The sequence below is a fragment of the Mesoplodon mirus genome (genome assembly GCF_964341445.2).
Source record: "Mesoplodon mirus genome assembly, chromosome: 6".
In the NCBI taxonomy this organism is placed as follows: domain Eukaryota; kingdom Metazoa; phylum Chordata; class Mammalia; order Artiodactyla; family Ziphiidae; genus Mesoplodon; species Mesoplodon mirus.
In genome coordinates, this window is record NC_138982.1 from 40002775 (window position 1) to 40120620 (window position 117846).

The 117846-nt window shown below is 37.8% G+C and overlaps 1 protein-coding gene across 2 annotated transcripts; it reads right to left on the minus strand.

Moving 5' to 3' along the window:
- Window positions 1-18047: 18047 nt before the first annotated feature.
- CCDC50 (coiled-coil domain containing 50) lies at window positions 18048-84728 on the minus strand (the record flags this gene model as incomplete). 2 transcript variants are annotated; one of them, XM_082624416.1, is made up of 12 exons in its annotated part: window positions 18048-24379; window positions 26193-26299; window positions 30722-30801; window positions 33028-33132; window positions 33254-33298; window positions 33731-33846; window positions 40684-41211; window positions 45889-46006; window positions 54149-54239; window positions 56898-57024; window positions 57877-57939; window positions 84680-84728. In XM_082624416.1, the coding sequence occupies 12 exons, from the start codon at window positions 84726-84728 to the stop codon at window positions 24360-24362; spliced, it is 1449 nt and encodes a 482-aa protein (XP_082480542.1). In that variant the 3' UTR covers window positions 18048-24359. The 2 variants fall into 2 exon arrangements, with proteins under 2 accessions (XP_082480542.1, XP_082480543.1); XM_082624417.1 differs by lacking the exon at window positions 40684-41211.
- Between the last annotated feature and the right edge of the window lie 33118 nt (window positions 84729-117846).

Sequence of the window (117846 nt, forward strand, 5' to 3'; positions counted from 1 at the left end):
ATTGTTGCCCTGATTGTTCATTAACTAAAAATGTAACTAAACTTATCCCTTCAATAGAAACAGTATCTAGGGCCTTTGTTTCTTTAGATTTTCTCCTGTGCCTGCCTTGGCACTTTTTAATGCCTTTGACAAGTGGGTTTAAGACAAGTGTACATATACTTATCCAAATGACTCAGTTTTTTCTTGTTTGCAGGTTTGGTTAAAATTCAAGTGTTAAAATAGGTGAAAATTATTGCTTAAATTATGAGAAAGAACAAGAGACGTTTTCAATCTTTTTCCATGTCAACAAGTAAGAAAAACCAAATACAAGGGAAACCATTGTATTTCTGATTTCAGCAAGGTTAAAACAGGCACTAATGTTTTGCAAATTAAGATGCAAAATAAATTTGTTACTTGTAATCTTAATTTCTAAACAAGATGGAATAAAATCTAATGAAGAATTTGCAAGTATAATAATTCTATTGTTTTCTCATTTTAACAAATAAAACAGCCATTTGAATAAATTAAGAAAAAATAGACAAGCAAAGGAAAAATATATTAAAATTACCCATAAATCTCACTGCTAAGGAATGACTATCCTTCATATTTGTAAGCTTATTGTTTCAGTCTGTTTTCTATTCTAAAATATATGTGTACACATAGCTTATATAACTTGGATCATAGTATGCCTATTGTTTTATAAGCCTTCATTTCATTAAAAAATAAATCATGAAAATATTTTACAGATTAAGATTTTATACTGTAATTGTAATAGCAACAGGATGATCTACATGACCATCTGTCAAATTTTTTTCATTTTTTCATTTTGAAATTTTAGACTCGCAGAATAGTTGCAATAACAGTACTGTACAAAGAAATCCTAAAATCCTTTCACCTAATTTCCCTAAATATTATTTTACTGCACTTGTTTATCTGTGTGAATGTCTCTCTCACTCCTTCTCTGTGTGTGTATGTTTGTGAATTATACTTTTTTTCCTGAACCATTTAAGAGTAAGCTGCAGACAGGGTGATACCCCTTTACCTCTAAACACTAGTGTATAACTTTCTAAAATGAAGGACATTATCTTACATAAACCGAGTACCATCATTAAAAGCAGGAAATTAACACTGATATGATACTTTTGATATACAGACTTTATTCAAATTTCTCCAGTTGTCCCTTAAAATCTTTTATAGAATAGGAATTTTCTCTTTCTTATCTGGGACCAATCAAGGATCACATATTGTGTTAGTGAAATGGGTAAGAACCAGATCAGGGTGAACATTAAGATGTAGGCCTATTCAGAGAAAGACAAATATCCTATGATATCACTTATATGTGGAATCTTAAAAAATATGATACAAATGAACTTATTTACTAAATAGAAACAGACTTACAGACACAGAGAACAGACTTATGGTTACCAAGGAGGTAAGGGTTGGGGAGGGATAAACTGGGAATTTAGGATTAACAGATACACACTGCTGTATATAAAATAGATAAACAACAAGGACCTACTGTATAGCACAGGGAACTATACTCAATATCTTGTAATAACATGTAATGGAAAATAAACTGAAAAAGTCACATACATATATACACACATATATATACACATACATATGTGTGTGTGTATGACTGAATCACTTTTCTGTACACCTGAAACATTGTAAACCAACTATATTTCAATTAAAAAATAAATATTTTTCAAAAAGATGAAGATCTATTAAGAAGTTTTTACTTAATCTTATAAAAATTGGGAGTTTTAAGGAGGAGGGAAGATTCTGAGATTGTTTCGTTTTGTTTTTTAAAAGGCATTTCTGTTGGTGAAATATTACAGAAAATGGTTTTCCAGAAAATGGCACTTTAGTAAATTCCTGGAATCATGAGAGGAAAGAGGACAAGGTGGAGACTGTATGGATGAAGAGGAGGAAAAATAAGAGATGGACAAAAATCCAGTGTGCAAAGGTAAGTGCCACTCCTACATTCCACAACAGGAATAAAACAGTTTAAGTTTGTGTTGCCAGACCTTATCACTGGTATGAAAACTCACACATAAGAAAGAGGACAAGAAATGTTCCCTGTTTTTAACCTATGCTTGCAAAGGATGTTTTAAGATCGAGTCTGCAATGAACACTGTGGTACATGACTCTTTTTGAATTATGGTTTTCTCAGCTGCATTGCATGGGGAGATCAGCTCGGTTCTTTGTGACCACCTAGAGGGGTGGGATAGGGAGTGTGGGAGGGAGACACAAGAGGGAGGGGATATGGGGACATATATATACGTATAGGTGATTCACTTTGTTATACAGCAGAAATTAACACAACACTGTAAAGCAATTATACTCCAATAAAGATGTTAAAAAAATAAAAAAAGATTGAGTTTGTAATGGGTGGCTTACTTCTCAGTGGAAGGAGATAGCCCAGTTTCCCATTTTATTTCTAAAAATCTTTTTATACCATCACAGTCCCTATTATTATACACCAAATTAAGACAGGCCTTAAATGCTTTACGTTATCCCATAGTCAGAGTAATATTAGAGATCATCCTTAGATTTGTACTTGATTTTAAGTAATCATCTCTTTAGTTATCTCTAATGCTAAACTTTTTTTTATAATGCTAAACTTTTTTCATGTAACAAGCTAAATTAAAGAGTAAGCAACAGCTTTATTAGTTGAAATGAAAACGTATGCACATATATTGTTTTCCAATCCTATAAAGTCTGAGAGGCTACCCTAACCAAATAGATCTATCAATTAAATGTCAAAGTCCAACCTGAGAGCTTAGTGCATCACAGATTTCAGTGTGCACATGACTCTTCCAAGAACTGAGTTAAAATGCAGATTCTGATTCCATGGGTTTTGGCTGGATTTTGCATTTGAACATTCTGCCTGGGGTTGGGGGGGGGATCCATGGCACTGGTTCCCAGATAACATTTTGAATAAGAACATAGAAATCGATTGCTTACTGCTGGATAATAGATTTTTCTCCTTGAAAATGGAGGTGGAACAGCAGGTGGGAAAGGGCACAAGGGTGGGGTCAGGATAAGAAATCTAAGACTTGTCTGCCATCAACGAGCTAGGTAACATGGATAGATCCTTTAATCATTTGGGGCCTCAGTTTTCACAATGTAGAAATCCGCATTAGAAGAGCAAATTGTTTTCTAGGACATAAGGTATGTTTTCAATAAAAATTTAACAAACTTCAAGGCTTCAGGATGTACAAGCTAAAGTTGATTTAATTGCAGTAAACATATTTATTTAAAAATGGTAAATGTTTTCCTGCTGAGAGTGCAATCTCAAATAGTTACCGTGTGATTATAAAGAAATGAAAAACTAAATTACCTCCATGAGAAACTGACCCTTTCTTTTTACGAAGTCACAGACTGAATGAAACAGTAAGCAAAGAACATGGCCAAAAAAACCATGATCCAGGAGATTAAAATATAGAAATGGATACACTACTTTTCTGCCTCAGGCATGGCTTTCAGCAATATATACACTTTGAATTTGGAATGAAGCAGAGTTTCCTTTATTTCATTTTAACATCTGGCTTGGAACTGATGGGAGGTAAGGAAAAATCAAGTGTCGGGTCCCTTGCTTGAAGAAATATTCAGATGAGTATTGACAGAGCTCCCCAAGGAATAAAACTGGAACACTGAAAATCCAAAATTACAGACATTGTACAAAACATTATTTCCTAATAGTTTGCAAGTGGTCAAATAGCAAGGATGGAGTTTTTAAACTCTGAGACAGACAGAGAGATCGTTTAACTTGGTCGAGGCTTATCCTGGCACATTCATTCACTTTCTCACAATCTTCAGGATCATCTGCGCTCTTGAAGCAGACGAGTATCCAGGGTCACCTTTTGCCCGTTGCCTGAGTCCTGCTGCTTTTGATCACTTTCTCTGGCAGATGTGATGTGATTCTTTCTGCCAGCTCATTCCCCTGAGTCTGCAAACTTGGGGCACCCTGCTCTCATCTCACTAGCAGCGCTGCCTCTGGGTGAAAAGCACTTAGTCCTGCCACAGGCCGCTGTCATCTCCTGACAGCCCAGACTCCCACGGCACCCCTCCGTCTCGTTCGGTGTCAGATTCAAAGCCCTGACCAGCTTCCACCGGCAGAAGCTGCCTCTTAATTGCTATAGATCAAAAAGTACTGAACATGTCAATTAAAATAGAGTGGAAGAGGGCAGAAAAGATCTGGCATTTATGAAGACAACCCATTTCCTGCTGGGCTGATGGCTTTCCTTATGCCTCATGGCCCTGCTTGATTAATGGGCAGGTCATTTCCCACCAACACTACGAATACAGCAACTGATGGCAGCATCTGTCTCCTTTGCCCTGCTCTAGCAGACTTTTCTCTCTCCTATAATTTGTCCTGTTCTTTAGCAAAAGTGTTTGTCCCTGGAGCTACCTACATATTTCCAGGAGAGGAGAACTCCCCAAACTACACACACAGATATCACAAAAGAAGAAGCCCTATTTCTTTTCATTCACCTATTTGTCCTTGGTTTTTTCCTATTAACATTCTATTGTCATGGCTAAAACCTTGATTTTTAGAGCTGCAAGGGGGCTTTACTACATAGAGTCTAAAGGATGAGTGAACAGAGGCCCAGAGAGTTGAACTGACTTGCACAAGGCTACACAGACACTCTCCTTCCTACCTGGCTTTCTAGGTGATGCACACTTTCATTGCACAGCTACGTTCCCAGGCTCTCCTTGTCTCAAGAACCAGGTCTAAGACCTAGAGAGGCAATCACATGCGGGGCTGAAAGCCAAGCCTACTATGCCTCATTGGTCCTGCCACTTCCTCCTCTGTAAGGTGGGAAGTTACAGCAGTAAGACAGTCAGTGTTGACAAAGCTCTCTGGTCTGAACACACAGTGAGTTCTACTTACAAACTCTTTCTTATGTGGAAATTAGTTTTCAGAGTAGGTTGATGGGTTCAGGACAAACCCCGAAATATGGCACCTGGGCGTATTGAATATCTGAGGCTGAAGGAGTTCGAGAAAAGAGCAGAATTAGAAAATTCTCCCCACCTTCCCCCCTTGCCCTTCTTCCCTGAAACAGGTCATACAACTCTCATGTGAAGGTTCCCTCCCTGTATCAGGAGGAAGGGAGATATTCTTATCCCTAGAGATGGGGAGTTTGGAGCTGAGAAATCTGTATAAACAAACCTTGTTAAACTTGCCCTTATCTTCCCAGTTACTTCTTCACCATTTAGTACTTCAGGCCCAAACACCTTCTTGTCAATTTTTCACAGATTTATTGTTTCTTTGTCTAAAAGGCATAAAAGCTTTTGGCTCTGGTCATTTCTTCAGGTCTTCATTCTCTTGTGAACGCTCCCTTGGACATGTGAAAATTCAATAAAACGTGTATGCTTTTCTCCTGTTAAATCTATCTTTGTCAGATTAATTTTCAGACCCTGCCAGTGACCTTAAGAGGGTAGAGGAAAAGTTTTCCCTTCCTTACAAAGTAAATTTATTGTTCACTCAATGTATTTAATGTACCCAAATAAGTTAGAGACCAATGCTCTCGAATTTGGTAGATCAACAGATTGCCCAATTTTCTTCTCCCAAGTAAGCAGATTAAAAAAAAAAAAAATCCACTTACTAGCACATCTATCTTGCAAACTAAAGAATGCTTAAATTCAAAGTAGTAGAAAGGATACAATTTGAAAAGTAAAAACAATCCTTCTCAAAAAGGAACAATACTTTTGCTTCTGATGAGAAAAACGTTGTCAGGGTCACTGTTAGGACAAACCCTGGAGCTCGCATGCCCCTTTTCTCCAGCTCATCTTCTCTAAGGAGGAAGCTCGTTGCTGTCTATAGCTCCCTTCCCTCCCACTTTCCCACTGCAAGCCTCAGGGGCTCTGACTGTGAAGTCAATTTCCAGGCTTCTAAATGATGCAGCTGTCAGTCACCTGAGCCTTAGCCAGTGTTCTTCAAATCTGCACATACATTCAATTTGCCAGAATCAGGATCCCCCAAATCATCAAAGGTAAATAATAGGCAAATCTACGAAATGAAATATAACCTGGAAAAAGAGCAAACCCTTCCTTCTGTTGTAAAATCCATCTGCACTTCTGGGGAAGCCCATAAAAATGGTGCATGAGAAACAAACGGAAAGCTTAATAAAATATCAATGTGAGTTTTAACTGCGTGAACTACGCCCATACTTCAGATGATCCATACTACTCAGTTTTGTGGAACTCAGACTGTGCCTGGAGGTGAGGTGCCCATAGGAACAGAGACAGACTAACACCAGCAAAGAGGTGATTGGAAGTGCCAAGGCCCTGGGCTGTGTTGTAAAAGGACACTGAAGACCCAGGGACGACTATGTAGGAGGAGTGAACCATCAGGGAGATAGTCACTGTCTCCAAATGTCTGAAGAGCTGTCATGAGAAGAGAAAGTAAAACTGCTAGAGGGCATAAGAAGGTCAAATGATTGGAAATAAGGAAACCAGATTTATGCTGCATAAAGAGAAAACTGTTAATCTTTAAACCTGTCAAGAGAAAAGGAAAAGAGAAGAGAAGAGAAGAAAGTAGGGAAAGGGAGGAGGGGGGAGGGGAAGGGAAGGAAAGGGGAGGACGCTACAGGTTCTAGCAAGGAGTTAGAGATCCTGATAATCCTGCAGTTTGATCTGGAACCACTCCTGGCTTCTTTCTGTTTTTCTTTGCCCATAATTGAAGTTGTTATTGATGATGAACTCAGAACATCCTTCCAGTCTGAATATGTTCTGCCCTTTATCAATAAACATGTCTGAGTTTGGTTTTTTTTCCTCCCCTTAGTTTTGACTACGACAACTATCATTTATCGAATATTTTCTATGAAAATGGTACTGTACATTTTTGAAATAGATTATATTATTATCCCCATTTTACAGATAGGAAAACTAAGTTTCAGAGTTGATATGTAATTTGTTCAAGCCACACAGCTAGCAAGAGAATCAGAAACTTATTTCTAACCCAAATCTATCTGATGCACTTAAATCCCAGGGTGCGAGGCCTGAAAACACTTCAAATTTATTACCTTGAAAGAATACTTTTTCTCATTTTGCTCTAGGAGCCTTTGTTGCATTACCAAATTCTATGCCTAGAAATTGACACAAATTCCTGGTTACTCAAGGATTCCTTCGAGATTAGCATCATAAGATCTTTGCCCTTCCCAGATCTGTTTTCTTTGCTGTTAATGTAAACCTCCACAACAACGCCTTTCGGTCATGTTCTGGGACTCAAGGCCCACGTAAATGACACTTTAGACCACCAAGTGTTCAATGTCCTTGACCCTAAACTACAGTCATCTTTCCTTGCACTGCACTTCTCATCTACTCCTTGGGCTTAAGTCCTTTTCCAGATCTAAAATATCCTCCTTCTGACCAAAAGCTTTTATTCTTTACACTCACTCCCTCATTTCCTGATCCCTGCACCCTGATCACTATGATCTCTTGGAAAACTTTTCCCTCTTCTTCAAGAATGTTACTCTCTTACCCCTGGGCCTCATCCCAAGATGTCATGGTACCTCACTTACTCTCTTTCTTTCTTTCTGGCCCTTTGACTCTGCTACACATGCCCATCTAAACTCCAACAATGGATCACTTCCAACCATTCAGATCTTCTGCCTCTACACGTGGGTTGCTGATGCAGCTGCTGAAAAGCAAGCATTCGTGAAGATTGATGCCACCATAAATGTAGAGAATCCAATCCCAGCTGCTCTCTCGATCCACAGTACTCAGCAGTTCCTAGTCAGTCCCCTTCATCATTTCCCTTGGCCATTTTTCCAAACTGTCACCATTCTCCACTGGCTTCTAAATCCCACTTTTTTGTTGTAGAATAGAACTTTGCTTCTTATTTCACACTCTTCAGACTTCCAACCTTACCCCCTCATTCTCAGCACAGGAAATTCTCTCCTACTACATAGGAGGAAAAAAAAAAAAAAAAGAAAGGAAGGAAGGAAGAAATGAAAGATAGAAACTCCATCCACTTCCTACCACCAAATCTACGTCATCTACACTCCGTTTTCTCTGGCCTTCATGTTATATATAACCTATTATATAATGTGATCTCCAAGGCCAAGTACAAACATATATATGTATGTGCGTGTGTGTGTGTGTATGTTATACACATAGAATGCATATGACTATGTGTCTCTGGCTCTCCACTTTATCAGAAATTTAATTCTATCAGTAGTGGAATTTCTTTATTAATAGTGCAAGTTCTTCAAACTTTTTTTCACCCTGGTTGATCAATCTCACTAGCTTTGAAACATGCTCAAATCTCTCTGAACCCTACATTCTCCTTAATGTGACTACAATTACATGGAATTAAATCCTATGTACAGAAAAGGGCCTGGAACAGAATGTAGTAAAAAGTGTTTGTCATTGTGTTTCCGTAGGACTATGGATAATGCATTAATTGATTTAAATTCTACTTATCACAATTCTAAAAAATTCTATAATTAGCATTTAATACTTTCATAAGGTATTGTTTTTGTAAAGAGTATGACTTTTCCTAACTAAACCAGTGTATTGGTTTTTATATCCAGCCAATCCAGTTGATGAGTGCCAAGTCTCTACTACTTCAAGGTTTAAGCCGTCTTGCCGGCTCCGAGCGCCCTCTGCTGGTAAAATGTGGGTACAACAGACAAATAAGCGGAAATTACAGTTCGGTGAAGGTTAGAAAACCCCAATTCGTATTGATCAATCATTTTGTTTTCACTTGCATTATTGTATAAGAGCTAGTTAACATGTTAAAATGGGACTCTCCCCGTCTCCGTTTGAACTGAGGTACGTAATAGATCTGTGCTGTCTGTTAAGAGGAGCCACTAGCCACGTGTGACTCCTGAGCACTTGAAATATACCTAGTTTGAATTGACAGGTCTTGGGAGTGTAAAATACACACCTTCTTTCAGAAGTCATTGTGGGAAAAAATTAAGCTTAAAAAAATTGTCTGGGAGGTTCTCAGCTATTTTTTCGTGAAATAAACTCTCTGCTCTCTTCTCCTGCTGTGATACCCATTACCCTAATGTTGCCCTTTCTAAAAGAGTCAAGATTGTTTTAGAGAATTTCCTCATGTTTTTAGATCTTAATTATCTTTTCCCTTCTACCTGTCTCATTTCTACATTTCTATTTCAAGCTCACTATTTCTCACTTCCATATGCTCTGCTTTATTTCCAATGCTTTTTTTTTTTTTTTTTTTTTTTTTGCGGTACGTGGGCCTCTCACTGCTGTGGCCCCTCCCGTTGCGGAGCACAGGCTCCGGACGCGCAGGCTCAGCGGCCATGGCTCACGGGCCCAGCCGCTCTGCGGCATGTGGGATCTTCCCGGACTGGGGCACGAACCCACGTCCCCTGCATCGGCAGGCGGACTCTCAACCACTGCACCACCAGGGAAGCCCTCCAATGCTTTTTAATGCATTCTTTATCTCATTTATTGAATTCTTTATCTCCAGAATATCTGTTTGGTTCTTTTTTAAAATTTCAATTTCTTTGGTAAAGTATTACTTCTGTTCACTAATTTTATTCCTGAGCTCATGAAATTGCCTCTCTTAGTTTTCTTGTAGTTTGCCAAGTTTCTTCATGACAGCTATTTTGAATTCTCTAACAGATTCAAAAAGTCAGATATTCCAGGACTTTAAGTTTGCATTCTGAAGAATTGTCATTTTCTTTTAGTGATACAGTGTTATTGTGGTGCTTCATGGTGTTTGATGAGTTGTTCCTTTGCTGGTGCCTTTAAAGTAGTGAACATGTTTCTACTTTAGATAAAGCTTTTTTTCTAACTTGAATCTAAAGATTCAACAGATTAGAAATTAGAGGCCTTTCTTTTATTTCTCAGTAAGTGGCACTATAGCATAACATTTTGGTTTCCCTTATCTGAGCTGTCTCTGGTTGTATTTGAAAGCCCTCACTTTCCAACCCTCCACCACCTCTGTCAGAGGTTTCACCAAGTGCTCTTATTATCACTGCTTTTGTGCCCCTGGGGTTGTTGGTGCTTTGCTGCGGCTGGTGTTGCTGGTGGCATTGCTGCCTGGGGCACTATGATGGTGGGCACTTCTGCAGCATTCAAGATCTTCTGAGTTGCAGGCTCTGCTGCCACAGAGAGAGAGAAATGGGAAGAGGGGAAGTCAGGGTCATGGGTGTTTCTGCCTTGTCCGGTGTTATTGTGTTCCTGGATGCCATCACTGCAGGCAACCGTCAGGGGGCTGGAGTTGTGTGCACCACCTTTCCTGCTGATCCCGGGTTCTCTGAGGCTTCAAGCTCAGCTGCCATGGCCAGGGGACCAGGATTGCAGGCACAGCCTCCACTGTTCCCTTGGTTTTGTCTCCTCTATCTGTTCCACCCATCTTTTTTTTTTTTTTTTTTTTTTTTTTTTTTTTTTTCGGTACGCGGGCCTCTCACTGTTATGGCTTCTCCCGTTGCGGAGCACAGGCTCCAGACGCACAGGCTCAGCGGCCATGGCTCACAGGCCCAGCCGCTCCGTGGCATGTGGGATCCTCCCGGACCGGGGCACGAACCCATGTCCCCTGCATTGGCAGGAGGACTCTCAACCACTGTGCCACCAGGGAAGTCCTGTTCCACCCATCTTCAAATGTACAGATATGTGGAATTATCTGGCATCCTGGTGTGTTGGACAGAGGCACCTTTGTTGAGTTGTGGATGTTTTATTGGTTGTAGATTGAAACGGAGGGACAAAGGAAACATCTCACTCTACCATGATGCTGACATTGCTCTCCCTTGTTCTTTTATTCTTTATCCTATAAAAGCTTCCTGCCTTCCACCCCATTCTGCAGTTCTCTGAAGGAAGACTCCACTTCATAGTTTGCCCACTTAGTTTGTTAGTATCACCTAAATTGTCTTCTTTAATCATTTTTTAACACTCTGCATAGTAAATGGGGATCCCAAGAATGTCAAGGTTGGAGAGAGCTTTAGGAGCCCTCTTTCCTTTCCATCCATCAATTTATTCAACATAGAAACTTCTACGTTGAGCTCCTACTATGTGTCAGGCACTATGCTAAGCAAGAATAAGATGTAGTCCTAACCAGGGTTATATGTGGTTAGAAATCACTATTTCCCAGTGTAGCCCACTTCACCTTGAAAAATATTTCATATTAGAAATATTCTGTTTACATCGAAATAGAATTACAAAGGAGCCTGTATGTTTGGAGAAAGTGAGTTTATAGTGGTTGGAACATAGTTTAATGAATAACTTGCTACTTCCTGAGGCAGCCTAACAGCTTTTTTATTTTTTCTTTCTTTTTTTTTAAATTAATGAATTAATTTATTTATTTTTGGCTGCGTTGGGTCTTCGTTTCTGTGCGAGGGCTCTCTCCAGTTACGGCGAGCGGGGGCCACTCCTCATCGCGGTGCGCGGGCCTCTCACTATCGTGGCCTCTCTTGTTGAGGAGCACAGGCTCCAGACGCACAGGCTCAGCAGCCGCGGCGCACGGGCTCAGTTACTCCGCGGCATGTGGGATCCTCCCAGACCAGGGCCCGAACCCGTGTCTCCTGCACCGGCAGGCAGACTCTCAACCACCGCGCCACCAGGGAAGCCCCAGCCTAACAGCTTTAACTGTTAGAAAACTTCACTTGTCCACTTTGTCAAAATCATCCTGGTAAGATGAAGTCCGCAAGTTTATAAAATGTTCCTCTTTTTCGCCAGTAATATTTTTACTGAAGTTTGACTTTTCTGATATTTATCGCTTTATTTTGGTTAGTGTTTTCATGGAACATTTTTGTTTGCTTTTTGTGGGTTTATTTTTAATTTCAACATTTCTGTATCATGTATTTTAAATATTTCTTATAAGCATCATATAATTGGGTTTTCTCAGTCTGACAATCTATGTCTTTTAATTGGAACATTTAGTCCACAAACACTTAATATAACTACTGAAATGTTTAGATTTGAATTTACCATCTAACTACTGGCTTTCTACTTGTTTCACTTTTTCTATGTTCCTTTTAGATTGATTATATTTTATTATTCTATTTCTCTCACTATTATCTATCTTAGTAGTTTTACATTATTTTACCACTCTTTTTGTTGTTATAATAAAGATTACAGCAAGCATATCTGACATATCAAAGTCTAATAAAAGTTAGTATTTTTACCTCTTCCTTTACCTTGCTACTTAGTGTGTTGTTAGACCAGCAGCATAAAAATCACCTGGGAGCTTGTTAAAATTTAAAATCTCCAGCCCCACTCCAGACTTTTTGTTCAAAATCTACAATTTAACAAGATCCCTAGATTATTCATATATTAAAAATTTGAGAAATACTGCTTTATGGCACTTTAACTCCATTTACTGTATCATAATTCGTATACCATTTTGGTGTATTTTATTTGTTTTAAACCCACAAGATACCTAATCATTGTTTTAGACAGTCAATATTCATTTATATTTACCAACAAATATATACTTTTCATTTATGTTTATTCCTTTCTATATTTCTGACCTTTCATCCAAGATCTTTTCGCTTTTGCCTGAAGTACACATACATCTTTAGTGTGGCTTTTCATAGTTTTTGTTTGAAAATTTATTTCCCTGTCATTTTTAAAACTTCATTATGGATATTTTCAAACATATATAAAAGTAGAGAGAATAGGATAATAAATCTGATTTACCCATCCCCAGTTATTGATATATGGCCTATCTTTTCTTTTTTATACTCATTTATGTCCTACCCCCTGACACCGTATCATTTCATCTATAAATATTTCAGTGTGTATCTCTGATATATAAGAAATTTTTGTTTACAACACAACCCCAATTTCATTATCAGACCTAAGAAATTAACACTAAATTCTTAATATCAACAAATATCCAGTCAGTGTTCACATTTCCCTAATCACCTTATAGATTTCAGTCTGTTTTCAACTAGTTAAAAGTATTGCTTGTATCTTATACTATTCCCCTTCTCCATTTTCTTTACAAATGTATTTTATTTTGAAGAATTTTTGTTTTTTTTTGTTTTTTTTTTTTTCTTTTTGCTGTATGCGGGCCTCTCACTGTTGTGGCCTCTCCCGTTGCGGAGCACAGGCTCCGGATGCGCAGGCCCAGCGGCCATGGCTCACGGGCCCAGCCGCTCCGCGGCATATGGGATCCTCCCAGACCGGGGCACGAACCCGTATCCCCTGCATCGGCAGGCGGACTCTCAACCACTGCGCCACCAGGGAGGCCCTGTTGTTTGTTTTATAAAGTTTCTCATAGTCTGGATTTTGCAGATTGCAATCTTATGTTGTTATTTAAAATTGTCCTGAATGCCCTATACTTCCTATATATTAGTAGATAAATCTAGAAACTTGGTAATTTTGTTGATAATATTGTTACTTTCATTTGGAGGGACATAATATCTAATTCTCTCTCTTTTTATGATACCAACTGTTGGTGATCATTGTGTACATCTATTAATTCTTTGAGGGTTGCAAAATGATCCTACCATTCTATCATTTTTTTTTTAATTTGACTATTAGCTAAAATATTCTATAAAGGGAAATTTATCATAATCAACTCTTCATTTATTCATCAGTAAGATACAGATCTTATTTTAAAAAGAAAAAAACAACAAGCAGGATAAATGCTTGATTATTCCCCATATTCACCAGTTTTCAAAATAATGAGCTGGTCCATAGCATCTGCCACAGGTGATCAGTAAGGGTTATTTTAAGGGGATAAAGGTCATTTTAAATACATGGGTTTAAACATATTTTATGTCTTTCTATCCATTTCAGTTATTATCCCTATTGATGCACAAATTATCCTGTCTTTGGCTGATTGGGGATATTTTGACAAAACCTTTTTTTTCTTTGATAGCTTCTTTGCTATCTGGTAGTACAAGATATTGCAGTTTCATCTTGCAAATTTAAATATCTAAAATAAGCCATTTCTCTAAGAAAATCTGATTGGGTTTTTTTTTTTGGTAGAAAAAAAGACCACAATCTGTGCATGAAGGATGTTAATCGCTACCAGGGTACTCTTTGCTTCTAGGTTTATTTGCTTTATTTTTACTTTCATTTTTATAGTTTTCCTTTTACTTGTAAAATTTTGTTTCATAGTGATTTAAAATAAGTATCTGGTTATAACATCAAATCTACAAGATAAGGTATATACCATTATGTCTAGATTCTACATATCTCCTACGCATGTATTTCCTCCCTCCCTATAGCTAACTTTTAAAATTTTTATAAACATTCCATTTTTTTCTTATTATAAGGAAACATGCATACATAGTAGCATCAATTCCCCACTTACCCCCTTTTCCAGATACATGATGCAAAACCTTTATGCTTTTACCACCTTGCTTTTCTCATTTAAAAATATATCCTGGAAATGACTCCATGGCTGAGATTTCCCTCGTTCCTTTGGACAGCTAAATTGTACTCCATTGTTTATTACTCCTCTTGTTACTCATGAAAAGCATAGTAAATTTCCCAACATTAATCTATAAAATGACTCAAATTTGCTTTTTAAGAAACTGCCCAGAGTGATGGCAGCAAAGTGACTATGTAGGCACCTCCAAGCTCCGAATTCCACCACAGAAATATCAAGAAATAAGCAGAAACTTTGTCAGAACTCTGGAAAATAGTCATAGGTTTACATTAACCAAGTGAACACGGAATCTAGAAAAAGTTAACTTAAAAACAGTAGAAAAGCTTCTAGGCATTTTACTCGCCATTGCCCCGCCCCCTTCTCTGGCTCAGCCACAGTTGAAGACAGCAGCCTCCATTCCCAGTTGGGGCACCCTAGTCCCTGGTTCCAAAGGAAGCAGAGCAGAATTTATTTTCAAATTACTGTGTAAATCTTTATAACTTGACTGGGGGGCTACCTGAAGGAATGATGCAAAATGCTCATCTCTGTTTTGCCTAAGTTGGAATTCACTGAGGCTAGAAAAGCAGTGGGCATCATTTGAAAACATTGCAAAGTAGATAAACAATTCACAGGCAACTGAGGCAAGAGATTACAGTTGAGACAACAGATAGCCTGTCTTAGGAGAAAAACCCGGGGAGTTTCTTTGTGAAATTGGAGCAATCAAAAGCACTCATAGGGCTTCCCTGGTGGCGCAGTGGTTGAGAGTCCGCCTGTGGATGCAAGGGACACGGGTTCGTGCCCCGGTCCGGGAAGATCCCACATGCCGCGGAACAGCTGGGCCCGTGAGCCATGGCCGCTGAGCCTGCGCATCCGGAGCCTGTGCTCCGCAACGGGAGAGGCTGCGGCAGTGAGAGGCCCGCGTACCGAAAAAAAAAAAAAAAAAGAAAGAAAGAAAATCATCAGTATGTAAGACTAGGCAGAGTCCTTAAGACTTGACACCAAAAGCATGATCCATAAAAGGAATAATTGAGATATATCACTTGGTACCCACCTCTCCAGGCCAGAAAAGTGCACTGTCATTTACACACACATCTCCCAATGGCAGATATACCTGCAGACACACACACTCACACACACACCCCGCCCCCAGCTCTGTGTCTGAGAGCCCCCAAGGTCTGGTCAGGGATTTGAGGGCAGGTGCTTGGTGGGTCAGCTGGAAAATCTTCCTCAAAGTCAGGCAGACACTGAGAGCACTGCTCGTGAGGGCACAGATCAGGAAAGGAATGACACAAAATAATCAAGTGTGGCAGGTGCACATCACAATTCACATGACCAAAGGCTCAGGAATCAGTCAGAAATATATGTTTCGGGAGTATGAAAAGTAAGGTATACTAGCAGGAGCTTCAAGAGTTCACAAGAATATCTAAAGACCTTTCAGTGAAAGAGGCTCATATTTGAAGCTTGGGGATAGAAAGAGACAGATTTGGTTAGAGGAACACATGTTAAGTTGAGGGCAATGTGCTGGGTGCGGAGCTAGGAGCAGAACAACACAGTCAGGAACACAAGATAAGCAAAGGGAACAAATACTCAGCTGTAAGTTCCAGAGACTAACATACAACATGGTGACTACAGTTAATGGTAATGTGGTATATACTAGAGATTTACTAAGAGAGTAGGTCCCAAGCGTTCTCACCACACACACCTGCACACACAGGTAACTATGAGACGCGATGTGTATGCTGCTTTGATTGTGGTAATCATTTCAGTGTATACATACATCAAAACATCACATTGTACACCTGAAATATATACAATTTTTGTCAAAAATAAACAAAAAAAAATTTTTTAAAGGACACGAGGTCAGGAATGAGGCCTTTCAAACGAATGCCTAGGAAGAGTTCGTGATTTACCAGACTCCCAGTAGGGCATGAGGCTTTTCTCTTTTTGGGGCATCTTAAAGGAACCCAGCACATCTTGACAGCCAGGATCCTAGAATATTAGACCTGAAGGAGTACTTACAGGTTGCCAACTTTCACTGCAATGAGCTTATTAGTAGAAAGGATAAGTGGTGTCCCAATGTCCTGAACCAAGTTCACAGCAAAGCCAGGACTAGGACTCAGACCTCCTTATTCCTGTCGATTTCCTTAGTCATTGGCTCTACTGCAGTGTTTAGTTCATGTTTGTTTAAGCACGTAACTCAGATATAATGGGGAGGAAATACGTAATTTTTCTGTCCCTTGATATATGGGTGAAATTTCTTCAAATCCCTACCCTGTGACATGTAGTAGTCCAAAGCCCTCTGAGATTTCTCCAAATTTCCAAGGAGTAGAAGGCAGCTAAGGTTCTCCCGGCTGTCTCTGAGGAGCTTTCTAGTGCTCTACCTCTCCACACCATGTGGCCACAGCCTGATACTTGGACCCAGCCATACCCACAAAACCCACCCAGGCATATTGGGTACCTCCTGCCACAGATTAAGAGGAGCTGCCTTAATTACATATTTAATTCTTTAATTGACTTCTAGGTATGCAAACTTTTATCCCTGGCAACTTTCACCCATTCTTTAGAAACTGAAGGCTGAAATCAACACATCAAATTTCTTCAACTAAAAAATACTGTAATGTCTGCATATCACCAGTGCTCCTTAGGTGTCTGGTAGTGGTACACAGTGTAAACCTTAAACAGAGCAAAGAGCAATTTTCCTTAAGCAAAAATTAGTTTATATGGGAAAAGCAAAGGACTTGCAATTTGGGACAAGCAAACTATGTTGAACCATAAGCAAGTCTGGAGAACAAATGGGGAGGGGTTGTTTTGAACAAAAGTTCACTGGAGGAGAATGAGATTTTGAAGTGGTGGCTGCTTCTCATTGGCTGAAGACTAGGGCAGCTTACTGTTGCCAGGTGAGAGAGGAAATCTTCCTCCTTCCTGCTGAACTATACAAGCTGCAATGTGTGGCACGTGCGACAGCCCTCCCTTCGTTGCTTCCCAACTCCAATTTTGGATTAGGTTTCCTTAACACATTTTCACAACAGTATAGATATATAACAGAGATCACTTAGATTCCCTGTAATATTTGCCGAAGAAGGAAGTGAGGTCTTGAGTCTGGCCGAGGGAAACTAAATATTGGGTTGGCCAAAAAGTTCATTCAGCTTTTTCCGTAGAGTCATGAAAAACCTGAACGAACTTTCTGGCTAACCCACTAGTTACCTCTTTAAAAATCAGTTTAACAGTCATTGAAAATAGTATTTTAAGTAACCTGCCAAATTTCTGCAGAATCAGTTTCCACATCATGGCTAGTCTAGTAAAGAAAATTAGATAAACACCTCATAGAGATAAAATGTTAAATGGTAGTTATTATTAATGTCTCTTTTTAACATCCATGGAGCGCATGTGTGGTGCAGACTTGGTTTTTGGTCTCATGGAGCCTTTAATCATTCGAATTATTGTGTGAACATCCACTTACCTGTTTTTCTTTCAAATACATCAACCAAGCCACCAGTCACCATACACAAAACAAAGCCACTTCTTTAACGGATTTTTTTTCTTCCCCTAACGGATTTAGACTTGGGAGTACTTGTTGAGAATGTTAATGTACTAGGCAGTATAGTGTTATACATGGTTACAGTAACCAGAATAAGATAAAAAGCTACTGTTATTAAACAAAGATACATTAGGGTTAACTTTGTAAAGAAGAAAAAAACAAATGAATATTCCCAGATCTTCCCAAGTCCTTGAATGTGGTAAAGAAAACATGAGACAGAGACCATTAACGTAACAAATGGATGACTGTATTAAGAGGAAAGGACACGATTGGTGTTTGCCTCCGTCCATTCAGGAAAACAAGCACACAGGCTTATACAATACTTTGGTTTAAAAATGATTCATAATATCAATGTTAAACCTGATATTGAAAGAATCCAATGGGTCACAAGGTGTAAAAAACGAACCACTGAAACACAAGCTTGCATAGATGAATGAATGAAGCTGTATAACTGGCACTGAAGGGAGTCTTGAGCACTGGACTCTGAATGACGTTAGCACCTCAGCCGCCCAAGACATAAGAACGTCTCCAGCACCACATTTCTCACTTTCCCCAATTAGGTCATGAGCAGAAACCTGTGCTGTATGAAGGTGGTTTGAAACAGATTGTTTCCATCAACCTCTTCCAGAAGCGTGCACACATACCCACTGGTACCCAACATCAGTCACCTTAAGGCATCCAGTGTCCCTCACAGTTTCACTTAATCTCTAGATAGGCATGTGATTTGAGGTGGCCTCCTTGTTTCCTGTCCTCAGACTGGCAACTCTATTCCATTAAGGTTCTGTTCAGTTCCATGAAGTAACTATTTCAAAGCTGCCTTTCCCTCTGGGGCTTGGCTACAAACTGATGAGCACTTGAGATAATATCTCACTTGTTTTTTAAACATCTACTTTCCAAATGTCAAAGGGCTTCTTACCAAAGCATCCAAAACCTCTGGGCGCTGTGCAGTTACCTCTCTCAAGAGGATACTTTTCCAAATTTTGAGACAAATGACAGCACCACCTCAAATTTCCTGAGCAACTTGATTTATATGAACAAACTCCTATACTTTATACTTCGGCACCTTTCAAAATACAATAGTGTGTTGGGATGGATTCTTCTTAAGGAAAACTGTATTACAGAGAATTCTCATTTTGGAACATCATTTTTATATGCTATCATAATACTTCATGAACTAAATACTGGGTTGCCTTTAAGAGGCAGGTGAAAAATATAGTTATATCCGAGAAAGGGCATTTGGCTTTCAGTTTATGACAAAGCTGAAGGTATAGCCTACGGGGATTTCAGAGGCTAATTCAATAAGAAATTTTAGAAATTCTGATATCAAAAACCCTCTCACTAAATTTAACAGTTAGAAACTCTTTTAGCAATTATGGTCTGAAACTCAGTGCAACAAAAACTTATCCTAAGTACACGTATGATGTGTAATAGTATATTCTCTGAACTGTCTTCTCTTTGCTGTCCTTAATCCTTGCTCTTTTGTGAAGGAAATGTCACTTGACCCCTGTCTTTCAATTCTTCCATTCTTTCTATATGAAACTCAGCAATGAATCATGGGGCACTAAGTTACACAATTAATTCTGTTCTTATCTGAAATGCCTTATGCTATGAAAACGTTACTCAAGATGAGAGAAAAATTTTCTAGTTTTCTGAGAATACACAAAAACATTTAAGTCTATTAGGAACATATATCTAGGCAGTGTTCACACATATTTAAGGGCAAAGAGAATGATTTTTAGTACCAGACATTTCCACAAATCAACATGATTACTTAGATGATTGTGTTAGTCTGTAGCATCAAATACAACCCTAAAAAACACTCTGATGTCTCCCCTACCATAGCAAAAGTTTCTGATTGATTTTCTCTTAAAAGTAATAAAATAGAAACACTTCATATCAACAAATCTCCCATTTGAGTAAATGTCTCTGTTTTGTTTGGTTTTCTTTTTTTGTTAATGTATGCATTTTAATACGTAAGAGTGTTGGTGAAATTCTTACAAAACATAATGACTTCACACTGCATAAGAGAACCTTTGGAAATATCTTCTACACAGTAGCCACAGAAAAGGAGGACAGTCAACTCTCAATTATTCAGAAAGTGATCACCTGAAGAATCCGGTCAGGAAATTCTCTCTCGCCTACTACCAGCCTTCTTGGTCATGCCACTGCTCATTCATAGATTGAGAGGCGATTTGAAATGGAATGACATACCTATCAGTGTGGACGTCACTCACAGCTTGGTGTGAGGATGTTCAAAGCTTCTGATGATGACAATGTCTGGGGCTCACCTGTGAATTTTATATCTCAATGGAGAGTTGACAGTCATTCACATATAGGAAATATAGTACACTGACCTTGGTCAGAATCAAACTAATTTAAGGCAATACTGCTCCTCACAGACGTTGCTGGCATACAGTGCGGGTCTCCTAAGAAAAGTGACTCTGTAGAAGTGAGGATTTCCTACTTTACCCTTTCCTTCCTGATTTCTCTAGAAATAAATTCAGCATTTCTAATGAGAGTTAAATGGCAGGAGTAACAACAGCCTCAACTCTTCCCTTTAACAGTCTTATGTATCCTCAGGGATAAAAGAGAGTCTTCCCAGAGAACTCCGGGTGACACTGTGACCCGTGCAGCATTATCAGGCCAGTCTCCAGTTTGCTTCTCCCTGCCCAGATGACCTACTATGGACTAGGGAGAAAAAAAGGATCCTATCACCAGTAAGATAAGCAATTATGGCTTTAAAACTCACAGGCACCACCAGATAGGAGGAAAAATGGGATCATTTTATCTAACTTTTCTCTGACTCCAAGCAGTAAGCAATGGACAAAGTACTCTAAAAATCTGTTTTTTGTCTTCGTTTCTTTTCCTTTTCATTCAAAGAGCAGGTTTTGATTTCTGTATGCTTGTTTCTAAAAAGCCAGTATTATCAGAACATGTCACACTATGTAACAGTGAAATCTACCTGAAGGATTCCCTTTTCTGTATTAACGTCCCCAACACAAACAGTGCTTTCCAAAAAGGGGAAAAAGCCTTTGAGTGCAAGTTCTATTTTGTTCTCAGTCCTTCAGAAAGCTGCTTACACAGGGGTCTTACGCCTTTATTTGGCTGAGGATATTACAGCCAATCACCACAGTTATCTTTCAAGGAGATCATCACTGAATAAATGAATAACCTTGGTACTCCTCAATGTTGATTTTTATATAAAGACAACACTCATTAAAAACCAAGGCCCTAGAATGTTAACCACTTATGTGGTAAACTGAATGCACCATATTATACCAGGTGTTTCCAAAGAGCAATTTGGCACAAGACAAAATTCAGAGAACATTTGACAGTAGTAAAGAAAAATAATAATCAGTTGAAAGTTAATTAGTTTTATACTGAAAAGTCCCAAGATTGTGCGAAAGGTACGGACAATATCAGCAACGGATTTATTCATGGTCCAGTCCCACTGCGGGCTACAGTAGAGAAGAAAAGGGGAAAACAGGTCTGGTTCCTAATTTCCTCATGAGTCCAGTGGAACACAAGGCCCAATTTCACACATTATGGAATATGTTGATCTAGATCCAAGTGGTCACTGCCATTCTAAAAAAGGTTTTCCTCCTGGGAGCATCTATCCATATCTTTTCTAATTTAGATGTTTCTCTATGATCGAAAACCATATAGTCTTTTCTTCAGTTCATTAGTCTGTTGCTGGTTGTTGTAAAGTCACTTGGGAAATAGTAAGTCCAAGACTTTGTATGCAAAGTCACCTTCTAAAAATTGCAGTGTTATTTTAAAGCATGTGTAGCAACCGTCCAGTCTCCCAATAAAATTATGTCTAACAATGGTTAGACAGTAGAGTCACATTATTTTCAACTCAGAACATTTAATCTTATCCTTATCTAACCTTGCTTCCAGGCGATGACTTACAAAAAGTTAGGTTGGGGCAATGAGGTGTGCATGTCCAGTAGCCTTATGATAAGGCTCCACAACACACTGTGCTCATTCAGTGACACTGATGTTAATGAGACCTGGTCTCCACAGAACAGAGGTATGGAAACAGAAAGATTTTCCAAGGCCAGAAGTATTAGTTTACATCACAACATTAAAGCATAATACATTGTGGGCCTAAAAATTAAATTGCGTGTGTTCCAGCAGTAGGAACAGAAACAAAATAAATGCTTCCATATTTATATAAAAATGACTAAGTGAAAAGCAGAGAACACAGTGAAGAATGTCTGACAGTTTCTTAAAATACAATTGTTAGTTGCTTCTATAGTCTCAAAGATAACAATTACACTATTTGAATGAGAGTAAGAGGAATTCGACTGGTTGAATTTGATCTGTCTCCTTACTCACAGGGAAAGAATTATTCTGATACTCCTTAAAGTGTTTGCTTTACAAAAAAAAATTAAATTAAATTAAAATATTTTAAAATTCTAATCTTTTAAAAACCTTAAAAAAATAACAAATTTTCAATACAGATGCTGAATTTGTGTGTCATGAGGGAAATACCACCTTTGGCCACTCACTAAGACAGCTGAAACATTAACATCCTGGTCACGTGTTAACTGACCTGATATTTTTTTTTGAGTAAAATATATCCAGTTAGCATTTTATAATAATAAATATGACTGGATGAAGTAATACATGAGAGACAAGAGAAATGTAGAATTTGAAAAGAAGAACTGATCATTGTATGAGATAGAAAAATAAACATTTATAAAATAAAAATATGGCAAATGTTGCCCATTTGCCTGATTTTCAAGTAAAAATATACTGTTTTTTTTCTTTAAAGCTACCATAAAAAACTTTTTAAAACATGAAGCAAAATCACAGGGCAGACAAAGAAAAATATAGCAGTACTGTAAATCAACAATACCTAAACTTTGGATATTGAAATCACCCTCTGGAATTTGACTTAAGGCTAGGATCTCCATTTGATCTGCCCTTGCCTATTTAAATAAAGACTTTTTCTCATTCATTTCATCCTGAACATTCAAAGTCCTGTTATTCTTCCTTTCCCCAATTTTCCGAAATGACTACATCCTTAAGGGTTTTGTTTCTTTCTAGATTATCATTTTCCCAAAACTTAATTCTTAGATATCTTTTACTTAAGTTCATACAGTCCAAAAACTTTATGAAACTAAAGATCTTTCTCAAAATGAAAAACCCAAATCTGCTCTGAGAAACTAGTCTAAAAAGCTTCCTGAATATTGCCCAACTTTAAAGACTATCTCAAAAGATAAGGCAAACAGAAGCCAGAAAAGAATGGATTAACAATTTTTCTCAAGTCACCCACAGATTTCTTTCCTAAACAAACATCATACTAAAATGCCCAAAACGTCAGATTCATACAATGAAAAATAACAGGAAGTCAGGCTGAAAGGATATTATTTATATATATAGCATGACTGATATTTATGTTAACTAACTAGTATGGGAAAAGAGGCATTTCCATGAGGTTAGAAGATGGAAAAAAATTCCATATTTCTTGAAGAGGGCTTTAAAGGTCTGGCACAAAAGGAATCTAATGCCCATGTGTCATTAACAAATGTGTAGAACCAAATAGTTGGATGAAGAGCCCCTTTATCAACTTCATGCCCAATTAATCTATTTATTGACAAATACACAAAATATTTTTGAGAGGTTGCCAACATATGCTGCTATGATCAATCTTACAGCTAGAGAAAATGATGGCAGCATCATGTATATAAACATCTTTCCAATCCCATTCCCCTCGGCTTTATAAGTAAATGTAAAATAAGAGAAGGGATACACAATTTTTCATTTTCAGTTTTTCGATTTTCAGTTGATTTTGCACAGACTTTAGTTAAAACTTCACAGAATTAAATTTTTGCTAGTAAATACTAATAAATGGTCCAATGCCCAGAGGCTTCAGAAAGCCTTGCTATCGAGGAGGCAATGGCAGCGACAGTGTTAGTGAACGACATCTAGGCCAATCTTCCCAGGAGGGCGTGTAAGGATACGTAAAACCTCTACAGTCCTGGTAGTCTGTTACATATTTCAACTGTTCCAGGTTTTTTTTTTTTTAATATTTTATGGTTGTGCATTTTTTTTCTTTCCTTGAATAGTAAAAAGCAAACGTCTCTGTCTTTTAATATATCATACACTAATGAACCAAAAAAAGCTATTTCTTATATTCTTTTATTCTGCATTTCATCCAAATGTTGTGTTACTTTGATCATTATCTCCACAAAATTCTAATTGCTAACTAAGCCTATTCCCTAGATATCAATACTCCATACCTAACGAAAATGGCATTTTATAGAGCTCTTAGATACTATACCCCAGGAAGCATATGCAGCATAAAGGTGGCCAATATTCAGAAGCTAGATTTTCTTGTACTGCCCAAGTGATCAGGAATAACCAAAACATTTTAAATGAATGAAAATTATTTATGGTCTAATAAACACTTGAGGATAAATCTGAGGAATACAAAATATAGGAGAAAAAAATAAGCATGGAATGCATTCTGTATCATCCAGTAATTTTGCTACAGTGAGTCCGCTTTCAAGGCAGGTTCCTAGGTTTTTACGGCTTATAATGGAAACCTGGAGAGAGAAGGAAAAGAGAAGAACGATGAAGGAAAAATCTCTGAGACACTTTTTCTCCCTGCTCAGTTAAAATAATTTACCTATATTTATATGCATTTCAAGTGGTTCATATTTTGTTTGTTTTTGTTTGTAAGAATACAATTGGCTCTCCATATCTGCAGGTTTCCCATCCACCATGGACTGAAAATATTCAGAAAAAAAATTTCCAGAAAGTTCCAAAAAGCAAAACTTGAATTTGCCATATGTTTGCAAGTATTTACAGAGCATTTACACTGTATTGTGTATTGTAAGTAATCTAGAGATGATTTACAGTCTAGGGGAGGACGCATGGCAAATGCTATGCCATTTTATACAAGGGTCTTGAGTATCTGAGGATTCTGAGATCCTCGGGGGTCCTGGAGCCAATCTCCTGCAGATAACCAGGTTGTATTTACATTCAGAATCAATGTGTTTTTTTAATATTATGTATCAGATATATGTCAAGGACAGGAAGGCACCTCTTAAAAGTGATGCATGTATATAATTTGAGAAAGAAGATCATGAACTTCCTCCAGTTAAACAAGGGATGGTAAAAAGGCTACCAACTGATGAAAATTGTAGTGTATGGGTTATTTTGATAATATTCAACTAATCTCATCTTTTAAATAATGGTTTTTGTCAATGTCAACATTGGATGAGTGATAGAATGATAGGGAAGCAAGAGAAGGAGAGCTTTTAAAAAAATACAAATGCCTGGCAAAACCTGCCCCCAGAAATTCTAATTTAATTAGTCTAGAGTGGCACCTGTGCAATGGTATCTTGTCATCACCTCAGAAAAGAAAATTTAAGTAAGTTTGGGAAGGCAATCATTAGATTTGGGAAAGGATAATGAAAACATCACCTAATAAATCTTCAAAACCATAAAAAAACCCAAACATCAATTGATAAGACCTAATCTTTGTAAAGTCTGCTGCAATCTGCTTTCATATATTTTACTCATATAATCCTGACCATGCTGATACCATTAAAATCACCTCCATTTTTAGATGAGCAACTTAATATGAGAAACTACATTTTCATCATTCATTTTATGACTGTCATAAAAATACATATAAGGGAACGCATATGGTTAGCAGAGGAACTAGACCCAATTATTCCTTTCATTTTAAAGATCTGGTCCAACTTAGATCTCATATTTTTTTGTCATTTTCTTTGTCCCATTTTTCTTCCATGTGATGTGTTTTGTGTAATGTGTGTATGTATGTGCGTATTTTAATCTAATAAAGAGAATCATGGGCAGATGAGAAACAAGAGCCAAGACAGGAAAAGCCCAGTAGCTCTAAGTGGGGGACATAGTCACCCTTTAAGAATCTGATAAAAGCTATGAACGAACTCTCTCTGGACCCTTGAACAATGTGGGGTTTAGGGGTGCTGATTCTCTGCACAGTTGAAAATCCATGTATAATTTATAGATGGTCCTCTGTATATACATCTGAAGATTCAGCCAATATGGATGGTGTAGTACTGTAGTATTTATTATTGAAAAAAATCCATGTATAAATGAACCCCTGTGCAGTTCAAACCTGTGTTGTTCAAGGGTCAACTAACTGTACATAGAAAAGTCCTATATTCAGCTTAAGGTGTTTGCTTTCTGTTTTTTAATCATTTTTGTTTGTTTTCCAAAAAATGAAGAGTACTATAATGATCTTCCAAGAGGAAGAATAACTTATTTTTCCACTCTAGTGATCTATAAGAGAGCATCTGGCTTTTCCACCACAGCATGAGGATTATTAAAACGGATCTTAAACCTCACCATATATATTTTTATTACCTTTATGAGAAGACTCTGACTTTGAGAAATGACGTGTGGAATTATGCTGGTTTGTAAAATGAGTGTAATCCAAATCCTCAGCCTCTGTCATGGTAGGTGGTAGTGGCCTGAAAATAAGTTAGAATTTAAAGAGATACTCTAAGGAGTAATGACAACAATTCCACCTCTCACTGGATCACTTGGCAAAGACATTTTCAGTAGAAATACAAAGCCAGAATATTTTAGAATCCTCATGTTAGTTCCTGGCCAGTTACATGACTTTGGATAAATTATTTAATCTTACTGTTCCTTTGTTCTGATGCACATAATTCAATAAAAACAAATATTTTCTGAACACCTTATATGTGTGAGGCATTGTGCTAAGGGCTAGAGAAACAAAGATTAATGTTATCACTGCCATTAATGAGAAGTATACTTTGTTTTGGTAGGTATTACGAAGAAAAAGAGAAAGAAAGGAAAGGATAGAAGGGAAGAAAGTAATTAAGGGAGAGAGGGAGGCAGGTAAGAAAGGAGGACAGAGAGGGGACGCTGGTCAACACAGAAAATTTAGAGCAAAGTTCCTTAAACCACTAGGTGGCAGAGTAGAACTTAGAGAAGGAAAGGGCGGTAATATCCATACATGTGCAACTTTTCATGTCAAAACAAGACAAACTGTAAAAAAAAAATGGGAAATTTTTAATACTCCAAACTTTGTATTATTTTACTTATATAACAGATTTTTGCAGACATTTGGCACTGATAAAGATAGAACAAAATCTCTCCTCTTTTTTGGTTGTTGTTTCCTAAAGGTGTGCTCAACATTTGCATTAAAGCATGGAACCAGATGAGGTTAAGACCTGCCAAATATACAGCCATGTTGTAGGATGCTTCGTGTAATTATATATGCAATATGGAAAGCATAAATATTTTGAAGTTTGGAAAGTTATGGTCGGTTTGGGTATAATGGGTTCTGTCATATAACAATGAGGACAAGTGTTCAAATTTCTCACCCTGACCCAAGCAGTAGGTATCTCCATGGGTAGTCAGTGTCTGGAAGAGGTCAGCATCGGATGTAAATTTGTGTATATATTGAGGGCTATGCTATGGGCTCTACAGAGACAATCTCAGCTTTCAGGATGAGTTTGCATGGTAGCTATCATCTACATATTTTAGAGTTAGATTAGGTTAGAGCAGGTAAGTGATCTAAGTTCACACAGTTGGTTAGTGGTAGAGCCAGTGCTCAAACTCAACTGGACTTCAAAACCAGTGCTCTTAACTACTATACTATGCTCTGCTACATAGGTGTGTATTTTTATCATTAGCATTATCTGCATTCAAGATTATACAAACACACACACACATACACACAAGCACACATACTCCTTATACTTTCAAATGGTACATGGCATATATTTTTATACTTTCATACATTTTTATACGCATATGATAAATATGAGCATAACAAATAAAGTGGCATTTTTCTTGTTTTTCTTTTTGGACCATTTGTTTACAAATATTAGAAATCAAGTAAGTGTTTTCCTTTCATTATTCATGGATATTTATAACATTCACCTTTAAAAAGTAACATAAGACTTGGTAGGAACAGTTGAGACAAAGCAATCTGACTCCAGGATTAAGAAAGTTAACTAAAGAAGTAACAGGCTCAAGAAAACAGGATTGGTAATCAGGGTGGCAGGCTCTATTTTTTACTCTTTTTAATACCCTCATTAGGTGACTGGAAACTGGAGAAACACAAGCCAACTGGTACTGTCAAAAAAACTCTATGTTTATTGCCTTACCATCAACTCATCATCAAGGAAAGGGATGCTAAAGAGTGAAACAAAGTATAGGACACCAACGAATTCTCTAGGTTCCCCCTATAAGGATAAACAAATCAATCTAGAATGCCCTCAGTTCTCTTGATGTGCTGTTTTGTTCAATATTTGGTTACACGGAGAACAAATCTTGGCTTACTGCTTCCAGGGGTCCTACCAAATTATTTGTTGCACTAGAGACAGTTACTTCAGTTAAGGGTATTCATATCCAAAGTTGGAAAAATCCTGTTAACTAATAGTTTGTTTTACAGTTTTTGATGTATTAGGATTACTTGTTTCCAACTGCTCTTATGAAATGATTTGTATCTTTAAGCTAGTGATAAAGCCAAATATGCTTCAGAATCCACTCAAAATTCATTTCTTCAAGAAGCCCGCCTAGACACCTAGACTAGTTTACGTGTCTCCGTATGTTCTGCTAACAACCTGTATTTTTCATCCTTAGCATTTAACACAATCATAATAGTTATTTGTATAATTATCTGTTTAGATTATAAATTTCATAAGAGCAGGAAACAACTTTTTTTGACTGTTGCTTACTTTAGTTCTGGACAATTTACTAGGGTGCTCAATAAATACTTGATAAATGAGTAAAGGGAGACAAATATATTTCATATTCATAAGAATACTGTAGGAACTAAATGAGATTTATAAAATCCTTAAGTTTTTCTAAGGGAAAAATGCAAAACTAAATTACCAAGTAGTATTATTAATATACAATCCTATAGTTAAAACAATTTGGAACTTGGGTTGAAACATTTTCCAATTACAAAGAATTGGAATTAACTCAGATTGCCAACTGGTTCTCTATTTTTTTAGACTAGAAATCTTATAATAGACAATGAAAATGACTTTTAACCATGACTGTTACACTGAAGTAAACATCTTGAACTAGTAAGCTCCATGTTTCTCAATCCTTGAAACCATCTCTTTCTGTACAAATGGATAACTCAACTTCCACCATGATTAAATGTGAAAGAGGAAACCACAGACTCTAACCAGAAAGCATACATTCTGATATTAATTGTGTAAGATACCTATAATAATAATATAATATAATAATAATATAATAATAATAATAATTATATATAATTATATAATTATATAACTAATATAATAATAATAATATAATAATAATAGGCTTTAAGTTTTAACTATGAAAATATAGGTTTCATAAAATCCTTATTCATTTTTGTTTTGCCATATATATAGTCTTTCTGCAAAAGCTATTTAAAGACAAACATTCCTCTTAATTCAAAAAAGACTTCAGTTCTACTAGTCATAGGCCACTTCTCACTCATTTACAATAGCCATTTTTAGCACAGGATCATTTGATTATTCATAATCAAATACATCAAAAATTTTAAAGAGTACCTATTACAGTCCAGAAACTTGTTTTCAACTTTAATAAATCCTTTAAATAGACATTCCAGACTGTTCTATCATATGCTGTCAAAGTTATTGGTGTTCTAAAAAGCCCAAGGACTTCGAAGACTGCAAAATTACTAACTCTAAAGATGATTTTAATTCCCTTCATTAAAAAAAAGCATAATAGGCCACACCTATTTACCTACTGAGAACAGTTTAGTTACTTCTTATTTTACTTGGCTGTTGCAGGGATGTAAATAAAGCTGAAGTATGTAGTTCTAAAATTTGCTTTAAAAGGCATTTGGTATGTGCATAACTAAAAGCTGGAAGAGGAACTAATTTTATACAATTAGACAAACTACACTACTGTTGCCCTAAAAGCTTTACAACCTGATATAATTTTCTGAAATGTATTTATCTTCTGAAAGCCCATGGATTTAAAGGTAGAGTATGGCATTTTAAGGACACTATATTCTCTTTAAGGAAACAAGTCTAGTAGTTTAAGTGTGAGCAATGAGTGGCAACAACAGTGTATATTTTTCAGTGTGATAAAACTTTTGTTTTAATAATTAATGAATATATTATTAATAATCAGGACCAAAATACAAAGTTTCAATAATTTAGAGTTTTCAAAATATTAGATTTAGTGTTACTTTTGTCTTTTTCTATTTAATGTTCTCTTTTCCTCTTCCAATCAATTTCCCTTTGAAAAGCAACAGAAAGAAATAAAGAAAAAATAAAGGTTGCTTCCCCGGAGACTTAAATGTTGAGAATCTGCAGTGGAAAAACAGCAGACACTCCATAACCATGACCCAAGACTGCTTGAGAGAAGTCAGAAAGTATACATAGCATAGCAACAGCTATTTGATCTAGTGGGATTTAGAAAAATCTGCAATGACTCAATGAGTATTTGCCTAGGACGTTGAGACTCACACAGAAATGAATTAAGGTGTATGTAAATGTCACGCACACACTAATGTGACCATGAAACTCAGAAAAAATTTAAAACCTGAGATTTTACTTAGGAAAATGGTTAATCTCATCCCTTCCTAGCTGAGGGCAGTCAATTCAGGGACTCCAGAGACAAGAACTTGGTCCTAACCAAAAGTACATCTTTCCTTCTATACCCCAGCTTCTGTAAAATTCTCCGTCTTCCTGATTTGACTTGTTCAACCCAATTTAAAACTGAAAACAAAGCTTGAAAATAACTCTGCAAGACTTAATACCACCCTACAACAGCAGATTTCTGGATCTCCTTTCCAAGGAACAAACACTCTTTTCAGGCAGCCAACATCTCCTTACTCACCCCAAGATCAAGTTCCTCACTCCCCTTTTCAGGTGTCATCTTACCGTGCTGGCCTGTCATTCTTAGAATGGTGAGGTTCATCACTCTCTTTTGACTTTGAGTGTGCTGATTTAGCTGTCTTGGGCTATGGGGAAAAAAAAGAAAAGAAAAACACACACACATACAGAAAACAGCAAACAAACAGAGAAAGATTAGATTTATTAATTATATAAATGATGTGAAACTCTCCTTTAGTAATTTCAGGTGACTTACATCCAGTTGAGCAACTTAAAATATTTTTAAATACAGACACTCAGAGACAAAAAAAATATAATCATGAAAGTGTGTTGCAGGTTTTCAGTACAGCCAGATGAGTGGGCTAAACACACACAAACACGATCCCCCATAGAGATGCGCTTGGCCACCCATTCTTAACAAAACAGCTGCACAGCAGCTGATGAGAACTGTAACTGATCAGGACCCTATCACGCCTTCCAGGGACAGACCCCCTCCCCCATATTCTCTGCCTTAGCTCCTCTTTGAAGTACCTAGGTAATAGTATCTGTTGCACATTTCCTGAGTGGTTTTACAGATGTGAAAACCCCCTACAAATGGAAGATGTTAACTACTTGATGACCATGAGCACACAGCCCCCAAGCCTTCTAAAAATGCTTTCCTGAAACCCACTGGGGAGTTCGGGCTTCTTGAGTACTAGCAGTCCCAGACTACTAGTATGGAGCCTTACAGTAAACGCTGCACTTTCCTTCCCCACAACCCTATGTCAGTAGAGTGGCTTTACTGCACATGGGTGAGCGGACTCAAGTTTGGTTCAGTAGCAGAACCGGCGGACTTCCAGAGTCTGTGGAATCTAGTTTCATGCTCTTAAGCTTATTTCTGAACATCTGACTTAGGGATGCTAATTTTCAAGCTCAGAAACTAAGGCATATTCATGCCAACTTTTCCAGGAGAGAAACAATTCCAGCACCAGTTACAGAATCTAGAAATGACAGAAGTCCTGATATTGCTAGAAATGTGGTCTACCCCCTCTTCCTTTCCTGCTTTGCAATCTTTAAAAATACCTACTCGCTCACAGTTAACAAAGAACCTGAGTAACTCCTGGTCAACTACTTATGGTTTAATTTACATAACAGAAGCATTTGGGAACCCTTCTACCAAAATGAAGTATGTCTGTTAAGAAAAATCCTGAATTACTAAGAGAGTACAGGAGGGAGATAAATTAAATAATTAACATGCAAATAATATTTTCATCTGCTTTCAGACTCACAACTAGGTAACTGAGCAACAGGCAATAGTAGAGTGGTACTGTTATCATGCTTTCTCTGTCTTTGTTTTCCTCAAAACATGCTGAGACTGTGACAGGATCAGAGACACAAGGGAGAATTTTGTTTGAGACAGGGAGGGAAGGGGGGGAGGGGAAGAACAGCTCTAAACATCAACCATATCATGGACACACACCCTGGCTCCATTCTTTCAGCATAGTAGAAACTCCCTCCCTAAAAGCCTTTACTATATGAATTCTCACCCCTACTCCTTTGTTGCTTTTCCATTTTGCATTTTTCAGCCAGCTTGACCTTGTATTTGTTAGCTGTCTATAGTTTGTCTTCCTCTCTACATTACACATTATTCTGGGGAAAATCTGTCTTTGTCTTTTCCTGTAAGTCCAGAGTGGTCCTTTGCACACAGTAGCTAATGAGTAAGATCTGTTCAACTAAACTTGCAATCACCATATACAACAATTAGATTACAGGAGAATGAACAGCAGTTGCTGACTATTTTGTCTACTCTTTCTGATTAACGAGGGGATGCTTACAGTTAAAGCTCATGCTAGAGGGTTTCATATGCAATGATTGCTGGTGATAAGAATGGCCATGGGTCAAGTGGTGTCAGAGGAAACAGAGACACCTGTCTGCCATGGGTCAAGTGGTGTCAGAGGAAACAGAGACACCTGCACATGATCAAGGAGGAAGGGCAGTATGCGCAAACAGGGAAAGTTGAGAGAAGAAGAGAAGGGCACTGTGGAAATTTAAGAGCAAGTGAAAACACTACATTCTCCTGTAAGGCAAGCATAGGAAAACTAAGATTGCTCATGGCCAGAGGCACCTACCTGCATCTCAGTTGGTCTTAAAATGAAGGAAATGAATTTTCCAACCTTAGCAGTAACTTTTTACATAGTTACTTTGAAGAATTCAATATGATTTTTCATGGTGAATCAACTTTTACAAATCTGATTCACATATGCAATACAGATAATTTGTATACCCTAAATATATTTGTGAGCTTACCCTAAAAGAGGACTCCCCATTTCAGTTCTAATTGTATTTCTAATTAAAAACAAACAGACAGACCCTACCTTCCACTCGGGGTCATGCTTTCTTTTGTCCAAAGATGATTTCTCCCATTCCCTGGCTTTCTTGTAAGCTTTCTTTTCTTCAGCCATTAGAAGTCTAGCGATTTCCTAAACAAAATCCAGTCAATATCATTGACTGCAAAGTTGCAGGTAGAAAATTGGGATAAATTGGGATAAAAACTGGGATATTTCCAAAGAATATCAGCTAAACAAATTAACACGAACTCACCTCATCCTGAGCTACCTGAGCTGCTCTCATGTCCACCTGGGTAGCCTACGGTATAGAAAATACAAAAAAAAGTATAATTTAATGGGAATCTGTGTTGTCCATTAAAAAAAAATCTTACATAAAAATAAATTGGTATTTGAAACTAGTGGTGATTAACACTCCTGAAGATGATAATCAGTTGGTATACTTTTGTTAGCCAGAGCAGGGTCTATTTTTATCAAATTCTACAGCGGATTCTTAGAGAAATATCAGAACTCAATAAAGGAGAGACAGGGATATGGAATTCTGTTGCTAATGCTTACTCAGTGAGTACAACTGGACACATTATTCCTATTGTCTTGATTTTTCCACCCATAAAAAAGGTATCAGTTTCTTGACAGAGAGAGGACTATAATGCGTATTATATAATGTCAAGATTGATTCAATTCACAAAAAAAACACTGATTTACCTAAAATTCCGTATTAAAGTTTGCTCACCAAAATTTCTTCTTCTTGCAGTTTTCTGGCAATTTCAGCATCATACCATTCCTGATTCCTGTTGGTCACTCGTGATGGAGTAGAGACCGCTTCCTTCATCACTCTGGGCTTCATTCCTAGAAAAAACTCAGTGCAGTAAGGCTACTGAGTGTGTTTTCTGAAAAGTTGCAAAATTTATGATAAAGTAATTTTTCTTCAGTATCTAACAGTGACAGTACTGCCTCCACTCTAAAATTCAATGTAGGGTGTGCTGGAAATAATTGTTTCCCCTAGGCATGCAAGAGGTGATACAGGTAGTCCACATATGTAAAACAAAGTTACCCACCCAAACCTGCTTGGTAAAAACTGCCCTCTCACATAGTTTCTCCAGCAGAGAATCATACAAGGAACTATAAGTGAGGCTTTTGCAAAACAGGAAGTGAAAAAAGATTAAGTCCCTGAAATAAAAAGAATTTAGAGAAAAGCAAGCTATTTGGAGTTTTAAAGAGACTAAACTGTCAAGGCTGGAGGAGATGAGAGGCTTTCCATCTTTTTACCTTGGCCCTGCACACCTTACTTCAGAGGCAACAGAAACAGCGTCACCTGGGAGTTATGTGACAGTCCTTATTAACCAATCAGTGGCCCTGCCAAGTGGCTTCTGCTCTTATGGCCTCCAAACCCACTTGCTTTAGAGCTTTCCTATAGCTCTTATCAGCTTAATGTTGATAAATTATAGGGAAGATGTAACATAAGTGAAATGCCAGAGAGCACAGTGACCTTAGAGTTCTATTGTTCTGAGGAGAAAGGAACACAGGGACCGGTAGGTAGGGAATTTTGGCTTTTTACTTTGAAATTTTATAAGCAGCATATATTCCTTTTATAATTTTCAATTAAGTGGTAAATGCTAATGGTTATTCTAAAATTGTGGGTATTTCCTTCTTTGTATCCTTTATAAATTACAATTATTCAAAAATGTGACTGATTTACATTCAAAAATAATAAAAAAATTTAATGCAGTGAATAAAATTAACCATCTGGAATAGTGACTTTCAGTAAATGGATTACTAAAGGGAGAAAGAAAATTTACTCCTAGTTGCCTATTTCTTTACATTAGAGGTTCTCAATCATGTCTATATATTAGAATCACTTGGAGTACTTTATATACACATGAAAATTTTTGATCCAAACCCCTGAGATTCTAATATAAGTAGCCTGGGTGAGATCTGGCCTTTGTTAGTTTATTTTAAAACTTACCAGTTGATTCTTAATTGCAATTACCATTAGAACTACTAGTTTGGTGTATTATGTCCATCACATTAACTGTACATGAAAATAATTTTTATCAAAATGCCTCAGCACATGATTCACTTTAAACAAAAGAGGAAAAAGGAAAGAAAAAAATACAACTAAATTCTGAGCAAATGAAGAGTTTAAATTATCTGGTGAAGCCTCTTTTTGAATTTTAAACCTAGCTTTGTGGTAAATCCAAAAGCCACAGACTCATCTGCCTTTCCCCAAATAAAGACTATTAAACCTGGCTTTCTTACCTTCAGGTCTATTAGCACATGATTACCCAGAATACAGAATCTACTTCAACTTCACATTATCTCTAGAGCTACTGAATCTTATGTTAAGCTGGGCTGGTTTTAACACAGATTTCTGAGTGGTCTGGGACAGTCAGGAAACAGTGGTATACTCACTCCCAAGAGTAGATAAAACTCCTTGAGTTATGATTAGCTTAGTCATAACTAGAAGGGAAGATTTCAGGGAAAAATAAGTAAAATTAGATAGGGAAGTTGGCATTGGGAAAAGTCAGTGGACAAGACAGGCTGCTATACCATATGCCCTTCTACAGAAATGGCACTTCCATGAGCAACCCAAAGCCTAGCTGAGGACGACAGGGGAGATCACACATATGCCCTGCTCTTTCAATTTTGCCATCTGGGGAAAGAATTACAATGGAAATGTGCTCAGATTTCGAGAACTAAACTTTCTCCACTACTACGCCTCCTACTCTACACCACAAAATTAACTGAGAAAATATTTTGTTTTAATAACAATCAAAGATTCTTGGAAGGCATTCAAATGAAATAGTCAAACAAAGAGTCATATTTGGTTTGAAAGGCGTTAGTTAAGACTGTGACCCCTTGGCAGTTAAAAAGAGAATTATACATGAGAATTCCCTGGCGGTCCACTGGTTAGGACTCCGCACTTTCACTGCCAAGGGCTCGGGTTCAATCCCTGGTCAGGGAACTAAGATCCCTCAAGCCACGTGGCATGGCCAAGAAAAAAAAAAAAAGAGAGAGAGAGATAATGACATATAGATCAGTGGAACAAAACAGAGAGCCCAGAAATAAGCCCATGCATATATGTTCAATTAATTTATGGCAAAGAAGACAAGAATACACAATGGAGAAAGGACAGTCTCTTCAGTAAATAGTGCTGGGAAAACTGGACAGCTACATGCAAAAGAGTGAAATTTGACCACCAACCTATACCATACACAAAAATTAATTCAAAATGGTTTGAAGACTTGAATATAAGACCCAAAACAACAAAACTCCTGGAAGAAAATATAGGCAGTAAGCTTCTTGACACTGGTTTTGGAGATGATTTTTTGGATTTGACACCAAAAGCAAACTCAACAAAAACAAAAATAAGCAAGTGGGACTACAACAAACTAAAAAACTTCTTCACAGCAAAGAACCCATCAACAAAATAAAAAGGCAACCTACAGAATGGGAGAAAATATTCACTAATTATATATCTGATAAGGAGCTAACATCCAAAATATATAAAGAACTCATACAACTCAACAGCAAAAACACAATCTGATTAAAAAAATGTGCAGAGGATCTGAATAGACATTTTTCCAAAAAAGACATACAGATGGCCAACACATACAAAAAGGTGCTGAACATCACTAATCATCATGGAAATGCAAATCAAAACCACAGTGAGGTAACACACCTCACACCGGTTAGAATAACTATTATCAAAAAGACAAGAAATAAAAAGTGTTGGCAAGGATGTGAAGAAAAGGAAACCCCTGTGCACTGTTGGTGGGAATGTAAATTGGTACAGCCACTATGAAAAACAGTACAAAAGTCCCTCAAAAATTTTAAAAAAGTTAGAACTACCATACAATCCAGTAATTTCACTTCTGGGAATTTATCTGAAGGAAATGAAAACAAAAACTCAAAAAGATATATGCACCCTGTGCTTACTGCATTATTTTTATTTACAATAGCCAAGACATGGAAACAGCCTAAGTGTCCATTGATGGATTAATGGATAAAGAAAATGTTAGATACACACACACACACACACACACACACACACAGAGGAATATTATTCAGCCATAAAAAATAATTAAATCTTGCCATTTATGATAACAGGGATGGACCCTGAGGGCATCATGGTAGCTGAAATAAGTCAGAAAGAGAAAGGCAAATACTGTACGATTTCACTTACATGTGGAATCTAAAACAAAACAAAAATTCCTGAGCTCAGAGATACAAAGAATATATTTGTGGTTGCCAGAGTGGGGGTTGGTGGGGTGGGCAAAATGTGTGATGACAGTCATAAGATACAAACTTCCAGTTATAAAATAAATAAGTCATGGGGATGCAATCAATGTACAGCATGGAGACTATAAGTACTGCATTGCATATCTGAAAGTTGCTAAGAGAATAGATCCCCAAAGTTCTCATCACAAGAAAAAAAATGTGTAATTATGTATGGTGACGGATGTTAACTAGACTTATTGTGGTGATCATTTTGCAATATATACAAATATACACTTGGAAGTAATATATTATATGTCAACTATACCCCAATAAAAACAAACAGTTATATTTTGAGGTAATATCTCTCTAGGTCAAATATTTAGAGGGAAAAAGAAGAGTTTATTTGAACTCTTGATATATGTTTGGAACTTGCACGTCTCGTAAGTAGAAAATTTCTACCGCCTGGAATACTAGATTTCTGGACCAACAGGACTGCCCATTAAATGCAGTATACTCTGTACCAAATGTGAAAAGAGCTTTTGTAAGTATGTAATGAGGAACTTCAGATAGTAAACTGTAAGGCTGTCATTACAGAAAACAGAGATGTTCTAAAATGTTATTAAACATAGTTAATTCAAAGAAATTACCAAGATGGCTGCCTTCTTTTTGGAAACCCAAACATAATTTGAAAACTAGCTTTCAAAAAACCAGGTGAACCATACTTTCAAGAGTTACACGTTCACTTCTTAATCAAGTTCTTGCTCATCTTTTTCCATTCATCATTCTCCAGTCTGAGGACACAAGAACCTCCCTCAATAAACACAAACAAAGCTTACCTTTCGAAAAATTCTGATAAAATAAAACTGTTAAAAGTACTGGTACTCAAGATAAACTTATCCCAAACTATGGAATAAGGTAATCTGATGACACATGGATCCTGATATCATTCAAGAGTATTTTGTATTAAGCCATTCTGACACTTGGGGAATATCATAGTAGCATGGTGTTTAATGGCTCTGAGAGGTTGGAAGTTGACCAGCAGAAAATTAATAAGCTGTTGTAATTTGATAGCTCAATAGAGATGTTTATCCTCAAAGGTGGTATGGATTTACTGCCCTTTAGAAAATTAACCAATCTTATATTTAATTTAGCAATTTTATTCTGTGTTCCATTTTCAACTGATTATAAAACCATGTCCTGGGCTTCCCTGGCAGCACAGTGGTTGAGAGTCCGCCTGCCGATGCAGGGGACGCAGGTTCGTGCCCCGGTCCGGAAAGATCCCATGCGCCGTGGAGTGGCTGGGCCCGTGAGCCATGGCTGCTGACTGAGCATCCGGAGCCTGTGCTCCGCAATGGGAGAGGCCACAACAGTGAGAGGCCCGCATACCGCAAAAAACAAAACAAAACAAACAAACAAAAAACAACATGTCCTGCAGATCAATGCTCTTAGAACTAGCTCTTTGTTGTCCTGCTAGTTTCTTTATTATTAAGTTAAATAAAACTTTGGCCTATGCTAACAACTTTAAGAACTGTGCTTTCACAACAGCCACCAATAATAGACACCTGTATCTAATAATTATACTTTAATGTATCTTCTGACCTATTCTGGGTAGGTGGGGGGGAAGGGCATCGCAAATTCAGATGCCTACAGGGCCCACGTAGGTAAAGTTTGCAAAGTAAGTTGAATATAAAATGACAGACGCTAGCAGCTATGTTGTAGCCATTTTAGTAGCTGCCTAGTCACACTGTTTTTAAACACTTATGCTATTAAAATAAAAGAAACAAAACATTTGCCTATAACTCCAGTACTAGGGCCTGTGAGTCAGTGTTTGTTTCATATTAGTTCCACCCTTTCTAAGCTTATTTAAGATACCCTCAAGTATACTGAAAGCCATAAAGATTTAACCAGCCCTCAGAGCACACTTAGAATGTTGGAGTCACAGAATCAGAAATGTAGAGGTCGATGTAATCACCATTCCTCCCCAGTATCTTTTGGACTCCAACATGTCTTTCTAAAACTGGATCCAGTGTAACTTATTCATAAAGCCTACTCCAGGTAGATTTTATCACTTCCTCCTCTACTGCCCCACAGCTCTTTGTTAAAAGTATATCAAATTTACAATTGTTTGTCTACATATCCATCTTTTTGGCTTGACTCATGAAACTTCTGAGGCTCAGATCCAAGCATCTATCCCCAAACATAAAGCCTGAGGCAAGAATATTTGTGGCAGACACTCATTTGGCTTGCTGAACTGAATTTTCCTTTTTTTTTTTATCACCAAGTCCTTTAAAAACTTAAAGGACTAACATGATAGGAAGAGATAACATGAAAGGAGGAACCAAAAGGATCAACCTGAACCTGCAATCTAGAAACCACTTTCCAGACCAGAAGTAGAGGTTGGCTAGGCAACAGTAATGGAAGTAAGTAAGAACAGTCATCTCCTTGGTACTTTTTTCCTGATAATCCTCTCATCTCTGTAAAACTTCCATAAGAGCAAAACAGAACTAGGGAGATGAGTATGGTCTAATTAAAACACCAGACAGTGCAGTACTATGACTTGCAGTGGTACAGCCACACAGAAAACATCACAGTGGCAGTTTCCAGACAAGAATAGAGAGAACCATTACTATGTCAGTGACGGACTTCAGAGTTAGGCATCATGGATGCCAGAAATTTGAAGCTTAAGACTAATGTTCACCTCGTTCTTATATAAGTACCAAGAACTTACCTCATATTGGCACTTCAGAACACCAACTGTAGAGTGAGAGTTGAAGATGGTTAAAGCACAGGAAGGAACTCAAGGCAATAGTTTTCAAACTTTAAGTACATAAGAATCACCTCCTGGTCTAAAACAAACCCGAATTGCCATGTTGCACTCCAGAGATGATAACATATGTAAGACCCAGAAATCTGAACTTTTAGGAAATAGCCGAGCTGATTCTGATGAAAACAAACTTGGGGCTCACTATTTGAAAAACGCTATCTTAAGAGGTTGCCTATCCCATCTCTCACTTTACAGCTGGGAAAGATGAGGTCAAGAAAATCCAGTACTTCCCGCCCCGCAGGTCTTCTATTTAGGTGGTGTTACTAAACCTTCTGGGTTCACTGAATCAAAACCAGAAACTCAAGAGCATTGTGTTGGTATCAGAATCTCTGATATATGGTCTTGGCAAATTAAAAATTTGGGATGGGTACCCATATTTGGGATGGGTATCTGGGATGGGTACCTCCACTGCAATCTGGAGCTGGAAGAATGTTGTAAGGAATGAGTGTATTCTCTTAGAAGGCAGAGATTTGAGATTAAGTGAATACCTTTTTGTAATATTTGGCTCTAGGATTTATTTCCAAGCCAGGAGCACAAACCAGAGAGAAAGGAGGACAGGTTGTTTATGATGCTTATTAAATACATTTGTTTGTATGTATATACATGATACCAGAACTTCCAACGAGGCTGCCCTTTATTACCTGCATCATGGCGTTGGTGCCGCGTCTCACTCTCTGAGAAGGGAGGAGCCCTGGGCCTGTGCCTCCTGTCTCTCTGCTCACCTTGCCCATGGTCGCTTCTATATACAGCTTCCTTGCAGTGAAGCCCCGCTTCCTGTGAGGCCTTGGGAGAAAGTTGGTCTTGGTGTCTGGACTGTTTTTCCCAATTTCGAGTTCGATGGCTATGGTTAGCCTCCCAGTCTTCCGATTCAGTGCTCAGAAACACCTCACCACTGATCTTGGGGAGAGGAGGTCTTCGGAGCCTCTCATGACCAGATCGTTTCCTTTCAGGCTGCTCAGTGTTAATTTGGGGATCATCCCTCACTTTACCCAAGCTAGAGGATGAAAGAGGTTTCTCTGTTGAACAATGCTCTTCCAGTTCTTCCAAGTGCTCCTGTGGATGTTTCGATTTCTCCTTTCTCTGCTTCACAGTCTTTTCCTCACTTTGGAGTCTATAAGGCTTTGAGACTCCAGAACCCAACTCCCTTGCCCTCCGTGACCGTGGCTGGTCTGAGCGGAGGTGGAGGAATGTGAAAAATAGAAATGCAAGTTAACTTAATGAGTATGAACTCACTACAGGACAGAGACAGGGACCAAGTTCAACATATTTTAAAATGAAGAAGATTACTTTTTCAATTTAACAAACTGAAACGAAGGGATGGGCATTTGCTGGAATGGTCCATGCATACATGAAGGATTCTGGGTACATAGCCAGAAAGGTAAAAAACTAAAATGAAAGTAAGTGAAAAAAAGTAAATCTGAAAGAAGAGCTTGATCATGATTAGCGAAGAGTTAACACATACTTTAATATTTGCCAATAACAAAAATTCTAGTCATTAAATGTTTAATTCTATTTATAAAACCAATTTGGAACTAGTATATGGGGGAAAAGTGAGAGTTGAGGGAGTCTTATAAAACAGAAAAAGAACTAAGCTTTGTGATTCCAGTCAGAGACTTTCAAATATTCTTACTGGAAATAACAATAAATCTATGTCAGAATACTGCTAATTTCTACTTAGTCCACTAGAGTGATGAGCCACAGATTTTCGTATTCCTCTGTCCTTTCCCCATAGGTGGCCAAAGCCAACAATCCCAGCCATGTTACAGTTCAGTGTGGAAGAAGAGGGAGTAAAGGAGAATTTTAAGTGAGTAAATGACCATATTATCTTTGGATAACTCTGTTCCTAATCTTACTTGAAATTCTTCAGAGGAAAAAAATTAAAAGGAGATGCCATAACAGAATACATAAAAAGGAGTCACTTCCTAAATACATTTCAAAAAACTTTATGATATTGTTTTCTGGGTATAAAAATACAATATGTGCTAAATATACAAGTCCCTAAGTTTAACACAAACTGCAGAAACAGCACACAGATGGGTGCTTTTTTAGTCAGGTCTCATTTAAGAACAAGCAAACTGTGAAAACAAAGGAAGTAAATTAACAATGCACATTGCAAGAGCATATTTATTTTAACATTTTCTAAGACTTTTACTTTAATTGGGAAGTAACAAAAAGAAATCCTAATTCCGTGGAAAATTGCTAAGATAGCCAAGATTCCCTATTGGAATTAGTCACTCACTGAACTGCTTTTGAAACAGCTACCGTAATTGGGTGGGATGTAGAAAAAATAGATGACCATAAATTTCCTTAGTTATTATGGGTTTTGTTTGCTTGTTTTGGGTTTTTTGTTTTTGTTAAAGTGTGTTATTGTTATCTAATGAAGGAACAGAGATGGGGAGACGTGTTAAATGTATCTCTTATGCCATAAACTTCCACTAAAAACTCCAAATTGTTTCCTCTTGAGCTTTCCAGAAGAAAAGAACATTTGCCTCAGAGATGACATTTAAATTAAAATCTGTCTTCTAAAAAGTCTGTAGAGGTATTTATCTTCATAATTTATGGGAAAACTTATTTTTTACATAAGCAGAAGTGAAACAGGACAATTACTCTCTGTAATAAAATAAAGTATCTACTCTTTTAACCAAACTGTTACTTTAGGAGTATCTTGACAGCTGAGAAAGAATCAATTCACTACTGCTGTGAATTAACATAATACTGACCAGCTACATAAATGATGACCACAACTAGGAGACGATGGTTTAGTGTTAATATCTATGTTCCCACAGAAAACTGCAGGAGTGAAGCCTGCCTTTAAGCCCAAAAAGAGACAAGAAAGGTTTTGTTTTCAACATGGATTTGTCAAGTTATGACTGTTTTGTTTTTTATTTTTACTTCTTTCTAACAAGTTAACAAATATTAGTAGTTTTACTTTAGGGAAGTGTGTTGCAAGAATTAGAACAGAGCTGTCACTATGTTTTCACAGAGTTGACAGGAAAAAATATTTATTGTGATCCCCTGTGATATCTTTAAACCTGGGAAAGAAAAAAAAAAAAAAAAAAAAAGACAGGGGTGGAGGAATCTGTTTGAATCCTTTAAAACCCAGTTCAGTTAAGGATTGAGACTTTTATGTTTCTTGAGACCAAGTTATTTGGCAAATATAATTAACTTCCTTATAGCCAATATATACATACATATATATGTATATACGTATACATATATATATATACACCCACACGTTTGCATATATATATGCATATATATATGCTTGCATATATATATGCAAACATTTGATTTGTGTGCTTCCATGTTTGTCTTTCAAAATAAAATGATTTTTGTTTAAATAGACAAAATACTATGTAGTACACACATTACATTAATATATGTATAAATAATAGTACTTTAGAGTTTATAAGTCTTCAGAAAAATTACATCGTTTACTCTTCTCAACATCCATGTGAAGGATTTATTTTTAGAATCTCCATTTTAGAGATGAGAAAAAGGCTTAGAGTGATTACAGTAGATAACTTCCTTAACATTACAATTTTTCTAAGGAATGGATGAAACGTGAATCAAGGTCTAATGACTCCAAAGACCATGACTTAAAGTCTCTAATATGCTTTCAATACAGGTAAGTGGCTTTGAAAAAAAAACATGGATTCATAAATGAATAAGTTATACCATTTCAATCGATATAAATCTGACAGATATTTTGGATAATTTCAGATTTGTAGAAAATCTATAAATGATTATTCTTAAAAGATTAATTTATTAAAGTTTAAGTAAAATGAAAGCTAAAACAACCACTTCTGTAATGATTTGCTGTGATTATTATAAGACAGACAAAAATCATATTGCACGCAAAGAAGTACAATTAAAGACTGTCCCTTATGTGTTGGGAAAGGACCACTGCAAAGAACATAAGTCTGTTTCGTAAATATGAGCTGGACTGCAATATGGTTTCTGTGGAACTCAACTTAGTCTAACTCAAAGGCATATAAATGAAGATCACGTGTTCAGTGATATATCGTCTCCCAACAACAACACAACTGAAGAGAAATTCCAACAGTACTTTACAGGCACATGCTCAGAAGGTCATCGTTTTCTCTTACCAATCCCCCCAACTCCAAAAAAGTAGCATATATGCCATTCTCCATAACTTTACAAAAGCAATTAAATAGAGATTTGTAAAAATTTTAGGTGTCTCTGAAAATCCACTGAATTCTTAACATAGTCTAGAGAGATTAAACAGTATGTCAGCACTCTGGTCAAAACCACCAGGCTTGAGTCCCAATTCAAGTTAGTATAAGGTTTTAATAGAGAAATTCTAAAATTAGTACTTTAGTGTACTTAATTTACTTACTACCCTAATGTTTTACGCCAGACCACATTTCTAAGATTTTAATTAAAGCTGACGAGTAACTCTTTACCTTCTGACCTCTAGTAGAGAAAAATACGGCAATAATTTTTTCTTTTTAAATGATGTATCGCATTTGATTAGAAAAACCAGCATAAGGAAAATGGCTATCAACAAAGAGCTGAGCATTTTACATATGGAAGAACAACACACCAAGCAATAAGTAGAGAATCAACCTGCTTACTGACTGTGTTATAGAGTTGAGCTCTACTGATTAGGATAGATTTAGAACAATGTGACTGCAAGACTCAAACTATAATAATCATATCACCTACATATATGTATCTTTCATTCTACTCATCAAAGACAAATACTTACTTACCTTTTACAATGAAATTATAGAAAAGCAATTGACAATTAATTTTCAAGGGGCTTGGGGATTACTAACCTTAAAATCTTTACTCTCTAGAAGCTGCTTTTAGATTTTATTTAGCTGGTATCCTAAGTATAGTCTCCAAGCTGAACTACAATAAATACTGAAACTAAAAACTATAGGAAATGTCTTTCCTTTGACAGATCTTTAAAAAGGACTGAACAATATTTGTCAATACTCGTTTCCCAACACACTTTTAAGATAAAGAATCACCACCACCACAAGTGCCACCACCACACCATCATCACCACCACCACACTGCAAAAGCAAGCACTAGAGAAGGGATCTCTCTATCTCAGAAATTTTTCTATATGGTAATCAAATAGCAAAGAAAGCATCGAGCAAAAAATGAACAGAGAATCTTAAAATTCAATTTTGTCATCAGCAGGCTAACCCATTGGTCTAGGTTTAAAAGATAAGAAGCATAGGGCCTCCCTGGTGGCGCAGTGGTTGAGGGTCCGCCTGCCGATGCAGGGGATACGGGTTCGTGCCCCGGTCTGGGAGGATCCCATATGCCGCGGAGCGGCTGGGCCCGTGAGCCATGGCCGCTGAGCCTGTGCGTCCGGAGCCTGTGCTCCGCAACGGGAGAGGCCACAACAGTGAGAGGCCCGCGTACAGCAAAAAAAAAAAAAAAAAAAAAGATAAGAAGCATGGAAAAAAGCTTTGGTATCCAGTAACTGATAAATGCTGTACCTCCTTTATTATTTGTGCCACTTTGCTGTTTCAAACAGTACTGCCCAGATTTCCTTGAGAAAGATCAAGCCCAGAGACTCATATGCCACTTTTCCACACCCCAGTTTATGTGCTTAGAATGTAATACAACATTCCAAGTAGCAACAGTGCAAAAGAATGCATGCCAAATTTTGCTAAACTATATTCAAGTTTTAACAGCCATAAAAATGGCTCTGGTCATCCAACTAAAGAACAGATGAATTTATTAGATAAGATAAAATTCCACCACAAATCTAAAGGGGACATAGGGTCACTTTACAGACAAATTTAAAGGGGTGTCTTGCAACTGAGTCTAAGGATAGAGTAGGTCATGATGCAAAAACTTACCTCCATCTTCATAATAGTAACTATCACCATAAGCATTGGCTCCAGGGGACTCTGGAAAGTGTTTTTTTCGCTTTTTCTCTTCCTGTAACTCTTTTTCTTGCAAGAGTCGAGCTATGTCCTGCAAATACAAAGAGAAGGGAAATAATTATTACCAGAGAATGAACAAACTCCATACAGTGACCCTATAGGTCAATGGTTTGACATTCCACTGCCAGGCTTTTGTGGCTCTGCCTCCAGCTAGGCTCTCTAGACTCTCTGATATTAAGCTCATTCTGTCCTAATGCCACAGATGACTGCTCTATAGGAAGGGCACAAGATCCAGATGATAGGGAAAGGTTTTTTTAATTGAATTTAAATCTAACTGAACTTGAAGACATTCAAATGTAATGTTCCTAAAGGTGGTTATAGAACAGGATTTTTTAAATACATATTTATGGGCCCTTTTTCCAAGATGATGATTCACTAAGTTTAAATGAGGAAGAGTACCATAATCTATAACTTTTATAAACTGTATTTACAATATAATTTGAAAACTTTTTAAAAAGAATTTTTCAGTTGATTCTGATTTAGCTTTGCATTAGAGGACCACTGTCTTAACTATCAATAAAAAAGAGAAAACAGTCTTCCTCCTGTCTCCCCTCTGCTCTAACTCCACGCAAGTTTTTAGCAGTTACTGAGTGATGAATAATAACATTCTGACTGCATCCCCTAAACGATTACCGTTCCTCATGAAAAAAAAGGTATATACAAATAACTGCAATACAACTAAATTATAAATGCCTCAAAAAAGAGGGTAAAATGTCTATGGGAGCACAAAAGAGGGAATATTATTTCTACTCAAACGGATTAATTCAAGGCTTTGCATTAATGTTAGGTTTTGAACAAAGAACTGGATTCCAACAGGTAAGGGAAGAACAGAGAACAACATCAGCAAAGTTATAAATATTTTAATGGGCATCAATCTAGGGAACAACCAATAGTCCAATTAGAACATTGGATGTGGGGTGTTACAGAGAAAGGTGAGGCTAAAAAACCAGGCAGAAGTTGGATCATAGGTACCCCTTACAGACACTCTTAAGAAGTCTGGCGTCTGTAATGTAAGGGATGAGGGGTTCCTAAAGGTTTTGAGCTAGAAAGTGACAGTGTTCTGAATTTGAAGGTTATTTCTATGAAAGGCCCAATAAAATAGCACATACACTTTATTCATGTACACTTTTTTGGAAAAAAGATCCCTAGCCATCGTCAGATTCTTAAAGATCTTACAAATATGGCAACAATACTCATTGATGCAAATGGCAATAACAGCCATAGGTAGTTTGAGGGGATAACTTCTTTATATTTACAATGAGGAATATAAGATGTGCTCAGATGTAAATGGTGCAAATTTTGAGGCAAGAATTAATCACTATTCTTCTTTTTGCAATTTTCTGAATAAGTCAAAGTGAAGAATATACTAAGACTGAAAGGCAAATAAAATTCATCTGAATGACTCAATTTCTCTTATATCAGTGTAGCAATAAGTTGGATACTGAGGCTAGGTACATTAGCAAACGTTATCCATATACTTGGCTTTTAATGTTCACAAAATAGCCTTACAAATCTGACTTTATGTTAAGTACATGCCTAAATTCAAACTTATAAATATACTATTAACATATATCCTTTAACTAATTTCTATGCTGGAAACTTCTCATTTAAGTCTGTAAAATATATACATATATATTTGATAAGTAATCCATGTAAAAGCACTCACAAAATACTGCAGCTCAGAATGCAAGGTAAAGAACACAATCCCACTTAAAACACAAGTATAATTTTCATGCAAAGAAATCTGAATTTCTAATACGCTGATGGAAAAAAATCCCCTAAACTTAAAGAATATGATGATTTTCTTTTTCCCTTCCAGTTCAAGTCAGAGAGACTTTAGAGACATTGGGAGAGAAACATTAACTACTAAAATGGATTTCTTTGGGCCTGAATTCTTTATCTGTAAAATAAAGAGTCTGAACTACTCAAACTTAAAGTCAAATGTCTTGACACCCTAATGCACCATTTTAATAAATCTGGGAGTATTACCAGGTGCCATCCCCTGTGCCAGGTTCATTCTATTTGATGTCTTGCAAAGCAATATACCAGTCAGTTAGGAAAGGAGAGAGGTGTGACAAGATAATTTATTCTCCCCAAAGTAATACCTGTTACAGAATTTCCCCAATCCCTATTTATTTTACTGCAAAAGTAGGAAGAAAATATAAACACTTCCCTGAGTTGTCATGTTTACTAAGCACCCAACATTCATTTTCCTAAGTGGTTTGTTTTACTGAAAACAAGAAGTTTCCCTTGATATAACTGAATAAAAATATAAAGGACAATTACCAGGTCCAACTGCCAGTAGAAATTATTAAACTGTACGCCAGGGACTTTATAATTGCTTTGCTGCTATTGAATTTAGTCCTAATTAATACATAATAATAAGCCTTCTCAATGTGAAGAGCCAAAGTTGAACCAAAGAGAAACAAAGGTGATGCCTCTTTTGTACAATGCATTGGCTAGTCAAAAGGAGGGCTTTTAACCAAGTAGAATAATAATAATCATAATGTGTCATGCACCTTAGCACCCAAACCTTTTGCTCTTTTAACATCTCAGCTCTTTTCTGAGTAAGCTTCTTCTGTCTGAGAAGAACAAGAACAGCTAACTACACTTGAGGAGGAAAAGGAAAATTGCTGCTATATTATAAACCGTGATTTACCCCAAGTCAGTTTTCTTCCCTGCTTTCCAACATTACTGCACAATGGGTTTAGTTAGGTGATTTCAATATAAAAAATTCCCCCTGAAACAAGCTAAAGATGGCAATTATTAGTCACAATGCTTGGATGCAGCTTAGTCACCCTTGACATAAACAACCTTCTTAGTCTTCAGCTTCCTTCCTGTTAAAGGTTAGTCTAGAACAGCATTTCCTAAGCTCTGTTTCTGAGAACACTGGTATCAAAAGTTTCTCCAAAAAAAACAGAAAGCATTCAATAGAAAACATGTATTATATCTAACTCTTTAAACACATTAGCTCATTTTGACACTTTGATAAAAGACAAGTAACCTGTTATCTTCCTGTAACCCAGGAATTTCCAAATTTATTTTCTGACAGATGCCTTTTTGTTACATAAAAAAATATAAACCTTATGAAACTAGTGTTCAATAAAACATAACTTGGGGAAAAATTTAAAAGAACTCATAAGCCTTTTTGAAGTCACATTCAATTATTTTTTAATTAATCAGGTAGACTTACTTTGGGTTAATATGTAGAAACAACTCTGTTGCATACAAGATTTCCTAGTAAATACATTTATTGAAACAACACTCAACTCTGGAAAACTGGAAGCTGTGAGCATAAGTAAGGGCACAAGTAAGGATCCCTGGAATGCTAGAGGAAAGTTATTTTAAGAAAAACATAGATTTACTGATTCCCTTCAATGGGTCAAACATTCTGCTAGAGACCTCCTATAGGGAAACAAGATATGTGGTCAATATCATTAATGTTCTTATCTACTAAGTGCTAGAAGAAAAGTGATTAACGTAATGTAAGACACGCAAAGATGAGTGCTCTAAGAGAAACATTCATACAATCAAGGTGCAGTGGAACCCAGAGGAACCCCACGCATCTTTCTCAAGTAGAAGACAAATTACTGAACTGTGGTGCTGGATCCCTTAGGGTATTTTTATGGTTTATATGATTTTATATCAGGGTTACTTCCCCCTTAAAGTTTTCATCTCTATCATACAACAGTACTGGGATTCAAAATGAGAAAATCTTAGGTATAAAGACAGTCTAAAGGAGATCTGAAAATGTGATTGTTAAATGACTGTCAGAAGAACAAAAAAAAAGGAAGCCATTCCGTTAGATTGCTAAATTTCTTTTATTAACTAGCAATTAATATATTAACATCTAACTCAGTAGGGAACTCAAAGCAGGAATAATCCCAAAAGGGTTACTCTATAAGACCAGAAAAAGAGGGTAACACCAATTCCATTGCTAAAAAAAATCAGTATAACTAGGATAAAAAGAGAGAAGAGGGGCTTCCCTGGTGGCGCAGTGGTTGAGAGCCCGCCTGCCAATGCAGGGGACGAGGGTTCGTGCCCCGGTCTGGGAAGATCCCACATGCCATGGAGCGGCTGTGCCCGTGAGCCATGGCTGCTGAGCCTGCGCGTCCAGAGCCTGTGCTCCGCAATGGGAGAGGTCACAACAGTGAGAGGTCCGCGTACCACAAAAAAAAAAAAAAAAAAAAAAAAAAGAGAGAGAGAGAGAGAAGAATTTTCTCAACCAGAAAAAACCCACTCACTCCCCGTCTGGCTATATATGTATAAACCTATTTCTAAAGTGCCAAAATATAGGAAAAAATTTCAGTTGCTAAAATTATTATTATCTGAGCTATTCTCTAGATATTACCAACTTATATAAATATTTTTTTAGAACACAAATTTCTAATGACCTTAAGAATGCTATGAAAAAGTATTATGGCTCACACTAGATTAATTTTTAATGTAAATTGGTTACTAAGTTTATCCCTGAACAGTTCACATTATAAATAGCTCCAAATTGTTGGACTAGTGCCACAGATTTTTCATAACATGGTTGGCCATGTTACTGTTTATTTACGCAAAAAAAAAACAATTTTTTTTTTCGCTAGTTTCACATTCACATATATTTGGACCTAGGTTCAAAGACACACATATGTATACATTCACACACAATTAGTTAAGAGTTTTATTTAAGAATAACTGAGTTAAATCAACTAAACACATTTCTTGGCTTCATTAAACAACACTGACAAATGCTAAAGCTGTGACCAAAGAGAAAGATCCCAATAAAATTAATCCCGCCATATTAATCACAAACTCATACAGTCCAGTATTACCAAAGGCTACAAGCCCCTTCAACAGGGCACTGAGAGGAAGGAAAGAAGGGAGAGGGAAAGATAGAAAAGAGGGAGGGAGAGGCCACAATGCTGGTAAGAATATAAAAGATCTTTTTTAAACTTTTCTACAGCTGTCTCCCCAGTGGAAATGCTACCTTCCTTACATCTGTGCTCTGTTAAAAAACACAATAAAATGATACCATAACAAAGCTAGACATGCTAATTCACCCACATAAAGTCATATAACTCTACTCAGGAACAATGTTGCTCAGAAAAAAATCTGTCCCAAGAGGAAAGGGGCCTTGGATTCTATATCTGTTTTGGGGGACTATGAACTACCCAAGGGAGTTGACCCCAAAAATCTCTAAAAGAGATTTGGGTGAAAATCCAGAGAGGAATTTTCCACAGCCCTGCCATTCAGTAAGAACTCATTAGATAAGCAGACTCTACAAGGAAGCAGAAGAGCATGGGGGCGGTGAGGAGGGGGAGAATTCGGACAGCTGATGAGTAACAGGCAATGCAAAGTTGGCCAGAAAAATTAGCACAATTGTCTTAGTCTCCCCTATTAGTCACCCTGGACTAAAATAAATAAGCATTATCATACATCCTTCGACATCAAACTTTACTAATGCAGATTTTGTTTATTTAATATTACAACATACTAGTCAGCTGGAAGTCACATTTTTCTACAACAGAAGAACATCTTGGCGGGACAGCCATCTAATCTAAGGCATCAGTGAAAAGTCAAAAAAGTCTGAAAGCAGTTTTTTAAAGGCTAGTCTCACTAAACGTCCACAACTGGATTCCTCATCTCTCATTCCACTGCACTGGGGAAGGGGGAACATTCCAGTAGGTCAAACAGTTGCGGAAGGCAGTGCAGTAGGAGGGCAACAAAGCACAAACTCCTGAAGATCCCTCAGATCAGACTGCACTAGGACACACCTAAGCCTGTGTATTGTTTCCCCTTTCTAATTTCACGCTTATCTCCCTATAAGAGAAATCAGAGTTGCTGTAAGGGGCAGAATGGTGGGGAAAACACCCGGCAAGAATGCAAAAAGGAAAGAGCAACTATTAATTTAATATGTGGCAGAGACTTTATATACTTAATTATTTTATTTATTTATTTTTTTACATCTTTTTTGGAGTATAATTGCTTTACAATGGTGTGTTAGTTTCTGCTTTATAACAAAGTGAATCAGCTATACATATACATATATCCCCATATCTCTTCCCTCTTGCATCTCCCTGCCTCCCACCCTCCCTATTCCACCCTTCTAGGTGGTCACAAAGCACTGAGCTGATCTCCCTGTGTATATACTTAATTTTATTTAAACTTCACAACAGCCCTTTGGGGTAAGTGTGGAGTTACCATGGACTTCTTCAACTTGGAACCCGAGGTTCTCCACAGTTAAGTGAGATGCTGAAAGTCTCAGCTAAAAGTTAAATGGATAAGATTCAAACCCAGGATAGTCTAACTCCAAAGTCTCTGTGTTCTATGTTGTGTCACAGTATATCCAGGTCAGAGGCAGTCAGTCAGGAGACTGAATGGTACAGACATTTCTCTGGCATCTTATTGTAGCTTGGGACCAGTAATGTACTTCTTTAAGACTTAATTTCTTCATCTGAAAAATGCAGTTATTCACTACACTACACACTTTATATAGTATAACAATGAGATTATTGTGATTGCTATTTAGAGTCCACATGCGTAAAATAAAGTATTTTGGTTTCCCGAATACTGTTTTTCCCCAAATGGGGTGGGGGGAGTGGGGGGGAATTACAGGACACCAGTAGCATTTATAAGAAGCCAACTTCATTACTCTGTGATTTTTAAAATAGAAGCTTTTCTGTCTACAAAACATAATCACTTCTTTCAGTTGCCAGTTTCATCTCCAAGGCAGTCTTGACTATAGAGATGCAACACATCCTGTAGTAAGAAAGAGCTCCTGTGCTGCTAACAGGAAGGATGAAAAGGAATCCTTAGTTCCTACTTACGACTCTGATCATCACATAATCATGGTTTGTTTCTTAAAGAAATAGCTAAATACACTCACACCAGACGTCTCACACTCACCTGGCATTGAACAAGGAGTTCCAGAGGAACAAGGATGGCTCAGTGGAGGAACAGAAGATGCAGGCTGGTTCACCGATAACCCTGATTATACCTATTTAATAGGGTGATTGTATGTGCCAGTTTGCCCAGGAGAGTCCCAGTTTATGTACTTATTAATAGCACCCCCTTTAACCCTGAAAAGTATTTCTGAGTATGCAAAATACCATATGGTACTGTTAAAAATAATAAATCATTTTTTCCTTATTATAAATCAAGACAATGGCCAAGAACAGCACAATAGGTGTATAAAAAGCAGACAGAGAATCAAAGCAAACTGAAAAGGAACCATTTGAAATGCTGAAAACATAACACAAAATCAAGTGATCATTAAGTGCAAATTCAAGTCTTCTCACAAACCATATACTACTGCTAATTTTAGCCATTTTCAGCTTTAAAAACAACACAGTTTAAAAATATATACAGAATCAAACAGATCATTGTTTTGAGGCAGCGTATCACAGGAGAGTGAAACCATTAACAAAAAAGAATGAGAGCAATGAACAGTCCTTGACTCCTGTTCAGGCTACACTCAAGGTCTGCTCTCCCTAAATTTGTGGGAATAACCCACAGACAGACACCCAGTATTGAGCTGAAGCATCCCTTAAAAATTCATTTATACCAAGAACTTCAGAACATGATCTTATTAGGAAATAGGATCTTTGCAGATATAATTAAGAGGAGATCATACTGGATTAGGGTGGGTCCTCAGTCCAATGACTGGTGTCCTCATAAGAAAACAAAAGGACAAAAAGATACAGGGAAGAAGGCCATGTGACAATAAAGGTAGAGACTCACATGATGCAACTACAAGCCAAGGAATGCCAGACAGCCAAGAGCCACCAGAAGCTAGGAGGAGGCAAAGAAGGAAATTTCCTAATATGTAGCGTGGCCCTGCGAACATCTTAATTTCGATTTGCAGCCTTCAGAACTGTGAGAGAGTAAAGTTCTATTGTTTTAAGCCACGTTTGTGGTAATTTGTTACAGCAGCCCTACGGAAACAAATTCACAATGTATGTCAAATTATCCATTATCATCTTTTAAGACTTCACCACTTAAACAACTGGTCAAAGGGCAATAAACATGGTTCATGGAGGGCGACACTTGGACTATGCACCCCAAAAGGGGAGAGTTCTTCTGCCCATCCAGCAACCCTACACTGAGCCCATGAATACAGAAAGTCACAGCTCTGGAGCTGAGCAACCCTCCTCTGTGGGGTGGAGGGGCACTAACTAAGTTGTACCTCATCCTTCTTCTCCTGAATGCGTCGTCTCTCGGCCTCAATAGCCAGCTTCTCCTGAATCTCCTGAGCAATTTCACAGTCTTGTTGTTCACTAAAACACAAAGGTGAAAACAACATGAATAAAGAACATAAGGAATGATTTTTCCTAAACACAATTTCCTGAATACTCACTATGAGTCAGTATATATTTTTATCTCACTTAATCTTCACAATAATGATGCAAAGAGGTTGATATTGTCATATCCTAAAGATGAAAAAACTGGAGGAGCAGAGTAGTGGAATCATTTCCCTAAGATTGCAGGGAAGGGGCTTCCCTGGTGGCGCAGTGGTTGAGAGTCCGCCTGCCGATGCAGGGGACACGGGTTCGTGCCCTGGTCCAGGAGGATCCCACATACCATGGAGCGGCTGGGCCCGTGAACCATGGCCACTGAGCCTGAGCATCTGGAGCCTGTGCTCCGCAATGGGAGAGGCCACAACAGTGAGAGGCCCGCGTACCAGAAAAAAAAAAAAAAAAAGATTGCAGAGAAAATAAGTGGTAGAATCAGAATGCAATACCCAGACACTACATTTTAGTGGGAGAAACAAGACAAATCATTTTGGTGGGAGAAACAAGACAAATCATTTTGGTGGGAGAAATAGATCCTTTAAAACAGCACCTGTGAAACAGTGGTTCCAACAGAAAATGGGATTTGGATCTCTCAGAGATGGCTACAGGTACACAAGTCTTCTGTTTGGAGATTTCAAGAAAAGTCACTGGGCAGCTTATAACTCTAGAGTGTGATAGTGCTGGGGAGCCAGCCTTTACACAGCCTTTACAACCTTTAACTGCTAACTAGGAGAGAGATACAGGCATGTTTAGAGTTCACTATCTAAAAAGATGCTGGAACAAAATTACAATTGTGGTTTATATATGCAGTTCGTTTGCTACACAAATATGTCCTCTTATTCTCCCCCTGCCAGTTGAACTTAAAGTACTCAGTTAATCTAGTCTTGGTTGTATATTCCATGTTTAATGGCAGTCTTTTGTAACTGAAGTGTTGGGTGTTAGGGGCAATATCCTAACTTCTCTGGAGGAATCGAAATCCATACATTCTATTCTAACAAAACTGAGGGGATGAAGACTATTCTCATTTGTATAAAGAACTGGTCACTTTCAACATGTTTGGAAATAGGTGTAGGTGAGAGTAGATGTGTGCGTACATGGGGGTATGCATGTATGTGTATAACACACATACAGGACAGAAAGGGAGGAAGGGAATACAAGACAGAGAGCACAGGCCAGAAGCAGAAATGGCAAGTTTTTTTAGAATCAGTAGAAAAATCACTGGACAAGATGCCTGGAGACCTGATTTCCAGTCCTGCCACTGTTAACCAGTGAATCATGCACTCTTATGTCGTCTTATCAGCTATAAAAGTTTTTGGACTTAATGACTTCATATTACAGGTCTAACATTCAAGGATTCTGAATCATTCAAACCACAGAATTGAAAACAAAAATCTACTCATTTTTTATTTCCATACCCTCTTTTCATTCACTTACTTTTTTTTTAAACTTACCAAAAAGTGTTTATTAATCTAGTTTTAAAAAGATGGAATGCTTCACAAATTTGTGTGTTGCTTTGGCAAACGCTCAGAGTTTTTTTTCCCTGAGTCCCTTAAAGGCAATGACTATGTTTTATTCATATCTGTGCTCTCTGGTGCCTTTCACGGTGGCAGAGTTATTAGCAAGAGTCAGTAAGAATGTTTATGTACAAAATAAGGAAGCTGAATAAAATCACGAATAAAGTCCTCTCTGAAATTAATAAAATAGAAAAACCCTTCCTCAAAGGCAGCAAAAATAATAGGCTATCCTGTTTATTTAAACATGACAACTAAAGTAAATAGAAGGGTCCCTTCACTTCCTCCTTTACCCCTTCCTCCTCAAAACAATTTTGTGGTTAAATCCACCATTAGAGATTTAGGTATAGGAGCCTCTCTCAAAGAAGAAATGTACTCTGTGAGCCTTTAAAACATTAAAAAGAATAAAAAGTCATTGTGCTGGAAGAGATCTTAGATATGATCTCTCCATTTAGGAGGAGACAGAGCAATAACTTTGGTCAGACACTGAAGTTATGAAGAGAACTAAGGGTACGATTCAGAGCTTTCCAAAAGATTCCGCCTCTACTTAAAAAGCAAGGGGTTTGGGACTTCCCTGCGGTCCAGTGGTTAGGACGTGGTGCTTCTACTGCTGGGGCACAGGTTTGATCCCTGGTCAGGGAACTAAGAGCCTGTAAGCTGTGCGGCACAGACACACAAAAAGAAAAACCAGGGGTTCGAGGAAAATAGGAGTAGCAAACACTGCTAGGAAACAATAAAGGAACCCAACAGACCTCATAAAGTTATTTGACATCCAGTATTTCGCTGGATTCCCCCCAAAAGCCCAGGAGGCAGAGGGGACAGAGATCATTTGCCCCCTGTACAGGTAAGGAAAACTGAGTCAGAGAGGTGGACCAAATGACTCAAAGTCTTCAGTGAAGAGTGTTGAGTCCACACCAGAAACCACATGTCCCAAAACCTAGTAAAGTATTCCAACAACAAAGACAATTTTTTTAATTCAAACAAAACTATGGGATAGTCACTGTAGGATCTGTAATCTAATAGTGAAAGGAATCAAAGGAACGGATGGAGAGTCCTCTTCCCTGCCCTGGTTGCTGACCCCACAGAGAAAAACAGTCCGGGAATGATGCCATCCCAGTCCCCAAGTCCTCACAGGTCTTTGTAGCGCTTCTGCAGCTGAGCGTGAGCTTTCAGATCTTCCTCTTGAAGCTGCTTAGCCACCTGGAGATCATGCTGGACCAAACGGTTCCGCTGAACATTCGATGCCAAATGATGCTCAACTGGATAGTAAAATTGGAGAGAGGAATTATAATGCTTTGGCTTATTAATGATAAACCTGAGAATAAACTTAAGAAGAGCCTTTCCATTAAAAAGGGCTTCACATCCATCATTTCATCTTATGCTCTAAATAATGCTATATAATACGCAGCACAGGAGTTATTATTTTCATCTTTGCATTGCAGAAAAAGAGAATCAGAAAGGTTAAGTAATTTGTATTGGGCACAAGATAAAATAGTGGCAGTGCCAGGACTTCTACTCAAATAATCTAAAACCAGGGCCAGTGCTCTTTCTGCTCTACAAGTTGCCCCCTTATTTATAAAATACTATTTCAATACTGAATTTTTATATTGACACACGAATTAATGATTCACAAATTACAAATTCATACTTACGCACTTTTGTATAACACATATGACCTAGATTTACTATTCATGAGTACATACATAAAAATTCAGAAAAATCTACAATCTAGACACTGCCCTCACCTGGGAAAAGATGTTCAGGCCTCCTATTCTAGGGGAAGGAACCCATCCCTCTGCCAGCCTTCTACACACCCCCATGCATGTATAACCACTATCTCCCTCCTACAGCACTAAGGCAAAGGAAATGGTTCAAGTCCCTCTTTTCCTCCGATACACCCAACAGTCTTCTCATCCCTAGCAGCTATCTGACTTCAAAACACCCAGAACTTCATTCTTCACTGAGGTGTCATTTGCCTAGACAGATCCCTCAGGATGGATGGGTGATATAGCCCGATGACTCTGTTTTCTCCCTGCCTCATCCTGAGAAATCTGCCACAAGCTACCACTAAAAAAGAAAATTGAAGGAGCACGCAGAGGGCTATTACTCACTCTCTTGTTCCTGCAGGCTGTGGGCCAGGGTGTGGTCCTCCAGGACAGCAAAATCTCGGCACACTGCAGAGGATGAGGGAGAAGGGCAGACAGGAAGGCTCATTAGTAGTACTTTAACATAAAAAGAAAAAGATCTTGCTCAGGACTTCAAAGACTCCAACCTAATATTTTAGGATGATCAACTTTATAACTCGCAATGCGCAAAACAGTGACTAGTTAGTATAAAGTCTTCATTCACAAAAATCCACATAGTACCTGCTCAGGGCCAAGAACAAGGTATCACAAAATAATGGTTAGGTCCCTGGCCTAAGGAAATTAATCACAGAATCAGAACCCAGAGGCCCAGAAATTCTAATCTACTTCTATAAAGAGAGGGCAAGGACTGCTGTAATAATAAGAGACAAGAATGTTTCACATATTGCAGCTGAGAAAAATCTGAGTTTTTGCATGGTCAGAGGAGCTAAGCCATCTGGGATTCAGAGGATCCTTTCCCAGAGCCTTATGTGTATCCTGGTGCTCTTAAGGAAAAACACACCTTTATTAGTCCCTTAGGCAGGAGCAGATCTCTATTTTAAGTGTAGTCACATTCTTCAATGGGTCCACACCCTCAGACACAAGTTAGAACTGGTTCTCTACGTCTCTCTAAATATAGAGCTGCCTAAAGAGAGCCTGCAAACCAAAAGACAGTGGGAACCTTGGAGGGTACCAGGCATCTGCCCCTAGCTTTGCCTCCATCTGGATAGCCAGGCAAGAGCGTTTCCTGGACTACTTTCTTAGACGCAAATAAGAAGAGATGGTCTTAAAGGTCCATTCCACCCCAAACTGTAATTTAAACTTCTGCTTCTTAAAACATACACATGAAGGACTCTTATCATGAAAAATGCTCTTTTGTTTGTTTTAAGGACGTGTAGTTTAGGTGATATATCCTTACTCTATTCCAAACATGTACCTCACATTAAAGAGGAAAGTTCCCAAAGCCTCAGATTATTGCAATGTGTAGGACTCATGAAACTGTCCTCTAGGGCTTACCAGAGTTTACAGATTTCTTTCTGCAGCTCTGACTTTGTCTGTGAAGACATTTAATTAAAACAGAATGAAAAAACATTCCTTTGCCATTCTTAGCACTTATGTATGTTCACATACACATTCACACAGCCCTGTCCCTCGCTGAGATATAATGCAACAAAAAAGCAGGCAGAGCTTGGAGACGTCGATTACTCTGAAAAGGTTTTATGATGGAAAAATCATTTCTGCCCCCAAATCATATTAAAACAAATATGACCTACTTAGCCCTGGCTCAAATGCAACTACAAAACCAGCAATTTCAATAGAAAGTCCTGTTCTTTTATATTCAATATATTCTCAGCAAATTCTAACAACTTGAGGCCCAGGTCAAAGTCCCCCAATATTTCACAGAATGAAAGTGCTTTCAAGGAGAGCTAGTTAAATCTCTTATTTAACAGGTGAGGAAAATAAGGGCCAGAAGGAAGAAAGGGCTTCTGAAGGCTGTATACATAGTTTGCTGGTGGCAGGACTGGGAGTCAGTTTCTCAGCAAGCAAGAGCTCTTTCTGCTCATGACAATCAGCCCTCCTGGACTCTGGTAAACCACAGTCGGAACAGACTGAAAGAAGATATTCTATGCTGACCAACATGCATTCTCTAAAACACTTAGCTGATTGACATTAATTAATTAAATGTCTAAGACACATACGGATTTAGTTCACAGAAAACAAATATTCAGAATGAATATTTTAAAAAGTTTAAAAGCCACTTCAATTTATGTTATTAGAGCAGAAAGGTATGCCAAAACAATATATTTTATATGCTTTTAATATTATGCTGAATAAAATAAAAATTACAAAATTACTACAGTTTTCCATGTGGATAACCATGTGAATAACTGCAATAATTTCATGTTTTTTTAATTTCAGTCAGCATGACATTAAAAATATAATGTTTAAGTGGGCTTCCCTGGTGGCACAGTGGTTGAGAATCTGCCTGCCAATGCAGGGGACACGGGTTCGAGCCCTGGTCTGGGAAGATCCCACATGCCACGGAGCAACTGGGCCCGTGAGCCACAATTACTGAGCCTGCGCGTCTGGAGCCTGTGCTCTGCAACAAGAGAGGCCGCGATAGTGAGAGGCCCGTGCACCACGATGAAGAGTGGCCCCCGCTTGCCGCAACTAGAGAAAGCCCTCGCACAGAAATGAAGACCCAACACAGCCATAAATAAACTAAAAAAAAAATAATAATAATGTTTAAGGATACATATACCTGTAGTAAAAATATATGTTTTTAATATCTGGCACTGACATAGTGACCCCTAGAGACACAAGCAAAGGGGCAGGTGTGCCTTCACTATATATATATATGCTATTCCACTGCTTTACAAACAAACTAGAGAAGACTGAAGGAAGTGAGGCAAAATATTAACATCTATTAAATTTAGGTGATAGGTTCCTGGGTTTCTATATTTTCTGTGCTTTTTGTAATGTTTTACATATACTGCACTTAAATTCTACAGCTAAATATACAAACTTTTAAAATTCATATCTTTATTCAGCAGCAGCACAAATAAACCATAAACATGATGACTCATTTGACATATCATAATACACCAAGGAATTTGTGAATTTATGATTACCTTAATAATGACTCTTCTTAATTATTTCTTAATATGTAAAAAGCAAGGCTGAAGTATATTTAATTATTGTGATTTGACCCTGAATCTTATTACAGTAGAGGCTGAATTGGTACCCACAAAATATGGGTAAGGCCTGCACTAGAAAAGAACCTAGAAGATCTTCCATGACTACAAAGATGTACACACACTCATACATGCACAGGATCGTATTGTCAATACACAGATTTAGCCCTTCAAAGTTTACTAAAAACTTCCAAATATATTGTCTCATTTATGCAGAAATATTACTTACTTAATCCATAATTTCCTATGCATCCACTCTAGTTGCTTTCAAAGTCCGCCTCTGTATTCTTTGCAGTGCTAATCTAATGCAACCTGGGAAAGTCACACATCCAGCCACCTTGCAAATCAGTAACCAGTTTGGGAATTACAGAAAACAATTCTCAAAGCACCCGCCTGGAGGGGTGGGATAGGGAGGGTGGGAGGGAGATGCAAAAGGGAGGGGATAGGGAAACATATGTGTATGTATAACTGATTAAATTTGTTATAAAGCAAAAAATAAAAAAATAAAAATAAAAAAATAAAAATAAAAAAAAAATATAAAAAACCTGTATCAGAGAATGAATTAAATAAAAATGAATAGAGGAAATACTTCATCAAGATGGAGTGAACCCTGAAGGTAGAAACAAGATTTAAGAAACAATGCTGAGCAAAGAAACTGGTAAACATATTTGTAAATACAAGTAAAATCTGACAATCTAACAATAATAATAACTCTGTGACTTAAAAACAAGATTGAGCTAAAATGCCAGACAACATTAACATGGAACAGAGAGAAAGATCATGTTAATGATCATCTACAATCCTTATATAATTTGGAGAAAGGTTAGCAATACTCTTGGGCATTGTTAAACATTTTAATGGTTAACTGTTAGAAAATAGAAAAAAATGTTTAATATTCAAATAGGTAAAGTAAAAACATAGAAATTTTTATTCATATAACAGGATGCAATAGAGCATTTAGAATGAATGCCTTAGACTTATATCTATAAATATACATAAATCTCAAAAAACAATGATAAATGAAAAAAGCAAGCTGTAGTGTGACACTGGTAACATAAATCTAAAATAAAAAAAAATAAAAAAAAAAAAAAGAAAACAATTCTCAGCCAGGACAAGTTCAAAGCCAGGAGCTTTGCTCCTCCTCTAATCCACTCTACTTTGAAGCAAACGGCTATAAACAGTACTGAGAATAAACAGCATAAACTCATCTCACTACGTTTCCAGGCAGGCACATTTAAGACGAACTACTGGACCCTGGGCTTTTATCCTGCCACTTCTCAAACGTTTTCCCTCCTATGTTCACTTTCATTCACCCTAATCTCAGGTTATCTTCTTGCCATTAAGCCAACCCCATCATTCTCCATTCCCATCCAGCCCTGCAATCTCTACACCTTCCACACAGTTAGTGCTGGATGTAGCATAAAGTAGGACTTCAGGAGATGCTCATTAATAGAAAAAATGAAGAAATACTGGTCAATAAAGTCAAAGAACAGAGCTCCATAGACAGGAGGAAAACAATGTTATGAACAGAATTAAGCTCTGTCGCTAATGACAGCATCACAGAGCCTTGTAAAATTTTTCAGACATTCAAATAAAAACTAGAAACCTCTCCCTTTCCCATGAAAAGAACAGAGCTTTAGTGATTTTTAAAATCCAGATCTGTACATATATACAGTGGATTAGTTTATATTAAGGCAAGCAAGTCTCAGGAGTGGGAAGTAGGATGTATATACCTCCCACCTATTTTCCTTGAAGAGAAAGATGATTCTCATTCATCTGTGGATCCCCCTCAATAAACAAATGGCATAGTACGCACCTAGTAAACACAGTTATTCAACAAACATTTGCTAAATTCTATTATTAGGAGGAATAAGTCATTTACAAGCCATCAGGGAGGTGGAGTTGACAGAAAGGTAAATAAGCATGATATAAAATTTAATAAAGGTTATAAAGACCTATAGAAAATTCCTTGAGGGCATAAAAGTGGAGCAGTTGTGCTTGTTATGAACTGGGGGTAGGTATAAGGAGTGTGGGTGACTTGGCAGAGCTGTATCAGGAAACCTTAAAGTAGTTAACACACAAAACCAACCTCAAAGGAAGGTTAAAACTCCTAGGGCAGAAGTGGCGAGCGTTCTTAGCAGAGGGACGAATTAACTCTATACAAACTAGAAGATGAGTGAAGAAGTCATTCCTGTTTTGTCATTTTTTTACCCACATCCCCAAACTTTCTGAAAATAAATTGCTATGAAAACTGAGCAAGCTTCTTCCCACATAAAAATGCCTGGATTGGGTTTCCCTGGTGGCGCAGTGGTTGAGAGTCCGCCTGCCGATGCAGGGGACTCGGGTTCGTGCTCTGGTCCGGGAAGATCCCACATGCCGTGGAGCGGCTGGGCCCGTGAGCCATGGCCACTGAGCCTGCGCATCCGGAGCCTGTGCTCTGTAACAGGAGAGGCCACAACAGTGAGAGGTCCGCGTACAAAAAAGAAAAAAAAAAAAAAAAAAAAAAAGCCTGGATTACTAATACATTCACTAGAAACTATTTCTTTCAACTGTGTCTGTATTGCCTTTTATGTTCTGGTATAATTTTGTGAATTATTCTGTTTTAGTGTAAATGCTATTAGTAGCAGATGGAATACATACTCACTGCTTTGAGAGCTGGGTTTATGCTTACTTTCCTTTCTTCTGTACACATGGAAACACCCTCTATGAATGAGGAAGATGTTCCAGACACAGATTTTGTCTTGAAAAGTTTGGTAATGATAGGCAACTGCAATTGACATTGATATAACACTTTGTAGATTACAATGTACTTTCACACTTATTCCTCCTAACTGTCTGAGGGTCTGAAGGTTTTATCAATATCCTCATTTTATTTATGAGGAAACTAGGCTCAGATAAATAAACTGGCTTGACCAAGATAACCCAACAAATGAGCAAATGAATTGCAAACCAACCTGAGCTCTTCTGGCCTCCAATATTTCTGCTCAAAGAACTCCTAGAAGAAATGGGTCTATGTTTAAGTATGTCAGAAAAGAGTGATATTATTAAATACTAATTAAAATAATACAAATATGCATTAGGTTATTTGAAATTGAGGATGAAATAAAATTTAGGTAAGGGTGGTACATGTGTTCAGAAGGTGGGTTCCAAGGTCCTAAAACAGAGCAATAAAAATGGACATAGTTTACTTGGTCTCACTATCTCCCAAGAAGAAGTCTCTAGCTATCATGGTTGGCCTGTGTTCACTTCTGAAAAGCAAGGACAAAAAAATTTTGCACAGTATTTCATAGATGACCTCTAAGAAAAACCCTAGGTAGTAACTGCAGTGGGAAATTCCAAGGAAAATCTCCCTTTGGGATCTAACCACTTTCCCCCATCTCCATCCAAAATCAATGGCTTTTCTTCCCCTTGGTAAGAGAGTATTAATGAATTCAGACTAATGTGTCTCAGAGTTGTTAAAGACAATTTTAACTAAGAAATGATAACATAGGTAAAACCCCTAAGCCTTTGTCTGCTGCCCTACAAGAGAAATGTCTCTCTACTCGATTAAAGAAGTCTCTTCCCTTTATTAAAAGCTTTAATAACTTTAAAACTGCCTCAGTAGAAGAGAAATGGGATGGGATGCAGGTAAACTGTAAATAGACCTCATCCTAATGCCAAATCTTCCACATTCTCAGCCCCAGGAAAGTTTATATATAGGGACTAAGATGATGTCAACATCACCACCACTAATACCAACACCAAAACCAGTCTCCAACCCCATCACCACCACCATCAGTGGGAGCTTCTTAGAGATGCTCAGCTATGGAATGGAGACACTCTGCTAACCACCTGCCCCAATTATGAGCCCCAAAACAACAAACACAGCTCTGAGCCCGTGGTCACTCTGACAACTGAAATTTCCCACTTTCAGGCAGAAAGCTGAAAACAATAAGAATAATACCCAAGTAATGTTTGAGCAATTAATTTATTGGGATAAAGCATAACTGAAAGGTAACCTTTGACCCTTCTCTGACTTTTAGTATCTATAATTTCATCTTGTTGAAATGAACAAAATTGAAATACAGTATGACAGAGGAAATAGAGTGGCAGCTAATTTTGGCTGATGCTAAAGAGGTAAACAACACAGGTGTTCCATACTCATTTACTTTATTCCTAAAGTAGCCAATGGGAGGGCTACTTTTCTGATCAAGTCTCCAAATGCCCTGTTCTTTCCAATATACTATGGTTACTCCATCTGTCTGGGAGATAGAAGAGCCTTCTGAGCACAGATCTATAAAATAATTAAATCAGATCCACCTTCCCGTAGTTATTATTCTTAGTATAATTATCACCCCTTACTAAACTACCCACAAAGTACACACAGATTACTGCAATTCTTTTATGAAAGACATAGATTTTCATTCCATATATTGTACAAATGATTGGGGCATCATTAACCACTGTTTCAATTGTTTGGGGATTTTTATGGTTATTGGTTTTGGTGTATGTTTTTCTTGGGTGGTTGGTGTGGGTATGAAACACAGAGAATTGGGGAGTCTTGCAAGTCTGAGGGAAGTTTGGTCACCATTACACAGATGATGGACATAAGAACCCTTTTCTATCTGCCAGTGGTTCCTCTCTACTCTCAAAAAATTCATAATCAACCTTCAGAAACCTCATTCAAATGTTACTTCTCTATTAATCCAATCCTATAGGACACAGAACCAAAACCATCACAACTGATGCTCTCACACACCCAGCAGACTTACTTATGCTTTTCTTCCCCCCAGTGATTTCATAATATGTAGTAAATATAACACTGGAGAACTAATCATATAAATACATGTACTCATTTGTTTCCCCATTATACATTCAAGATCCTGAAAGGTAGGAAAAATCTTATGGATCATTTTCTCTCCAATATTTATTTCAATGCCTGGGATGATGGTTTTCAAATAAATCCTTGTGGAAAGGAGGGCTCCTGAGAAAAACGATGACTAGTATAAATGATGCACCATGAAATCTTGCATTTCCACATTCTCCAGCTTACCTAAACAAAGCTAAGAAGCTGCACATCTACCCACAATGCCTTAAATGACAGTAAAAGGTTTCTGTTCCCAACACCCCAAATTTCAGATGTATTATAATGGAAAGGATAATTACCTGATAGACTCCTAGAACACCTAGAAAAGTTGTACACTCAGGCAGGTGGTCAATTCTTGGTTCCTTTAGAGGACAATTAAGTACATCACTCAAAATGGCTCTGAAAGTTAGAATAACATGCCAAGGATCACATAGTTAAATATGTGGCATTTCCAAGATTAGACCCCAGGGCTATGAAAAATGTCTGTATACATGATGACATGTTTATTAAGCTAAACAGCCTGACAGGGTACATAGGATGTATGTGGCATTTTAAAGCAGAATGCACTGTGTGCTAAGGTGCTGGCATGAATTTTCAGAATCTGGAGCTAGTCCCCTGAGCTATTTGTTTGATAAAACTGGCTCATGTCCTCAGAAGTCCTCTATAGTTTCAGGCTGCCAAATAGTCCTGAAAATTAGAAAATGTTAATAAATTAAATAAAAGGTGAATGAAAAACAAGTCAAGGATGACAGAACCAAAAAAAAAAAAAAAAAGTAGGAGGAGAGAAAAGTCCTGAGAAATCTAGTAACAGAAAGACATTTTCAGGGTTTATTATCCTTCCATCAACATTACAAAATGATAGAAAGCTCCCCTTTTCATAAAAAGCTCCACAAAGACCAGAACAGTATAACCCAGGATTTTCTGCAAAGTTCTACCAAATATCTGATTTGCTAAAGTCACCACCTTGGTTAGAAGTCTAAAATGTCTTAGAGCATCAAGAGGCTTTAATCCAAAATACCTCTGAAAATAATAAGGCCCTAGATGACAGGTTGGGTTCCCAAGTTTCCTCAAATATTTCTAAATTTCAGTCACTGTTCATAAAAAGGTGCTGATTCATCACTTTCTTAAAATTATAGAAATTGATTATCAGAAAGGGTCTGAGTAGTTGTTTAGTCCAGCTTTATCCTGTCCAAATAATCATCTGGACTCCTCATAAATATTTAACCACAGGAAGCCCACTTCCTTTCAACACAGTTCCCTTTCGGGTAACTATAAAATGGTCTGTGGAAGGACAAAACCTGCCAATCTATAGATATCATCCCTGGTCCTAGTTCCAGCCTCAGAGTGCACTCACATTCCCTACAGTGTATGTGGGTGTTTTGTAAAAACCACTGGTACTCTTCAGTCTGTTGTTTTATACACACCATAGATGACCATCCACATGGCATATTATATGGGCTATGCACAGGTGAAGTCCTGAAGGTACTCGCCATGATATGGGCAGAGCCCAGGGCTGATTTCTGAGCCTTTCTATAGTGTACACAGACTATAGCTGAAATACTTGATTTTTCAAGTTAAATTTTATTTAGAAAATACTAGAAAAGATAAACATCAAAATCCTAACATTGATCAGGTATTGTAGGACTATAATGTAGCTTATTTTCCTTCTAAAACATTTCTATATTTTCCAATTTATCTAACATGAAATGGAATCTTATTATTTATAATCCCTTGCATAACATTTTATAATAAAAAATACATGTTTTTAATCTAATTTAAGCATGGAAACAGTGAAGCAGCAAATATTTACTACAGGAGAAAATAAGTTGCAGTAGCAATGTTTATGGGTTCAATTTAATTATACTGTTTCCTTAAGGTTAGAGAATAAGTTTTTTTTTTAAGGAAAAATGTATGCTAACAAAAAGTCTGCGTAAGACCCCAAATTTGCATCTGATTTTCCTGAGAACCAACGCAATCAGGGAAATATGAAAAGCTGTTCAGTTCTCATTATTGTAAAGGAGAAATAACACCAGTTCCTGACTGGAGAGAAATGTTTTACTAGTACCAAACACGAAAGCAAGTTCAGCCACCATGTTGGAACTTAAGTAGAAAACACTGAGTTATATAATGTACTACTCAATAGTTCAAGCATGAGTTTTAAACACGTGTCTACATACACACAAACATATGCACACACCTTCAACAAAAGAACAAGACTGAGCTCAGTAAGGAGACATTTTAAAAGGCAAAACAACTGATTTAATCCCAACATTGAACTCTGATGCAATTCATCAAAATAGGTTCCTGAGCTTTTTTTCCCCCCTAATCCCCCCAATTCAAGTTAAATGAAAGCCCCGGTAACCCAAACCACTTGTTTGGCAAGGAGATATATTATAGCTAACCACAGACACACTAGATTGCAGGCAAGTGGTTTTGAAAATGCTGAGATAATATAAGTCCTCAAATCAGAAGTACTACTTTAATATCACAGGCCATCTGCATCATTATCAGAGACCACAGAGTAACTGGGTAACTTATTGGAAAAGTGAAACTGGCTGAGTCAGAAATTTCCATCAGACAGGGTAAAAGACTGAGGGTGAGAGGAATACTGAAAAAGGGAAGGAAAGTAGCAGGGTGGAAACAGCAGTTTTTACTCATCCTTGTAGAACTGCTGGATAGAGATAAGACTTTCCATTAGGAAATATGTGACTCAAGTTTTCATAAATGATTAAAAATACCCACAAACACAAACAACCTCACAAGCTTCCTGGGCTACAGGCATAAACTTTATGGACTGGTGCTTTGAAGCCAAACCTTTTTGTGTTGGCAGTAACAGAAGAAAAAAGTTACCCAAGAAAAATTACAACTCTCCAAAACCCCAAGTGAGGTGCATTCACATGGTCCAATGTTGGATGGAACATGTATTAGAAAAGACTGCCCTAAACTGAACCAAATCTGTATGTTCTATCCAACCATCATTATTCTATCCACTAGGGTCACAAAATTTTTTTTCACACCATATATGGTAGCCACTAGTCACACATAGCTATTTCTTTTTTTTTTTTTTTTTTTTTTTTTTTTTTTTTTTTTTGCTGTACGCGGGCCTCTCACTGCTGTGGCCTCTCCCGTTGCGGAGCACAGGCTCCGGACACACAGGCTCCGCGGCCATGGCTCGCGGGCCCAGCCGCTCCGCGGCATGTGGGATCCTCCGGGATCGGGGCACGAACCCGTGTCCCCTGCATCGGCAGGCGGACTCTCAACCACTGCGCCACCAGGGAAGCCCCCATAGCTATTTCTTTAAATTAACCAAAATTAAATTATAAAAATTCAGTTCCTCAGTCTCATGAAAAACATTTTCAGTGCTAAATACCTTATGGGGCTGGTGCTTACCATTTTGGACAGTGAGGGATACAGAGTATTTCCACCTTCACGAAAGTTCTGTTGGACAACACTGCCCTAAACAATAATCACAGTATGACAGAAAGGACAGTGTCAATTTAGACAACTGGACCACTCAGCAGCATTTAAAACCATTTTAATCGTGTGTGTGTGTGAGAGAGAGAGAATGCATATTTATATTTTAACCAACAGATATAACTCGCTTTGCCAGTATGGACAACCAAGGGTCCTGAATATATTTTTAGCCTTGTAGTAGCTACTGATTTAACTTCAGAGTGCATTATTTCTCCTATGCTTCTTTTTTCTCAGCCTTAAGGTGGTGGTAGTTTTGCTAACCTCAACCGGTTGAAAAGAATAAGAGTTGTTGTACATCTATCAAGTAACCACTGTGCAGATACAGTCACAGAAACAAAGTGAACAAATATCCTCTTGGAAAGGAAAGTGAGCTGTTAATTCAATATAGTTAAGGGAATTCGATTCTGTGAAATACAACTACTACTGAATAACCTACCAGATCTCTAATACCTTACAGATCATTTACCAAAGAACTGTGGATTCTCATTAGCAAATAATGCATTTGTGAATTTCAATTGGCTTGTAAAATTAAACCGATCATAATCAGAGGAGTTTTCTCCTAAAAGTACTGTCTCTGGTACCTTACTTAAAGAACAATTATATTTTACATGGGTGTTCCACTTCAGAATAATTCAGGAATATATGAATTTACACAGCAGTTAAATACGTAATTACTCTTACTATCATAAAAATGATTAAAAAGGAAGCACTCCTGCTTTAAAATGATTCAGTTGATTTCTAAATAGATTTATAAAATTTCATAATTAAACATAGAAAGATGACTATCAAAATTACACTTACAAAAAAATGAAACTCTTAAACAGTGTTAGAATTCTGTAGTACACTGCACAGAGCATTGGTAATGAGATATTCAGTGAATACTTACTGCATACAGAGGTACTACAGTATAACCAAGAGTACGCTTACCTAGATTCTAATCCTGGCTCTAACACTCACTAGATGAATAATCTTGAACAAATTAATATCACTTACATTTGCTCCCCTGTAATATGAGAGTAATAATAACAACTGTAAGTACTTAAGCATTGCAGGAGATTTTCTTTTTTAAGAAAAGTACTCACAAATTATTCTGATGGAGATAAACCTTCTATGTAGAAAACAATAGGCCATTGATAACCACAGGGATCTTCAAAAGGGTAAAAACCCTTAGACAAGCAGTAGCAGACAATTTTTTCAAAGCAATTTTCCACTATGAATATCCTGGTAGTAAAAATTTATTTATTTTATTTTCACCCCGTGTATCCCTAAAGAAACTCCGACCTTCTGTCCCTCTATTTGAATGGCACTTTTCCTGGCACTTAAGCCCTCAGATGGTTTGGCAGCCCTCAAATGGTTTGGTTTCTCTGTTTGCCTTAGCCTAGAAAGAAAAGCCACCCATCTCCTTAAACCTCTGCAGGATAAACCCAGTCATGCCCATTAAAACCCAAAAGATCACATCAAGCCAACTTAAGTACAAGTTTACACCAAGGGAAGAAAAACCATTTTGGTTTATTGGCTTCATATGACAAGTTTCCTTAAGTACTAGCTACTGCAAGTTCTATTTATCTTTGAACTTTCAACTTCTCTTCTGCAAGTAGATACTTTAGCTAGCACTTTCTTTCTTATTAGGATTCGTAAACTCATTTCAATTTCAAAAGATTGAGAGCACAGTAATACTCAAAATTAAAAACAAACTTAAAAAATTGCTCATGGGATAAGTAGGTATGGGAAAAATATTCTCTTACCATCTTGTTCCCATAAAGCAAATTGCAACACTCACAGTTCCACTGTGGTAACCATTTGTCAGAACTCTACACTCATTTCCAGTAATCTTGGATAATGTAAATCTGAAAGTATGCACATAAAATAAATGGGCAAGTCTTGAGATTTCTGGAATTCTACTCTGATATGCTGCCATATGCTCAATAATTGGTTGTGTTTACTGACTAGACTGTGTTTTTCTAAAAAGTATCTTGAGATCATGGGTACATTCCTAGGATCAACTCAGTTTTTACACTTACTAGGGGAATGCCTCCCCAGAAGACCAGGAGATTTCTCTTACAAGCAGGCTTACATTAAAAGCAGATTTCATCTCCTAGAAATACTCTATACAGAAGAAGGTAATGAACCAACAGCAAACTGGAAAAAACAAGCCTGTGTTCCAGAGTACACCCAGAAACTTCCTAAGCAGATAACAGGGAGTTGTGCATAGATTTTAAGAAGGGATTCTGTCAACCACTTTGATTCTCCATGCAGTTCATCAGAGGGGATATTTTACTTTATTTCTTTTCTTTTTGAGAAGGAAACCTGTATTCACCTTTGTGGTATTTAAGTTAGATGTGAACTTCTGATGGTTCTCTATTACCAAAGAAGGCTGGACACTAAGTTAGTGTTATGGGAAGAGAGAAGCAAAAACTGAAGTTTAGTAATAAACTCCAATAAGAAAGAAGCTGAGATTTCTTCAACAATACAAAAGTGAACAGAGTACATAAAATGGCATCATGGTTCTGATTTGGATTTTGCCTAATGTTTAAAGAGTATTTCAGAGAAGAAAAAACAACTTTGGAGCTATACAGATCAGGATTCAAATATTGCTTTCTTATTGGCTAAAAGATCTTAGGCAAGTTATTTGATCTCTTTGAGCTTCAGGTTCCTCATCTGCAAAATGAGGATAAATGTGAGGACTAAATTAGGTAAGTGAAGGGCCAGAGAAAACATCTGTCACTCAGTAAAAGGAAGTTCAATAAATGGAACTTCCAATTATTACTGGCATCATCAGAGTTAATGAATTCTTATAATTATTTATTTTCTATTAAGTACTTCTTTTAGTCAGGTCCCACTAAGTCCCTGATTAATACAGATCTATCATTTCTGTAGCATAGAATCTATAATGGAATAAGCAATCACTACTTCCTCTTATGAATGTATGGAAATGTTTCCTGGCAAGAAATTACAATATAATCAACAGCTGACTACATTTCAATAGCTCTTTCTAACTTCATATGTTTTCTCATGAGGGAGAACATGTTTGCCATACATACGCATTGTGCACCTGAGTTAAAAGGAAATCAATGTGTCTAGAATGTTTAATAAGCTCCACCACTCCAAACTTTTTTCAGTTGAATGTCCAGGATTAGAAAGCAAAGTAGAATTCTATGTGAAAGTCATGTAATTATAATTTACTAAAATAGAAGAATCATCAAAGTATCACCATCAAGAATGGTAGGAGAGTAGACTGTTGAGAAGAAGTGCAGCCATCAAAATCTAAACAAAATATTAACGTGTAAATTTAAAATACAGCATGTCTAAAACCAGATGAATTTTCCTAATTTCTGTTCCTTGAATACGCTAGTAAAAGCTTTCTGCCAAATCCACATGGCATTTTGGTATCTTACTATAAGAAATGTAGATATCTCTTTCCCAATTTATAGAAATATAATGGCCTTATTGTAGCATATAAGGAACAAACAGGTTGAAGTACAAACAGCCCACTTCTTCATTCCAGATACCGGTCAGAATTTTAGTTCTGGCTCTGTCAGCAGCTCACCAAGTGACCTTTGACAAGTCACTTTCCAAATCAGAACCTCAGTGTTCTGACCTATAAGGAAACAGTCCAAATTATTTTTAAGAACTCCTCCAACTTAGATATAGGGTAGTATGAAATTTAGTCGATTCAGTATAAGTAATATATATTTGTCTCTTGGATACAAACACATCATCTAAAACGTCATAACCACAGCCTATATAAAAGACTATCCATACAGGATGACTGTTATGTTAACTTTCTCCTGTACCAAATATTGCTTTCTTCATTGCTGTTGTTGGTTTTACCATTTCTACCATACAAAATGGCAAACATCTGCTTTTACCCATCATATTTTATGTATAGTAGCCTTAACCACCAATAAATCTTAAAGTAACCTTTTGTTCAATCTAGTGACTTATAAAAAGGTAGACATCCTGTCTCAACTAGCAGTTCTCACAGAGCCTTCAGTATCATGGTAAAATGAGACCATGTTATCATTTACTGTCCAATGAATGCAACTGTGGACTGTACTATTTACTAAAAGGTTAACCTGGGGCCAGATGAACAGAGTACAGTCTGGGAAAGCAAACACCCTCAATATTCAGAAGTCTTCTTGAAGATCACCAAATTTAAGTTCAACTAGAATGTGTTCTAAATGCCTTGGATTTCTCTATGTATTGTTACTGAAACTGGCTTCAGTATAGTATATTTGGTTATCCTGTAGTATATTTGGTTATCATGTAATTCCCCTGAAGAGGAAGTGAAAGAAAATCAGGGGCAGCCTGCATCTGTGAACAGGAAGACAAGCTGTCCAAATACTTTTCTGCTCTAGAGAATTGATTCACTTGTCTCACTTGTTTAAGAATTCAAAGTCATTTTGATGATTTTAAAAAACTGCTATAATATCTACCTAGAAGTATAAATTGGTTTTTGTAGCACTGTATGTTTTTAAAACAGTGTTAACTTCTAATACACCATATGAAGTTGAAAGAGACTAAGCAGTATGCCCTAATTTAGAAAACCATCCTAAAATAAGTATGAATTAAACATATCCACCCCCAAAGCAAAAATTCTTGAGGTCTTTTGCTCACGCTTTCCCACCCTCTCTTGATCATAAACCATACCAGGTTTATAATCTGCACATTCATCTTTTTAGTTTCCAACTCAAAATATTCAGATTCTTCACAGTCAGGACTTCTATAATCAAGAACTTAAAAAAATACATGTTACATGTGACCTGTTTAGTTAAAACTTTATAAGAACCTTGACCCCTTTACCTAAAAATAAATCTAAAGGAGAGAACAGTAAACATAAAAATTCTGAATAGAATCCAATACCATCTAAGAAACTAACTGAATCCTTTAGTAACAGCAACAAAATGATACCATATCACAATCCTGGAAAATGTACACACTTGAACAGGGTCTTACTTAACTAAAATCAATCCATAAACAGGTAAAATCATTGCTTCCAAAGGAGCCTACTATGTGTTTTGGCCTTGAGTTAACCTTAACACCAATCAGTCCCCTACAGACATTTCATAGATGGGGAAATTTCATGCAACAAAAAGTAAAAGCGATTGCTTCTAATCCTCTATTCCTATCCCAGTGAATTCATGCAAATAATCATGGCTCTTATTCTAGTGTCATTAGTTCAGTTAGCTCAGGTCAGTCTGCCCACTGAACATAAGCTGTCAGATACTCTGACAAGTTTTCTGGAGTATCTCCTATGTGTAAGGATCCCCAAGAAGTACTGAGATCAGTCAGCTACCAGTCTTGTCTTGATAGAGAGATTGCAGACCAATACAGAGGATGAGACATGTTGCTTAAGGAAGTAAGTTAAAGAGATACACAGGAAAGAAACAGGGTAGACTTAACAAAGAATCAGCATTTGAGCTGGGCCTGGGGAGGTGGTGAGAGGATAGAAATATACTATATTTAGATAGTATAGAAGGAAATACCATGCAGAGGATTAGGGCTCAAATAACAATGGTCTGGAAAAAAGGAGAAGTTGGAGTACTTTAGGGTAACTTGAACAGTAATATCACTGAGACTGAATGCATAACACCACATTTTGCAAAATACTTTCATATCCATTTCTTCAATTAACTCTCATGGAAAGTCCATATGTTAGACATAGTAAATATTATCTCCAATAAACAGATAAGGAAAGTGAAGCTTAGAGATATTGAGTGTTTTCTCTGAGTCCTTACATCAAATGAGTAGGAAAGATGAGATGTGAAACCAAGGCTTAACAAGTCTAGGTTCAAAGTACTTCCCTTTCCAAAGAAGTCAGTCTGCTTAAGTTAAATTTTATACAAGCTTGCTTTCAATCTGGTCAAATTATTTAATGTATCAGTAAACAAGAGCGAATACTGCAAAATAATTCTAGGAGGAGCTCAATTCCTTAAAAGATACACAGCAGAAATGTACAGAGTAAAATGGTAGCCTCCTACTCTATTTAAGATGAAGAAAATGACAGTTATATTACATACAGCCAAGTAAGTAGGAATCAGAAATGTGTGCATTTCTTACCTCCCTTCAATTGCACAAATCTTTTCAACACCCATTCTCCACATTCAGGGGGAATAAATGGGGAGAACCAATAAACAGGAAACAAAAAGAAAACTAACTAATTAACAGTAGAATTTTCAGGGCTTCCCTGGTGGAGCAGTGGTTGAGAGTGTGCCTGCTGATACAGGGGACGCGGGTTCGTGCCCCGGTCCGGGAAGATCCCACATGCCGCGGAGCGGTGGGGCCCATGAGCCATGGCCGCTGAGCCTGCGCGTCCGGAGCCTGTACTCCGCAACGGGAGAGGCCACAACAGTGAGAGGCCCGCGTACTGCAGAAAAAAAAAAAAAAAAAAAAAAAAAACAAAGCACAGTAAACTGGAGTCTATCAATAATAGCTCCCTAACCATTTTCTAAACCTCCAGCTTGTCCCCTCCAATATACACACATAGCCAAAATGATCTTTCAAACATTAGCTCTGTGGAGTTTTAATGGGGTAACTTACAAGGGGAAAAGAAAAGAAGAAATGCTTCATGGGTACACTAAAGCCCAATTTAAAATAATGAGGTCTGACCATGGAAAGCTGGGAAAACAACAGAAGCAGACATGGCAAGTTAGAATCCAGCAATCACTGGCAGGATAAGGAACCGTTTGTAAGCAAAGCCAGAAAGTGATCTGTAAATGCAGACACTGAGAGTGCACAGTCCTTTCCAAAATAGCTGCTGGCAGATGTCAGGCCAAACTCAACGTGAAGATGAGAGGATATGAATCTTAATCAAGTTCCTTGTTTCTCTTCCTCTACTTCTGGTTTCCCATCTAGACAATAAAAACGTTTTGAAAGTATTTGCCAACCGTAACATTCTGTATTTTGCTGAATTTCATAATATGAAAGACAAAGCTAATATTTTAAAGTATTTGGTGGGAAGTGCTACTCAAAAATTAGTGAATTTAGTACCTAAAGTGAATCATGGACTCCTCTATATAGTCAATAGGCAAAAAAATTCATTGATGGGGAGGCAATGAAGAGGGAAAGATATCCTTATAAGTCATTCGTGCTTTTACTATATGCAGTTAAAAGTCCTGGAGTAATGCTAATGGAAAGTGATTCAGTCTTTATGACTCATTAGAAAAATAAAAGCCAAAAAAGTCCAGTGGGGACTCCCCTGGTGTTTGGTCATTGAGAAGCTAGTATCAGGACTAGAAATGCCCATCACACACTAAGCCTTCAAAGTTTAGTGGTTAATCAACCTAGGTACTTCTGATACAAGTTTCCAAGAAGACAAAGTGACACTTCATTCATGCATATATTCGTAACATGTTTTGAAGAGAGCCAGTAACAAGTAACAAGCTAAGAATCATAAGCAAACTTTTTAGAAGTTGAACTTGTTTACTCATGCACTTCACTCATGAAAGCCCCACAGATCCTTACTCAGAGCTGGCATATGGATTATTCTTACTTTACATAAGATTTCTACCTTGACAATCAATTGTGAAGTCCCTAGAAATGTATATGGAGAGCACATTTTCTTCTTAAAAAAGAGTAAAATAAAAATCAGGATGTAAGCCTGTATTTTTAAAAGTCACTACAAAAATAAAACATGCTACACGAGTTCAGCCAATAATAGTCCCTGACAGCGCACCACTATAATTAAAGAAAAGTTTTGATAAATGTTCATAGTGATAACTGAAATATCAAAAAAGATTAAATAGGGAAGTTTTTTAAACGGTTTCACTGAAATGGTCCCAAAGAAATTATTGTTTTTCCACAAAGTACCAGATAGTAAAGAATTTAAGCTTTGCTGATCATAGTCTCTGTTACAACGACACTCATCTCAGCATCCACAGCATGAAAGCAGCCACAGACAATATGTAAACAAATGAGCAAAGTTATGTTCCAACAAAACTTTAGGCATTGAAATTTGAATTTCATATCATTTTTACCTGTCACAAAACATTCTTCTTCCTTTTTTTTAATCATTAAAAAATGTAAAGACTGTCTTCAGCTCACTTGTATAAAAACAAGCGGTGGCCCATAGGCCATAGTTTGCAAACCCCTATCTTAGAGGAACTAATTTCAATTACTAAAAGGAAAAAAAAAATGCTGCCCATTCTTTAACCCTGATAAAGAAATGAGTTGCCAATGCAAAAGCTTAAAAAAATTAGAGTAGGGTAGGATCAATCCCTGCATTAGGGTGGACACAGTATTCTTAGTCATATGTTCCAAATGTCTATTGTAAGTCCAAGAGTATAATCTAGATATAAAAAACTACAGATTCCTGGGATCATCTCCAAGAGATTCAGCTGATATCAAGTAGGGCAGGAATATGTTTATAGCAAAGCTCCCCACATCATCCTAATGTTGCACCAAGGTTTAAAGACCACCGACATTTTCAAAATATTTATATGATAAAAGACTTGAATTCAGAATATGTAAAGAACCCTCAAAACTCAATAAAAAGACAACAGTCTGATTTTTTTTTAAGGCAAAGCTTAGAACACACACTCCTTCGACAAAAGATATGAGAATAGGAAATAAGCACAAGAAAAGAGGCTCCAATCATTAGTCATTAGAGAAATGCAAATTAAAGCCACATAAGATAATATTACACTGTTAAAATTTAGATCACACAGCTATGAAACAACAAAACCAGAATTTAAACCCTTAAAAAAATAGTTAAAAATTAAAAAATATATATATCTTGACAATGTAAAGTGCAGACAAGGATGCAGAGCAATTGTAGCTCACATACATTGCTTGTGGGAATGCAAAATGGTACAGGCCACTTGGAAAAAGTTTGGCAGTTTCTTATAAAGCTAAACATACATTCACCATATGACCCAGTAATCCTACCCTAGGTGCTTACCCAAGAGAAATGAAAACATGTTCACCGCAAAAAAAAAAAAACTGTATACAAATGTTTACAGAGACTATTTATAACCACCAAAAGTGAAAACACCCCAACGTTCGTCAACCAGCGAATGGATAAGCAAATAGTGGTACAGCCATACACTGGAACTCAGCAATAAAAAAGAACAAAATTACTGATACACACATGATATCAGATGTATTATGCTAAGTGAAAGAAGACAAACTCAAAAAGCAACTTATTGGATGATCCCATGTATATGACATTTTTGTAAAGGCAAAACTATAGGGATGGCAAATACGTCAACGGTTGGTGGAGGTGGGGAAAAGGATAAGGGTGGAGCAGTCTGGGGGTTATGTAACTGTTCTGTATCTTGATTGCTGTGGTGGGTACAAGACTATATACATTTGTCAAACTCAGAACTGCATACTAAGAAGGATGAGTTTTTACTGTACGTGAATTACACATCAATGAATTTGACTAAAAAGAAAAAAAAAACACTGATATAAAACAAGCAAGACTGGTTTTACATTGGTTCTGGTTTATCAGAAAGTTTTCAATGCTTTTATGTCAGTGTATGGTTACCAACTATTATGTGAAGACCTACATATATCTTAATGTGTGTGTTTATGTGTTTTATTGATAATAATGACCAAAAAAATAGTTCTTTTGAGTATGCATGTTTGTCGTGTCCTTTTAAAAGTAGTATCTAGGAACTCTTTTGTACTGGTTTCTAAATTCAAACATCTGGGAATAAATAATCTAAATAATTCCCAAGGTATATAAGACCAATGTTCCTTTGTAGGTCTTATTTAGGATCTAGGGTATCCTAATTTTACAGGTTTGAAGCACAGGACAGCTTTAAATAGGTCATCAGTTAAAAACATTAACCCAACAGCCCTTCCAGTGGCTACACCTGAAACTGCAAATGTAGTTGTGATAAGGTTTATTTTTTCCCTTTATAGGTCGTAGTTATTTTTTATTTTTATTTTTGCAGTACATGGGCCTCTCACTGCTGTGGCCTCTCCCGCTGCGGAGCACAGGCTCCGGACGCACAGGCCCAGCTGCCATGGCCCACAGGCCCAGCCGCTCCGCGGCACGTGGGATCTTCCCGGACCGGGGCACGAACCCGTGTCCCCTGCATCGGCAGGCAGACTCTCAACCACCGCACTACCAGGGAAGCCCAGGCTAGTTAATTTTAAAATACACTCCTGTACTTAGAGAACTGGGATTTCAAGCAGAGTTTACTTAAGTTTTGTGGTAGCACACTGCTTTTTTGTTACTGAGGCAAAAATTCATTTATCTCAATCAAAACTCTTATGTTCCTGAAAAGAACTAGAGAAAAGACCATAGCCTATGGCTTTCTTTATTTCCCTAATATGTTTAAACTTCTTAAAATGTCCAAGCCTCTAAACATTAGCCCCTTCAGCTGAGTGTACCAGAGAAGAAATGCATTTTCTAGGTAGAAAAAAAACACTGAGGCAGGAGTATGACTTCCTGTAGTTCATCCAGTAATTCATTTGCTGGATCGAAATAAAAACCTAAAAAAAAAAGCTTTTAATTAAAAAATAAAATGAAACCTATGTTAACTCATTAACATTCATATCAAACATTATCCCTAAAATAAGTTGAGAAAAATCTCTGGAATTGTTTTGTCATTCATTATTTTTATTCCACTGTTTTAAATGACAGTATTAATGAAATACATGAGGAATGATTCTTATGCATCTACAGAATAATTTAAAAGAAAGAGAAGACGAGGGAGAGGGAACAAAGGAAGAGAGAGGAAGGGAGGAGACAGGAAAGGAAGGGGAAGGTGGGAAAGGAGAGAGCAGGGAAGACTGAGCTGTGTGAATACTCAGTTTTGAACATTTCTAATTCTAGGCCCCATGTGACAATTTTTAGATACTTAGCCTCAGCGGTTTGATACAACTCACTTTCCCATCCTGGCTCTCAGATTTTCATCTGGAAAATCTGGCTGGCCTAGATCAGTGGTTTTTAATGCTTTCTACTCTGAGATCCTTTTTTTAAAATAGCAATTAACTTTACAGTTTCCCACAAGGGAGAAGTTGTCCTTTATGTACTTGTTAAAAAAAAAAAAAAAAAAGCATTTCTCAAATCATTAAGATAATCTTTATTTTACAATTAACAGCTATTTCATTTTTTAAAAATCACTGATTCATTTAAGAAGGTACTGCATACCTGCATATAGCAATAAACTGAAAGATGTTTTTTTCCCTTATGTGAGAGGCATTCTGGGTGCACGTATGGTATTTCAAGGGTTCTTTACAACAACTCCTTGAACTCTACAGGACTGCCTCTCCACCACAGCGAAGATCAGAGAAGGAAAAACATTAGAAAAATAGATTAAAATTTTTATAAATTTAATAGCAGCACTAAGATACATGATGCCCATGGTTAAAAGGCATTATCTCTGCCCTTTAACAGCTTATGCTCTGAGGACTTTCCTGGTGGCATAGTGGTTAAGAATCCGCCTGCTAATGCAGGGGACAAGGGTTCAAATCCTGGTCCAGGAAGATCCCACATGCCACAGAGCAACTAAGCCCATGCACCACAACTACTGAGCCCGCCTGCCACAACTACTGAAGCCCGTGTGCCTAGAGCCCGTGCTCCACAGCAAGAGAAGCCACTGCAATGAGAAGCCCGTGCACAGCAACAAAAAGTCGCTCCCATTCGCTGTAACCACAGAGAGACTGCATGAAGCAACAAAGACCCAACACAGCCAAAAATAAATAAAAATAAATTTATAAAATAAATATATAAATAAATAAAATAAAATACAAAAAAAGAGCTTATGCTCTGAGAAGGAATATGAAATTGTGCCAGAGAGAGGATTCCTAAACTAAAAGGGAGCATCTAGTATTCATGATTTACTCATTCATTCATTCACACATTCAAATATTTGCTGAATCTTTGCTGGCTATGTGAAAGACCTGAAGCCAGATGAGGGTAAAGAAAAGCAAGACACAAACCTCATAACTCAAGATCTAGCTGAGGTCTCATTAAAAGACAATAACAACAACAACAACAAAAAACTGCTGTGGAATTTTGAAGAAAACAGAAAGTGAGTTTGCCCTGGAGCCAGATAATGCACCTCTCAGAGACCACCATCACATTAGATACCTAGTGTGCGTGCGCGTGTGATATGCTTTAGATCTCTGGGACTACTTGGTTAACTTACTGCACCAGACATAATTTTGTATCCTTCGCCTTAAAGTTCTGGATTTATGCCATTAATTTAATTTACCCCATTACGCCACTGGGGTGTCCTGGACCTAAAATGAATCAGTGCTTTCTAGGCATATTTCTGAAAATGTATTAACTTTTGTCTTTCACTAAAGAAAAAGGATTTGCTCTCAGAATAGCTAGCTACCTTTATTTCAAGAAATGTCTCTACCAAGTGCACGAATTTCAGATGCTAATCATGACTGCACTCAGGTGCACACGTGCCTGCACACACACAGAGTTAACTAACTTTGGAGATGGTGGAAACTTCCAGTTGAAGGACAGTAAGGATATATAACACATAATAAAATTTCTTACTGCTGAAAGGAAAGAAAAATGGTTAGCCCTGGTAGAAGATGGGAGGGTTGATACATAAGTGCTCAATGGCTAAAAGTGGGAAAACACTAATGACTAAAAAACTGCAAAGGAGTTAATAAACTTTAAAGGGTCTAGAAATGGCTTTGATGGACAGGCTACAACACTCAGACCAAAACTTTAAGATAATGTAAAACCTCTGTTAGATGGGGGAAAGGGCAAGATTAGTGATTGGTGAGCAATTAAAACTAAGTAGAGAGATGGGAATCAGACTGGAGAGAGCAAAAAAAAGTGGGGAGTCTGGATTGCGGTTTCAGAAAGAACATTCAGCAAAGAAGCTAAAATTTACCAAAACTCTAAGCTTGTTAACTAATGAAAAGTGCTCTTTTTTGGGGGGTGGGGGGGAAGCTCTGATCTAAACTAAAAAACTTCCGGAATATTGTTGGAACCTTTGTCTATTTGAGAATACCTTTGTCTAGCATTCACAAATTGCATGATGCATTTGAGTTACACATCTACTGATAAAAAAGTGGCTGAGAATTATTTCAAATCTTGTTGCAGAGAACCTCAAACGTTTCAGAAGAAATAAAGCATTACTACTAAACAATGGCAACAGTATTTCCATTATAAAAAGTATTCAGATGTTCCAAATATGGTTTTAAACCAGAAATAATGATGTGTGTTGACATTTAGTTAGACTTAATTCTTTTCACTGCATAAGAACTCACACATGTCCCTTTGTCTCCTATTTTAAGAGAGATTTCCCAAAGTAAAAATACTGCTGTAGTTATTTTTTTTAAGGTCTGCCCAAATGACGATTATCTTTGGCCATCTTAAAACTAAATAAGCAGGCATTCGATTTTAACCTAGAAAAAAAAAAGTTTTCAAATAGTCTCTTTCCCTGATGTCAGCTGCTACCCATGACCTCTGTTGAGAAGTTCACAACAAAAGTCCCAGGGCTCCCCATCCCCTCCTAAAGAAAAGGGCAGTGAGAAGGGACAGACATCCACTGCATTATTCTTCTCAATCTCTATTGGAATCTACCCCATGATCCCAAATTGTAATTGTATATAAAGGTTTAGATTGATAGGAGAAGTAGAGGAGACAGATTTTTAAAACTGGAGTTTAAAAATCTGTGCCAGAATATTAAGCAAATTATTACTAAACTTCCTTTTCAAACTGAGTTGGAGTTTCAGTATTAAGAAGTCTCAATGTTTGTGTATGTTTTACCCAATCATGGACACCAACTTTATTTTCTTTAATTAGGGTCCAGAAACATCGTTAGGGAGCAACTGGCCATAATTAAGAGTTCTATTAGGGAAAGATACACTTTATTCGATGTGAATACTTCCCAGATCAAAAACCACACCACCATTAGCACATTCCTAGTATAGTGTATCACTTCCTTTGATGATCTTTGAACTAGAAAAATCAGATGCTTACAAAGACAATAATCTTCTCAACAATTTCGGACCACCTTCAAAGTAAATCAATACTTAATTCTAACTTAATGAAACAGCCTCATAAATTTCCTTACCACTTTACCATATCATGTAAACCCGACTGCCAAACACCATGTTGTGCAAAATAAAAGCAATCCAAATGTGTTAAACTCCGGAGTTTAGCAATGGAAAAATTTTGCATTTACAGATGGAAAGTGTTTGTTGAAACCCTTAAGAAAGAATATACTAGAATAAACCATTCATGTCTTGGTTAGAGACCGGAAGACCTAAGAGTAATATAAATGCATACACAGAAAGTGAGTTTCAAGTTTGTTTCAGGTCACTGACATATAGGGAGCTGGGTAAAATCTTAGCACTACCTGACTAATACTTTACATATTAAGGCTGTGTTTGAACTCCAATTCTCATCCTACTCCTCATCCACCCCCAAGGAAGCACTACATACTACACAAGGATCAGTTTTTCTCTAGAGACATCTCTCCCTCCTCCTCCCCTCCCCCTCCCCCTCCCTCTCCCATACCAGAAAGGTTAAGGACAATCTCAAAGACCTGGACTTTCAAAGTGTAAATTTGCCTTTCCTATCACTCAGGCTCCAGACTTGGCAGTGTTAAGAAAAGTTCATTTACATATGAATGCCAGAATCTTCACCAAAGCCAGGTTAGGAACTGAAAGGTTGAAAACCACCGTTTGATAAAAATCTCAGGCCTAAGCTCTAACATCCTTCAGGAACAACAGGACAGGCCCAGCCCAATTAAAAATTCTACATAAAATCGCGTAGTGTTTGGAGCTCTGGGACATAAAGCAATCAAGCTTTCTTCGGATTCTGGGGTCAGCCTGAGCACACACAAGCCCCTTTGAATCAAATCAGGTTGGCAATGAAACACGCAGTTCCAAGAAAGCAAAGATTCTTATTTTCAATTCCATATTCCCAAGACAACTAAGACCACAAGAGTCAGCTGAAACAAATAGCATCCACTATAAAGACAATCTCTGCAAGCCCGGATAGCACTCTGGGACTTCCATGCTGCCCAAGGTCAAAATAACAGCCAAAGATCACTACAGATAAGGCGATCCAGTACCCAAGATCTCAGCTGAAAAAAAAAAAAAAATACTAGGTCTGGATGGAGACGAGGAACGAGAAGTCAGTGGGCTACTTGCTAGAAGCCAAGCCAGACCAATACTAATCAATCTTGATTCTTCTGGACCTCAGTATACGGAGCCAGTAAAAATCAAGGTCACAGTGAGTCCCCTGCTCCCCTTTGCTTAGTGCTTTTTGTGAGAAAATGCTTATTTATAGCAGCTTCCCATCCGCTGCTCGCGCTGGGCAGTGCCCAGACTAAACTTTTAAACCTGGAGGAAGGTGGGAAAGTCAGCCAGCCAGACGCAGGGCTAGGAAAAGTAGACAGAAGGAGGGAAAGAGTCAAGTTTCAAAACAAAGGCTCCACAAGGAACTGAACGTCAATCCCTCCCCACTTCCTAGCCTTCAACTTAGCTAGACTGGGCCTGAATTTTTAGGAACAGAAGTAAGTCAGATGTACCCAGCTCTGGAGCATTCACTAAGGGCATTTCTCTTCCCGAGAACCTTTACACAACCACTTGATGAGGGTGGTGCAGACCTCTCTCCCACAATCTCCTTATGTAGGAGAAAACTGAGGCTCAGAACGAAAGTGACTTGCCCAAGGTCCCACAGCAGAGCCTGAATTCAATCCCCTCCCGGCCAGGGCGGGCCGGCACCAGGTGGGCGCCGAGGGAGAGCCGATGGGGCCGCCGAGACGACGCCCCCGCCGGGAGGGACGCTGGGCTGGGAGCCGGAGGGGCCCCGGCGCGCGCTCCACAGCCCGGCCCCTACCTTCCTTGACTCCCGGCAGCTTGGATTGGTCGATGCTGACTTCAGCCATGTTGGCCCAGGCTCCGGGCTGCCCTTCGCCTCCCGCTTCCCGGCGGCCGGCGGCACCGAGCGCGGCCCGGAGCGCAGCAGGATCAGCAGCGGCGCCCGACCCGGCGCAAAGTCTGGCCGGCAGCGCGCGCGGGCCCAGAGGACAGAGCGGGACGCCGGGCAAGGACTGGCGACAAAGGCGGCGGGAGACGGGCCCCGGCGCAGCAGGCTGGCGGCCCAGCTGCCCCGCCGCAGCCACCTGCTCCCGCGCCCCCAGCCCTGATCGATACCAAATACCCAGAGCCCGGAAATGGAGCCGGGCCGGCCGGTACGGAGGGAGAGAGGAGACAGAAAGGCCGGCGGGCGGGCGGGCGGGCGGGCCTGGGTGGGGAGGGGGAGGGGAACTGCAGGTCTGTAACCGCAATTGCGAGTGGCTGGCGAGTGCAGATCGGCTCCCGCGGCCACCTCCCTGCTGTCTCCTTTGTGCCGAGTGACGCGCGCCCGAGGCTGGGGCCCGGCGGTGCCCCCGCCCCCGCGCCCTGCCTCCCTCCCGACGGAGGGTCGCGTCTGTCGGTGTGGGGCTTTGTGTCCTGAAGGCTTCCTCAAAAACGCCGCACGGGTCCCCCAAAACACAGTCGTTACAGGCGCCGGTGTAGTCCCCATTCTGTGAGCTGTTTCCACAGGATGCTTTGCTGTGAGACTGGCTCTCTCGGGCACTCTTTGCCTCCTGGGATTAGAGGAAAGATAATACATGGGCGTTAAAAACCTCTACTGCAACGTACAGAACTAAAGAGCAGCTGATCAAAATCTGGGCCAGTTAGGAGAACTGTGCCTGGGGAACTGAGTCATTCATTCATCAGAAATGCATGAATGTCTACCAAGTGTGATTTTTAGGTTCTGAGGGTGATAACAACGTGTGTCAGACATCTCTCTCTTCTGGCATGTCACACATTGGTCTATAATTGTGACATTTTTATCTCCCCGAAATAGCGTCTCCTGTCTGCATCTCCTGGCAACAGAATTCTCCCTCCCTATGGGAAGCCCTCCTCAGGAGGGCCTCCTCTCACAAGCTTGTACAACCGAAGAACCTCTCCACCATCAGCAAGCTTCCTCCCTCATCCACATACATTCATCTAAGGATAGGTGTGTGACCAAGACAGGTCAAGCAAAATACTTCTCTGGGGTTATTATATAAAGAAGGACAGATAAGCGTTCTATTTCTTGTGGGGAGGGTTTGCTCTTCCTAGTAGACAATGAAGCCAAACTGAAGACACAAGCAAAGATAAGAAGACATAGAGATGAAGAGGATGTGTTCCGATGTTACCACGATAGCAAACCAGCTGGTCCCTGGAGCAGCTGGGATTCCTGCTGCTCTGCATTCTGGGATTTACCCTCAGCATCCTCTCAATTTAAGCTAGTAATTTTACTATCTTAAACTAGTAAAAGTTGATTTTCTGTCACTCACAGCTCAGAGTCACAGTATGAGAGGCCACATGTAGGAGGTTTTATTTGGACTTGACATTGACTAAGGCCAGAGAAAAATTAAGAAAGATTTTCTAGGCCAGAGGGTGGCAAATCGTGGCCCATAGGCCAAATCCAGCCCACTGGATTTGAATGACTGCTTTTTATGTGTTTAAATGATTACATTTAAGTGGTTATAGAAATAACATAATATTTTCAATTCTGCCTCTTAGGACTCAAATTATAAAATATTTACTCTTGGACCTTTTCAGAAAAGGTTAGACAACCCTATTACTAGGCAGAAAGAACACCCGGTAAATTAAATGTGTAAATAGAAAGGAAGTACTATTAGAAAGGTAGTTTTGTGAGGATTTTTAACTTGCCTGCCTCCTGTGACTTTTTTTTTAACTTCCTGTGGTCATAGAGAATATTTATAATAGCAGTATTGTCTGTTTCCCTCCCCCAAACCCATTGTCTTCACTGCTCTGTCATGCTCTGCCCTCGGAGGCTGACATTTATGAATATATCACCAGGGCCTCCTTGTCCTTTGGCTTCTTCCTTTTGAGTTAGACTAATGCACAGCACTGGCAGAAGATCAAAAAAGGGAGGAGAGAAATATCAGGGTGTGTATTACACTCCTTTCCTTTATGCTAGGCCAAAATTTTGGTCCTACTGTGTCCCTCTGACTACAATGCCTGTCTAGAGCCCTCCTTCCCATTGTTCCAGCTCTCGTGGGTCTCTAATAATACCATTTCTTTCCAGTGCCCCTTCAGGCCTAGGATAGTAATGGCTTCACTGCTGTTCCCTTAACCATACCCACGTCTTTGTAAGTAGTCCCTGCATTTTATTCTTTCCAGTTAAACCGTTTTGAGTGTGGCTTCTGTTTCTTGCCTAGACTGACTAATATGGTTAAGACATGCCAAAGGGTCCTTGCTTTGTTTTCCTTAAAAATATCTACATTTCTTATGATCTTCATAAGATCATAAGCCATATTCATCTATTCATATGATCTCCACTTCCTATTCTCTCATTCTTTCTTGAATCTATTCCAATCATACTTTTTAGCCTCACCGCTCCAAAAACAGCTGTTTTTATTAGAAATAACGATGACCTCCATATTACCAAATCCAGTGGTCAATTCTCAGCCCTCCTCCTATTGGCTAACTATTACAATGTAATAGATATGATTCTGTTCATCTTCTTGAAACATTTTTTGTTTTGGTTTTTGTATTTTTGCTTATCTCATTTAGCTCCCAAGACAGTTCTACACCACTAGCCACTTTGTTCAAAAATTATCCAAACCAATGAAAGCTCATTTTGAGGGTTCTTCTGGATAGTGGTATCTGCCAATTATTGGAGATAGTTATAGGCTAGCAGCTCCACCCAAATTGTTTCTACTAGGTTACCAAAAAAGTATGTCCAAATTCATATATATACACATTTATTAGCAAATAGGTACAAAGTCATAAAACCTGCTCTGAAAACTTAATACAGTCCCAATTCTTTATCCTTTTATAGGTTCTAACTACACAGTCCATAAAAGATTTGTGCAAACACAGCCATTATTTTGGAATCATGCGTTGGGTATCGTTGCACAGATTAAAGGCTGAAAGGCTCTCTTGGTTCTTATACCCTATTCAAACAAGAGTGGGGAATTTCTTTAAAATATTTCAGTCAATCCACATATCTACATATTTCAAATGCCCCCGATTTTAAATGCATTTTTAATATTCATTAAATTATGCTATAAAAGTTCTGTTATTAATCTAAGATTTTAAAAAATAGCTTAAGTTCTCATAATTTTCTTTAGAGTGTAGTCTTCTGGCAAAATCCTAGGTTACAACACCTGCAGTTTGTATTCCTAGTTAGGCAACTGACCACCCCTAGAATGTACACCAAAACTAAACACACACACACACACACACACACACACACACACACTCCTATATCACATTCTTTAGGGGTTCCTCCCAATTTCCTAGACCTTTACTTTACTTATTTATTTTTTTGGTGACCACACCATAAGGCATGCAGGATCTTAGTTCCCGGACAAGGGATGGAACCCGAGCTCCCTGCAGTGGAAGCATGGTGTCCTAACCACTAGACTGCCAGGGAAGTCCCTTCCTCGACCTTTAAATGCTGGAGTGTTTCAGACAGCACTTCAGTTCTCAAACTATTCCTTCCTAACTATTCTTACTACTTTGGGTAATTCATTCAGTCTCTTTGCTTTAATTATTAACTCTTGGGTAAATGAAATTGCCAATATGGAACCATTTTGACTGACAATTAATATGGTTCAACCTAATATTCTGACAACTCCAAAATTTATATTTTCAACCCAGACTCTCCCATGAGTTCCATATTCATGTATCCTACTCATATGTTTCATCTTCATTCAAAGGTTTCATTGTCTGTGGTGTCAAATACTGTTGAAATAATAAGGGCAACAAGGACTGGAAAAGAGGACTTTTGATTTGACATCTAGGTTATTCACAAGGAAAGAGCAATTGTAGAGTTGAGAGCCGGTAACCAGATTACTAACTTTAAAAAATGAATGAGGACGTTTCAGTAAAGATGGTGGATTGAACCTATGTATCTAATTCATTCTCTCCTGAAAACCCACTAAAGCCACACTCCCATTGAAATATCAATCAACTTTTAAATTTTTTATTGAGTTATAGTTTATCTACAATATTATATAAGTTACAGGTATACAGTGTAGTGATTCACAATTTTTAAAGGTTATACTCCATTTATATTTATTATAAATAATGGCTATATTCCCCCTGTTGTACAATATATCCTTGTAGCTTATTGTATACCTAATAGTTTGTAGCTCTTAATTCCCCACCCCTATGTTGCCCCCCCCCTCACTGGTAACCACTAGATTGTTCTCTATATCTACAGAATCACCTACATTTTATAATACAAGTCAGAGAATGTCACTGCTTTGCACTTAAATCTGTAGTGGCATCTCATCTTTAGAATACAATCCAAAGTGCTTACCATAATCTGCTAGAATCACCCCTACCACTCTGATTTCACTTCCTTCCTCTTGTACCCTAACTCACTGGCCTTCTCTCATCCCTTCCTCCTTGATTTTCCTCCTAGGCCGTGCATATTCTTGCGACAGGACCTTTCACTTAACTGGTCCCTCTTCCTGGAAAGCCTTCACCCCACCCCACCCCTTGCCAAACAACCTCATGATGTGCTCCCCCAATTTCATTCAAGTATCTATTCAAATGCCACCTTCTCAGAGAGACATTTCCTGACCTTATCTAAAATAGTAATCCAATTCCTGTCGTTCCATATCTTGTCTTTTTTTTCTATCCAAGTCAGTTAGTTATTCCTGCAGATATTATTTGTTTATATGTTTATTTATTATGTCTGTCCAGTCTAGTAAGAGGATTGGAACTTTGCCTATGTGAATTTTTACTGTATCCTAAGTACATAGAATAGTGTTGGCACATAATAGCTGTTCACAAAATATGTATTGAATACATTGTTGAATAAAGTATTTGATAAAGAAGTATTAAAGCAGATCATGACCGTGCTGATCAAACAATAATTCTTAGAGTAAATTTTTAATGTTTCTTTCAAAAATGAGTTTTAAGAAAAAAATCTAGACCTTACTAGACAGTAGACATCATTTAAAAAAAAGAAGTTAGAGAAACAACTGGGTTAAAAAGACAGAAATCTCATTTTGCCAAGAGGAAACGTTAGCTTATATACCACCATGTCCTGAAGTCTAACTTTTGTTTACAGGGCATTTATTTGTTACATATAAATACATTTCCAGTGTGAAAAAAATAAGGAAAATAAAAAATAAGTATGGATACCACTGTCGTTTGGGAGATTTTTCATGACTACCACGAGAGTGCAGGCAAGAACAGTAATGAAGAAAGTGAGTCTATATGGAGCCAGAGCAAGGGATTCTCATCCAAGAGACTTGGCAGGGATTAAGGTAGGCTTCATATCCAGGGATATTAAGCACACTGGCATAGGTTCTGACTTGTGCAAGGAGGATCATGATCTAATACAGAGCTAAAGCAAGATCCAGCAGTGTGAGCTATGGTAAAACATTTCTAACCTCTGGGGGACAAATACCTTGTATGCTGGAGTTACTTTCATAAGTTCCACTAATCTCTCTCTCTCTCTCTCTCTCTCTCTCTCTCTCTCTCTCTCTCTCTATATATATATATATATATATATATATATATATATATATATATATATATTTCTAGTTTTTAGATGAACTCAAGTGCATTTGTGATTCATATACAAAAAAATTATTTACAAATGTTACTAAGATCAGCATAGCTTTCTGTGATTATGTATTTTTTTTCAACTAAAGGTGACTAAAAAATATTATGTATGGAGGAAGGTCTTAATTAAAAGGAGATCTTCAACCTAGAAAAGATTGGAATCCACTCTTAAAGATGAACCACACAGTCAGGTTTTCTCCAGGAGACCCATAATTTAGGAATCTTCTTTCCACATGTTATTTTCCCCATGATACATATAACTAAAAGGGCAGGACTATAAATTCAAATTGAGAGAAGGAAACAGATGAACCTGTGTAACTCAAGCTGTCAGCAGTGTAATGGTCTTAGTAGATTCTTGGGTAAACACATATAGGGAATTCCTGTCCTATAACACATTTATGAGAGTTTTCAATATTTTGCTTGGCTCTGTGGAGAATGCTTGAAGTATGAAAGCTGTTCAGTGCTAGAGAGAACTGTACTAAAGATATAAAAATATGAATGAGAAGTTTACACATTGACTACAGTGGCTACCTCTGAGTGGTGGGAGAAGGGGAAAGAATAAGGGATGCAGGAAACTGTGAGTAGTAGATTACATTTGCAAAAATGACCACAATATTGATTCCTATCACATGCCCTCTTGCACTATGATGTTGTAGAGCTCCATCAAAACATAGAGTCTAATTCTCCTCGCATTGAATCTGTGGTGGATCTGTTACTACATTGACCAGTAAAACGTGGCAGAAGTAATATTCTGAAACTTGAAAGCTCTGGCATTAAGAAGACTAGGCAATTTCTGTTTTGATGCTCTGAAAGAAGTAAGGTGCCTTGTAAGAAATCTGACTATCCTAATATCTCCTTGTTGTGAGAAGTTCAACTAGCCATGTGGAGAGGCTATCTGTAAGGGAATAAAGATCCCCAGCCTGAACCCCTAGTGGAGTTCCCAATTGACAGCCAACACCAAGAAGATTACCAAGCATTTTGGATATGGATCTTCAAAACCCAGCTGAGACATTCCAGATGAAGCCAGGTGGGACAGAGGTAAGCTGTCCTCACTGACCTGAGCCAATTTGTTGAATACTGAACAAAGAAATGAATGTTACTATTTAAAGCTAAGAAGCTGTAGAGTGGTATATTATATAGCAATAAATAACCAAAAAAGTATGTTTCAATTATATCTGTAAAGTTTCAGTTCTTTGAAAAGCCACATATTTGAGACACATATGGAAAATGTTGACCTTGGTCTGTGTGTCGTGATATTTTCCATTGTTTTCTTTACATACAAAATATCACATATTTAATAATTTGAAACTTAAAAGCATATTTATACTTGCACTTCTTGCTAAGATAGAGTAAATAGTTCCAAACATGTCCTCCAATCCATAAACAAGTATAAAGCTGGAGAAAATGTATGTGGCAATGTTGACAAGTCCTGGGCTTTAGGGAGTATGATCCCTGAGAGAAGAGAAATATATGAAGTGAGCTCCCATGCTCTTATTAACTTTGTACCTTGGTACAATTTTCCAACTTTTATAAAGGGAGTGGAGTCCAAGCAGAGTCTCTCTGGGGAGGCATAAAATAGAGTACAAGGCTGCTGATATAATTAGAACTTTTGGGGTAGGGGACTGAAGAAGCAGGAGCTGCACACAGGAGTTCCCAAGTCCTTGGTCAAAGCCTGCACTGCGTATCTGCCAGGTGAAACCCTATGAGGCCTAACAGAAAGCAGTTTCCACAGAATAGAGGATGGAATGGCTACTCTAGAGGGCACTAGATGCTGGGAAATGTTAAAGACCCACTCAGAGTGGAGAGACCTCATTAACACGTCTGGTATTCAGGTAAGCTACCAAAGAGGCCATAAGTTTTGTGGATAGCCTACTTGCAAAGGATATTCTGTAGCTAACCTAACACAGTCTAAAACCAAGCTTCTAGCAAATAACTGCCTGCTGAGACAAAACTCAACAATCATTAAAAAAAAAAAAAACAATTTAATCCAGACTCCTTGCAAAGTATCATTCAAAATATTCAGGAAAAAAGAAAAGTTTTCCCACCAAAAATTACTAGACATGTAAAGGAGTAGGAAAATATGATGAATAATCAAGAAAAAAACAATCAGAGGGGACAAACGCCAAGATGACTCAGATGTTAAATTTAGCAGGCAAGGACATAAAGAGGCTATTTTAAGCTGTTATTAGAAATATTTTTAGGGACTTAAAGCAAGATATGTGGTCATAATGAATAAATGACTAGAAACTCTCAGCGAAATAGAAATTACACTAAAAAACAGTGAACAGATATAGAATTTTAGTAGATAAAAACCAAAAACATAAATGGAAATCCTTGAAACAAAAAGTACAATATCTGAAGTGAAAAAAAATCACTGATGGACTTAATAATATTTTGGAGATGACACATACAGACTCAGTGAACTTGAGAGCAGATGAATAGAAATTATGTCATATGAAAAAAACAGAAAACAGATTTTTTAAAAAAGAGCCTCATGTAGCAGTGGAATAATACCATACTGTTCATAACACAGGTACATAAGGACCCAGGAGAGGAGAGAAAGATAATGAGGCAGGAAAAAAAAAAACACCCTTGAGAAAATAATGGTTGAAAATTTCCCAGATTTTATTTCAAAACCTCAGTCTACAGGTCCAAGAAGCTCAGGAAACCCCAGGAAGGAGAAATACAAAGAAAAAGCACTTAGACCACTCTAGTCAAAATGGACAACAACCACAGAGGAACAGAAAATCTTCAAAGCATCTAAAGAAACATGGCATATTTTATACATGGGAAAAGTTATATAAATGTTGCCTGACTTCTAACCAGAAACAATACAGGCCAGAAAATAATAAAATTACAACTGTAAAGTGATAACAAATACCTGTCAAGAGTATTCAATACCTTACAAAATTGTCCTTCAAAAATAAAAATAAAGATATTTTCTGAAAAATGAAAGCTCAGAAAATTTGTAACCACCATATCTATACTGCAAGAAATACTAAAAGAAGTTCAAGAGGCTGAAGGAAAGGATAACAAATGGAATTTCAGATTTAAAGGAAAGAAAGAAGATCTAAATGTGAGGATAGGTTTTCAGAAGACTAACTTCTTTTCTTTTATTTCTTTGTTTCTCTAAAAGACAATTTATTGTTTAAAGCAAAAAAAATCATTATAAGGTAGTGTTTATAAAGTGTGTAAAAGTAAGATTCATGACAACAGAAGCACAAAGTAATGGATGCAAAAATGAAATTAAAGTGCTATGAGGTTTAGGTGTGGAAAGACTTGAATAAGCCAGGAGGAGAAAACATGACCCAATTTATTTTATGTGTCTAGCATAGCACTGAATACAAAACCTGATAGAGATATTATATGAAAAGAGCAATATAGACCAACATCCCTGATGAAGATAAATGCAAAATTTTTCAACAAAATATTAGTAAATCAATAGAAATATACAAAAGGAATAACACGTAAACACCAATTGAGGCTACTCCCAGGAATGTAAAATTAATTTTATATTTAAAAATCAGTCACTGTAATTCAACAGCTTGATCATCTCAGTAGAAATTATCAAAAACAATTTTGACAAAATGGAACAGCAATTCATAATTTTAAGAAAATCAACTCTTACCAGACCAGGAATAGAAGGAAGCTTCCTCAATGTTGTAAAAGGTATCTATGAAAAATAAAGAAGAAAAAATAAAGAGCTTGGTGAAATATTGCACTGTTTCCTCCTAAGTTGGGAACAGTGGAAGGATATCAGTTCTCCCTATTTTTATTCAACATTTTACTGTGGAACACTCCACAGTGAAATAAGAAGGATAGAAAATAAAGTTCACTCAGATTGGAAAAAAAGTCAACTTTATTTATAGTTGATATGATTGTTTACATAGAAAATATTTAGAAGCCAAGCAACTACTGGAAGCAATACATTTAACAAAGGCATAGAGTACAAGGTCAATATACAAAAACCAGTTGTATTTTTATATACTAGCAACAATTAAAGAATAAAACATTTTAAATCAGTTTCCTATAGCATCACCCCGAAAACAATAAGTAAGAAACAGTATCACATTCCAAAGTAATTGAAGAGATTTGAGCCACCATCAAATATATAAAAGATGTAGCAAAATTAGCCACGAGCATTTTTCTGATCCATTCATTTGTCTGACCTTTGTAAAAACCATGGGTCATGGTGGATGATGGGAGACTGATGATGGGAGACCTTAATGAGATTATAACTCCAATTATTGCTATCCTACAAGACATCAAGAACTGGGAAGTGTGAGATTTTACTCCACTTGCAAGCTAATAAGTTAGCCTGTCACAGTTTCTTGGACACTGGCAGAAAATAGGAGATTCCTGGGTTAGAGACAAAAATAATGTATTACTTACAGAAATAGCAGTAGACAGTGTATCAACATTTGCACCAGTTCCCCAAACCCCAGTTCACACAGGATGTTACAAAGACAACCAGGTGATTCCTTCACACTCAATGGGGGTGTATTATAGGAAAGGAACCTCAAGCTTAAGGATCCTGAATCTTTTATAATGTGAAGTAAGCCTGGTTGCCCCTTGCCTTGATGGGAGATACTGTCTTTCTTATACTGGACTGTAAATAAACCTACTGTTGGCTCTGAAAGGGGATGCTTTCTCTATCTATCTTCCAAAGCTGTTTACTATACAATCATCCTTTGAAAGATAGTTTAGAATAAAGAAAGTTGTGCTTTGTGACCACCTGGAGGGGTGGGATAGGGAGGGTGGGAGGGGGATGAGGGAGGGAGGAGATATGGGGATATATGTATATGTATGGCTGATTTACTTTATTGTGGGACAGAATCTAGCACACCATTGTGAAGCAATTATACTCAATAAAACTGTTAAAAAAAAGTCTGTGTCTCTGCTTACAAATTACACAGATATGTGAGATACTCATTGATAACTGACTCCCAATAGCTAATTATTATCTCTATTAACCCAGTCTCTGACATTTGGTGCACTCTTATCCAATTAACGATCCATTTACCATAGAAGATCAAGCACAGTTTGCCTTTACATGGTTATGTTAACTGTGATACTCTTTCGGGATCTAGTCCTCAAGTGTCTTGACCATGATGATCATTCTCACATTCTACAGAATATCCCAATGGTCTACTCTATAGATGACATCATTCTAATCATTCTGATTGCCCTGGTAAGCAAGAGTGAACACGTATTCTCAATACTTTAGTAAGACACATATATACCAGAAAGTGGAAGGAGACCCTGCAAAGATTCAGGAGTCTTGTGTTTTGGGTCTGGTGATCTGGGGCACACTGAGTCCTTCCCTCTAAAGCAATGGTTATCAACCGGGGAAAAGTTCTGATCCCAAGAGACATTTGGCAACGTCTGGAGGCATTTTTGGTCTTCAAAAATCAAGGTGAGTGGGTAGCATCTAGTGGGCATCAGGGGTAGAAGTCGGGGAAATAACTAAAGTGGATAGAAGCCATGGAAGCAACTAAACATGCTGCAATGCACAAGAAAGCCTCCTCTAACAAAGAAGTATTCAACCCTACTTCTCAGTAATGGCAAGATTGAGATTGCTTTAAATGAAAGTAATAAATATGATTTTGCCTCTTGCAACTCCTACATGACAAAAAGAGATATAGTACGTGTGAGCCCCTTTAAATTTTGGTGGTAACATTTATAGCAAATGGTAATACTACTGTGACCTTTAACTGTGACTTAGGGGCTTCACGTTTTGCTTGTAGCCCTGTATAAGAGAGTGTTCTGTAGTGGGTCCATGTTGCTATTCAAGCTGCCCTGTCACTTGGAACATCTTTATGTGTCTCCTCTTTACCTTTATCCCTGGCCCTAGCACTTGCTTCCAAGCCACAGAGATTTTAGCAATAGTTCTTGCCCTTCCCATGATGGTAAAGGTACAACGATTTCTACTTCTCCCACAAACACAAATGAATAACCCCCTGCATAAGGTACTTGAGGCCGAAATCTCAGCCTCTGTACACCCTTGCAGAATCTAATCTGGGAGACAGAGGTTTGGGTGAAGCAGAAGAGAATAGCTTTATTTCTTTGCCAGGCAAAGTGGGACACAGCGGATCCCTGCCCTCAAAAACTACGTGTCCCCACCTGGGTGGATTTGGTGAAGGGTTTTATAGCAATAGTTTGAGGGTGGGGTTGCTGACGAGACTAAAGTGTGAGCAGGACCTGTACTCCCTAAATATCATCTTAGGTGGGCAGTCTCCTAATCTTAATGAGCTTCTCTGGTCCCTTTAATCTTGCCTCAGGTGGTTTCTTGGTTGTTCCTACCTTGAAAACAACTGTTTGAATCTGTCCTTTGGAACTCAGGGAAGGTCATGGAGGCTGAAGTCTTGCCTACAAGAAATGGGGGACAAAAGGGCCTCCGTGCCCAGGAGCCTTACAAGGCCCTGCTCGTTTTCATACTGATTAACAAGGAGAAACAACTGCCATGGCTTACTGGTGAAATGAAGTTGAGGAGGTCCTAGCTTCCCTACTGGAAGCCTCAGGGAATAACACAGCCTGAATGTTCAGGAGAGGGAACACTCCATGGAGTAGACTAATAAGATACAAGAGATGAGATGGAGGTAACAGAGAATCCCTTGCCCTACCAATCCACCAAGGACTCTTTTGAGGTGCAGTGATTCCTTGAAGACAGTCCAGATATATCCTGCAGGACTCAGGTGAGTAATGGGAGACTGTGGCCAGCACAGCAACACACTACTCTGTATTTGGTTCTCCTCTTTCCATGCCTTACTTTCCCTTTTTGTCTCGTGATCCTTTGTACCATTCAGGAGGCAAATGGTACCTCTAAACCTCTTAGGGATTTTGGCTGGGACTCAGAATTAAATTGACATAAATAGATTAACAGGAGAAAAGCATAAAAGTGAATTTAATATGAGTTTTACATGACGGAGAGCCCTCATAAGTAACTGAAGACCCACTGAAGCAGCTAGACTTGAATGCATATATATACTGAATTAGGCAAAGAGTAGTAAATCATGAAAATGTGGCAAGGTAGTGGGGCTAGAACTAGGATAGTTCATTGGGTAGAAAAGTGACCAGAAAGATAAGTGTAGTTTAACAAGGTTTACTTTTATAGATTTCTCTCAGTGCTAAGAATGCTACTTTCCTCTTGGTATTAGGAGGGCATGTTCCATAAGCGGGTTTATCTCCTGCTTTCAGGAAGAAAAAGAGGAGGTCACAGTGCCCTTCTTTCACTGGATTTTTTTTTTCAGGTGTCTTTAGCTCAAAATAATCCTTATGTCAAAATGGCATATTTTTAAGGTGGCATATTCTGTCACCCTTCAGTACCCTCCAATAAAACATCAGCATGTAATTTTGCCTCAGGTTTTCTTTTCTAAAGTGCTCAGGCTAAAACACAGTATACTAGAATATGGAGGAAATGTGGTCAGCAAGGAGACTATAGGGATAAGTTGAGGCTAGATATGGAGAGCCTTCAATGTCAAGCTTAGTATTCAAAGCAAGCTCAGGTTCCAAGAATCTATGATTCTGTATTCACACAGAGTGGTCGGAACAGAATTCTGCCTCAATAAATGACTCAGTGCCTGTCCAGGCCTTCATTAGCTAATTAAAATGGGAAGTGAAGATTGCTGAATCTTTCTCTTCACATAATTCCTATGAGTCTCTCGTTCACTTAATTTCATGGGTTGCACTCTCGTTCCTGTCAGTAGCCCGTCTCTCATGTGCTGGAGAGGAAAGGTCTGCCAGAGGTGAAGCAAAGCTTCTTTAGGGAATTAGTTAAAGAGAAATCTGCAGCAACTACAAGCATGACATTTCCCCATGCTTACTGGAGGGGACTATTTAGTGCTTAAGCAGCTAAAGAACCCCAAAGCAGGACTTTTGAACTGTTATCAATATCTCCATGGTGCTTTAGGCAATTTCTGAAACTGCAATGGAATATAGTGGCTATTTTATGTTTCTGACTTGCATACAAGATAAAACAAGAATAGACATAAACTAACAAAATACATGACAAGTAGATCCTTGCAGGACATTTGGTCCTGTCCAAAATGTCCATAAGACATTTGGCCTATTAGATATTTGGTCTATGCCAAAATGTCCTTATATTTGCAGAACTATTTGATCCTGTCCAGAGCCATTTGGCACGGACCAAGTATGCGGATGGATACTTTAGATAGCACCAAATGTCTTCTAGCCCAAATAGATTACTTGCAAATTGTAAATGTGCTAGAGTTAAACCATCATTATACCTAATCTATAGATGATGAAGTCAGTGAGCAGGTTGAATATGTCTCTGAAGTTAATTTGTGCTCTTTATGTTTTTACAGCAATGTAGTTTTTCTTTGTCTTATATGGTAAGTGAGGGAAAAGGTAAGCAATTTACACATATCTTGTGTTTGTTGAGTTTCTGTACAATGGAGTTTTGAGGTTAAAAACAATATGTGAATATTATATTTTATTAGAGGTGTCTTAATTTTCTTTCTGCAGAAGCATACCTTGAAACAAGGATTCAAGTACAGGTAGTTTATTGGGGAGGAAATACCAGAAGAGACTGATGGGGAGAGGAGAAGTGAGCCTAGGAAGGGAAGAAAGCCAATAGAGTATGTTATCAAGCAAGATACGACTGTGGACAACTGGAGTGTAATCCACTAGGGAATTTGGGATGACGGTGAAGAACATGCTTCAGAGTTTTCCCAATCAAGGTCAAAAAAACCAACATAATTATTTTTCAAATTCCTTTCACTGGATGAAGGCTGTTTCAGGAACTCTACTAGATTTCATCCTAAAGTCATCAGCTAAGTCTCTCTTCTGAAATATATTTTTCACCAAGTTGTACCTAAATGAGTATGTCCCATCCTATTCTATGTCTGGCTACACAGAAAAGTACAACTCCGGCTTTGGTGTGGGTGAATAACATGTACATAATACTCCACGGACAATGAACAGTTGTTGATTGTACCATCAGCTTGAAATACTGGGAAGAACAGCAGATGAGGAAGAAGATAAAGAAATCAGGACTCACCAATTGCCATGACATTCACAAGTGGTGCATCACAGATTGAACTTATGCATTCTGAATCTTAGTAATAAGTTCTTACCATCATGGAACCCAGCTTCTTGAATGATTTTATCCCTCATGTCTCTTGGCTCACTGACGGTTACATGGTTGGGGATAAATAGGTACTTGTGAAATAACTGCGAGATATTTTTAAAAAAGAGAATATATTCCTAGACACTACTGTCCAAATTCTTGTCTTAAATTTTCCCTCCCCAGAGACATTAATCTGTTCATGGGTTGCTTGATGAAGATGTCTCATAACAAAGCTAAGTATGGAGTTGACTCTCAGCAGTCAACAAAACGGATTGCTTCTACATCCCCCTCTTTCCAGGGACTATTTTCCTCTCGACTCACATTTCCTAGCAAAGCTTCCAGTAGCAGCAATAATTCTGAGTTCATCCTGTTATAGTACTTAGTGGACTTAAGAACAGCTGAGCTAAAAAGTCATACCCAGGCAGGAGTTACAAATTATACATCAGGATAAAAGCTTCATAAATATTGATTCCACCTAATGGTTTGTGTCAAAGAAAGAAATCTCATTATGATAATGGCATTTTCTCCCTAAAACACTGCTCTTTGCACTGAGTTTCTCTAGGAGTATTAAGTTCATCAAGAATTTAGTTAATAAAACTGAATTGTTCAATATCTAACTTCATCCATTATTTAATGTATTGACAACATAGAAGATTTCTCACAGTGAAATCTTGAAAAATATTGTGGTGCAAACTAATTGGAAATTTGTTGTTGCAAGGAAGCATTGTGAATCAGTCAAGACTGAGCAAAATGGGTTGTCCAAGCCAAGCATATTTAAATGATTTTGTTTTCCATTCAACTTTTCAAGCCACCCGTTAGAATGAGACACATTTCTTTGCTGCTTTGATGAAGGCTTATATAAATTCTTAAATTTGATTAGCCACCCAAAAAGACTTCCTGGAATCCACCAAAAGGGGAGGAGATGGCTCAGTCAAGGAGAGGAAAGTGACATATTGTGGGTAAGCAGAAAGCCACCACTAAAAAGAGAAGAAAAGGAAAAATGAACTAGAACACACACACAGAAAATAGATTTACTGGGAAAAAAGAGTAACCATTCTAAGTTAAGCAAAGCAGTGATGATTTCATAATTTAAATCAATGATTTTTTGTGAGGCTACTGTGGATCTATTATTGTGTTCAGTATTACATTGGGTGTGAAAAAGTATGACAAGAACCTTGAATTATCCTTTGTTTTAAGATGATTTTTGCATGTTACAAATAGCTTATAAGGAAGTGTTCATTAGAAAAAGAAGAACAACAACAAAAAAAAACCCAAAGTTAGCAGAAGCAAAGAAATCATAAAGATCAGTTCAGAAATAAATGAAAAATAGATGAAGGAAACAATAGCAAAGATCAATAAAACTAAAAGCTGGTTCTTTGAGAAGATAAACAAAATTGATTAACCATTAGCCAGACTCATCAAGAAAAGAAGGGGGAAGACTCAAATCAATAATATTAGAAACGAAAAAGGAGAAGTAACAACTGACAGTGCAGAAATAGAAAGGATCATGAGAGAGTACTAAAAGCAACTATATACCAATAAAACAGACAGCCTGGAAGAAATGGACAAATTCTTAGAAAAGCACAACCTTCCAAGACTGAACCAGGAAGAAATACAAAATATAATCAAACCAATCACAAGAACTGAAATTGAGACTATGATTAAAAATCTTCCAACAAACAAAAGCCCAGGACCAGATGGCTTCACAGGTGAATTCTATCAAACATTTAGAGAAGAGCTAATACCTATCCTTCACAGATTCTTCCAAAATATAGCAGAGGGAGGAACACTCCCAAACTCATTCTACAAGGCCACAATCACCCTGATACAAAAACCAGACAAAGATGTTACAAAGAAAGAAAACAACAGGCCAATATCACCGATGAACACAGATGCAAAAATCCTCAACAAACTACTAGCAAACAGAATCCAACAGCACATTAAAAGGATCATACACCATGATCAAGTGGGATTTATTCCAGGAATATAAGGATTCTTCAATATATGCAAATCAATCAATGTGATGCATGATATTAACAAATTAAACAATAAAAACCCATATGATCATCTCAACAGATGCAGAAAAAGCTTTTCACAAAATTCAAACCCATTTATGATACAAACCCTCCAGAGGGTAGGCATAGAGGGAACTTACCTCAACATAATAAAGGCCATATAAGACAAACCCACAGCAAACATCATTCTCAATGGTGAAAAACTAAAACCATTTCTACTAAGATCAGGAACAAGACAAGGTTGACCACTCCCACCACTGTTATTCAACATGGTTCTGGAAGTTTTAGCCACAGCAATCAGAGAAGAAAGAGCAATAAAAGGAATCCAAATCAGAAAAGAAGAAGTAAAGCTGTCACTGTTTGCAGATGACATGATACTATACCAAGAGAATCCTAAAGATGCTACCAGAAAACTACTAGAGCTAATCAATGATTTTGGTAAAGCAGCAGGATACAAAATTAATCTTGCATTCCTATACACTAATGATGAAAAATCTGGAAGAGAAATTAAGGAAACACTCCCATTTACCATTGCAACAAAAAGAATAAAATACTTAGGAATAAACTTACCTAAGGAGACAAAAGGCCTGTATGCAGAAAACTATAAGACACTGATGAAAGAAATTAAAGATGATACAAATAGATGGAGAGATACACCATGTTCTTGGATTGGAAGAATCAACATTGTGAAAATGACTCTACTACCCAAAGCAATCTACAGATTCAAGCAATCCCTATCAAACTACCAATGGCATTTTTCACAGAACTAGAACAAAAAATTTCACAATTTGTAAGGAATCACAAAAGACCCGAATAGCCAAAGCAATCTTGAGAAAGAATAACGGATCTTGAGGAATGAGGCTCTCTGATTTCAGACTATACTACAAAGCTACAGTAATCAAGACAGTCTGGTACTGGCACAAAAACAGAATTATAGATCAATGGAACAGGATAGAAAGCCCAGAGATTAAACCCACGCACATATGGTCACCTCATCTTGATAAAGAAGGCAAGAATATACAATGGAGACAAGACAGCCACTTGGAAAACTGGACAGCTACATGTAAAAGAATGAAGTTAGAACACTCCCTAACACCATACACAAAAATAAACTCAAAATGGATTAAAGACCTAAATGTAAGGCCAGACACTATCAAACTCTTAGAGGAAAACATAGGCAGAGCACTCTATGACATAAATCACAGCAAGATCCTTTTTGACCCACCTCCTAGAGAAATGGAAATAAAAACAAAAATAAACAAATGGGACCTAATGAAACGTAAAAGCTTTTGCACAGCAAAGGAAACCATAAACAAGACCAAAAGACAACCCTCAGAATGGGAGAAAATATTTGAAAATGAAGCAACTGACAAAGGTTTAATCTCCAAAATTTACAAGTAGCACATTCAGCTCAATATCAAAAAACAAATAGCCCAATCCAAAAATGAGCAGAAGACTTAAATAGACATTTCTCCAAAGAAGATATGCAGATGGCCAACAAACACATGAAAGGATGCTCAACATCACTACTCATTAGAGAAATGCAAATCAAAAACTACAATGAGGAATCACCTCACACCAGTCAGAATTGCCACCATCAAAAAATCTAGAAACAATAAATGCTGGAGAGGGTGTGGAGAAAAGGGAACCCTCTTGCACTGTTGGTGGGAATGTAAATTCATACATCCACTATGGAGAACAGTATGGAGGTTCCTTAAAAATCTAAAAATAGAACTACCATATGACCCAGCAATCCCACTGCTGGGCATATACCCTGAGACAACCATAATTCAAAAGGAGTCATGTACCACAATGTTCATCACAGCTCTATTTACAATAGCCAGGACATGGAAGCAACCTAAGTGTCCATTGACAGATGAATGGATAAAGAAGGTGTGGCACACATATACAATGGAATATTACTCAGACATAATAAGAAACGAAATTGAGTTATTTGTAGTGAGGTGGATGGGCCTGGAGTCTGTCATACAGAGTGAAGTAAGTCAGAAAGAGAAAAACAAATATCGTATGCTAACACATATATAGAATCTAAAAAAACAAAAAGGTTCTGAAGAACCTAGGGACAGGACAGGAATAAAGATGCAGACGTTGAGAATCGACTTGAGGACACGGGGATGGTGAAGTGTAAGCTGGGACGAAGTGAGAGAGTGGCATTGACATATATACACTACCAAATGTAGAATAGCTAGCTAGTGGGAAGCAGCTGCATAGCACAGGGAGATCAACTCAGTGCTCTGTGACCATTTAGAGGGGTGGGATATTGAGGGTGGGAGGGAGACACAAGAGGGAGGAGATATGGAGATATATGTATATGTATAGCTGATTCAATTTGTTATAAAGCAGAAACTAACACACCATTGTAAAGCAATTATACTCCAATAAAGATGTTAAAAAAAAAAGAAAGTGTTCAGCAGAATACTGCAACAGAATGTTTAAGCAGAAAGGATCTCAGACATAACTAATCTCAGCATCTTACATGGGGGAGACTGGAGCCCATAGCTTGGAAGTCTCAATATTGTATGGTAGAGCAAAATGTATTACTTTTTTTTTTCTAAGGTAGGTGACCAAAGCACATTTAACCTGGCTGGATAACAATGCAAATATTTCTTTAAGTACATTTTATGATGAATAATGTTTTCTTAAAATTAATTTCTTAGTAAATAGAGATGGTTTAAATAAAGATAATGAATGGTGGTATAATTATTCATTGTAACCAACATTTATAACCATTATGGAACACAGCTTCTTAATGCTTTCATCCCTCATATCTCTTGGCTCACTGATGCTTACCTGGTTGGGGATTGATAAATAGGTACTTGTGAATTAACTGTGAGATTTTTTTAAAAAGGGAATATGTTCCTAGATACTTCTGTCCAGATTCTTGTCTTAAATTCTTCCTTCCCAGAGAAAATATGTGGAATGCATCATGCTAAATTTTTTACATCTCATATTTTCTCTCTTAATTCTTACCACAGGCTGGAAGATATATATTACAATGAAAAATAAGGAATTACTCTCCTTGTCCTCAAGCAACTCAGATTTAGAAGGCAATCCAGACACTGACTTAAGGAGTAACCAGTATGATGCCACAAGTACAGTAACACATAGAATTATATTATACTCTAAGTATATGGAAGAAGAAGCAATTTATTCTGCCTTAAGGAGTTCTTGGCATTCTTAATTGGAAAATACAATCTTGGACTTCTGATTTTTTTTAAAATAAGTTTTCCAGGTAGCTTAAATGAAGGATAAGGATCTGCTAGACAATGGGACCTGTGTGAACAAAAGAATGATCTCTTAAAAGTATTCTCCTATTTCCTTTGCATAGTGAGGCAAGTTCTAAACCAGCTCTCAGAGTAAGAGAAAGGAAAAAGCTGAAATCAGGCTCAGAGAAGAGCAAATAGGACTCCTGAGATTAGTTCCTAATAAATGTAAAGTCAGGAAAATGGCCAAACATAGATGAATTACTCTATGAGTCAGACACTCATAACAGACAAAACCTTTAGGCTAATCTGCAGTCCAAATCCCAAAGTCACACACAAGGAGAAAAGACAAAGAACTTATAGGGAAGCTCTTCATTTGAAGAGATTCTCGTAGAAAAGTGCTTTTTGCTCTTGAGCTCCTCTGGATGAAGCCCTGATTCAGATTCTAAGTGAACTGCAGCATGCCTGCCAGTTTCCTTTTCTGACATCACTTGGTTTCCAACACTGTTCTTCCTCACAGATAATGACATTCTTTCTCAAGCACAGCAAACACCATTATAGTTTATTGCCTGGTCTATATACACATTAAGGTGTTCAGATATTTTTAGTTAGTTTGCCTATTAATTCAAAGTCATGTTCGGTTTCCCTTCACCTCACGTGCTCAGTGCCAGCTGTTTCCTCATTTAGGAGAAAATCAAAGAATACTATATGCCAGCCTTTGTCTCCTCTTGTCCTCTTTTCCTCTGGGCACGGAGATTCTCAATTTGGAAATCTCAGCCCTGACTAGTTTTAGAGATACACATCCTTCCACCTTTCTTGAGATAGCCCTATTCTATGTCTAGAATAGTAAGGACCCTTCTTCCCTCTAGCAGGTGGAGTTTGAATTAGTCAAAATAATAGAAAGTACCCAAGCACAAATAGGACTACAAATGGATTCATTCTTCTTATCTATTCATTTGTTTAATCAGTAGATATTTTTGGGGAGACAATTGTGGGCCAGGATTTCTTCTGGTTGCTGGGGATATAGTTATGAACAAGGTAAACATAAATCTTACAAGCATATTGAAACTTATTGTGCAATGGAGACAGACAATGCACAAAAACATACATGAGTAATCGATTTAGAGTTAAGATATGCACTATTCAGAAAAGTACAGCACAGTGAGAGGCTGTGATGTGAGGACACGCCTAGACTGGAAAATCGGAGATTTTGCTGAGGAAGTGACACTTTTAACTGAAGCTTAAAAGGAAATGTGTGTGTGTGTGTGTGTGTGTGTAAGTGGAGAGAAGAGAGTGTGCCTCCCTGCAGGTACAAAGTCCTCATGGCAGAAAGTAATGACATTTTTGAAGAACTGAAAGAAGGTCATTGTGGCTGAACTGTGGTAAGAGAAAGATGGGTCTGGACAAGATGGAAGACGTAGGTAGAGGCAGATAGCACAGGACCTCATAGACTGTATTATGACTTTTGATCTTTATCCTAAGTGTAATGGAAAAGACTGAAGGGTTTTAAGTAGGAGTATTACAGACAGGTATTTGCAGTTCCAAAATATTACTCCAAAAGCTTTCTGGAAAATGTATTGAAGGGGACAAAAGTGGATGTGGGGAGACTTGGTAATAAGGGTACTTCAATAATGTAGGTGTGAGATAATAGCTTCTTAGTCTAGGGAGGTGGTATGAAAGATAGAAATGGAAAGATTTGAAAAAATACCTATGACATTTAGACAGAACTTTGCAGTTGGTTGGAAAAGATGGAAAGGAAGAGAGAGGAAGGGGTTTCTTGAATGAATAACTTGGTAAATGGCCCTGCTACTTACTCAGGTAGTAAACATTGGAAGAAAAGTGAAACATTAGAGTGAAAAATGAATGATTCACTTCTAGATGTGGTTGAGAAAATTGTAAGAAGTCCAGGTATGGTAGTCAAAAGAAAGGTGAGGTGAGAGGTATACATTTTTGAGTCACTGGTATGTAGATAATAATTAAAGTCAAACATTTCCTAGAAGAGAGTGAAGCATGATAAGAAAAGAGATTCTAGAATCAAACCCTGAGAAAGTCCATCTTTAAAAGTCAGAGGAGGAGGAAATGGTAAAAGAAACTGAAGAAGAATGACAAGAAAAGTAGGAGAACACAGTAAGTTTTTCAGTAAGAAGGGTGTGGTCAACCAAGGAGATTCTGAAAAGATATCCAGAAAAAGGAAAAGCTAAAGTGTTCACTGCATTTAGCAGCAATAAGATTATTGGGAAAGGCTATTTCAGTGGAGTTGGGAAGAGGAAGGTGAAAGCAAGACTGAAATAGGCTAAAGTAAATATATAAGAAAGCAGTGGAGGCAGGAAATTACTTCAGGAAGTTTGGCCATGGTGGGATGGAGAGGCTAGGAACAGTAGGTGGAAGATTATGTGAGTAGTCTAATAAAGTTTATTTGCTGTTTGTTTTAAGATGGGAGAGAAAAAAGGTTTGATTAAATGTTAGTGGCACATGGAGGTCCTGGTCCATGATAGAAGGATAGACTGTCTTTACAACTACCATCTCCATGGTAACTGAAAAAAGAAGATGACTTTAGAAACATTTGTTATAACCAAGGGCCCCTTTTGGCCAAGGAGTCTACTCTTTAAACTGAGGCCCAAACCTTTTTTTTTTTTTTTTTAACAGTTTCTTCCTCTGATCTCAATTCTAAGTGTCTGGCTTCCTGCCGCTTATAACATCTTTAAGCTTAGAGAATCCTTTCTGTTACAGAGACCCTGCTAATTTAATTTTGCATCCTCTAGTAGAGCATGGATTTTGAACCCAGTTTCTTGTCTCTTTCTGTTCCCATAGGCTATATTTCATATGATTTCTTGCTCAGTGATTTCACCTCAGTTACAGTTCTGAATGCTGTTCTGTCTTGCATTAAGTGCTACAAGTGAAGAAGCATATATTCTAAGTTCCCTGTCTGGACCAGAATCTAAGCCCCTACTTAACTTGTACTCAGACACTTACCATGCTCTCAATCACTATCAAAAATGCTACTTGAAAACAGACTAAACTCCCACATTATATTGTGTTGGTGCTTAGAAATTCCTGATGCCATGCTCATCCACTGGAGTAAAGTCTCTTCTAGATGTCAATTCTTGTTGGTGTTCAGTATGAATTGTATATGTTATTATTACTATTACTCTCCCCTGGATTGTGCCAGAGAGGTCTTTGTATCTCATAGCTCTTCTTGTTAAATAAGTGACAAATATCTCAGTGTTTTGTTTCTAGATTTAAAACTTATATAATCAAATTCCAAACTACTGCTAATCTTACAGAAATAAAAAAGGCATATAAAGTAATACTATGAAGACTTTTATGCCAACATTTAGATAACCTAGATGAAATGGGCAAACTCCTTGAAAACCAAAGACTGCCAAAGCCAAATCAAGAAGTAGAATAGACCTATAAGAAATAAGAAGTTGGAACTAGTATTTCAGAAAAAATCCTCACACAAAAATGTCCAGGACCAGAAGACTTCACTGTCAAATTCTACCAGTATTTAAGGAAGAATAAACACCATTCCTTCAGAAACAATTTTTTTAAAAAATTAATTTTTATTGGAGTATAGTTGCTTTACAATGTTGTGTTAGATTCTGCTGTACAGCAAAGTGAATCAGCTATACGTATACATATATCCCCTCTATTTTGGATTTCCTTCCCCTTTAGGTCCCCACAGAGCATTGAGCAGAGTTGCCTGTGCTGTATAGTAGGTTCTCATTAGTTATCTATTTTATATATAGTAGTGTAGATATGTCAATCCCAATCTCCTAATTCATTCCACCCCCTTCCCCCACTGGTATCCATAGTCCATTCTCTACATCTGTGTCTCTACTTTTGCTTTGCAAATAAGTTCATCTGTATCATTTTTCTAGAGTTCACATATAAGCAATATTATATGATATTTGTTTTTCTCTTTCTGACATACTTCTCTCTGTATGACAGTCTCTAGGTCCATTCATGCCTCTGCAAATTGCACAATTTCATTCTTTTTTACGGCTGAGTAATATTCCATTGTATATATGTACCACATCTTCTTTATCCATTCCTCTGTTGATGGACATTTAGGTTGCTTCCATGTGCTGGCTATTGTAAATAGTGCTGCTATGAACATTGGGGTGCATGTATATTTTTGAATTATGGTTTTCTCTGGGTATATGCCCAGGAGTGGGATGGCTGGGTCATATGGAAGTTCAAGTTTTAGTTTTTTAAGGAACCTCCATACTGTTCTCCATAGTGGCTGTATCAATTTATATTCCCACCAACTGTGTAAGAGGGTTCCCTTTTCTCCACACCCTCTCCAGCATTTATTGTTTGTAGATCTTTTGATGATGGCCATTCTGACTGGTGTGAGGTGATACCTCATTGCAGTTTTGATTTGCATTTCTCTAATGATTAGTGATGTTGAGCATCTTTTCATGTGTTTATTGGCCATCTGTGTGTCTTATTCGGAGAAATGTCTACTTAGGTCTTCTGCCCATTTTTTGATTAGGTTGTTGCTTTTTTTGATATTGAGCTGCATGGGCTGTTTGTATATTTTGGAGATTAATCCTTTTTCAGTTGTTTTGTTTGCAAATATTTTCTCTCATTCTGAGGGCTGTCTTTTAGTCATGTTTATAGTTTCCTTTGCTGTGCAAAAGCTTTTACGTTTCATTAGGTCCCATTTGTTTATTTTTATTTTTATTTTCATTACTCTAGGAGGTGGCTCGAAAAAGATTTCACTGCAATTTATGTCAAAGAGTGTTCTATGTTTTCCTCTAAGAGTTTTATAGTATCTGGCCTTACATTTAGTTCTTTAATCCATTTTGAGCTTACTTTTGTATATGGTGTCAGGGAATGTTCTAATTTCATTCTTTTACATGTTGCTGTCTAGTTTTCCCAACATCACTTATTAAAGAGACTGTCTTTTCTCCATTTTATATTCTTGCCTTGTTTGTCATAGATTAGGTGGCCATAGGTGCATGTGTTTATCTCTGGGCTTTCTAGCCTGTTCCATTGATCTATATTTCTGTTTTTGTGTCAGTGCCATACTGTCTTGATTACTGTAGCTTTATAGTATAGTCTGAAATCTGGGAGTCTGAATCCTCCATTTCTGCTTTTCTTTCTCAAGATTGCTTTGGCTATTTGGGGTCTCTTGTGTTTCCATACAAATTGTGAAATTTTTTGTTCTAGTTCTGTGAAGAATGCTGTTGGTAATTTGATAGGGATTGCATTGAATCTGCAGACTGCTTTGGGTAGTATAGTCATTTTCACAATATTGATTCTTCCAATCCAAGAACATGGTAGAGCACTCCATCTGTTTGTGTCATCTTTCATTTCCTTCATCAGTAACTTATAGATTTCTGAGTACCTTGCCTCCTTAGGTAGGTTAATCCCTAGGTAATTTATTCTATTTGTTGCAATGACAAATGGAATTATTTCCTTAATTTCTCTTTTTGATCTTTCATTGTTAGTGCATAAGAATGCGAGCAATTTCTGTGAATTAATTTTGTACCCTGCAACTTTACCAAATTCAATTAGCTCTAGTAGTTTTCTGGTGGCATCTTTAGGGTTTTCTATGTATAGTATCATGTCATCTGCAAACGGTGACAGTTTTACTTCTTCTTTTCCAATTTGGATCCCTTTTATTTCTTTTTCTTCTCTGATTGCCATGGCTAGGACTTCCAAAATTATGTTAAATAAAAGTGGTGAGAGTGGACATCCTTGTCTTTTTCCTGATCTTAGAGGAAACCGTTTCAGGTTTTCACCATTGAGAATAATATTTGCTGTGGGTTTGTTGTATATGGCCTTTATTATGTTGAGGTAGGTTGACTCTATGCCCACTTTCTGGAGAGTTTTTATCATAAATGAGTGTTGAATTTTGTTGAAAGCTTTTTCTGCATCTGTTGAGATGATCATATAGTTTTTATTCTTCAGTTTGTTAATATGGTGTATCACATTGATTGATTTGCATACACTGAAGAATCCTTGCATCCCTGGGATAAATCCAAGTTGATTATAGTGTATGATCCTTTTAATGTGTTGTTGGATTCTGTTTACTAGTATTTTGTTGAGGATTTTTCATCTATGTTCACCAGTGATATCAGTCTGTAATTTTCTTTTTTGTGTGTGATACCTTTTTCTGGTTTTGGTATCAGGGTGATGGTGGCCTTGTAGAATGAGCTTGGGAGTGTTCCTCCCTCTGCAATTTTTTGGAAGAGTTTGAGAAGGATAGGTGCTAGCTCTTCTCTAAATTTTTGGCAGAATTCCCCTGTGAAGCCATCTGGTCCTGGACTTTGTTTGCTGGATGATTTTTAGCCACAGGTTCAATTTCATTACTTGTGATTGGTCTGTTTATATTTTCTATTTCTTCCTGGTTCAGTGTTGGAAAGCTGTACCTTTCTAAGAATCTGTCCATTTCTTCCAGGTTGTCCATTTTATTGGCATAGAGTTGCTTGTAGTAGTCTCTTAGGATGTCTTGTATTTCTGTGGTGTCAGTTGTAACTTCTCCTTTTTCATTTCTAATTTTATTGATTTGAGTCCTCTCCCTTTTTTTCTTGTTGAGTCTGGCTAAATGTTTATCAATTTTGTTTATCTTCTCAAAGAACCAGCTTTTAGTTTCATTGATCTTTGCTATTGTTTTCTTCAATTCTATTTCATTCATTTCTGCTCTGATCTTTATGATTTCTTTCCTTCTACTAACGTTGGGTTTTGGTTGCTCTTCTTTCTCTACTTGCTTTAGGTGTAAGGTTAGGTTTTTGTTTGTGATTTTTCTTTTGTTTGTTTCTTCAGGTGGGATTGTATTGCTATAAACTTTCCTCTTAGAACTGTTTTTGCTGCATCCCTTAGGTTTTGGGTTGTCGTGTTTTCTTTGTCATTTGTTTCTAGGTATTTTTTGATTTCCTCTTTGATTTCTTCAGTGATCCCTTGGTTATTTGGTAGCATATTGTTTAACCCCCCTGTGTTTGTATGTTTTGCAGTTTTTTTTTTCCTGTAATTGATTTCTAATCTCATAGCATTATGGTTGCAAAAGATGCTTGATATGATTTCAATTTTCTTAAATTTACCAAGGCTTGATTTGTGACACAAGATGTGATCTATCCTGAAGAATGTTCTGTATGCACTTGAGAAGAAAGTGTATTCTGCTGCTTTTGGATGGTATGTCCTATAAATATCAATTAAGCCTATTTGGTCTAATATGTCATTTAAGGCTTGTGTTTCCTTATTAATTTTCTGTCTGGATGACGTGTCCTTTAGTGTAAGTGGGGTGTTAACGTTCCCTGCTATTATTGTGTTACTGTCGATTTCTCCCTTATGGCTGCTAGCATTTCCCTTATGTATTGAGGTGCTCTTATGTTGGATGCATAAATATTTACTATTGTTATATCTTCTTCTTGGATTGATCCCTTGATCATTATGTCTTGTCCTTTCTTGTCTCTTGTAATGGTCTTTATTTTAAAGTATATTTTGTCCGATATGAGTATTGCTACCCCAGCTTTCTTTTGATTTCCATTTACATGGAATATCTTTTTCCATCCCCTCACTTTCAGCCTGTATGTGTCCTTAGGTCTGAAGTGGGTTTCTTGTAGACAACACATATACAGGTCTCATTTTTGTGTCCATTCAGCCAGTCTGTTTTGGTTGGAGCATTTAACACATTTACTGTTAAGGTAATTATGAATATGTATGTTCCTATTACCATTTTCTTAATTGTTTAGGGTTTGTTTATGTAGGTCTTTTTCTTCTCTTGTGTTTCCCACCTAGAGAAGTTCCTTTAGCATTTGCTGTAAAGCTGGTTTGTTGGTGCTGAATTATCTTAGCTTTTCCTTGTCTGTAAAGCTTTTGATTTCTCCATCCATGCAATCTGAATGAGATCCTTGCTGGGTAGAATCATCTAGGTTGTATATTTTTCCCTTTTATCACTTAAATATATCTTGTCACTCCCTTCTGACCTGCAGAGTTTCTTCTGAAAAATTAGCTGATAACCTTATAGGGATTCCATTGTTGCTTTTCCCTTGCTTCTCTTAATATTTTTTCTTTGTATTTAGTTTTTGTTAATTTGATTAATATGTGTCTTGGTGTGTTTCTCCTTGGTTTATCCTGTATGGGACTCTCTGTGCTTCCTGGACTTAGGTGACTATCTCCTTTCCCATATTACTTGAAAACTCAAGTATAATCTCTTCAAATATTTTCTCAGACACCTTCTCTTTCTCTTATTCTTCTTCTGGGACCCCTATAATTCGAATGTTGGTGTGTTTAGTTGTCCCAGAGGTCTCTGAGACTGTCCTCATATCTTTCCATTCTTTTTTCTTTATTCTGCTCCATGACAGTTATTTCCACCATTCTATCTTTCAGGTCACTAATCCTTTCTTCTGCCTCAATTATTCTGCTATTGATTCCTTCTAGTGTATTTTTCATTTCAGTTATTGTGTTGTTCATCACTGTTTTTCTTTAGTTCTTCTAGGTCCTTGTTAAACGTTTCTTGTGTCTTCTCAATCCATGCCTCCTTTCCATTTCAGAGATCTTGGACCATCTTTACTATCATTGCTCTGAATTCTTTTTCAGGTAGATGGATTATTTCCTCCTCATTTATTTGGTCTTGTGGATTTTTACCTTGCTCCTTTGTCTGCAACATATTTCTTTGTCATCTTATTTTGCCTAATTTACTGTTTCTGTGGTCTCCTTTCTGCAGGCTGCAGGGTTGCAGGTCCTCTTGCTTCTGGTGTCTTCCCCCTTGTGGGTAGGTTTGGTCCAGCAGCTGGTGTAGGCTTGCTGGTGGGAGGGACTGGTGCCTGAGCTCTGGCGTGTGGAGCTGAGTCTTGTCCCTCTGAAGGGCAGGGTCACATCAGGTCGTGTGTTTTGGGGTGTCTGTGAGTTTAGTACAACTTTAGGCAGCCTGTCTGCTGATGGGTGGAACTGTATTCCTGTTTTGCTGGTTGTTTGGCATGAGGTCTCCAGCACTGGAGCCTGTAGGCAGTTGGGTGGAGTCGGGTTTTGGTGTTGAGATGGAGACCTCGGGTAGAGCTCACACCAATTAATATTCTCTGGGGCTGAGAATTCTCTGGAGGTCCAGTGTCTTGGACTCAGTACTCTTACCCTGGAGGCTAAGGCCCAACTTCTGGCTAGGGAACCAAGACCTGGAAAGCTGCATGGTGTGGCCGAAAAGAAAAGAAAATAAAAAAAGAAAACAAATAGGTAAATGAAACCCAAGACCTATGCTAACAACAAAATCAAACAAAAACAACAAAAAACCCAAAGAAAACAAAAAACAAGAGAACAGCCAAACAAACAGATGAACCCCAAAACGAAAACAAGCAATAAAAACAAAACTAATGGGCTTCCCTGGTGGCGCAGTTGTTGAGACTCTGCCTGCCGATGCAGGGGACGTGGTTTTGTGCCCCGGTACGGGAAGATCCCACATGCCGCAGAGTGGCTAGGCCCATGAGCCATGGCCTCTGAGCCTGCGTGTCCCGAGCCTGTGCTCCACAATGGGAGAGGCCACAACAGTGAGAGGCCCACCTACCACAAAAACAAAAAAACAAAACAAAACAAAACAAAAACTAACAAAAAGAAAACAAAAACGGGAAGCAAACTAAAATAAAGAAAACATAAAACAAACACACAAAAATGATCAAAAAAAGCAAAAAACAAAACAAAGACCAAAACAAGAATAAAACACAAAGCAACAAAAATAAAATAAAATAAAAATAGAAAAATAAAAATCTAATAAAAATTTTAAAAAAGAAAAGAAAAATATATAAAAAATAAAAATAAAAAACACAAAACTAACAACAAAACAAAATGAAACAAAACAAAACAAAATAATGATAGTAATAATAATATTTTCCTGAAGCCTCTGCTGTCAATATCCTTGCACCCACAATGAGCCACAGCCAACCCTTGCATCCACTCATGGCCCTTATATACTTCTAGGTCTCTGGAACTGTTATGAGCACTGTGGGGGCAGCACAGACTCTAACCTCACCCAAGTCCCATGTGTACTTGTCCCCAAAGTCAGCTTCTAAAGCTAGACCAGTGTCAGTTGTGGGAGCACTTGTTATCTATTCAAGTATTCCACAGACACAGAGTTTACCAAGCAGATCATGGGGATTTAATCCATGGCTTGTGCAGCTGCACAGAGAGATTTTGGTTTCTGTTCCTTAGTTTCACAGCCCCTGGGGCTCAGCTCTGGCTTTGGCCACACCTCTGCAAGTGCATCACCCTCAGGCCTCTGTTCCCCACCCAGCCAAGTGGTGTCAAAAGCAGCAGCTTATTGGGGCACGTACTCACTCAGACCGGGGAGGGATAAAGTGGGCACAACTGGGGTGTGTGTGAAATGCCTGTGACAGAGACTGGCAGGAAGTTGCAACATACTGGGGAGCACTCGCTCTGTTGGGAGTGCCTCTCAGTGCCATGAAAGCAGGGGCTGGTAGGTCAGGAAGGGGTTTGCAGTGGCGGTGCCGGCCGTTACACACCACTCAACAATGGCACCTCATTTCCAAAGCAGACCACGCTTCCTCTAGGAACATTCCCAGCTGCGGAGCCCCTCACTCCCATCCCCTCAGGTTGTCTCTGCACAGCCAACAGCGGTCCTCTACTTGGATCTGCTCTCATAACCCCACACTTTAGCACTCAGCCGCTGCCAGCACTGGTGGCTTCCCGTCTCAGACTGGGGTGCCCAGATCTGATTCTGAAGAAGGCCTTGGCATGGGCAGCATGTGCAAGCCCACTGGAGCCTGTGCAGTCAGAGGAGGCCTTGGCTTGAGGGGTGGGCGAGCCTGCTCAGATGGGTGACCCTCCCCATGCCCGTGGGGTTAGTGGGTGGAGGAGGGGGTTGCAATAGTGGCCCCACCCCTTACACACCACTCAACAACAGCACCTTGCTTCGATAGTGGCCTGAGCTTCTTCCAAAAACATTCCTGGCTGTAGAGCTCCTTATTCCTGTCCCTTCAGGCTGTCTCTTCACAGCCAAAAGCTGTCCCCTCCCTGGGTCCACTCTCCAAGTACTACTTTCCAGCACCCCTCCACACGACTCAGGCTGGGAGGTGTGCAGGGCTGTGACATGGACCATATGTGCAGTCCTTACTTTGTCCTGCCTTCCACAGACCGGTTGCTGCATTCCTCTCCAATCCCCTGAAGGTTCTTTGTTGTCCCAGCTGAATTCCCTGCTGTGAATGGGCTTTTCTGAGTGTGGGGACCTCTCCTCACCTTCACTTCCCCACCAGGGGTGCTTCCCATTTCCTCTTTTCCTTTTTTTTTTTTTCATCCCACCTAGTTGTGTGGGAATTTTTCTTGTACTTTTAGGTGTCTGAGATCTTCCACTAGTGTTCAGCAGGTCCTCTGTGAGAACTGTTCCATCTGTAGATGTATTCTTGATGTACTTGTGAGGAGAGGCAAATTTGCCTCCTCCTATTCTGTCATCTTGACTCCTCCCTCCAGAAAGTCTTAAAAAATTAAAAGATAAATGAACACTTCCCAATTAGTTCTATGAAGCCAGTGTTTTCTTGATACTAAAGGTGGGCAATGACACAGCAAGAAAAGAAAATTACAGAACAATATGCCTTATAAATATAATTGTAAAAAACATCAATAAAATACTAGCAAACTGAATCTAGTAACATATTCAAAGGAATCAAACACTATGAACAAATGGGATTTACCCCAGGAATACAAGTTTCATTTGACACACAAAAATCAATCAATGTAATACACCACAGTAGTTGAATAAAGAATAAAACCAGGGCTTCCCTGGTGGTGCAGTGGTTGAGAGTCCACCTGCCGATGCAGGGGACATGGGTTCGTGCCCTGTTCTGGGAAGATCCCACATGCTGTGGAGCGGCTGGGCCCGTGAGCCATGGCCACTGAGGCTACGCGTCTGGAGTTTGTGCTCCACAATGGGAGAGGCCACAACAGTGAAAGGCCCGTGTACTGCAAAAAAAAAAAAAAAAAAAAGAATAAAACCACATGATCATCTCAATAGATGAGAAAAAACATTTGACAGAATCCAACACTCTGTTACAATAAAAACACTCAACAAACTAAGAGTTGAGGGACTTTCTTCAACCTGGTAAAGGGCATCTACAAAAAGTCCAGAACTAAGATCATACTTAAAGGTGAAAGATTGAAAACTTTTCCACCTAAGGTCAGGAGCAAGATAAATAGATCTACTCTCACCATTTCTATTCAACATTGTACCGAAGGTTGTAGCCAAAACAATTGGTAAGAGAAATGAATAAAGGCACCTAGATTAGGAAGAAAAGAGTAAAATTGTATTTGTGGATGACACAGTCTTCTAAATAGAAAATCTGCAGCAATCTGCAAAACAGACAAACAAAAATGTTAGAGCTAATAAATGAGGTCAGCAAGTTTGCAAGAAACAAGATCATTATACATACTCAATTGTATTTTATACTCTGGCAATGAACAATGCAAATATTAAGTTAAGAAAATAATTCCATTTACTATAGCAACAAAAAGATAAACTACGTAGAAATAAATTGAATAAATTAGTGTAAGATGTTCACTGAAAACTACAAAACAACTTTGAAAGTAATTAAAGACCTAAATAGTTCAAAAGATATCCTTTGTTTATGGATTGAAAGACTTGATAGCAATATTTCCTAAACTGATCTACAAATCCAAGGCAATTCCTATCAGAATCCTAGTTGCCTTTTTTCACAGAAATAGGCAAGTTAATCCAAAAATTTATATAGAAATACAAGTGATCCGGAAAAAAAGAAAAAAGTTGGAAGGCTCACATTTCCTGATTTCAAATCTTACTACAAAGCTACATTAGTCAAGACAATGTAGTATAAATATAAAGATAGACAAATTGAATAATGAAATAGGATTAAGAATTCAGAAATAAAACCACATATTTATTGTCAATTGGTTTAGACAAAATGATGAGACCATTCAATGGGGAAATTTCAACAAACCGTGCTGGGACAACTAGATGTCCACATGCAAAAGAATAAGTCTGGACATTTTGCTCACCTCATATGCAAAACTTAATGCAAAATGGGTCAAATGCCTACATTTTAGAGCTAGAACTATAAAACTCTAAAAGAACCCATAGTCATAAGTCTCCATGACTCTTGAT